The sequence below is a fragment of the Xyrauchen texanus genome, chromosome 25, assembly GCF_025860055.1.
Source record: "Xyrauchen texanus isolate HMW12.3.18 chromosome 25, RBS_HiC_50CHRs, whole genome shotgun sequence".
Taxonomy (NCBI): domain Eukaryota; kingdom Metazoa; phylum Chordata; class Actinopteri; order Cypriniformes; family Catostomidae; genus Xyrauchen; species Xyrauchen texanus.
The window spans coordinates 8,422,751-8,561,087 of record NC_068300.1 but is presented as its reverse complement, the minus strand read 5'-3'; the positions used below and the strand labels follow the sequence as shown (position 1 = coordinate 8,561,087).

Below are 138,337 nucleotides of genomic sequence, written 5' to 3'. Positions count from 1 at the left end.
TATCCTGCAAAGGAACAAAAAATACATAAATAAATAACCATTTGAGGCTACCAGCTTTGAGTTTTGTTTGCACAATATGAATTGTATTAATTTTAGATAATGAATTAGATTTTTTTTAAATGGATTTAGATAACCCGATCATCATCCTTGCTGGCAAACCCTACAAAAAAAGAACCCAACAATATAGTGACAGGTGTGTACGTTTATTACAGGGAATAGGGTAACTGATGGTGTGACTACAGCAGTTTTACAAGGCAAGACAGCCCTAGACAGTCTTTAACTCAGCAAGTTACAACCAACCCCACTTTCACACCTGTATGCCAAGTAGAATTAATAGGAGTTACAGTCCTCCAGATTAATTACATAATCTACCCACCTTCTTCAGCAGCACAGCTGACACCTGTGCATTATTTAGCGGCCCTATCGTTTTGCACATAAATAAACTGAAGGAAAACTGGACATGCAACACACACACACACACACACACACAAAGGGTAAAAGTGCCAGGAAAGCAGGGTAGAATAATCAACATGGGTAAGATCAGTTTAAACTTGGTTGACAACCTATGGAGCTTTGTTATAGACATGAAATAAACAAGGAAAAGCAACAATGCATATAGACTACATATATGTATGTGTGTGCACATACTGTATACAGAAATCCAAAAGTATTGGGACATGTTGGCCACACAAACAAAATGTATGAATGTGTTTGCATGAGAGAGCAAAATATCTAGAGTTAGGCTAGAGTTATTTTAAGGTTGTCACACAAAAACCTCCCAGACAAATGTTGCAAGTAGAATGAATGTTAGAGTGTTAGGAAATAATGTCACTTTTCTGAGGCTGTTTTAGCAAAGAACATTAAAGCGGCCGGTTTCAAGGTGATTTTTAGTGGATGTACCTCAAGTTCAGCACATGAACTGTATATATGACAACCAGATGGAGTCCAAATATGTCGTTTTGGCTTGTGGCTCAAGTGTTAAAACTTTTCGGAGCTATTGAATGTGCATATTTTATTCCCAAACCCGAATAATCAAAAACATGTCACTTAATAAATGAGGATTATTATTACTGCCATTGTTGTTTTGAAGATGCTAGCTGCGAGATGTGCTCTATATGAAACTGTAGAGCAAGCCCTGTTTAAACAAACATGTCCTGGCTGAAGACAAAAGCCTCCCCGTGCGTATGTGTCAGCAGGTTTCACGAGCATTTGTCAGTCAGGCTTTAATTCCTTTTGATCTACGAGCTTACAGTTTAAGTACAAATGCCTATCGACCCACATCTGAGGCCACACCACTCATAGGGATGATCAATGTGAAGGTTACCATCACCAGATGCTCAAACGCAGTCTTTTCCAAATAAGAAACTCATCAACTAAGTTGCATTATCAGCGTAACTGTCCATCAAACCGTGAGCAACATCCAGATCATTTTAATTGATATGAGCACAAAAAGTGCTGCTGTTGAGCAGAGAATAAAATAACAATCACTCTTAAAAACAGACGTTCTTCAATACCGGGTTTACCTGCAAAAACATGGATTGTCAAATCTAGCATTTAATATGACCTGAATTGATTAGTTACACAAATGAAAGTTATTTTCATGAGAATTTCTGATAAGCTATTGCAACTACTCTCCATTTATGTTCACAGTGCAGCAAAAAAAGTCTAATTTTTAATGATGTATTTATTGATGTATTGCTGTATAGTGTTCTTGGGTTGATTATATGGATTTAAAAAGTTCTTACTGTTATTTGAAAGGGTTTTCAGATCTGCATGTTGGATTTTTGGCTCTTTAAAGCATCAGTAGGATACATACATGGTTTTCTATTTTCTATTCTATGTTGCTTTATAAAGAACTATAATACAAGGTTTCCCTATAGATTCAATCAGTTGGTTTTTTGGTTGGGTTCTAGCTTGAATTTGTCATTTTAAGAGTGAAGAGCCACTTAAAGGCGTTTCAATAAGTGGCACTTAAGGAGTACAATAGGGAACATGACTAATCTCCATTAAAGTGATTTAAGGCATTTGCATTTAATTGCATGCACTTGAGAAACAAGTATGAATAAAAGTCTAGTTCGAAAGCACTAGTTCACACACTTACCTTGCAAACGCGTGCCTATGCCGACATCAGGTGCGGTGCAGCCCGGTTGGAGTATGAGAGTGAATAAATATGTGGATTTAAATCTACAGTGTACGTTTAAACACGTCATCAACCCCTCAGATTTGGCAATAATAATAATAACGCGAAGGCAAACGGAATGCAGCTAAAATAGTTCGTGTATATGACGAAAACGCATCGTCCCCTGGGCACCTGATCTGTGTCTGTGTGCCGGACACTCACTGGACACGAGTCTGTCCCGCACTGACCATGCGCAGTCACGCCATGTGGGGCTCGTGGGCTCGTGCTGGTGCGCTCGGGTAACTCCTTTGTTTAGGCATTAAACTGCTATCACTCATAGGTCTGACATGGGGTGCCAATAGATTCATGAGAAACGCTTTATAATAACTTCTATAAAGTCATTAATAAATATTATCTACCTGATATTTGTAGCCTACATCATTATAATGCTATGGAAAAAAAAAACATAATAAGAAACATACTGAAAATATAAAAATTTTATACACATTTATTCATATTTAATCATTATAATATAATATAATATAACATAAAATAATAACATAATAAAATATAATATAAAATTAAATAATATAATATAATATAATAAAATATAAAATAATATAATATAAAATAATAATATAATAAATATAATATAATATAATATAAAATTAAATAATATAATATAAAATAATATAATATAAAATTAAATAATGTAATATAAAAAATATAATATATTATAATATAAAATAATATCATATAAATTATGTGATATTATATTATATTATATTTTATTATATTATATTTTCTTATATATATGATATAATATAATATAAAATTAAATCATATTTTATAATATAAAGTAATATAATATAATAATATTATATAATATAGTATACTATAATATAAAATAATATAATATAATAATATAATATAATATACTATAATATAAAATAATGTAAAATTAAATAATATAATATAAAATAATATAATATAAAATTAAATAATATAATACAATATAAAAAATATTAAATAATATCATATAATATAATAAAATATAATATAATATAAAATTAAATAATATAATATAATATAAAATAATATAATATAATAAAATATAATATAACAAAATATAATATCATATACTATATATTTAATAATATTATCTAGATTTATATTATTCACTGCCGATAATCACACAAACTTAATGGGTTTTATTACAATTTTTATTACTAAATTATTATTATTACTAGGCTGCTATAACTACACGACTACTACTGCTATTATTAATATTATTGTTGTTGTACATTGTGTTTTTTACATAATATACATATAGTAAACAAATACTTTGCAATCATGCATATTTATTTTGTCAACTAATATGATATTCTTATCACAAAATGTATCATTTGTATATCATGCATTCGTCATATTATTATTATGATATGACACTGGCCATTCCCCAGCAATAACGTATACATTTGTATATTGTGCTTTCTGCATAATTAACCATTTTAGGAGGTAATTGCAATCATAAAATATAATTTTATCACGAATATTCAATCATACTCTTATCACAATCTATCATTTTTATGTTATGCATTCGTCATTTTATGATTATGTTAAGGCACTTGCCATTCCTTAGCAAGGTTTGACATTTGATTTATTATTATTATTATAATGATTATTATTTTTTACTTCTGTTTTCTGCATAATAAACAATTTTAAGAAGTAATATTTTACAGTCATATATATATAGATTATTTTGTCATATATGACCACGTTCTTATCACAATCTATTAAGTCATGCATTCATCATATTATGATATTGGATTGATTTTCCCAGACATGTATTTTCTAAAGAAAGAGGGTGGTAGGCTACTTGACACCCTGCAAAGAGGATTCAGCATGGTTGCCAGGGCGTTGCTATGTTGTCCTGGGTGGTTACATTTGTAGTTTTAATAAATAAATAATAATAAACTAATAATATATGCACTAATATTTGTGTAAGTTTATGAACGAAATCCTAAATCGTCAATGAACAAAACTTGTCTCTGAAGAGCAACCTGTTGCTCAGTTTGAGCCATATTCTGTATTGACATAATTGAGCCACAAGGTGGCTGTAAACCATAAAAAAAGTATATATATGTATAAAAAAATCTTGAAGTCATCAAGTTCTGCTTGGATCAGTAGTCTATTTATATATGAATATTTATATAGTACTGGATATGTTTGAAATGCCAAACATATACTTTAAATAGTACATGAACCTGTATGCTACATTGTAACATGACCTCTTTGGGTTTAATTGATTTATTTATCTTTTATGAGCTCTACAAATCTGTCACTGGTAAATCAACTACTAAAATCGATTGAAATATTTGCAATTATATGTTGCTTACAAAAGAGAGAAATATTTGAATATTTGAATTGCTTTTCTCTTTGCATCCAGAATGGTGTAGTTACAGTATCTACCAGCAGGGGCGCACAACACCAGCCAAACCTTGACTGAAAAAACTGCTTGAATGCAGTCTTCAGCATATTCCATGCATACAGATAAAAAAGGCATAGGTCTACTATGCACACTATACATACTGTAAGAGCTGTATTGTATTCCAAATGTGTTTTAAACACAAGCTGATTTCAGAGAGATGTTGAGGGTTAGCAGCAGATCACAGTGAACTCCTCTGGCCTTCGATGATGCTTTTCTATCTCCAAAAACTCTGAGTTCTAGTAGGGCACTCATCCTGAGTTTAAATCTTTTTTATTATTGAAAAATACACAGTTTTTTGTGAGGGTTAGGGGATAGAATAAAAAGTTTGTACAGTATAAAAACCATGTCTATAGAGAGTCCTCATAAAACATGAAAACCCAACATGTGTGTGTGTGTGTTGCTGTTAATCTGAATTATAGTTTAAATTATATGTATGTGTTTAGATAAAGGGACAGCAGTTTGAGGTATAATTACATGATAGTTCACCTCTGTTATTTCTTTCTGGTTTTGTGCAACACACAGGTGTTCTGTTAACAGCGGGGCATGTGATCCGCAATGCACCGTCCCGCTGTGAGTGAAGCAGCTGTGCAGAGTTTGGCGCAGGCGATTAAATCTGTCAGCAGGAGATGATGGCAGATCATGCTGAGTGATGAAGGCCCTGAGGGTGGCCGAAACATCATGATTTTTAATCTTATAAAACTCAACAACTATTTTTGCTTAAAGAGTGAGTGTTGCACCTCCTTCTTTTGAATGTATTGCATTTAGAGTTTTAGTTGCACTTTTTCTTTAGTTGGTTGAGCAACTTTTTCAAAATTTTTGATGATGCAGAGTTCAAATTCACCCACAACATCACAACATTGCATCTCACCTGTGTGACACACTGACAACTGATAACAGTTCTGCAGCTGAATAATAGAGATACACAATAAAATACAACTTGTAATCTTCATTCCTTGCTTCTCTCTAGATAATTACCATTTACTTCCTTTATTTCTTGTACATTAAAATGACTTCTTTCCTAGCTTCCTCCCCCTCCTTCCTTCCGTCCTTCCTTCCTGCCTGCCTGCCCTTCTTCCTGCCCTTCTTCCTTCCTTCCCTTCTTCCTATCTTCCTTCCTGCCCTTCTTCCTTCCTTCCTTCCTTCCTTCCTGCCCTTCTTCCTTCCTTCCTTCCAGCCTGCCTGCCCTTATTCCTTTCTTCCTTCCTGCCAGCCTTCTTCCTGCCCTTCCTTCCTTCCTTCCTTCCTTCCTTCCAGCCTGCCCTTCTTCCTTCCTTCATTCATTCCTTCCTTCCTGCCTTTCTTCCTTCCTTCCTGCCCTTCTTCCTTCCTTCCTTCCTGCCCTTCTTCCTTCCTTCCTTCCTTCCTGCCCTTCTTCCTTCCTTCCTTCCTTCTGTCTGTCCTTCCTTCCTGCCCCCTCTAACTTCCTGCCCTTCTTCCTTCCTTCCTTCCTTCCTTCCTTCCTTCCTTCCTTCCTGCCCTTCTTCCTACCTTCCTTCCTTCTGTCCGTCCTTCCTTCCTGCCCCCTCTAACTTCCTGCCCTTCTTCCTTCCTTCCTTCCTTCCTGCCCTCCTTCCTTCCAGCCTGCCTGCCCTTCTTCCTTTCTTCCTTCCTTCCTGCCCTTCTTCCTTCCTGAACTTCTTCCTTCCTTCCTTCCTCCCCTTCTCTCTTGTAAATTATAATTTTCTTGCTTGTACATTAAAATCCCTTTCTTTCTTCCAATAAGACAATATATATATATATGTTCAAATACAAATCTGTTATATACAGTGCAAGGGAATGTAATGATAGGAGAGGTAGGATATGTTGGATAAATATAAATAGACTAAGCTGTGTATTTCTCATAATTATTGCTCAATGGGGCAGTTTTAATTGTTCATGAGATGGAAAACTGTTCCTGTGCCTGATGGTTTTGGTGCTCAGTGCTCTGTAGCGCCAGCCAGAAGGCAACCGTTCAAAAAGTTAGTGTGCAGGGTAAGAGGGGTCCACAGTGATTTTTACAGCCCTTTTCCTCAATCTGGAATGTATAGTTTTTGAAGGGAGGGCAGGGGGCAACCAATAATACACTTAGCTGTCCAAACTGTCCTTTGTAGTCTTCTGATGTCCAAACCAAAGTCTTCAGTCTTCAAGTCAGTCAGTAGTCTTCAAGCTGAACCAAACCAGACAGTTATGGAAGTGCAGATGACAGCGCCCATGGCAGGTTGAACTTCCTTAAATGCTGGCATACACGGTGTGATTTTCAGCTGTTGTTCAAGCTCCAGATCGATTTGTTCCAGTCCAGAGAGATCACATGGAAATTGTTGCTGGTCGCGGCTCGCATTGTGTGAGAGGAATTACGAGTGGAGTCGAGCGGCTCATGACCTCCTGATAATTTTTCAAACTGTCTGAATAATTTGGCAGCTGTCGGCTTGAATTTGTGAGGTGTGTGTGGTTGAACAAGCCGATTTGGCGGGCTAGCTGAAGTTGACCAATCAGGAGAAGGTATTACAACTCACATGATCAATGAAAATGTCATTGATCGAAGAGTGTTCATGACATTTTTATGCATTTGGAGAAAATGGTTGTTAAAACTGTGTTTTTCCCATATTATTCATGACAGTTATACAGAAATGCCATGATATTCTCTGCTCTTCAAACAAATCATTTGCTGGCCAGATCGATCCTAAAGTATCGATACCTACAATATCTGATGTTGTATCAAAAATATCGATCCTCACACAAACATATTGATTCTAAAATAAATGTAAACTAGGGATATTATTATTTGGTTACCATGAACATGAACAATAATCACAAGCTTCAAAGTGAAATACAAAGGATTAGGCCATATTTGCAAATACTTGTGCAGGATGGGAACTAATTGTTCTTCCACTCATCTTAACATGTATGCTGAAGCCACAAGCAGACAAGCACCTGGACCGTCACAAGTCTCGTTCAAACAAGAGGGATCAGTGCCTTGTAAAGGTAATGACAGAAAATCAGAGAAACAGCTTCTGGAGTAAATTCACACTAAAATAACAACATATCTATAGGTGACATTTCTTATGAGTTTGTGTGTAATGGAGTTAATTCACATAATGTATATTGTGACAGGGTGGAGGGCGGGGCCGGGTTGTGATTTTACACACCTGGTCCCTTATCAGGCTAATCAAGCCTCCGAGAGGGATAAAGGCCAACTGCGGATGGTGGTGCGACAGAGAGAGATTTACGGGCAGCTGTCCGTCATATGTGTGTGTTTGTGTCTTTGCACATTCTCGCCTCCTCCTTTCCCGTATATCCCTTTACACTGGTGCCGAAACCCGGGAAGGAGGAGGGATACGCCGTAGTGGAGTTCTCGCCGCTACCATCCACCCCAATGGAGCAGCCGCGGCCGTCTTCCGGGGGACGGGTGAGCTCGGCAGCCTGGAAGCTTAGGAAATGGTCGCAGACCGTGAGGGGAGAAGGGGCTCATATCCGACCGCCTGGAACAGTCAGGGCCCCTGCCAGGGGCGGAGGAGACCCCTACCAGCCGCTGAAACGCGGAGGGGTTTGAGACCACCGACCGTGAGCAGGGAGGGTCTCACTGCTGACCGCCTGGAGTGGGAGAACCGTTGCCAGGGGCGTGGGAGACCCCGTCTGTTCTCCGAGAACGTGGCGGGGCATTCCATCCATCAGGGGCTGGAGGACTGCCTCTGATCCGCCCGGGGAGGCGCGGCTGTCGTCCGTAAGAGGGTGGAGGATTGGCCAAGGACCAAGCTACGGCATATCTGAGAACCGGCGAGTAACAGTTTTTTTTCTTCCCTCTCTCTCTCCCACTACCGCTCCACGTTGGCCTTTTCCCTCTCTTTTAAATTTGACAATGTTCTTTTTTTGGGGGTACTACACTGTTACAGGAAGTACCCCCTATTTAAATTATTTTTGTTGCCCTCAAACTGTCCCCTCCCAGATTCAGGAAGGCGGGGATGACCTGCGGGCAGACGGGGCTTAGGGCACACCCTCCCCCAGGGAAACGTCATGCCGGGGGCTCCCCGGCCTGAGAGAACGAGGGAGGAATGTGACAGGGCGGAGGGCGGGGCCGGGTTGTGATTTTACATACACGGTCCGTCATCAGGACGATGGATGACGATGGTGCGACAGAGAGAGAATGTTTACGGGCAGCTGTCTGTCCTATATGTGTGTTTGTGTCTGTAGTGACGTAGTAGATTTAATCCTCTGTTCTGTGGATTTTGGTGTACATTGTTACTAAGTATTGAAGTCTTACACTGAGTAATTAGTTTAATATAGCTTAGCTTTAAAAATGGTCATAAATTTCGTAAATACAGTATATTAATTAAGCAATATTCTCCTGACTATAATCTCCTCTGCTGTACATAAATACCATGGGGTGAATTATTAGTATTTTTATTATTATTATTATTAACATGTAGTGGTCAAACATATTTGGAAGTATGCAAAAGCTAAATTAATGTGAATCTGGAGCGCTTTAAAAATGAGGCGCTCAACACATGGACCGAATGGAGCACATCTGTTACTATGAGGAAGAGGTGGATTTGTGGAGCACAGAATCGCTTCTGAATACACTGTAATAAAGCTTTTACACAATACAGACAGGACAGAGCAGCGTGCGTAGACACTGAAGCGAATTAATTATAGCCATTTGCGGTTCAATTATTACACAATGTCATTCTGCCATTTTATTTTAATTCATTGTGCAGTCCTAATATATAAGTGTGTGTGTGTGTGTTATTTAAGTAATATTTAAGCGATATGGCCCTACGTCAGCACTGTTGTGATTCGGCCGTAGGTAATTACAGCAGTGCTGATGTAGGGCAATATAGCACGATTGCAAGTGTGATATTGCTTATATACAACAGTTCAATGAACAATTACATTTTAAAAAATAAGGAAAACCGAGTAATGTCATAAAAACGCATTTGTGCATGGAAGTACTTTATTACGCTCCAGATCAGAATCTGCCGTTGCTGGTTCAAAACAAATGATGCGTCCAAACCTCCGTTAGTAATTCAAAATGTTCACTTCAGGAATAGTATCATGGCTTGTGCTGTTTCTAACAAGTCATTGGATAAACAAGGATGGATTGATGGGTGTGTGCGTGTCTATGTGTCTTTGTGTGTGTGTGTGTGTGTGTGTGTGTCTTTGTGTGTGTGTGTTAGAGAGAGAGAGAGAGAGAGAGAGAGAGATGGAGAGGGATGGAGCATGTGTGATCACCTGTTGCCACTCCTAAGCAGAGATGCTGTCAGCTTTCTGAAGATCAGCTATCTCAGTGGATTAATAGTGTCCAAACGGGTATTTCTCCCTATTTCGTGGTAGCCGCGCAAGAGTCGATCACTATAGAAACAGCAATGTCCTCCGCCATTTTTAAACAGTGTGTATCCAATGTGGAAACTCGGTAAGTCCTTTTTTTACAGATATGAATTACTTTTATGCTGCCTTTATGTGATTTTTGGACATTCTCAGCTTCGTTTAACACATTTGAGAATGTTTTAATCCATTCAACAGAATTTAGAATATTTTCCCCAAAATCAGCGCAGAGATGCCAATAAGTGAGTAGATGTAAGTTGGCCTGCTCATGATGACACATTATACACAAATATCCTGAGAATCAGTGGCGTGCCCAAACTTCTTTGACTGAGGAGGCCCATGTGGGGCACAGATTCATTCAAGGATGTTTTGTATTTTTTCAGTATAATTCTTTATGGATGTAGTGTCTCTTGAAACTGCATAAATGTTATGGACATTGCTTATTTTAACAAATTAAGAACAGTGCATCATTGAACACACATTAGTTCTGTGGAGTTTTGGAGTTGGAGAGATGACGCTACCATGACGTAACACCATCAAGAAGTCTGTTGTTTTATTTTGAGACTATAAAGAAGACATTGAAGATATTTCTTAATCTTATCATAGGTCTACACATAAAAATGTGCATGGATTTCAATTGTGTGTAGCATACTAATTTAGCCATATATTGGGACAGCCAAAGGTAATTTGATTAATTAAACAGTGCTTTAAAAACAAAGTGGCATTGTGTCTTTTTTTATAGATTTTTAAAAACTTTGTTAGAGGCAGTCGTTTAAGAAAAACGAGATATCCCCATGTGTTGAAAAACATACTTATGATGCACACATCGATGTTACACACACCCCAAAACATCACATGGGAAAAGTGTCAGACATTTCATAACTGAATGAATGAAGGGTTCTTGGCCAGAATAAGCTGATTAAATATGAGAAGTTTACAGCATTACAGTTTTTGTCTAGAGTACTGGCTTGTTCACTTCAAGCACTGGTGATGGGACATAGAGGTGCATTCTCGTGGAACTCCCGCAGGATGTTACTTGCTGTACGGGATTACATTTCCGAGTTAAAGGCGGGAGCGTATAGTGAATCCATGAGATGTGTATGCAGTCTTTTTTGATTGATTAATCAATGAATGCAAGAAAACCCCCAAAAAACAAAAACTGTTATTTTTTTACAAGGTAAAATAAATGTGCGTTCAGCACATGCATCAAATTAGGTAGTCAATGGGGCTTTAGAAGAATGGTAGAGCAAAGCATGGGCACACTGTGTCATTTAAGGATGTGTAACTCGGACAAGATAATAATCTGTTTAGTGTTAAGAAACCAACCTCATGCAAGTCGGATGAGTATTATGTCACAAAACATCTGATAATTTCAATAACAGAAAAATAAAATGTTTTTGTGCATACTTGTTGAATGGCTTTCGCCCTAGGTGGGAAACAAATGCGGGGTTGAGGGAATGGGAGCGGTTGTGAAAAGAGGGTGAACATGGAGAAAAATTCAGAGGAAGAGTTCGGATGTGAGATGGAAAAACTAGTCCTGTGCAGACCTCTAACGGGACGGATGGTCATAGTGCTTTTTGTAACGTTAAACAGTGTTTGCAGTGAATGTAACCATTGTTTATAATTAAATGGTCCCTCACCTGATTTCCTCAAGCCCGCTTCACGTTAGGGCTGGTCAATATGGCAAAAAATTACTTTTATGACTTTCCCACAAAAGCTCAATGGGGTTAAGATCCATAACACTCTTTTCCAATGTCTGTTTCAAAAGTGGCTTTTTCTTTGCAATTCTTCCCATAAGTCCTCCTGAGTCTTCTCTTTACTGTTGTACATGAAACTGGTGTTGAGCGGGTAGAATTCAATGACGCTGTCAGCGGAGGACATGTGAGGCGTCTATTTCTCAAACTAGAGACTCTGATGTACTTATCCTCTTGTTTAGTTGCACATCTGGCCTTCCACATCTCTTTCTGTCCTTGTTAGAGCCAGTTGTCCTTTGACTTTGAAGACTGTAGTTACACCTTTATATGAAATCTTTATTTGTCCATTGTGTAGCCTTCATTCCTCAAAACAATGATTGACTGACGGGTTTCTGGGTTGTCTTTTTTTGCCATTTTTTCATAATATTTACCTTAAGACATGCCAGTCTTTTGCATACTGTGGCACCTCAAAAACAAACACAAAGACAATGTTAAGCTTCATTTAATGAACCAAATAGCTTTTAACTGTGTGTGATATAATGGTAAGTGATTTTGTAGTATCAAATTAGCAATTTAGCATGATTCCTCAAGGATAAGGTGTTGGAGCGATGCTGCTGTCTAGATTTGATCAAAAATGACTTTTTTCAAATAGCGATGGTGCTGTTTTTTACACCAGTAATGTCCTGACTATACTTTGTGATCACTTGAATGCCATTAAAGTACCAATTTCCTTCAAAAACAGCTAAATCTGTCCATTATTCCAAACGTTTGGCTGCCAGTGTATATCAAACCATTTGTATGTATATTCATAAACCCCTGCAGATAGAGACACGCCCTCTAGCGGTTCACGCTGAGCAGCGCAGCAATATGAATTCATTTATCACTAGAATTTTACTAGCAAAGTTTCTCAGAATATTTGCTTGCCAAATGTTGGCTAAAGATGCAGTACACTTGAAACATGACACAAAGCAATAATTAGCAATCTATATGAATCATCGTAGCAAAAGGAGCAGCAAATGTTTGATTCTCCCATTTATAGCCTATCCTTAATTTGATATGAAGCACCCATAACTGTCATGTAACTAGTGCTTTTTTATGGGTGGAGACCGTTCATATATACCTGCATGATGGATGACGCTGAGCTACAATCACACTGTGTACAACTGGGAATATTACCGCTGTATTTAATAACAGTGTCTGTGTTGTTAACCTGTCACGTTCATTTGGAGCACACCACACACGTGCAGATGATCAGATCGGGAGTGGCATTAAGACAAGAACTGTGAATTATTTTTCTGGTCTTTATTCACCCTTAGGTGGATTGACAACATATCTAACTTTAGCGTTAGCAATATTTTCTGCGAAATCGCGATTTCTCGATATATAAATAAATAAAAATCGTGTCAAAACGCAAAATCGAATTAATCGTAAAAATCGTAAAAATCAGAAGAACCGCCCAGCCCTACTTCACGGGTTCACTTTAGTCGTGTGGCGGTCTCGAGGATCATGTGACATGCAGCGAGATCTGTGGTGCACGTTCAAGCCACGTTTCATTTCGGATGACTGTACGCAGATTTTCCACCGTGTCTACTCGAATACCTGTAATTTCTGACACTGCTCTCCGCTCCGATTTAAACCAACAAGGTGTAGCAGTTCAGTTGAATTAAACAAATTTGTTCTTAGAGATTGTCTTCCTTTTATTTCTTTCACATTATATTGACTCCACAACACGGCGTAAGAGCTAAAACAAGCAAATCAAATAGTATGTGTATTTTCAGCGGCAAAAAATTATTTAAACAAACCAATGAGACAACACAACAAACATAATCACACATGTAACACAACATCTAAACATAAACAACATTAAACTGACCAGAAACCAAAGTAACTGACATGAAGACAAAGATATACAAAATACAAAGCATTACCCTTATCAACCAGGTACTAGGTTCAAAAAGAGGCCACCCTTTGCCCCCCCATCTGGACATGCCCCTGCTGAGAATAGCCCGACCACACACAAACACATGCATAGAAAAACACACCCACAGAGACACAACATACTGTACACCGGCTGGGATCAGATTATCTTTGAGTGATGCTTATGTTAGAAAAGCTCCTATTCTGTAACTGTATCCAGACACACACACATGTATGGACAGAAAGAGGATCAATTCTGTTTGTTTTTGTCTGCTGTTTTTGTCTTGTTTTGTTTCTCATTCAGACAATGATTTCATTTAGCGTTGCTAAGGGCTTTTCATTCTCCGTTTCATAAAGCTTAACCAAGATCATTCAAACAAACCAAAGGATCCTTTCATTTAAGCTGTGTGTCTGTTGTGTTTAATCGAGATGAGAAAAAGTGCGTGTGAGACAGACAAAAGGATGGTTTTGATTTTAGAGAACAGTAGAGGCGAATTTCATGAAAGTAACGCTTGATTTAGTGTGCGCCCTGTGTTAAATAGAGGAAAGTCTGTTTGTATCCCGGTCCAACTTTAACTCCAAACACTCAGAGGCTTTTCGGTCACACGAAACAAGGGAATAAAATCGGTCTGTGGTGACTGAAATATGAAACACTGCCCCCAAGTGGCCAAAGCTGGAAGTGTTACTGATGTATGGGCTCGTGTGACCTCCAGTCTCCATGTGAAATGTCCACAGAGTAGTGCCTAACGTGAGTTTTATTTTTAGTTGAAGATTATGTAATTCAGTCAACAGAAATGCATATTTTATTAACTCTACCCCCTAACCCAAACCCCAACCCTAAACCTTACGGTCAGTAGAGTAAAACTGTAATCTTAAGCCTTTTTTGTTTTTTGTTTTTGCGCTCACCGTTTATGTGAATGCAATTATCTCTTGGTTCCGGTCTTAAAGTGATGCATTACAAACAATGAAGCGTCCCAGTTCTGTTATACTAAAATATCAGTGCTCTTAGAATCAGTGGCGGATTTAGGCATGGGCAGTCGCCCAGGGCGGCATCTTTGCGGGGCGGCACGAGGCGGTCAACTTTGGGGGGCGTTCTCATTTAGAATCACATACCCCACCTGGTCAACAACTTTGGGGCCGTGTTGAAGTGGGTTTCGCCCAGGGCGCCAAACAAGCCAGAACCGCTGCTGCTTAGAATGCTTGTCCAATCAATCAGATTAAAGGACCGTAACTGTTGTATAATATGTTTCATGCTGCAGTTTTTGTAGAGCATTATGTATTTCTTCACAAGCTTCTGTATTAGACAATAAGTGAGTATGTGCAAGTTAATATCTGTGCGATAGCCAAAAAAACATGTGTTTATGTCCCAAGCAGAGTTCTGATATGATAATAACACTGTGCCTTGGAGCATGTTGTTATTTCAGCTGGCAAGATGACTCTTTCTTTTTCTTTTTTTGAGGGTTTTTAAAGCACATTAGTGTGTGTAGAGAGTGAATGCTCTGAAGACAGTTCAGAGAAAGGGAACTGGTGTTGCACACATGCAGCAAACCACTCTGTGTCCTCAAATGAACTGAGACTAGGATACACCCTCAGGACAGACACAGGCCAAAACATACTCTGATGAGGAGACACTCTATTTATCCAATCTCTCTCTCTCTCTCTCTCTCTCTCTCTCTCTCTCTCTCTCTCAACATTCAAGATTCAAATGGAAAAAGAAAACTTTACATTGTTATATCACAATAACGTTAAATATGCATTTATTACATTACAATAAAATAAAGGAATAGTAAAAAGTGTAAATAAAAGCTGTTTGTTATACTCTATATAACAAGATATAACTTTACAGTTTAAGGTTAGTAAATGTAAGCGTAGCGTATTTCTAGCGGGAAGACTAGCAGCTGTACATCCTCGCACCATTAGCTGGGTAACCCCTAGCCAATCACATGTAAGCTGTTGCTTTATAAGTCTGCTCACAATCTATCACATTGCTGTTTCAGTGTGCTAACATGACAACCTCCACCACCCCACCACCACCAGTTGAGTCCCGTCCTGCACGGGGGTAGGCTCCTCGCCCCTGCCTCCTATCTCTGGCAGGATATGACAATTCAGAGTACAAGTACTTCGGACCGTCAGACGGGGCCTAAGCCAAAGAGAGAGACATTACTTTCTGTTTTATATTCATCAAATAAATGTCATCTTAAATCTCACTCAAGTCTGCGTGTCTTCCTGATAGAAGTGATTTTATCACACTAAAATCATATTAACATGTATAATGTTTACATCTTGTGGCTATACTTTTGAAACAATATGTCGGAAAAACATTTTTGGTTATCTACATCATGCCACAGATGCTGCTGACTGAGCTTAACTTAGTACTTAAAGTGAAAGTAAAAAATATGAAATAAAAATAACATAACAGTGGACAGAACACTTAGAAAGTAGCAATCAATGAATTTAAGATTAAGATATCAATAAGCGTAAATAAGAGACTCTCTTGTTCTCGCCATGTCATCGTGTTTGTGATACATTGTTCTTCCCAGTCGCAGTGAATGCATAAAAAGTAACGTATCCAGTCTGTGATGGTCACATGTTGTCTGGTTCCTGCTCTCAGTGGTGTGGTGGGCAGACAGTGAAACTTTGCCCTCATCTGCATATAGCGCATTTTCACCAAGTAATTATTCTATTCATGAAAATAAGACCTGGCTGTAAATGTCGTTGCTGTGTCAACAGTTGAGGCTGCATAATCTAGAGGAGGCGTGTTGACCTTTTTGTTGACCTTTTGTGTAAAGTGATCCATCATGGAATAAGCATCCAGCATGTACTGGATTATCTAGTCATTCGATCACGGCCCAGTTTATCAAACATCTCCTGTGCGGGCTGGTTAATCATTCTAATGCGTCCTGAGGGAGTCGGTCTCGTATTGTTGTGGAATAAACTCATGTGACCCGTCCACTCGACACTGTATGCAGATTCAATGTATTAAAAAGAAAGAACCCCCCCCCCCCGCAAACTCTGTTCTGCTAATGTTTTATTACCGCAATTTGACACAATAGACCTTATTGTCAGCAGCGCCATCTTTGATTTTTGATGGGAATGACAACGAGGCTGTGAGAGATAGATTTACAATCTCTTTAATGGGTTGTACAGTTGTTTAAAGGGTTTTTGGATCGTTCTGCTGACAAAACATTGAAAAACATCTTTCCCAGAACATTCAGTAGACAAAATAAATCCAGACAACACGAGTTGTGGAAAATCAGATGTGATCTAGAAGCCGTGCGTTCCATTGTTTGAAGAGATGGTAAGTCTATCCCTCACAGCCTCGTTGTCATTACCTTTAAAAATCAAAGATGGCGCTACAGTGAATAAGGTGAATAGAGTAGCTTTTCAAGTAACCAAGGAATAGCGCTGTAGCGTCACAAAACGCTACGCTTGTGACACTATATTGTGAACGCAGCAACGAAGTGTCTACCACTTTGGGATCTCAAACTTTGGGATCTCAACTTTGGGGACGTGTTGAAGCGGGTATCGCCCAGGGCGCCAAACAAGCTAGAACCGCTACTGCTGAGTTGGTTCGTTCAGATAGTTCATGTAAATGAGCCACTTCATATAAATGATTGACTGATTCACCTGAGCCACATGCAGCCTTAAAGAAATATTCCAGGGTTCAAAACGAGTTAAGCTCAATCAACAACATTTGTTGCATAATGTTGATTACCAAAGAATATGATTTTAACTCATCCCTCCTTTTCTTTAAAAAAAGCACACATTTAAGTTTCAATGAGGCACTTTCAATAGAAGTGAATGTGGCCAATTTTTGGAGATTTTAAACAGAAATGTGGAGCTTATAATTTTATAAAAGCACTTACAATAATCGTTATGTATTATTTGAGCTGTAAATTTGCTTAAACCACCATTTTTACAGTAATTTTAGGATTTTAGGGTTTGTTGACTTTACATCGTCATGGCAACGAAGTTGCACAGAAATGGTTAGTAAGCGACTTTATCACATAAAATCATGTTAATTCACATATTGTTTACGTCTTGTGGCTATACTTTTAAAACAGTGAGTATTTTAACATTTAAGGATTGGACCCATTCACTTCCTTTGTACATATTTTCTTGTTTAAATAGCTTTCATTTAGTTTGCTTCTTATTGTTAGATGCTTGTAGTGTAGCTTACTACTTTTTCAAGAGTAACTTGACTGTAGTTTAACTACTTTAAGTTATGTGTAGCTTGTAGCTTGAGACGCAACTGTTTCAGTGTGGCTTCCCCAAACCTGGTCCTTTATCAAACATTAAAGATTCATATTTGTGCTTTTATACCCTATGGTACACTTGCCCAACACGGTGCTATTACTGTGTGTCTTTCCTTAGTTTTTACAACTTGAGGGCTGAATCGAAATTTAGTTTTATGGTAATCAATGTCATATAACAGGTTATCCGGCATATTCCTTTAACCTGGACCAATATTCTTTTAACCTTAACTTTATACAACATTGAATGAAGTCTTCATTTTAGACCAATTGAACATAAAATCAGCAGTAAAAGTGGCCAGGCTTCGTAAAATCAGAACCATAAAGAGTTTTATATAAGGGTCCCTCATAAACTGGTTTATTGTTGCTTTTAATAAATTTACTGTTTTGGTCTTAATATGTTGTGGTGCATGTGTTAGACGCTTTTGAAGTTTGGTTGAGCCAAATCGAACAGTTAAATAAATTTTGTGATCCCTTTGAAAGTTCTGTAAGAAAACGGTTGCTGGCGGGTTTCCCTCCATGCTAAGACGGTGTGTCTTTTTTCCCATAACAGACTCCAATGGCTAGCTGACTTCCAGAGTGAAACTGGTCTTAAATTGGAGCCAAGCTGACCTGCCAGCATCCTTTGCCCAGAAAGTGATATTTCCTGGGAAGGCTTCCTGGTACTTGAGCCTTTAGGACTCATGAAAGTATCCATCATGGTGTAAGTGTATATTTTTTATTTTGTTTTGTGGAAAAGTCTGAGAGTTTAGCTTTGGTGCATGGTTACAATTAATCAATAACAATGGTGTGTTTAGCCCAGATGACCAAAGTTTCCAAAAATGATGTGACTCTGGCAACATTTTTGCGAAATGACGCTACGTGGTTCACTATACATATCGCAGCAGTTAGAAGGCAAAATGTCCACTATATATGCAAAAAGCTACATTTTCTGCCAAACAGATGATGCTTTTAAGGTTAATGCACTATTGAGTTTTAAAAACAAAAGCTACCTCCATACTCTAAACCTTAAACATAAACCTAACCAATGGTGTGATAAAAGCAAATGTTAGATGAGCAACACTATTGCTGAAGCAACCACATTATTTTGTGGACACTTTCGGCTCACATGTCATCTTGCATCCTCCTCAGGACTCAGGTGTTTCCTGAAACCGTAGTTCCAACAAACTGAGAACTACAGCTCTCAACCTGTGGTTAGAATCATAGTTCCTTGTTAGTTTGCTATGTGGACATCATTTGACATCACTGAGGCTTCTATATCTTTTATTCCATATATATCTTCATTATATCAAGACTTTGACAACTTTTACATGCACTTAAGATAACTGCTTATTCCGGGGTTTTGCAGAAAGGAGCGTTCTGAAATGTCACGTAGATGCGAATGCATCCTTTTAAGGGATTAAAGGCTGTTAAATAAAGTGCTTTAACATGCACGGCTTCTGTGGGAGAACACGGTGTATGTTGACACATAAGTGAAAATGTTACATGCTTTTGAAGAGTGTGCATGTGCGTGCATGCTCAAGTGCGTTGGGGGAATCCCGGCATCTGGTGTAAAGGGACACTCTACTATTGCATCGTATTTATCTGTTGCATTTACATAGTGCATGCAGATTTCGTGTCTTCAGCAACTTTCGTGTAATACACAGCTTTCAGGAGTAAGTTTAAATGAGATATTATAATTTGATAACTGCACAAGTTATGGTCAGATTGTCAGAAACGGACCTGGCAGCACCAACAATGTTCGAACAACGGCGGAGCGATATTGTTGCTACTGTTTCGGAAAACAGTCGGTATTAACTAGTTAATTTCTCCAACGATGCATCATATTATGGTGGTTAAGCAGTGAGTTATGTGGTTGTACGGGAATCACAAGTTGGATCACAAGTGCAACACTCTATCAGTAAAGCTACTGCACAATTTGATTACAAGTTTCAATCGGCTATCAGGGTACATTAACTTACGGAAGCAACATGTCAATTTCCCATGTGATCATGTTGGACAAGCAGAAAGACAAATAGACAAGCAGATAAATAGACTACTTATAGGCTACTTATGTCTCATTAGCATTTCAAATGGGAGGGGTTTGATGCGGTAAGGGGCGGAGTCATGTAGGATGACATCTTGGCTGACGGGCGGGTCTGGTAATCAGCTCGGGTAGTATTCTAGAAGGCTCTAATCTGCTGAGCTCCGTTATTCTATGTTAGAGCTAATCTCTCAGAAAGCCCTGTTCCAGTAACCCTTTGCACTCTCCCATACCTCCCCTCACATCCGGGGTCACTGTCCACATCACTGTCGATCACATTAATGCTCGCTCATTGCCATAGCGATGCCAACAGGTGCTTTTGATAATGTGGCAGTGTGGGAGGGGTTTTGTTGCCATGGTAACAACTGAAGAAAGGAAAAAACAAATAACTCTGTAGACTTGGTACTCGGTAGGATGACATGTGATACACCACAAATCATTTAGAAATGTGTTTATGAACTCTGTTAAAGGGATAGTTCACAGAAAATGTAAAAACAATGCATGTTGTTGCAAAACTGTTTCTTTTGTATAGAATTTCAGCCTCAGTCACCATTCACTTACATTGTATGGAAGAATGCAATGAAAGTGAATGGTGACTGAGCCTAACATTCTGCTTTCTGTAACATCTCCCTTGGTATTCCATGGAAGAAGGAAAGTTGTATAGGTTTGGAACAACATGAGGGGTGTAAACGATGACAGAATCCTCACTTTATGTTGAACTATCCCTTTATTTTAGGTTTCAGAAAATGAATTGCCTTCTTTTAAAGTTAGTAAATTGCTCATTACGTTAAGCCATTCAACTAAAGGAACGTATGACCATAAAGTCAACTTACATCTTCATTAAATACATCATAATTAGTCCAATCCTTACACTGATTATAGTTATTAAAGATATATAGCAGCTAATGGAATGAAAGGTTCCTGCCCTTATTCTGATTTGTAGCACATTTTCCACCAAGTTGGTGCCTGTGTAAGTAGTACTTTATCCAAAACAGCTGAACAGAAGGGAAAATACATATTTCTTACAGCCACAGAGTAAAAAGCCATACTAGACTATATCTATGGCTTCAATATTCCGACGCTGAACTGGGCATGAAATAGAAAACTAATTTTGCTAAGACTGTTTTGTCTAAACGCTGAAAAATGGACTTGGGAGAGCCAGTCATGTATCAGTTGAATTATAGACACAATTATTGAGGAAATTCTTGTCATAATATGATCTTATCCAGAGATGTGGAACAGCACACATAAACACATAACTATAGATAAAGCAACTTTATTTTACTAAAGATAAGATTTTAATGAGTTTATAATGAGACAGACAGACAGACGGGAGGGCTTTGGTAAGGGGCGGTGTCTCACATAGTACAACATCTCTTTAAGCAGAAAGTGAGAGTAAATCTGGAGTTGCCCTATCGTCGGAGTCTGAGGTCCTGAAGGAGATCAGGGAAAAGGGTTAGAAATAATTAGGATAATGTGCAGCACACACACACACACACACACACACACACACACACACACACACACACACACACACACACACACACACACACACACATTTCCTTTTATTGTTGGCAGTAAAGATAAAAATAATCACCAAGCCACAAACATTCTACAATTTGTTGCTGAATGCAAAACACCAAACGGATAATGTCCCAGTAATATACTGTAACCATTACTTTCAGTGACCGTCTGTGGGTCAGTGAATGTGTCAGGGCATTGGTGAAGGACTCTTTCTTTTTTTTCAAGTCTTCAGTTTGCTCTTCAGTAGCTATTATGACACTGATTTACTTAAAGTTTGTCTAATAAGTAAAGTTGGCAACCTTTAACGGTTCCCGAGCATGCAAGTGTCCATCAATGCAGACTGAACACTGTACTAAAATACTGTTGACAGTGTTTCCTGCAGAGCTGCTCCCCTACCGAATCTACATAATGCGGCCAGTGTAGTTCAATTCCCAAATGAATAATTTTTATGAGCCAGTTCATTTGAATCTACAGCGTGAAACAAACAGTGCAACCAGTGTAATCTGATTCCCGAATGAATGACAATATGAATCAGTTCAATTGAATCAACAGTATGAAACAGACAGCGCGACCAGTGTAGTCAAATTTTGGAACCAATGACTCTTATGAGCCGATTCTTTAAATTTACAGCGTGAAACATACAGCATGACCAGTGTAGTCCAATTATCAAACAAATGACTCTTATGAGCTGATTCTTTTGAATCTACAGCACGAAGCAAACAACGTTTGGTCCAAATCTCGAACAAATGACTCTTATGAGCTGATTCTTTTGAATCTACAGCACGAAGCAAACAGCGTTTGGTCCAAATCACGAACAAATGACTCTTATGAGCTGATTCTTTTGAATCTACAGCACGAAGCAAACAACTTTTTGTCCGATTCTTGAAAGAATGACTCTTATGAACCGGTTCTTTTGAATCAATAGCACGAAAAATACAGCTCAACCAGTGTAGTCCAATTCTCAAACGGATGACTCTTATGAGCCGATTCTTTTGAATCAAAGGCACGAAACATACAGCGTTTGGTCCAATCTCGAACAAATGACTCTTATGAGCCGGTTCTTTTGAATCAATAGCACGAAAAATACAGCTCAATCAGTGAAGTCCAATTCTCAAACGGATGACTCTTATGAGCTGATTCTTTTGAATCTACAGCATGAAACATAAAGTGTTTGGTCCAAATCTCGAACAAATGACTCTTATGAGCCGGTTCTTTTGAATCTACAGCATGAAACATACAGTGTTTGGTCCAAATCTCGAACAAATGACTCTTATGAGCTGGTTCTTTTGAATCAACATCGTGAGTCATGCCGCATGATTAGTGAAGCCCAATTTTAGAATGAATGACTCTTATGAGCCGATTCTTTTGAATCAACAGTGTGAATCATACAGCGTGTTGTCCAGTCCTCGAACAACTGACTCTTATGAGCCGGTTCTTTTATTGAATCAAAAACATTTACACATTGGTTGGATCGGTTACTGACTCAATCTTTCTGACCCGTTTTGATTTTCGTCATGTCCAACTCGAAATGAAATAAGAACTGTTTCTGTGTTTTGTAATGTTGTACTTGAGTTTCCTGAGTCTTTCATTAGGCAGCGCAGTTACATACTATTTGTTCATATGGCATTGTAGTTAAAGATATATGTGTTTTGTTGCAGTGGTATTTTCTTCCTCAATAGTATTAAAAGAATAGGGAATGGAATCATTAAGGAACAAGAGTTGGAGTCAGAACTGTTATATTCAGATACGGTTTCTAGCAGAATACATGGCGGTGTCAATACAATGTAATTACATTTGCAACCGTAAAGATATTTATCAAAGTTTTTACCAATACCAAGGTATTAAGATGTACTGTAAGAGCCTGCTAAAGAAGATTGAGCACTGGGAAAACCTCTATACTAACACAAAACAACTAGAACAGTTTTAAATGAGTACTATTTACAGTATGTGTTGCTTGCAAAGTACACTTTTGAAAGGCCGTCAATGGAGAAACACTCTTTTTTGTTTAGGCTCAGATGGTTTAGTTACGGCATCTACAGCAGGGACTAACTGGGCCTTGACTCCTTGAGTATGACTTTGGATTGCTATGTAGTTGTGTCCCACTTTGCAAACAAACACACAAATAAGGTCCAGTCAACTCTTCCTTTATCCTCTCCTTGAGAGGATGAATGCCTTTGATGTGTAAATCATTCCTTGTGGTTCTTTTGGACAGCGTTGAGGTCAGCAGGGATGAGTGTTGGTGTCCGTTTGCTCTCAGCAGTGTTGATTATGGCTTTTGATTTGCAGCATTTGAGAGACCTTATTGTGTGGTTTGGTCTCCCTGATTTCAGGTTTGCACCTCTGCGGGAGACTCAAGTCAATTACACATGCAATCAAAGATGGAGAGTTGAGCAAGAAAACGTTTGGTTACGTATGTAACCTCCGTTCCCCGAGGGAGGGAACGACACGTTGTGTCGGAGAAGCGACACTAGGGGTCTCTCTTGAGCGCCGATATTCACCTCTGACCTATTGAAAAGGGCCAATGAGAGTTGGCAGTCAGTATTTGCATACCCGCCCCGCATCACGGGTATTTAAGAGAGGCAAATACGGAAGTTTAGTCAGGATTTTTCTGAGGAGCCGGAAATGGTCCGGCCACATCAGTGGCTCGGTTCAGCGACATGGCGGAGGAAAGACACAACATGTCATTCCCTCCCTCGGGGAACGGAGGTTACATACGTAACCAAACGTTCCCCTTCTGTTGCTCTCTCCACGTTGTGTCGGAGAAGCGACACTAGGGGACCCATTCCAATCTTGCCATGTGCTGAACCGTGTACGTGAACTGCCGATACAGAGGCGGGCAGGGATTCATCCAGTGCCGCGCATCGTCTGTACCTGGCTGCACGTACCCTTCCCCAATGCCCCATACGAACATCGGGATCCTTCTAGTTACCCTGAGAGGGGAACAAGGCGATGTTTGCCAACATGGGAACGGGCCAGCCTGGCTGGGCCTCTTTTCTCTCTATGTTTCTCGCATAGAGGAATCACGGCCGGGGCCCTTACATGCATATAGGGAAGGGGGTCTTACCCAGACCCTGCGGAGACCACACCTGCCCTTTTTCTTGGGGAGGAAAAGTGGTAGACACGTCACACGGTCGTCTTAGGGCTCGTGTGGAAAGTATGGTGTGGTGGTAGATCCAGCCTCGAAAGGGGGGAGTTGCTACAGCACGGAGACCGGGGCAGCTGTAACTGCCTAAGGGAGACATGGGGGTCCGCTCGTAAGGGGACAGAACTGTGGAAATACACACAGGGGGAGTCCGAGCAGGAGGCCTTACCTGCGGAGCACCTATACCAGTACAGGGTAGCCATCAGGGTACCCGCAGTGGCTTGGGTCGGTGAGTTCCTCCACTGAACCGCAGGCCCGGAGGGCTGGGGAGGAATCGACCAGGGTTCCGACTCAAAAAAAGGCGCACTACTTAACCTTGACGTCAGGAAAAGGGCGCTGGGTGCAAGCGATCCACCCGGCCGGTCAGTCTACGCGTTACCAAGTTCTACGGGCTCGGACCTGACAAACCACAAGACGCAACCGACTCAGCGCGGAGGTTGTAAAACCTTGCGAAGGTGTTGGGTGTTGCCCAACCCGCGGCTCTACAGATGTCTGCTAGGGAGGTGCCCTTGGCCAGTGCCCACGAGGACGCAACACCCCTTGTTGAGTGAGCTCGGACCCGCAAGGGTAGGGGCACGGCCTGGGTGTGATAAGCCAGTGTGATGGCGTCAACAACCCAGTGGGCGAGCCTCTGTTTGGAGATGGCATTCCCTTTCTGCCGTCACCCAAAGCAGACAAAGAGCTGCTCAGAGCGTCATAGCAACGAAAGGGCTGGGTCTGCCTCCTCCCGGGGCAGCGCTTGCAGGTTCACTACCTGATTTAATGGAATGGTGTGGTAGGAACCTTGGGCACATAGCCTGGTCGCGGTCTTAGGATCACAGACGTATCTGCCGGACCGAACTCCAGGCAAGTGTCGCTGACAGAGAACGCTTGCAGGTCCCCGACCCTCTTGATAGAGGCGAGCGCGATCAGCAGGGCCGTCTTAAGAGAGAGGGCCCTGAGACCAATTGATTCAAGCGGCTCGAAGGGGGGTCTCTGGAGTCCTGCCAAGACTACCGAGAGATCCCAGGAGGGAACTAGGCCTGGCCGGGAGGGATTCAACCTCCAGGCGCCTCTCAGGAACCTGAGGATCAGGTCGTGCTTACCCAAAGACTTGCCATCTACAGGATCGTGGTGGGCGGCAATGGCGGCAACATACACCTTGAGGGTGGACGGGGACAGCCTCCTGTCCAGCCTCTCCTGTAGGAACAGGAGCACTGACTTGATCGCGCATCTCTGCGGGTCTTCAGTTCGGGAAGAACACCAATCTGCGAACAAGCGCCACTTTAGGGCGTAAAGGTGCCTGGTAGAGGGGGCTCTGGCTTGGTTGATTGTATTCACAACGGTCGCTGGTAAGCCAGCTAGCTCTTCTGCATCCTGTCCAGGGACCAGACGTGGAGGTTCCAGAGGTCTGGGCACGGGTGCCAGAGCGTGCCCCGTCCCTGAGAGAGGAGGTCCTTTCTCAGGGGAATTCGCCAGGGAGGAGCTGTCACGAGAAGCCTGAGTTCCGAGAACCAAGTCCGAGTGGGCCAGTAGGGGGCCACTAGCGTGACTTGCTCCTCGTCCTCCCTGACCTTGCACAGCACCGGTGCAAGAAGGCTCACTGGGGGAAATGCGTACTTGCGCAGCCCCGAGGGCCAGCTGTGTGCCAGCGCGTCTGTCCCGAGGGGAGCCTCTGTTAGGGCATACCAGAGCGGGCAGTGTGAGGTTTCCTGGGAGGTGAGCAGGTCTACCTGGGCCTTGCCAAACCGTTCCCAAATCAGCTGGACCGACTGGGGGTGAAGCCTCCACTCCCCGCCGGGCAGGCGTTGTCGTGATAGCGCGTCCGCTACGATGTTGAGCTTGTCGGGGATGTGAGTGGCACGCAGCGATTGAGTCTGGCTCCATAGGAGGAGACGGCGGGCGAGTTGTGCCATGTGGCAGGAGCGTACGCCGCCTTGGCGATTTATGTACGCCACCACCGTGGTGCTGTCCGATGTCACGAGGACGTGTTTGTCCCGAACTAATGGGAGGAACTTCCTGAGAGAAAGAAGGACGGTCAGCAACTCCAGGCAGTTGATGTGCCAACGCAGCGGGGCCCCTTTCCAACGGCCCGCTGCTGCGTGCCCACTGCACACAGCACCCCACCCAGACCGGGAGGCATTGGTTGTGACCAGAACGCGTCGGGACACCTGCTGCAGGGGCACACCTGCCCGTAAAAAGCAGAGGTCTGTCCAGGGTCGGAGTGTTTTGAGGCAGGCGGGGATGATCCTTACCCGATGCGTGCCGTGGTGCCATGCTTGTCTCGGGACTCGAGTCTGGAGCCAGTGCTGGAGGATGCCATATGCCCCAGGAGCTTCTGGAAAAGTTTTAGAGGGACCACTGTGCCTGGCTTGAAGGAAGCGAGGCAATCCAGCACCGACTGAGCACGCTCGCTCGTGAGACGTGCTGTCATTGAGACTGAGTCTAACTCCAGCCCGAGAAAAGAGATGCTCTGAACCGGAGGGAGCTTGCTCTTTTCCCAGTTGACCTGAAGCCCCAAGCGGCTGAGGTGCCGGAGCACCTGGTCTCTGTGTGTGCATAGTAACTCTCGAGAGTGTGCTAGGATGAGCCAGTCGTCGAGGTAGCCAGCAGATGCCGGCTACTCGTAGCGGGGCAAGGGCCGCCTCTGCGAACTTCGTGAAGGCGCGAGGGGACAGAGACAGGCCGAAGGGGAGGACTTTGTACTGAAACGCCTGGCCGTCGAACGCGAACTGTAAGAAGGGTCGGTGTCGTGGCAGAATTGAGACGTGGAAGTACGCGTCCTTCAGGTCTACAGCTGCGAACCAATCTAGATGCTGAACGCCAGCCAGAATATTTCTCTGCGTGAGCATTTTGAACGGGAGTTTTAACAAGGCCCGATTGAAAACTCGCAGGTCCAGGATTGGTCGTAAGCCGCCGCCTTTCTTGGGTACAATGAAGTAAGGGCTGTAGAAACCCTTCCTCATTTCGGTTGGAGGGACGGGCTCTACCGCGCCCTTGGCTAAGAGGGTCGCAATTTCCGTGCGCAGGGAACTGGCATGCTTGGCGTGTACTGAGGAAAAGCGGACGCCCCTGAAGGGGGCGGGAGCCGGGCAAACTGAATTGCGTAACCGAGTCGAATGGTCCGGTGCAGCCAGCGTGATGCATTGGGAAGCGCAAGCCACGCTTCCCAGCTCTGCGCTAGGGGCACCAAAGGGACGAGTATTTTAGACGTACCCGGCGGGGCCTCGCAGTGGGGTGGAACAGGTAATGCAGCGTCGGGCGGCTTTGTCGCGGCCTGAGGCTTAGGTGCTGAGAATAGACTCAAAGCACTTACCTTGCTCCGCGCACCCGGCAAGGGGCGGGTTTGTGACTGAGGAGGTCGTCTGATGCTGGCGTCCTCTGGACTCGTCTGAACCGGCCGGCCGGGGGACAGTCGTGGGCAGGCGGAAGGCGGGATCGCCGCGTCCGGTGTACCGGGGCTGTCGTAATCTGAAAGCAGATTGCCGTGAGAACGGCATTTGCGGGCCAGGTGACCCAGAGGCAAAGGAAATAGCTCTTATTGAGAATGTGGGTACCACAGCCCCCATCAGGGGGTGTGGCAAATGAAAAAACAAAGGATTCTCCTCCCGGCCTTCCACGGGGACGGAGCGATCTTACCACCTCGGAGCTAACGTCTTGGCTCTGGGTCGGCTGTCTCGGGAGCGGCTTGGGAGCCTTCCGGGTCCTAGAGGGGGTTCGCGAGACAGGGGCGCTGCGCCGCCTACGGGTGCTCGACACTGGGGCTGAGAGCTGGCCCGGGTTGAGGCGGAGCAGGAGCTGGTTTTTTCGCAGGGGGACGCCCTCGGCGGGCAGACGGGGCAGGGCCTGTAGCGGCAGGTCTGCGACGGGGCATGATGCTTGAGAGATGGCCTCCGTCTGCTTCTTCACTGCGGAGAACTGTTGGGCGAAGTCCTCGACGGTGTCACCGAAAAGGCCAGTCTGAGAGACAGGTGCGTCCAGGAGGCGGTTCTTGTCGGCCTCACGCATCTCGACCAGACTGAGCCAAAGATGGCGTTCCTGGACCACTAGGGTGGCCATCGCCTGTCCGAGTGCCTGCGCTGTGGCCTTCGTCGCTCTCAGGGCGAGGTCGGTCGCTGAGTGCAGTTCCTGCAGCACATCACGATCAGGTCCACCCCCGTGCATGATTATGAGTGCTTTGGCCTGGTGGACTTGCAGGAGGGCCATCGCATGCAGGGCGGAGGCAGCGCGTCCAGCCGCACTGTAGGCCTTTGTGTTGAGCGAGGATGTTGTCGTACAGGGCTTGGATGGGAGTACGGGGCGGTCACGCCAGGAGGTAGGGCTACCAGGGCATAGATGGTACGCAACTGCCCTATCGGCCTGGGGAATCGCCCCGTATCCGTGGCGCTCTCCGCCGTCGAGGGTGGTGAGAGTGGAGCGGGTGGCACCTAGACGGGCGGAGAGCGGGGCTCTCCACGTAGACGTCAGCTCGTCATGCACCTCCGGGAAAAACGGGACCGGGGGGATGCGAGGCCGCGAACAGCGCGCTGCCCCCAGGAACCAGTCATCCAACCGTAAAGGCTGTGGGGCGGATGGAGGGTTCCAATCCAACCCCATGCTTACGGCGGCCCGGGAAAGCATGTCAGACATTTGAGCGTCGGCCTCAGCCTGGGCCTGCTGGCCCGAAGGCGGCAGTCCAGGGGAGTCCTCGGCATCAGCCATCACACTCCGATGCAGCGGTGAGCTCATCTGCTTCGGGCTCGGAAGGATAGACAACCGGGCCGTGAGGCGAGCCGCTATCGCCGCGAGCGTGGACGGGGACCAGCGAGCGTGTCGGGGAATGGGAGGTTCGCGGGGGGCTACCCGGCGAAACCACACCCGCTGCCGCCCCCAAATCGCCCCCAGCGCCAACCGCATCGTCCTCAATCCCGTGGAAAGAAGGAGCAATGCGGGGTGCAGCTGGGGTGGCTTACTTTCTGTTGAAAGCAAGCCGCGACCGCAACGTGGTCATGGTCATGTTCTCGCAGTGAGAACATGAACCATCCACAAACGCCGTCTCGGTGTGATCGCGGCCCAAACACACGAGACAGCGCCTGTGGCCGTCTGAAGCGGAGAGCACTCTACCGCATCCAGGAACAACACAGGGGCGGAAGGGCATCTTGAAAAAGACGCGTTCTGAAAAGAACGTTCAACGCCGCTGTGTTTTGCTCTTTTAGAGAAATTACTCTTTTAATAGGAATTTACTCTTTTAATACACAGTGTGTGTGTGTGTCTGCGCTGTCGAAGCGCTCAGGGGCAACAATGCACGCCGTGCAATGTAAAGGAGAAAGCCGCTGTTGTGCGCCGTCAAGATCCAACAGCATGCAGATCGTCAGAGGAACAGGAACGTTTTAATGTGGTGTGTAACTCGCAGCAAACTGCAGACAGACCATCGGCTCCGAAGAAATTTTCTGACTAAACTTCCGTATTTGCCCCGCTTAAATACCCGTATGTGGGGGCGGGGTATGCAAATACTGACTGCCAACTCTCATTGGCCCTTTTCAATAGGTCAGAGGTGAATATCGGCGCTCAAGATAGACCCCAGTGTCGCTTCTCCGACACAACGTGGAGAGAGCGACAGAAGGGGAACACCCAATCTCTACTGGTATATGACTTCAACCTGTGTTTGTGTGTGTATAGGGTGGATCAAAATCTAGCATTGTATGAGTCAATTTATGTCCTGATACATTGTGGTATTATTTTGTGTCACATAATGATATATGGTATACATGATGTGTCTATATGCATGTACTGTTATATAGATATATTATGCCCTCTATACACTCACTGAGCAATTTATTAGGATGTCCTAATACTATAAACCACTATGTCCTAATAAAGTGCCTGATGTGCTCTTCTGCTGTTGTAGACCATCTGCCTCAAGGTTTGACGTGTTGTGCATTCTGAGATGCTATTCTACTCACTACAATTGTACAGAGTGGTTATCTGAGTTACCGTAGCCTTTCTGTCAGCTCGAACCATTCTGGCCATTCTCTGTTGACCTCTCTCATCAACAACGTGTTTCCGTTCACAGAACTGTCGCTCACTGGATGTTTTTGGCTTTTGGCCCCATTCAGAGTAGACTCTGAAGACTGTTGTGTGTTAAAACCCCAGGAGATCAGCAGTTACAGAAATACTCAAACCAGCCCGCCACACAATTGGCTGATTAGATAATCCCATGAGTAAGCAGATGTACAGGTGTTCCTAATAAAGTTTTAATTGAGTGTACATATTTTACCAATATATATACTGTATATACTATAGGCAGGGTTGGGGAGTTACGCAATACATGTAATGGGATTACATATCTAAAATACAAAATATAAGTAACTGTATTCCACTACAGTTACAATTTAGATCATTGTAATTACAATACAGTTACATTCAAAAATTATTTTGATAACTGAAGAGATTACTTTGCATTTATTGTCATTTGTTTAATTTAATATTTAGTCCTTTCTGATGGAAAACATTTATACATATAAACGATGTGATCCAAAGTGCATTTGAACAGCGGTGAAACACTTTCTGATGATGTGTTACATTCATTCGAGCAGACATTGAAGGACGTTTGAAGTAAGTTTGGAGCAGAAGAAATATAAATAAACCTTGTGTAAATTGTTAGCTTTACGCTAAGCTAAAATGCTATTTATAGCCATTTTACATGCACATGTTACCAGACACGATCATATTTCTTTATTAAGAAAATTCGCATTGGATCTTAATTTCATTTTCATTCTAGTAAGACCTTTGATATTAGTGTGAAAATTGTTTTCCAGTGAAAATATCTAAAAATCCTTAAAACATACATTTGTTTTAGAAGCAACACTGCATAAGATATTTAGGTTTTTCAGAGAATGTATTTTTAACATGTGTATTTTGTCTTACTGTACTGGAGTTTTTATAGTCTTTATAGTCAAAACAAGTGAAAAAATCTACCAGTGCTGAAGAAGTAATCCAAAGTATTTACAGTACGTTTAGTAATCTATCAGAATATGTTACAAATTACATTTTACAGCTTGTATTCTGCAATCTGTAGTGGTAAACCTACCAACCACGATTATAGGAAACCAAACAAAAAATACCAAATAAAACAAAACACCAAACAAAACTAAACAAAGCAAAGCAAAGCAAAACACAACAAAAAACAAAACACCAAACAAAATGAAAACAAAACTAAACACCAAACAAACTAAACAAAGCAAAACACAACACAACACCAAATAAAACAAAACAAAACACCAAACAAAACTAAACAAAGCAATGCAAAACACAACACAACACAAAACAACAAAACACAAAGCAACACCAAACAAAACTAAAACAAATCTAAACACCAAACAAAACTAAACAAAGAAAAATACAACACAATACAAAACAACAAAACACAAAGCAACACCAAACAAAACAAAGCAAAGCAAAACACAACACAACACAATACAAAACAACACCAAACAAAACTAAACACCAAACAAAACTAAACAAAGCAATGCAAAACACAACACAAAACACAAAGCAACACCAAACAAAACTAAACACCAAACAAAACAAAACTAAACAAAGCAAAACACAACACAAAACAACACCAAACAAAACTAAACACCAAACAAAACTAAACAAAGCAATGCAAAACACAACACAAAACAACAAAACACAAAGCAACACCAAACAAAACTAAACAAAGCAAAGAAAAACACAACACAAAACAGCACCAAACAAAACAAAACACCAAACAAATCTAAACAAAGCAATGCAAAACACAACACAAAACAATTCAACAAAACACAAAGCAACACCAAACAAAACAAAACTAAACAAAGCAAAACACAACACAACACAAAACAACACCAAACAAAACAAAAACAAAACTAAACAAAGCAAATTAACAAACCAAAAAAAACTAATAAAACAAAACTTTCTTTCTTACGTAATACACATAATTGGCTTTCTAGCTTCTAAAAATGATGCCAAAGTTCTCAAAGTGATCCATAGTTTTAACAAGTTGCTCACTTACACTGAAGAAATGGTAAGATGATGCAACCATTGTCAAGATGCCTCACGGTCCAGATGAAACCAAGCCGGAGTTCTGGACTGCAGTCCGCTAATTGGTGACTTCTAGCCTATCCATCTGGCCAGGCTGGGAGACCACCTAACCACTTTTGGTGATTTATGCTGTAATAATTTCTTTTTGGACTAATTTTCCAATGAATGTTTCCTGCACTCTTTCAATTATAAAGGAGATTGCAGATTTCACAAATATATTTAAGATTAAAGCAGCAACTCATGCCTCCGGCCGCCACGACAGCATTTTATGTGTGCCTGCCTAACTCAGTGAATAATTTAGACACATAATGTTTGCAGCACAAATGTGTTTGTGTATGTAACAGTAAGAAAAAGCATAAGTGCATGTCTGTGTGGTTGCATTGTAGCATTAAGCAATCCCCACGTTCCCACAGATGCTGTCAATATGTCATTGCCGGAGCCAGGTCGATCATTGCTTTGAAACCACAGTGCATTTCTTGGTCACATTTTTCTTTGTTATTCTACAGGTTTCAGAAGCGTAAGTGTATGCGAGCCCTCGCAGGAGCAACTTTAACTTTAGGCCCGGGGAAAGCTTAATGTGTCCTTTTCTAAACTGATTAGGGAACAATCAATACAATGAATTTGATACTGACATTGAACTCTTTTTTTAATAAAGGAGGGATGAGTCTAAATTATTGTCTTTGATAATCAACATTATGCGTCAAATGCGGTCGATTGAGCTTAATTGTTTTGAGCCCGGAACATTCCTTTAATTTCTTTTTAGCAGCCTAACGTTCTGCCTTTTATGTTCCACAGCAAAGAAAGTCATATGGGTTTGGAATGACATCAGGGTGAGTAAATCATGACAGAATTTTCATTTTTGGGTGAACAATCCCTTTAAGTTGGCAGAGCCTATCTAGTGATTTAGAGGCTTGTTATCCAGACACTAATGGAGAGTGATGATATTTGGGAAGTGGTTTGGAGTTCTTATGACTCAGTTTACACTCTTGTGTCCAGAATCATCGAAAGATGTTCCTTGAAAGAAGTTCAGAAGTTGTCCATATCATTAAAATAATTAGTATTAAGTTACAGGTCTAGCCATGACAGTATTTCTGTGCAGGGTGTTGTTCCGTTTACTCCCAGGGTATCAAACCCCCCCAAGTGATCATGGTTCATACCGTCGGGGAGGCAAATCCCAAACCTTTTTGTGAGTTTCATGACATTGCGTGATGTGGAGCGGTTCAATGTCTGGGAATACTCATGATTGGAGAACTCGTGAAAATCACTAGGATGGCAAAATATTTTTGGAGGAAATAGAGAACAAAGTACAGTTGCTTTTGATTAAACTCAACAAGATGTTTGACGATGACCTGGATGTTGGGAAATATGCACAGATCAAATGTTTGTTGTTTGAAGAGCAGCTGTACAATGGTGTGGCTTATATCAGTGTAATAATATTGTTTGAGTCTGTGCTTTGGTTAAAATATTAGAAAAACAAGTCCTAAAAACTCACAGACAATTTACTTTGCCCTTTGACGAATTGTTCATTGTTAGTTGATGATATCTAATGCATTTGGTACATTATTCTATATTATTTTATTAGTATTCCCAATGCTTCATTAGTGTATGCTATTCCAAAGAAATTAGTTTGTCTTTATAATCTTTTATCAACTAGCTCCACCTCTGAAACTACTTTCCTTATCGGCTGACATCATATGGATGTGGTGGTGGCGTAGTGGACTAAAGCACAGAACTGGTAATCAGAAGGTTGCTGGTTCGATCCCCACAGCCACCACCATTGTGTCCTTGAGCAAGGCACTTAACTCCAGGTTGCTCCAGGGGGATTGTCCCTGTAATAAGTGCACTGTAAGACACTTTGGATAAAAGCGTCTGCCAAATGCATAAATGTAAATATAAATGTAAATGTAAACATCATCAATACTCCCTCTACAACCATGTGATCAGGGCTGGACTGGGAAGAGAAATGGGGGATTCGGTGTCCTTTATCTGCATATTGCGGCACCGTTCAGATGCGGCGGCTCATTTGAGTTTATTACGACCCATTCGGCACGTTTCGCGGACGACAGACTGGCCTGCTCGGTTCTCCCGATGGCCAGTCCACCTCTGATCGGCCCCAAAGTGCGTCGGCCCACCGGGAAAATGCCCGGTATGCCGGAATACCAGTCCAGCCCTGCATGTGATATTTTTTCATTCATATATTTTTTCATGTGAAATATCATCTTGTTTCATGCAGAACAACCCAATCTAGTCTTCTGGAATCACGTTACTATATCTACATTTTTGAAAGATGATTTTTACGTGGCTTGTTGTACATATCGCGGCAGATTCCCGGTGAAACAAACACTAGCTATAAAAACATGGACTTCTGTATACTTTCACATAAATCATGAGCGAAACGACAGATTACTAGTTCATAAACACTTACTTTTCATAATGTTCCTCACACAATGCTACCTTATGACATGTAAACACTTTTACTATAGAGCATGACTAATGGTGCTATATTTTATCTAGGGCTATAAAACAATATTTTTATTTTTTTAATCAAATAAATTACATGATTTATCGCAATGAATCGCATATATAAAGACTGATGTTTCCTTCCAGCTGTATTTGAATGCAATGCATCCTCATCTTGTGCTGATGCTAGTGTTAAGCAAGCTTGAGTACAGTTTGTTCTCTGAACAGCTGCATGTTGCCTATACAGCTGGAGATTCGTTTACTGCCCCCTGCTGAAAATAGGTTGTACTTCAAACTTGAATTGCTCCGATGGAAGGAATATTCCTTATTACGGTCTGGGGACATGATTAATTGTGTTAATTTTAAAAAGGGATTGTTAAAAAAAAAAGTGTGTGTGTGGGGGTAATTACATAACCAAGTACATTTACAAGCTTGTTCCTGTGTGATCAACTGATAGAGTGCTGCACTTTGGATGCAAAGGACCGGAGAACATGGTTGCTTAAGTAGTTGGTTAGGTTTGGGTTTAAGGTTTAGGATTGTGAGGTAGCTTTTTTTAATTTAAAACTCAATAACGTCAAAAACATTTTACTTGCTTTTAGCACCATTCAGCGGACATTTCATCTCAGAACTGATGTGATATGTGAAAAGAACCACGTAAAATAAATTTGCACAAATGTTGCCACGATCATGTAATTTTCATGAGATCAGGCTGAAAATATTGTTGAGGTAAAGTGGCTTGCAAATGCCATTTTACCCACTTGCTGATAAAAACTGCCTAAACCATCTTAAACTGGTCTTAGCTGGTTTCGCACCCTGGTGAGGCTGGTCTCGTTTTCAGTTTTTATAGGGGTTTTGAGCACTTGTTAGCTGTTACCAGATGGCTGACCAGTTAAAAACCAGCTTGGCCAGTTTGGTAGACCAGCTTAAACCAGAAAATACCAACAAACCATCTTTGGTTGGTTTGAGATGAGGTTTATTTGTATGACAAATTCTCTTTTTTGCCCGTGATTGTAGCAAAACTTTTATCTAGGGACAAAAGTGCATCAATTCTAGCTGGTTGAAATTTGTGTATGTTAAAATCACTAGTCTAGTGTAAGGAATGAACATGGAGAATCTTAAAATATTTTTCTGCAAATAAGAACTTAGACATAGACAAAGACCATGACGACACAGAGACTGCTGGAAGTTTCGCTAATGGGCCCCTAAAATATGTTCGAGGACATAAAACTGTCTCCTCTTGCTCAGTGATTCCAACCACTTACAAGGCCCCTGTGCGCTGTCTCCATTGCCATGGCGATGAGTCACTACTCTCATGTGGTGTGTCAGCACTGAACTAGTTTTTAGTTTTACTCTTTGGTGTAAGAGGACAAGTTTTGTTGATGAGCTGAGACTGGTTCGATCTTTTATAAAGGCTCTTTCTGTGTTTCCGAGGAGCTTTTGCAATGCACTTTTTGATTCCGCTTTGAGATAGCACTACAGGATCATTTCAGTGCAACTATTTTAAGAGCACTTCTGTGTCTCAGCCTTAAACAGACTGTTCAGACTTCCCAACTCCATCCATGAAGCAGACTCCCACTCTGTCTTTAAAAAACATCTATAGACACATCATTTTGTGGGCACTTATCATACAATCAAATTATTTATAATAATAAATAAAATAAATATTGTTGCATTCAAATCTCTGTCTTGGCTAGTACTTTACTAATGCAGTTGAAACCTTTTAATGCAGCACTATTTGTTTTAATGTCTCCTTAAGATGAATCGCTTATGTTGTATGCTTTTGAATAAAAGTGTCTGTTAAATATTACAATATTAATATAATGTAAATGTCTCCCAACCTGGCTAAGCTGATCCTTAAAGGGATAGTTCACCCAAAAATTCTAATGATCTCATTTACTCACCCTCATGCCATCCCAGATGTGTATGGTTTTCTTTCTTCTGCAGACAAAGATTTTTAGAATAATATCTCAGCGCTGTAGGTCCTTACAATGCAAGTGAATGATGGCCAGAACTTTGAAGCTCCTTCATTCACATAAAAGCAGCATAAAAGTAATCCACACGACTCCAGTGGTTTAATCCATGTCTTTTGAAGGGATATGATAGTTGTGGGTGAGAAACAGATCAGTATTTAAGCCGTTTTTATTATAAATATTTTTTCAAGTTCCTCTTATTTCGCCATCTAATGGGCAGGGAGGTGAAATTATAGTAAAACAGGTATTCTTCTAAAAAGGTTTGTTTGTGTTCAGAAGAAGACTTTCACACTGGCAGTTTAGTTTGAAACAGAGCAAGGTTTGCATGAAAAATTGGTCATGCGGACCGGGGTGTGCACCACGGTACCGAACCATAGACTACCTGTAGGAGGTGGTCTGAGTTCGGTTGCAACAGAATGGGGCGGCTGTGGCTCAGGTGGTAGAGCGGGTCGGCCACTAATTGCAGGGTTGATGGTTTGAATCCCGGCCCACACGTCTCCACATGCCAAAGTGTCCTTGGGCAAGACACTGAACCCCAAGTTGCTCCCAATGGCAGGCTAGCACCTTGCATGGCAGCTCTGCCATCATTGGTGTGTAGTAAATGCTTTTTTCAAAGTTTGCGAATGCATGCAGAGGAACCTTTGAATGATTCAAGCGTTTTGTTTGAAACTGTAACATGGTCCAGATGGGCAAGGAGGAGGCAGGAACCGGCTGAACGGTCAAAGTAATATTTCATTAAAGAAAAAAGACTCAAAACACAAACACAAACACACACACGGAAGTTGCGTGTGGCTCTCTCTCTCTCTCTCTCTCTCTCTCGAACTGCCGGCTTGGCCTTATCCCTCTCCTTGGCTGATTAGCCCGTTTGGGGGCGGCCGTGCGCACTCACGGCCTGGCTCTGCCCTCCTCCTCATCACAGAGACATTTACTGAAATGTAAACAAGATATCCTTTACTGTATTTTCCTATTTGTTCTCACATTTACAATTTTAGATTTACCGAAACTGTGGTTGGTTGCTTTACATGTCAAGTCAAACAGCCCCTACCCGTATAATTAGGCAGGCCTTGGCCAGAAAAGCCACAGTGTGGACCAGACTTTGTGCTGATAGTCAAAAGTCTGGATAAACAAAACTAGAGGTGTTAATGCTCAAAATAAATCCTGAATTTGAATTCTTTGCTGGATTGACTGGATATAAATCACTGTAAATGTCTTCAAAAGTCATTACATTAGCCACTGTTTTGCTTCAGTAGCCATTCAGTCTGTTGATGTGTTAAAACGTAGACTTCCAAAACACCAGTCCAGTCCTGATGTCGCCAAAGAGCAAATTTAGTACATGGATTATATTTGGACTTTTGACATTAAGAACATTCTTATTTGACACTGTGTGAAAGATCTGTAGTCGATGGGACATTTGGAGAAGGGGTGCATACTTCCATTTGATGCTTCATCATTTAAATGTTGGTATTTCCTGTATTACATTTTTAAGCCACTTTTTTGCCAAATCAAAAGCCTGTCGTGAGCATAACCCCACAGTACCCCAAGGGGTAGCTCTTTGTAATGTTTGTTCAAAAGTTATCCTGCTCTAACTATTTTGTATTTATTGAAGTTTAGGTGGATGTTACACTACATTTAATAGCCTATTTCATAGATAGGATAAAACATAAATAAATCAATGACAGTTAAAGTTGACCATTTATAGCCTTGATTATATTAAGTTATAATTTATTTACAAGACATAATTGGCCTATTTTTACAGTTAAAACTACATAGATCAACATGCTGTATTTTAGCACTTTAATCAACTAATAGAACACACACACACACACTCACACACACACACACACACTCACACACACACACACACACACACACACACACACACACACACACACACACACACACACACACAAAAATGTCAATGCAATTGTTAAGAGATCTAATTTTGGGGCTTGAGGGTTTAAAGGGGTCATATTATAAGCATTACAATTTTCCTTGATATTTTGACATTTCAGAAAATTCCAGAACTCAAAACCAAATCCCTATAGTGCAATAAAAGCATTTATTGAAACCAAGCTGCAAAAATGTCTTGTTCTCTACTTCTGCGACAACCCTACGTCATTTGGGGTACATTCATTCGTGACTGCCTCTACAGCACAAACAACTACTTAAAATCATCAAACCCTTGGCCCCTCCCACTGGTGCTTCAGCTCATTAACATAAAGAGAAGGACAAGCAAAGCCTACTGTAGCTTAACTATTCATGAACACCAAATGGGACCCATGCAGACAATTTTAAATGATTTTTTCATTTAAACATGCACAGACAGACATCTTTGATCACTTGATACATTTCTTGGGCTGCTTTTAAAAGACGCGGTGTCAAGTTACAACTCTAAAGAGGAGAATCCACTCTCTGTCATTCAGCTGCTGCCTCTTGATGTTTGAGCACAAATGCATCATGGACACATTCTTTCAATTATCTGTGCTACTTTATTTATTTATTTATATTTTATACTTTTTCTCCCAATTTCCAATGTGCTTTTTAAAGGGTAACTAAACCCCTGCTCAGAGTCTGACTCCACTCACTAGCAATATTTGAAAAATGCTGGAAAAGTGGGCAGACCCCAGCGGGGATAGAGGGGACGAACCGAGGGCGGGCTGAGCGGGGGGGCGTGCACCTGAGACCCGTAGTGACGGATTAATTGACAGCTGCTGTCAGACTGTAAAATGGAGAGTGACTGGAGTGACGCAAGTAGCTTTGCCACAGAGTGGTCTTTTGAAGTCGAGGACATTTCTCCCCCACCTTCACCTGAAGTGGAGGAGGGTGAATTGTATTACTATTATGTTATTATTATTCCTCACACGGTTTTAAGACGACATGTACATGAATCTGATGAGTTTTATCGAGTTGATGTCAATAGCGCGCGCTCTGTAGGCATATTCATATTTTGCCGCTATGTGAAAAAATCCAGCAAAATGCGTTTGTCGACCCCAGAGGATTAACTTTAGCCTAACCATAAACTGTGATTCAAATATATATGATCACTCACCTCAAGACACCGCTGCGGTGGTGGAGTCCATGCAGGAGAAGCAGCGTTTGGCACTGCGTCGCATTTCAGCGCGAGCTGTTTGGAGAAGCCCATTTCCACCTCCATTGCGTTGGAGAAGCAATCCCGCGTAAAATGCAGTTTGCACACTCCTCCACACTTCCAAGTCTGCTGGAAAGCTATACAGTCCAGCAGTGCTGTTGCAACCAGCAACACTACACCTACGTACCATCCTGACCACTGTACTAAATACAGATAATCTACGCTAACCTGAAGCTATCCTAAGTGACGCAATACTACTAACTAACTATGCTTCTAACAATACTACACTAACAAATATGCTAATTAACTACCTAGGCTACATGAAATAATCTAAATAACTATATAAATGCTATGCTAAATAGATGCTAAAATACTCTATCCTGATCGTTTTCAATACTCGCAATTCCAACTCCTGACTCGCTACAGTGGTTTTGACGAAACGAGATGGTTTTTATACTGCCATGGGCATGGTAGCTCGTACCAAGGGCGTGGTGAGCTGGAACCTGCTTACGTCAGCTGTCACCGCTTACGTCACGGCAGTACGCAAACAGCCAATAGGAAAATTCAACTGCAGTAGCCACCGTTCAACCTGAAGAGGGCAGCACTCAGACGTTTTTACACCATATATTGTAGAATTAAAACACTTTATACACAAATGTCAAAAAAATTACTTGAATCAATGACCAGTACTAATAAAGCCCCATTCTTACGGATCATTAACTAAAAAAAGTTGGTTTAGGGTTTAGTTACCCTTTAAGTCCTTGTGTTAAGTCCAATCCGGGTGGAGTAGGACAAATCCCAGCTGCTTCCACATCTGAGACCGCCAACCCGCGCATCTTATCAGAGACTTCATGCTATTCTCCCTGGCATCCATGCACAACTCACCAAGCGTCCCACCGAAAGTGAGAACCACATTATAGCAACCTCGAGGAGGTTACCCCATGTGACACTCCCTTCCCTAGCAACTGGGCCAATTTGGTTGCTTAGGAGACCTGGCTGGAGTCACTCAGCAGACCCTGGGATTCAAACTAGCGAACTAGCTAACTCCAGGGGTGGTAGCCAGCTTCTTAACCACTGATCTACCCAGGCCCCCTATCTGTGCTATTTTTAATTGCTGGTGTATTAAAACATGCACTGGATGGACATCTTTGACCATTTAGATACGATGCGCATTTCAGTGCAGGATGATTCTGCAAACTGGATGTGGAAGTGTCTTAAGCGTATTAAAGCGTGGATTGCATGTTTTTCCAGCTCATTTACAATATGGATTGCTTGTGAACAGTCATAAAATGAATCAAGCTTCACTGTTATTGAAGGATGCTCTGTTTGATGGTTTATGGTGCTTACTACCTGTGTTTTTGTTGAAGTTTCAACGAGGCGCTTACGCCAAAACTGAGCGTTTCAGACAGAGGAACAGAGACAGGGTGGAAAATGATCACATATTTCTAAATGATGACTGTTTTAATGCAATAAAAAACATTAACATTAACAGTGGACCACAGGGAAGATAATAAAACTGCAAAAAAAAAAAAAGAGCATTTCATGACACCTATAAATCTGACAAGACATTTTTCTCAGCTTGGCGGCTTGAATGCCAAGAACGGTGTTTGCGCTACCTGAATCCGAGGAATTATTTTGGTTTAATTTGATCTGACCCTTTGGACTAAGCTTTGCTAAAACACTATGTATTGTAAAAAGACAATAATGACAGAAGTGAACATAGAACTTGTTTTTGTCTCTTGTGTGTGTTTACACGATCTTTCACAGATTTTGCTTTATAAGCTGACTTGTAAAGTCATGTAAATGTCTCAAGCAAAAACCGATCAGCACATTTAGATTTTAAATGAAGCAGCATTAATTTGGCCCATTACCCCGATTTCATGTTGCATGTAAACACATTTACCAGCATTCTTACCGACTAATCCAGTGTGGTGTTGTGTTGCAAGACTGTTTACCTTTCGACGTTAAAAGTAGTGAATAACCCGATGATTTCAAATCTCATGTAAATGTGTTTTTCTTGCGTTTTGGTAGTCATCAGCATATTGCTGTGCATGTAAACTCACTTGGTAATGGCCTGATTGCCAGAAATCTGGTTGTTATGGTTGCATATGGATCTCCTTTTGTCAAACACGACACATCCTGCACCATCTGAGAAACATTTGAATTACGGGAAGGGCCATAAAATTACAGCAAGATCAAAGTATAAAATCCTTGTTTCAGACACTAAAGCATATCCTTGCTGCAGATCAACCAGAACCAGATCATATGAATGCAAAGTGTTTAAAGGGTTAAAATACCCTTGTTGAGTGTTTCAATACAGGATGCTTTTGGCCTTACGTTTCTTGTGTGTCTAAGAAGCCATTTAAAAGGCCAAGGTTGCGGTTAGCGCAGAGAATGCATGGTATGCTCTATGTTTCCATCACCAAATAAGGCACAGCTGTGAATGGCACTTCAATAAATTAATTTTCTTACAGGGATAGTTTACCTAATGTCATCATTTACTCACCATCATCGTCCACACTGAACATAAAAGGAGACATAAGGCAGAATGTTAGCCTCAGTCAACATTCACTTGCATTGTATGGAAAAAAGATGCAATGAAAGTGAATGGTGACTGAGATTAGCATTCTACCTAAAGTCTCCTTTTTGTGTAACCCAGAAGAAAGGAATTCATACAGGTTTGGAACAATATGAGGGTGAGTAAATGATGTCTGATCCTATAGTTGGGTGAACTGTCCCTTTAAAACTAAAATGGAAAGCATGTGACTTGTGTGGACCAATCCACAGGTTAGTTGTGAAATAACTGATTTTCTGAAGGTGTTAAAAAGGTTTTATTTGTAGTTTTATAGGAGTGTTGTGTAATAGAGCTAATAACAACCTGGAACAAGAGCATTAGAGCTGTCAGTCAATCAAGACCATATGTCTTATCTGAGAGATATGATCTGTGTCTAGCTGGGTCACATTAAAGAAGAACATTTTTTGCTGAAGTTTGGCTCAACTATTCTCAGGTTCAGAGATAATGTGAAAATTGTGAAAATTAGATAAGACACATCTGGCTGGCCATGTTTCTCAGTTTCAGTGTTGGATAGTTACTGTGTTTTGCCTTTTTTGGGGGGCAGTTTGTTTCTTATAAATTTTGTAAAAAGAATAAAAGTGGACACAAAGGAGACTTTTTTTATATGCAGTAGGAGTGTAGAGCTGTAAAATTAAAGAAGAGAGACAGACAGACAGACAGACAGACAGACAGATAGATAGATAGATAGATAGATAGATAGATAGATAGATAGATAGATAGATAAACAGGCAGACAGATGGATAGATAAACAGGCAGACAGATAGATAGATAGACAGACAAACAGACAGACAGATAGATAGATAGATAGATAGATAAACAGACAGACAGATAGATAGATAGATAGATAGATAGATAGATACTGTAGACAGACAGACAGACAGATATATATAGATAGATAGATAGATAGATAGATAGATAGATAGATAGATAGATAGGTAGATAGATAGATACAGAGAGTTAGACAGACTGTTAGACAGATAGACAGACAGACAGACAGATAGATAGATAGATAGATAGATAGATAGATACTGTAGACAGACAGACAGACAGACAGACAGATAGATAGATAGATAGATAGAGAGAGAGAGTTAGACAGACTGTTAGACAGATAGACAGACAGTCAGACAGACAGACAGACAGACAGACAGACAGACAGATAGATAGATAGATAGATAGATAGATAGATAGATAGATAGATAGTGTAAAGTATGGCGGAGAATCAGTGGACTCATCGATTCTGAATACAAAGAACCCCTGTAAGATCACTGAAATGGCGCCAGCTAGTCTGTGAAGTACAATGCGCTATTGACAGAGGGACACTCCAAATCCTCGTGCTTTACCATGTGAGAAAGGCACGTGAAAAGTTGGAAAAAAGTGTGTGTCTTTCATTTAAAACCTAGAAGGGCTTATTTTTAAGGAAACATGTTTAATCCCCGTATGTTTGTCTATTTCTGATTGACTTCAAACTAGTTAAAATTTGTTTAGTTGTGTTAGTTAAACTCTGAAGCTTTAAATAAAAGCCTGAGTATGTATATCCACTTTTAAGTGTACCAAATACACGTTTCTTGGTATCAAATTAAACCTTACGGCTTGTCCTAGCTGAATATAAATATAAGGTTACTTTAAAATTGTTTTCTGCTATGTTTTTACTGCCTTTTGAGTGAGTCAACCCAAAGTCCTGACCGAGTCATAAATTATGCAAATGATATGCAAATGAGCCTTGACAGGACAAAGGGAGCAAACTCGCACCCAAAACGGAGGCGTCTCATTGGGTCACTTCTCCCAAAGGAGGGGTGACCTCCCTACCATAAAAGTCCGGCCCCAGCATTGAATCAGCCTCTTGCATTCTCTTACATCTGTCCTCTTCTGCACTCTTCCCCCGTTCTTCTGGACCCCCTTCGGAACAACCCTTCAACTCTGTCTCTTCCCCTCCCTCGGACTCCCCTGAACACTCTGCAACCCTCCGGAACACCCGTCGACTCTTCAACAGTTACCCTCTAAGACGCTTTGAACTCCCCGCGAGCAACCCACGCTCTGGTAGCACCGACAGAAAGCCCAACTCATGGACGCCACGAGGACACGACATATACTCAGTCTTGCTCAGCTACACAAAGGTCCATTGTGCAAGTATCATATCATTGAAATTCAAATGCGTTACAGTGTGTAACTTCCGTGCTGGCTCTAAAGGGTTAACTGTTGAAATAAGTTTGCTATACCTCTAATTCTTTATTTTCCCTTACTGTGTGTACTTTGTTTATTTTATGTTTATTCTAAATGTGTGTTTGTTAAGTGTAGTGATATATCCTAGTTCCTTGTATTAAACCCAATTATACGCTTGATTGTCTGTGTTTGTTGGTCATAAAACAAAGCCTCTTTAATGTGCGATCTAAAGCTACGAGCTGATATTATCAAAGTAAGTTAACGTGCTTTGATGAGTAGGCTTATAACTAAGAATAAACCTTCTTGAGAACTGATCAAGAGTATTTAGCAAAGCGGTTCTCTGGACGAACTGGTTGGTTGCGATAGCCTACGGGTCAATTCCATTAAGGTGTTCTGAAAATTAATACAGCCTGTCTGCATACGATGTATATTCCTAATTAATTATAATTTGTTGTGTTTAATTATCTATATATATTGGAAGCAGACTCTTGGACTATATAAGCCCTTTTTGGGGCGTTTTTGTATGTATTGTTATCTAGTCAAAACCGTATGATTAATCATTGATTACGATCATTAATATTAGTCGTACATTCCCCAAACCTGACCTAGATACCCTACAATAGATAGAGAGATAGATAGATAGATAGATAGAGAGAGAGAGTTAGACAGACTGTTAGACAGACAGACAGACAGACAGATAGACAGACAGACTGTTAGACAGATAGAAAGACAGACAGACAGATAGATAGAAAAGAAAGACTGATAATAGATAGATAGATAGATAGATAGATAGATAGATAGATAGATAGATAGATAGATAGATAGATAGATAGATAGATAGATAGATAGATAGATAGATAGATAGATAGATAGATAGATAGATAGATAGATACTGTAGACAGACAGAAAGCGTAATTTATTTCAAATATACAGTTACTCGTATCAGAATTTCTAAAATGACAAACTCCAAGTAAAAGCTTTGTTTTTCTAATATTAACTGAACAATGTTTCTTTTCCTTAAAAAGTTTGTTGTTTGGAAACAAAGGGAAAAAACGAATCTGGAATCTCCCCGATGTCCTTAAAGCTCAAACAACATGAGCATGTTTTCACAAGCTGCAGGCACTTATTGATAATGGCCTCTTTCCTTAAGTAGTACAATTATAACTCAGCAATTCGATGGTTCGGTTCCTTGGTTCCTGGCTGGTTTATGGTGGTGGCCAATAGCCAATAGCAGCTAGTGAGTCATCATCAGTTAAGAGCAGAATGTGGTTCCCGATGCTGTCTAAGCCAGAGCGAGTGGGGTCTCACATCTGGTTCTGATGTTCCTGTCTACCTTCCCCCTGCAGACAGAACCCAATCTGGCTCAGGGGACCAGGAATGGCCAAAAGAGCTTGTTAAGATCCTTGCAGAATGTCTGACTTGTTTTAGACTTCAAAACAGCAGCCTTTGCTTTTTCTCTTTCCCACACCATCATCTTTTCATCATCAAGCGGTTTCAGGGTCACACGATAGAGGAACCTGTTACACAGCAAACATGCTCCAGTCCTCACCTCCAGTGTTTGGAAAGTCGGCCCAAAACGTTTACATTTATTCATTTGTCAGAAAAGAGACTTACAGAAAAGGAATATATTATAAGCGAATCATCTTAAGGAGAAAGTGGTACGAAAAGTGCCGTATTACCAAGTTTCACTAGCATCAGAATAGTATTCAAAACAGATTAAAGTGCAACAAGAATAGTTTTTTTTTTTCAGTAGTAACTGGTTAAGTGCTCATGGAAAAGATGTGTTTTAAATAGTTTTTTGAAGACAGCGAGTGAGTCAGCTTCACAGATGGAGTTGGGAAGCTCATTCCACCAACGTGGTATGATGAAGCCGAAAGTCCGGGAAAGTGTTTTAGTACCTCTTTGTGTTGGTACAATAAGGCGCCGTTCCTTAGCTCTCAGTGATATGTGTTGGGTCCCTGCTATGATAACAGTAACTTTCTCAAATGTTTACAAAACAAGCGGGAACCCAGTGTGCCTGTATCAATCTCTATTGCTGTTCGATTACATCATAGAAAGTCTAAGGCCTTCAAAAGCCGTACAGCAAACCCATCTAATCTGGTGCCTATTACACGCCAAACTAAGATTGCTGTGGGGACAAAAACTGTTAAGTTAGCACTTTTAAACATCCGCTCACTTAAAAATAAATCACTTCTAGTCAATGACTTAATTATCACATACAACCTGGATTTTATGTTTCTAAATGAAACTTGGCTAGAAGACAGCTGTAGTGCAACAGTCCTTAATGAAACATCCCTCCTAACTTTACTTATTTGAGTGTCTGCAGAGAAGGTAGACGAGGTGGGGGTTTAGCTGCTCTTTTTAAAGATGTCTATCAATGTAAGCAAATATCATTTGGGAATTACCCGTCTTTCGAATATCTGGGTAGTGTGTTAAAAGGTGCTCCATGCATTTTACTTATCATTATTTACAGGCCTCCAAAATACTCTCCAGCCTTCGCTGAGGACTTTACAGAACTGTTATCAACAATTACCTCAGAGTTTGACTGTTTTGCCATTGCTGGAGACTTTAACATTCACATAGATAATGCAGAAAACAATATGACAAAAGAAATCATAACTGTTTTAAAAACTTTTGATCTGACTCAGCATGTACATGGACCCACACACAATCATGGACACACTCTAGATTTACTTATCAGTAAGGGTCTAAACATTTCATCGATTGTTATTAAGGATGTAGCACTGTCTGATCATTTCTGTGTTTTCTTTGATATATTGATCACTCCTGCCATTGAAGCTAGATCTGTGTCTGTCAAGAAGAGATGCTTAAATGAGAACACTAGTGTACTATTTATGAAGGCTATATCTTTAACACCAAGTATATCTGCTGACTCTGTTGATTTTCTCCTTGATTCTTTTAACTCAAAAGTTAAAAGTGTAATTGATGATATTGCTCCTGTGAACGTCAGGAAGAAGAGTGGCAGACAAAAAGCGCCTTGGAGAAACTCAACAGCAGTGCAAAATATGAAAAGACAATGCAGAAAAGCAGAGCGCATGTGGCGGAAGACAAAACTTGTAGTCCATTATAACATTACAAAGACAGCATCCATGCTTTTAATATGGAACTAGGCAAAGCTAGACAGACTTTCTTCTCGAATATTATAAACAGCAACTTAAACAACACACGCACTCTTTTTGCGACTGTAGAGAGACTGACAAACCCCCCAAGCCAGATTCCCAGTGAAATGCTCTCAGACAGCAAGTGCAATGAGTTTGCTTCTTTCTTCTCTGAAAAAATCAATAATATCAGAAAGGTGATCAGCACATCCTTGAGTTGTGCTGGGGTCAGACAAATCAAACCACAACCTGAGAAAGTAGTTACTATGTCTGATTTCAAAAAAATTTATGGCAAAATTTTGGAAGAAACCGTACAGCACCTTAAAATATCAACCTGCGCCCTTGATGCACTTCCCACATCTTTTTTCAAAAGTGTGTTCAACTGTTTAGAAGCAGATCTCCTAGAAGTGATAAACTCTTCACTTCTCTCTGGGAGTTTTCCAAACTCCCTGAAAACTGCAGTTGTCAAGCCCCTCTTGAAAAAGAGCAATCTGGATAAGACCATATTAAGCAACTATAGACCGATCTCAAATCTTCCTTTCATAGGCAAGATCATTGAAAAAGTTGTCTTCAATCAGCTGAACAAATTCTTGAACTCAAATGGATACTTTGACAATTTTCAATCTGGTTTCCGATCGCATCACAGCACAGAGACAGCTCATAAAGATAATAAACGATATTCGCTTAAATACTGATACAGGCAAATTATCAGTACTGGTACTACTCGACCTCAGTGCTGCATTTGACACTGTTGATCACAACATACTTCTTGACAGGCTGGAAAACTGGGTGGGGCTTTCTGGGATGGTCCTAAAATGGTTCAGGTCATACTTAGAAGGGAGAGGTTATTATGTGAGTATAGGAGACCATAAGTCTGAGTGGACGTCCATGACATGCGGAGTCCCTCAAGGCTCAATTCTTGCGCCACTCCTGTTCAACCTGTATATGCTCCCAATGAGCCAAATAATGAGAAAGAACCAAATTGCTTACCACAGCTATGCAGACGACACACAGATCTACTTAGCCCTATCACCTAACGATTACAGCCCCACTGACTCCCTGTGCCAATGCATTGATGAAGTTAACAGTTGGATGTGCCAAAACTTTCTTCAGTTAAACAAAGACAAAACTGAAGTCATTGTGTTTGGAAACAAAGATGACATTCTCAAGGTGAATGCATACCTTGACGCTAGGGGTCAAACAACTAAAAATCAAGTCAGGAATCTTGGTGTGTCTCTACAGTCAGACCTTATTTTCAGTAGTCATGTCAAAGCAATAACTAAATCAGCATACTATCATCTGAAAAATATTGCTGTGCATTTACTGAATGAGCACTGTGCCACTGTGTGTCCGACTGTTTGCACTGTATTTTATTTTATTCTAAACCTGTTTCAATTATCCTTATTTTTTTATTCTTATTTTAATCTCTTCTATGTAAAGCACTTTGAATTACCATTGTGTATGAAATGTGCTATATAAATAAACTTGCCTTGCCTTGCCTTAGCTGACCACAGGCTTCTGGTGGGAACCAAGATCTGCAGAAATAATTTTAGGTACACTGGAACTGACCCACTGACTGTTCTGTATGCCAGCATCAGAGCCTTGAATTTGATACATTTATCAACAGGCAGCCAGTGAAGAGGGACAAGGAGTGGTGTAACATGCGTGCTCTTTGGTTCATTAAAGACCAGACGTGCTGCTGCATTCTCATTTGCCTCATGGAGGCCTGCAATGAGAGCATTACAGTAGTCCAGTCTAGTTATGACAAGTGAATGAACAAGCAGTTGTGTGGCATGTTCAGAGAGGAAGGGTCTTTTCTCCTTGATATTGTAGAGTGTAAATCTACATGATTGTGCTGCCTTTGTGATGTGGTCTGTGAAATTGAGTTGCTTATCAATGGTTACCCCTAGATTTCTGACCGTTTTGGAAGGCATTACTGTAATTGAACCAAGCTGCATGGTGTTGTTTTTTTCAAGAGCAGGGTTGGATGGAAAGGGAAGGAGTTCAGTTAATTTGCAGGTGGTGTTCCTTCATCCAGGCCGAGATGTCTGCCAAACAGGCAGTGATTCAAGCAGTCACCGTGGTGTTGTTGGGCTGGAAAGACAAGTAGAGCGATGTGTCATCGGCAAAAAGTGGTAAGAGAAACCATGTGACTTAATGATGGGTGTCAGTGATGTTGTGTATATAGAGAAGAGAAGTGGCCCAAACACTGAGCCCTGATGTACCCCAGTAAGTAGCTGATGTGACTTAGACACCACACCTCCCCCGGCTACCTTGAAGGACCTACCTGAGAGATAACAATTAAACCAGTCAAGCACAGTTCCTGTGATGCCCTGAGTAGAGAGGGTGGAGAGTTGGATCGGATTGAACTTGGTCCAATGCTTCATAATTAGCTGATTTTCAATCTTAGTTTCTCTTTTTCACACCTCTATTGCATAATCTTTTGTTCATTTTTCTTTTTTCCTTCTCTTTACTGTCAATTCCACTTTCTCCAGAGTGGTGGCTCAGCGGTTAAGGCTCTGGGTTGCTGACCGAAATGTTGGGGGTTCAAGCCCCAGCACTGCCAAGATACCACTGTTGGGCCCTTGAGCAAGGCCCTTGACCCTATCTGCTCCAGGGGGGCTGTTTCATGGCTGACCCTGCGCTCTGACCTCAGCTTAGTTGGGATATGTGAAAACAACTGCATTTCATTGGCTCTGTACCTGTACACTGCACAATGACAATAAAGTTGAATCTTAATCTTAAATGCATGACTGCACTGTTAGTCCCTTTGGATAAAAGTGCTTGCAAAGTGCATCATTTTAAGTGTACATTTATTACAGGTTCAATCTTTCTGGAGTAACCTGTGGTTGAAGTCAAAATTGAACAGGTTTTCTTCATATAAACTACAGATTTTAGGCTTTGGGTGTTGTTAAGCTTATGGATATTCAAAGTAATGCCTTCCAATAAGAGTTAGTTAAAAATAAATAAGTACTCACCCTTATGCTTTCTGAAACCTCCATTACTTATTTATAACAGATATCCAAGCTGCTCATTTTCATACAATGAAAGTGAATGGTGACCAGAGCTGCCAAACAAGATTTTCAGTAAATGCCAAAAATAATTGGGTCTTTTCCTCACACAAAGCTATTGTATAACTTAAGAAGACTTCTGTAGTTATAAGTCATATGGACTACTTTAATGATACATTTATTGTGCTTTTTTACTCCTTATAGGAGCTTGACAGCCCCTGGTTCCCATCCACTTTCACTGTGCAGAAGAGAGCAGCTCGGAAATTGAGTTTAACATCTCCCTTGATGTTCCAGAGAAGAAACTTGGTCAGGTTTGGAATGACATGAGGATCTGTAAAATAATTTTCATTTTTTGGGGTGAACGCAAATTGCTGTTCCTTTGACATCCATTAATACCCTTCAGACCAATGGTCTGGATTGGAATACTACTCTGAGGCTACAGTAATTAGATTAAACCAGATTGAACCCTAATGAATCATAATTATGTAACCTATTGGGAAACAAAATCATAAAAACAAAGTGAAATGCAATGACATCTGGCAGACCATTGGTGCACGATGACAGACAAGAAACTGTGAACTACCTTGATGAAATACAGACTCAACAGACACATTAGAAACAGAAAGACATTGAACATATAATTGACCACTTTATTAGGAACACCTGTACACCAACGTATTCATGTTATTATCTAATCATCCAGTCGTGTGGCAGCAGTGCATTGCATAAAATCATTCACATTTGTGTCAGGAGCTTCAGTTAATGTTCACATCAACCAAAAAAATGGGAGAAAATGTGATCTCAGTGATTTGGACCGTGGCATGATTGTTGGTGCCAGATGGGCTGGTTTGAGTATTTCTGTAGCTGCTGATCTCCTGGGATTTTCACACACAACAGTCTCTAGAATTTACTCATAATGGAGCCAAAAACCAAAAACATCCAGTGAGCGGCAGTTCTGTGGACAGAAGGGCCTTGTTGATGAGAGAGGTCAACAGAGAATGGCCAGACTGGTTCAAGCTAACAGAAAGGCTACAGTAACTCAGATGACCGCTCTGTACAATTATAGTGAGCAGAATAGCATCTCAGAACACGTCGAACCTTGAGGCACAATTATGTGAGAAATCTGAGCAGTTATAAGAGTCCGACCTGTTTGATTTATTGGAATTTAATATCTCTGCTGTCTGTATGACAGTGTGAGAGACTCAATTTACTGCATCTTCTTCTGGAAAAGAATACATTGATTTATGTATGTGTCTTTCTTCCCCAACAGCTGCTATAAAAGAAGAGATTTACACTGAAAGAAATAGAAAGGAAAGGAGTAATGAGAGAGGCAGTGAATGAAAATAAAAACAGTTGAAAAAAGTTGAGTAATCTCTCTCTTAGTCTTCTTGCTAACGTGTCCCATGCTTTCTCTGAGATCCCTCTGTCATCAAGAGCATTGTCAGTACAGACATAAAGAAATCATGTGGTTTGTTGAGGAGAGGGAAATCAATCTTTATAGCTTATTATTGTCATCTCTGGTTATTAGGTTGGGATAGAAGAAAAATGTTAAGATTGAAAAAAATGACATCACTTTTGAAAATTGATTAGGGGATAAATTCATATTTGGGACTTAGGTTAGGTTAGGGTGGGTTAGACACTTTTCAAACAGAAGTGAAATAAACATGAACCATTTCAGTATTTATTATGTAAAAATACTTCTATCGGGAAGACACGCAGGCTTGAGTGAAGTTTAAGATGCCATTTATTTGATAAATGTAAAACAGAAAGTAATGTCTCTCTCTTTGGCGTAGGCCCTGTCCGACGGTCCGAGGGAGCTGTACCCGGAACCGTCATGTCCTGCCGGAGATAGAGGCAGGGGTGAGGAGCCTAACCCTGTACAGGACGGGACTCAACAGGTGGTGGTGGGGTGGTGGAGGTTGCCGTGTTAGCACTCTGAAACAGCAATGTGATAGATTGTGAGCAGACTTATAAAGCAACGGCTTACATGCGATTGGCTAGGAGTTACCCAGCTAATGATGTGATGTGTCTTCCCGCTAGAACTACTCTGCGCTTCCATTTCTATGTATTTTTTGCCCTCTTTTCCACCACACTAAAAAAACATTTCTCAATATCACTTGTAAACACTGGCCGTCACCTTCAAATCAAGCTGTAATTTTGCCGGATTATGCAAAAAGTGTAGAAAATTGTATTTAAATGTTTGTATTTAGGATACATAAAATGTTAGATATTAAATCAGCCTTAGCAAAACAAAGGAGTCAGCCATTTGTTTTTTAAACGTTAGAAATGCCATTTCCATCAGCGTCATTTCTACCACAGAATTCTATTAAAGTCAATACAGAATTTGATATGTGCAATTTTCAGACTTTCAGAACACGAGACAAAAAATAGCATACATTTTCTGTAATGCATGTACAGATTTCACTAATTCACAGGGTTTAAAGTGCCTGAAGTTGTAGAAACGCCCATTTTATAGAATTTGAATGAACATGAGTCATGTTTATTCTGTTGGTTCATGTTTTCATGTCTTTTATTTTGAAAATCAAGTTCCTTTTCTGTGATTTCCTGTTCCCTCGTCATGTGTTTCCCCTGTTCATGTGTCTTGTTTTCATTGGTCCATTGTTTGATTACTTTGTTACTGTTCTAGTTTATCATTGGTTTAACTTAATAGTCTTGTTATCTTGTTTATAGTTCTGTTTGTTCATTGGTTGTTGTTATCCATGTTTGTGTATGTAACTTTATTGGTTTGTTAAAGTCTAGTCAAGCCATAGTCATGTCATGTTATGTTTAGTTAAATCTATTGTCAAGTCAAGTCAAGCGTAGTTTTTGTCAAGTTTAGTTAGGTCCTTGTTTATGTTTTTGTTTCATTCATATTTAGGGTTACTGGTTACTGGATTTTTACTAAGGTCGCTGTCCTTTTCTGCATATCGTGGCGCCGTTTTGTGGTCCGTTCTGCATAACGCGGTGGCTAATTTTTGCTTATTGTGGCCCATTCGGCACGTTTCGCAGATGCACTACCGGCCCGCACGGTTCTCCCGCTGGCCAATCCATCCATGATCGGCCCTAAAGTGAATCAGCCCACCGGGAAAATTCCCGGTATGCCAGATTGCCAGTCCATCCCTGCTGGTTACCACGTTTGAAAAATTACTTCACGATTTTATCATCGTCTCTGCCTGTGTCCAGCATCATTACAACATTTACATTTATGCATTTGGCAGATGCTTTTATCCAAAGTGACTTACAGTGCACTTATTACAGGGACAATCCCCCTGGAGCAATCTTGCTCAAGGACACAATGGTGGTGGATGTGGGGATCAAACCAGCAACCTTCTGATTACCAGTTATGTGCTTTAATCCACTACACCACACCACTTCAACATGACTTTTACTAATCATTACTAATCTGTTTAACATTATACAATGTTGTTAATAATTACATTTAAAATGAATTGTTGACTATAGCGATCCTATCTGAGTAGAGTTATCACATCACCAATCTGACCCTAAATATCAGGGTCACTAAAATGTTCAAAGGCCAGATAAATTTTTCATTTTATCTTATAGTTTAAAGCTATACTTACTTCAGAACAGGGTGTGTATGGTAAGCAGGTGTTTGCAAGTTATTTTGTGGGCGTGATAAAGACTATGATTTGTGGCGTCTAGCCTCAGGACATCTACAATGGGTGAAACATTTTAAAAGAGAGAGCAAGACAAAATTCAAGGAGAATCACACTTCTGAGTTTTCGGAGGCATTTTTTTGCATTATTACAACTGTACAGTATTTATTAGTGTGTGTGTGTGTGTGTGAGAGAGAGAGAGAGAGAGTTTTTTTTTTTATTACAGGCATTTTAAACCACCATATGTGAAAGGAGTGACAACAGAAAGTTCAGATTCATTTTGCAGACACCCACTTCAGCAGAGCTTGTTCTCTCTGACCTAGCATTTGATTTGATAAAGTAGCTGTTTATGAGCAGAATCTGCCCTTTAAGCAGCGGTTTGTGGAAGAGTTTGAATGAAATATGGTAAATGTCTCCACTTTACAAGATGTTCTCAGATAGAACAGCTCACGCCAATGCTTTCGGTGATTACTCAACACATTTAAAAAGTTTTGACTGAGGATTTATCACAATATTACAATATTTAACATTTTTACCTCTCTTGGCATTTATTTTACTGTTAAGATTTTATTTAACTATACAATTTTAAAACACTATACAAGAACTAAATAACTAATCAATGTCAATTCATTATTTATGCAATAATATGTATATCTAGGACTATAATAGAATATTAAGAACTGTATCATATAAGCATTCATTACAAGTAGGGACGTGCCTGAAGCTGAAAACCTTATTCGGAAAGGCACGAATAATGACTTCAAAATGAATAACGGATTCATCCAAATAATCTAAAAATATTTGTATGACTGATTATCCAAGAGGCGCAAGGATAAAGCAACATTTTAAATAAACATATACAAAATTGCTGCTGGGGGTTGTGGGTGGTTGGAAATGAGATGGCAGTGGAGTCCAGGACGCCCACTTGTCTCCCTGCAAAATGCCACCTTGGCGGCTGCCCATGCCCCTGTTTATAGTCTAAACCTGAGTGCGATGTTAAATTCCTGACCTGAAGTGATGATTTCACTTCAGAGCTTATCTATCTGTCTTTTAAAGCTGACCACATTTATATCCTCATCAGTGATTAAGGTTTTTAAAGGGTTAGTTCACCCAAAAATGAAAAATTATCCCATAATTTGCTCACCCTCAAGCCATCCTAGGTGTATATGACTTTTATCTTTCCGCCAAACACAATCGGAGTTATTTAAAAAAATATCCTGGCTCTTCCAAGCTTTATAATGGGAGTGAATGGTACCTTAGAATTCAAAGCCCAAAAAATCCATCCATCAAAAAAAGTAATCCATACGGCTCCAGAGGTTTAATAAAGGCCTTCTGATGCAAAGCGTTTTTGTAATAAAAATATCCCTATTTCTATCTTTATAAACTATAATCTCTGGCTTCCGGTAACGGCCGTCCGAGCGCTCACAAGAGAGTCGAGTTCCGGCGTATGACGTAGGTGTAGCATAAGATCCGTGATGTGAAGTGATGAACGCGGAAGCGCAGAGGATGGAGCAAAACAAAACACCGGTCACGAATTAGAAGACAACAACGAGGATTTTTAAAGAAAAACGTTTGAGGAGATTGAACCCTATTTGTTTGAAACGGAGTACACCAAACAGGAACTGCAGTGTGTACAAACAAAGGAATCTGGTAGATGGAGAGTTTGGGAAACGTGGTGGCGCTCATGCAGGAAATGCGAGGTAATGCCAACAGAGGCTGAATGTGTTTGCTGTCAAAATGCACCATTTTAAGTCTAATACATATATACAAAACAACTCACTTCTTTTCGCCTCGCTTCCGCATTCATCACTTCTCACCAGAGCTTACGCTACACCTACGTCACATGCCGGAACTCGACTCTCTTGTGAACGCTTGGACGTGGATGTATGGATGTTTTACAAAAATGCTTCTCTTCAGAAGGCTTTTATTAACCCCCTGGATCCATATGGATTACTTTTTAGATGGATGGGTTTTTTGGGCTTCAAAATCTAAGGTACCATTCACTCCCATTATAAAGCTTGGAAGAGCCAGGATATTTTTTTATATAACTCCGATTGTGTTTGGCTGAAAGAAGAAAGTCATATACACCTAGGATAGCTTGAGGGTGAGTAAAGTATGGGCTAATTTTCATTTTTGAGTGAACTAACCATTTAACCGGTAAAGACTTTATTCCATTAAAAAAAAGTTAAAATGCTTCATAGAGTATTCATCTATTAATCATGAGATCCTGTAAAAATTGAAGCATGCTCTGTCTTTTTTTTCCCCTTCTTTTTCTTTAAACTGTGCTACCTCTGGTAAGGCGCTGTATACATTTTACATTATTATTATTATTTAACTAAATAATGGTTTCTTATCATAAAAATTCCTAATAGACTTACAGGCTATATTGATTTTACTTTTATTTCTTTTAATGTTTTAACATACATTTGTATGTATTATTAACAGACGAATGAAAATTCAGTTTCATGCAGATATTAATATCAGAAATACCAGGAGAAACCACAGTTAACAACATATTCCAGTTAATGTCGCCTACAAATTCAGCTTCATCTAGTAAGAAAAAAAGATTTTTTAAACAATAATAATAATTATTATTATTATTAACACTTTCATTATATGTTAAATTTTGCCAGAATGTATTTCTAACATTCACCTTTTGAATTTAATTAACATTTTTGGGTGAACTATATGACAGTTCACATAATCATAATTAATACAAGTTAGAACTTCTCTGAGGAGCGAGAAGACGAGACGTGACATATCTTGCACTCTCGCTATGGCTGTGATCATCTCACTCTTTCCTTCCCAGCTGCTCCAGATGTTCTCCTGCATTATAGACCTGCACATCAGCAGTTTAACAGAAGAGCAGTTAGTGAGCAGCTGCAGCAGGAGCAGCTGTTTTGGACTTATAGGGAGTAATATATCACTGCAGAGGATGTAAACAGACAGAAGTTATAACTATTCACTTAAACATGCCGCAAATATCCAAAACCTTTCAGGCCACTGTACATTCAACATCTGAATCTCTATAGATTTATTGAGATATCTATTATCTGTAATAACCCTTCAGTATATTATACATATTATTCTCCAGGCTATGTGTTTCCTGTAATAACATTCTCACACTTGAATGTGGCTGTGTGGAGGAGCTGCGGCCTTCGGCGGATCTGCACTTGGGTCGTTTATCAGGAGATTTATAGATGCCGTGGAAAGGCCCCCTTCATTCCTGAGCAAAAGTCTGGCCAATCGCTACAATACTCTCATCTCAAATTACTCAGAGTCCGTCCCACACTGCCACTGAAATCTACCGCTACAGATGCCCACCCGTTGTGCAGTTCAATACACACACTCATACTGTTTTATTATTATTGCACGGAAAGTAAATACCAGTTCACGTGGGCACTGCATATTCACATTTAATTGGCAACTGTTACCCCTACACAGCAAGTTCACCAGTGTTTAAATTCCAGTGTTAAGGTATTTCAGAGTAAAATGCTGAGATTTTAGTGTTAAACTATGTGAGTTACAGGTATATAACACCTGCCAGTGTTATTTTCATCATCCTGGCATTTGGGCAGTGATGTATGCGTCGTTGGCTACCATGAAGGCCTGAACTATCAGAAGATGTCCTTGACCATTATTTCTGTCATAAAATAGTGTGTATTAATGCAGGGTCGTAACCACAATATACTCTGAGGGGGACAAGTCCCCCCCAATAATCAGATATGGCCAGATTGTCCCCTCCAATAATTGATATTCTTGGTGCTGTTCTGCTGCAGTCCTTTATAAAACACTGTCTAATTGTCATGAAGTTGTTGCAGGAGTAACATAATGAGTTCAAAAGTTTCATTCGTGCTCAGTAGTCTAACACCGCTCGTCAATGTCATCTGAGATAGCCAATCAAATCGATGAAGGCGGGACTCAAGTTTAAGATGCTAAATGGGAACCTCGTGGATTATTCCAGAGCGTTACATTAGATTAGAGCGTTACCACCCAGATCAGAACTAGAACATGGTAAGACCTGTGACTTCTGACTTCTATTGCTGGCCAAAAAGTATTTATTAGTAAGTATTTATTAATTAATTATTTATAGCCGATTGCCGCGAGCCATTGCAATGAAAGTACGCACATCCTAAAGCCCAAAAAATACTCAACACAAATACGTGAACACAGACGCTTCTGGCTACGCAAGCTCGATCTTCGTTACATTCCAAAATGTGTCAGATGGCAATTCATAACTTAACGCAAGTATGCATTGCATTTTAAAAATTGCCACAAGGGGGGTTATAGCGTAGATTAATACCAAAACAAACTTTATGCAAGTTAGGGATCGTCGATACCACTTATTTTCGTTTCGATCCGATACCAAGTACTTTTAGGCCAGTATCGCCAATATCGATACCAATACCGATACCTATATTGAAATTTAATTTTTATTAATTCTTTGGATAAAATTTTTAACTTTATTATTTATAATTTTTTATGTGTTTATGGGCATAAACAGAAAACGATTAGGCTGCTTTGTTTACCTTTGAAATGGTTAGTATAAGCCAAAAATTAACCATATGTATTAATATATGGTTACTATTAATAAAATTAAGTTACCATGGATACTAAAGTAATGCTGTAGTAAAACCATGGTCAATTGTACCAAAACCTTGATTACTGCCAAAATAGTTCTGGTGCCATGCAACTACTCGCTCATATAATAATTTAGTTCCACTACGAAGCTTATGAGATGCATATATATATATTCACGTAATCTAAATAATAAGATCACTTCGATATTATTGATACCACATCAGTATCAGAAGTATCGACACTTTAGTAACGATCCGCCCATTAAAGTACATGAAAGCAGACGCTTCTAACTACGCAAGCTCCATTTCCTGTGTCATTGTGTTCCAAAATGATTCAGACCGCAAGTCAAAACTTACCACAAGTATGCAGTACATCCTTAACGTTGTCACAATGGGCGCTATAGTGGAAAATAAGCCGGAACGAGACCCTTCTAGCTACGCAAACTCTTTTTTGTGTGTTGTTACATTATAAAATGTGACAGACCACAATTGATATCTCAACACAAGTATGCATTGCATTCTCAATGTGGCCGCAAGGGACGCTATAGCGGACATTAGTGTGAGCTGTCAGCTTCTATGGTGAGTTTTCTCTTTCAAGACAACTACTGTCACAGCGGAGCAATACTTTGAAAAGAATATTGCTGAGCAATTTTGTCAACGTCAATATATTTTAAACAACTTAGCTGAATAACAACACATCAAGTTTTATGGCACAAAGGTTTGAAGGTAACTCTATCACCCTCTGGAGTACTGAGTTTGGTTACCACCACAGTGTGGTCAATGTGTTGACCAAACGCATGGGAATGCATTCGCCTATTTGTGTAAAGTATGTTTTTGGCCCTAAAACTATCCCTTGATGAGCATGGAACTAATCCTTCAACATACAAATCACAATAATGGTGAGAACTACTGTATGAAACCCCAAGATTAAGTAAAAAGATGAGCTCTTTATATAAAGGATGCATTAAAAAAGCAAACAGTAAAAATGCCAAAGTGAATTGCAAGGAACTCGAGTACTGTACCTCAAAAATGCTCACGTTCGAATGAAACACAGAGAAATTGTGATAAAAGTCCTATTTTAATCTTTGGTGGGATTATGTTTGAAATTAAATTACTAGCTCATTACCATACTTACTGCACATATTGTGCACATATTGCACATTTGAGTAAATACACAGTAGTAGGTCATCCAGATATTCTATGCACAAAGAATGCCAGCTTAATACTTGCTGAATACTTTGCAGTATACTGTCCTACAATTATACTGCCTACAATTTAAAAAAATATATAAGTGAAATGGAAGTGCATGGAAGCGTGGACTGCACGGATTTTTTGTTCAAATGTCCATCTTTTGGCAGTCCAATCAAATATTGACTTGAAAAAACACTATGGCTGATATTTTGACAAATAATGCGTCAAAAAATGTTTTCAAAAATCCAGATTTTCTAGAAAAGGAAGGTCAAATCAAGTGCATTGTACGTCATCTGTGTGTTAAGTGCATATACACCCAAGAAGCACTTTATTAGGTACACCTGCACACCTAATTGTTTATGCAGTTATTTAATCAGCCAATCGTGTGGCAGCAGTGCAATGCATACGATCATGCAGATACAGGTCAGGAGCTTCAGTTAATGTTCACATCAACCATCAGAATGGGGAAAAATGTGATCTCAGTGATTTGGACTGTGACATGATTGTTGGTGCCAGGTGGGCTGGTTTGAGTATTTCTGTAGCTGCTGATCTCCAGGGATTTTCACACACAACAGTCTCTAGAATTTACTCATAATGGAGCCAAAAACATCCAGTGAGCGGCAGTTCTGCGGACGGAAGCGCCTTGTTGATGAGAGAGGTCAACGGAGAATGGCCAGACTGGTTCGAGCTGACAGAAAGTCTACGGTAACTCAGATAACCGCTCTGTACAATTGCCATGAGCAGAATAGCATCTCAAGTCAAGTCAAGTTGAACCTTATGTCTTATCTCAGAATGCACAACACATCAAACCTTGAGGCAGATGGGCTACAACAGCAAAAGACCACATTGGGTACATTTTAGCAGGACATAGTGTTCCTAATAAAGTGTGCAGTGACTGTAGATAATTTGCATACTTAAGTATATACTGCAGAAATAGTAAGAGTGATATGCTAGTGTTATTATTACATTTATTAAATTTACTCTCATTTAAGGCCTTCATCAGTCTGTATTTATATTGCCCAGTCAGCATAAACATTAATGAGCTCTTAATTTGATATATTTTTTTTATTATTAAAACGTCTACTTGTTTGGGTGTCTTGCAAGGCTTTCTAAAGCTGCTGTTATGGCTAAATTAGTTTTGTGAACTGAGACACAAGGTCAGAGTTTCAAGATTTATAATATTTACATAACTATCCTGAAAGACTTTTGGACAGGATGTTTGAATGACAGCTCAAGTTTTTGGAGCTTTAAACTGTAGATTGCATTATCGTTGCTGGCTCAAGGGTTTATGATTTTGTGAAACCCTACTCCCCCTCTTTTTCTTTTTCTCTCTCTCTCTCTCTCTCTTGCTCTCTCTCTCTCTCTCTCTCTCTCTCTCTCTGATCTCCCTGTCTGGAGGCTTCTTCATTGGCCTGATGAGAATTCAACTGACAAGTCAAAGGTCACTGTCTTACGGCCACAGAAATACAAAAAAACAGCAGTTCTGTAAAAACAAAAGTGGACCAAAGGGACAAACAATCCCAGAATGTCTAGTTTTCGTGGTTTACATCACTGAGAGATTATTCAAAACATTATGGCTTATTAAATGTTTTTGCCATATATGGATATATGCAATACAGAACAGTCAAGTAAACATGTAGTAGTACAAAAAGATGTCATTGTTTAGCAAGAAACATACTGTACACAAGGAAGACGGGAATACTTGACCAACACATTGGAAACACATGGTCCGTAAGGCCGTAACGCACACCACACAAGTTCTTGAATGCAAAAGTTTCAAGCTACATCGGCATGATTTCATGAATCATTGCATTATGTGTCAGACTTCAATAAATAATAACACAAAGCAAATAATGTGTTGCATTCTCAAAGTTGCCGTAAGGAGCGCTGTGGTGGACATTAGTATGAACTGTCCACTTCTACGGTGAGTTTTCTCTTTGAAGTCAACTATTGTCATGGCGGAAGTAAGTTCAAGTAATTTTTTTTTATAGCAACTTACCTGAAAAAATAACACACCTGGTTAGAAAATATGCTTAGTGTGAATATGCCTACTACAGCGCCCCTTGTGGCAACACTGAGAATGCAGTGCACCCTTCCGTCACTTTATTGAATTTGAGTTTGGATAGCTAGAAGTGTCCACATTCACATAATTGCACAGATTAAGTTTCGGGCCTTTGACACAGTACTACAATTAGTAATGCATGAAAAGACTCACTTTCATGTGACCATTCTGGCATCATATTTCATTGTCAACATTTGTTGCTTTGAAATAAAAGTGTAAATCTAGCACACTAAGATAATATGTAAGCTAAATTAATACAATATGTTGTAATAAAACAAAACATATTTTTCTTGTTGAAAGACTGGCATGAAATTAATTCAACATGTCACATTTTGTTATCTGGTTGAAAAAAAAAAAAAGAAAGAAAAAAAAAAAACAAAGTCCAAGTTTAACAGAATATTTATTTGACTAATAAACAACATGATGCAACTAGTCCCTGCCCTGAAACCAAGGCTATAATCACATATTTGGGATTGGGGTGAAAAAGTGTAATAATTTAAGAATCAACCCTACTGTAAACTGTTTGTTTGTTTTCTAGAAATCAAGACTCTGCCCATATGAAATCCAGACATATTGGTTTAGATTCATTGTCAACATGTTTCACAAGGAAAAGTACCAGATGAGGATTTTCCATGACTGTCATGAATTTTCTCTTGCTTTACGGGAGAGTGGAGTAAGATGAGCCAATTTTCACATATCATCGCTGTTCAATGGAAAAACATGTATCTCCACCTTTGGCAATTTACATTTACATTTATGCATTTGGCAGATGCTAATCTTACAGTGCCCTTATTACAGGGACAATCCCTGGAGCAACCTGGAGTTAAGTGCCTTGCTCAAGGACACAATGGTGGTGGCTTTGTGGATTGAACCAGCAACCTTCTGATTACCATGTATGTGCTTCTGTATTATGCATTTGGCAGACGCTTTTATCCAAAGCGACTTACAGTGCACTTATTACAGGGACAATCCCCCCGGAACAACCAGGAGTTAAGTGCCTTGCTCAAGGGGTTCAAACCAGCTACCTTCTGATTAACAGCCCTGTGCTTTAGCCACTATGCCACCACCACTCATTAGACGGTCACAATGGTGGTGGCTTTGTGGATTGAACCAGCAACCTTCCGATTACCATTTATGTACTTTAGCACACTACGCCACGACCACTCATTAGACGGTCACAATGGTGGTGGCTTTGTGGATTGAACCAGCAGCCTTCTGATTACCATTTATGTGCTTTAGCCCACTACGCCACCACCACCAGGTGGTAAAGTGTGTCGGCCACTAATTGCAGAATTGGTGGTTCGAATCCCGGCCCACATGACTCCACATGCCGAAGTGTCCTTGGGCAAGACGCTGAACCCCAAGTTGCTCCCAATGGCAGGCTAGCGCCTTGCATGGCAGCTCTGCCATTGCCAACGCTTTTATCCAAAGCAACTTACAGTGCACTTATTACAGGGACAATCCCCCCGGAGCAACCTGGAGTTAAGTGCCTTGCTCAAGGACACAATGGTGGTGGCTGTGGGGTTCGAACCAACAACCTTCTGATTACCAGTTTACCAGTTATGTGGTTTAGACCACTACACCACCACCACTCCCACTATTTCTCCTTGTTTCCTTTAAGACTGAGGATTGTTATTTCATGTAAACGATGGAACTTTTGAATCAATCACTTAGCATAACCTACAGTAAATAAACAATATCACTCCTTTAGGTCTTCTTTTAACTTTACAGTATAAACATTATAAACAAGACAGTTATCGGAGCAAATTTGTTTTTATACAAATTTACAGCTGGACTAAAACAATTTTCAGTAAAAACAATTGGATCAATTTTCCCCAAACTATTAGTTTAATTTTGCCCCATAGTGATGATTTTGGAAAAAAGCACCTTGCTAGGAACTTCAGTGCTAATATTGGTACTTATATTACCATATTGGTACTTGCATGGGTACTTATACACTGGATATACATTATTATGCATGATACCTGAGTCATTTTGTACTTAAAGGGTAACTAAACCCCTGCTCAGAGTCTGACTCCACCCACTAGCAATATTTGAAAAATGCTTGAAAAGTGGGCAGACCCCAGCGGGGATAGAGGGGACGAACCGAGGGCGGGGCTGAGCGGGGCGTGCACCTGAGACACGTAGTGACAGATTAATTGACAGCTGCTGTCAGACTCTAAAATGGAGAGTGACTGGAGTGACGCAAGTAGCTTTGCCACGGAGCGGTCTTTTGAAGTCGAGGACCTTTCTCCCCCCCCCTTCACCTGAAGTGGAGGAGGGTGAATTGTTTGTGGACACAGGGCCGGAGCCATATCAATTCAAGCCGCTGGCTCAAACTGCGGTTTTAACTCCCTGTTGAGCATCCGAGTGCACATTCACCTTCACTCGCGTGCAGGAAAAACAAACGAAACGCTGTTCAGTGATGTTTATCCTTTTAGCAGGATTTTTATTTAGCAAGCTTCACTTGAACTCCAGGTAGGGAATGAGGTTTTGCCCCAAGTGAAGGAGTTCAAGTACCTCGGGGTCTTGTTCACGAGTGAGGGGACAATGGAGCGGGAGATTGGCCGGAGAATCGGGGCAGCGGGGGCGGTATTGCACTAGCTCTATCGCACTGTTGTCACGAAAAGAGAGCTGAGCCGAAAGGCAAAGCTCTCGATCTACCTGTCAATTTTTGTTCCTACCCTCACCTATGGTCATGAAGGTTGGGTCATGACCGAAAGAACTAGGTCGCGAGTACAAGCGGCCGAAATGGGCTTCCTCAGAAGGGTGGCGGGCTTCTCCCTTAATGATAGGGTGAGGAGCTCAGTCATCCGTGAGGAGCTCGGAGTAGAGCCGCTGCTCCTTTGCGTTGAGTCAGTTGAGGTGGTTTGGGCATCTGGTAAGGCTGCCCCCTGGCCGCCTCCCTAGGGAGGTGTTTCAGGCACGTCCAGCTGGGAGGAGGCCTCGGGGAAGACCCAGGACTAGGTTGAGAGATTACATCTCCACACTGGCCTGGGAACGCCTCGGGGTCCCCCAGTCAGTGTTGGTTAATGTGGCTCGGGATAGGGAAGTTTGGGGCCCCCTGCTGGAGCAGCTGCCCCCGCGACCCGACTTCGGATAAGCGGTTGAATATGGATGGATGGATGGAAGCTTCACTTGAACATAACATCAGTTAGCTGTTCTCTCAACTTAGAAGAATGTGACGTAAAGCGTAACGTCATCATGTACAAAACCGTATACCTCCAAATAAAACTATACAGGTAGTCAATACCGTAATACAATGTATAAGGGTGCAATACGTTTAACACTCCCGCGATCGCTAACGGCGTTTAGTCGACCCCAGAGGATTAACTTTAGCCTAACCATAAACTGTGATTCAAATATATATGATCATTCACCTCAAGACGCCGCTGAGGTGGTGGAGTCCATGCAGGAGGAGCAGCGTTAGGCACTGCGTCGCTTTTCAGCGCGAGCTGTTTGGAGAAGCCCATTTCCACCTCCATTGCGTTGGAGAAGCAATCCCACGTAAAATGCAGTTTGCACACTCCTCCAGCTCTAGGCGGGAACTCGCGGTCTTCCAGAACAAGGACGTGCAACCCCTGGCACCTAATTTCCAAGTCTATATGGAAAGCAATACAGTCCAGCAGTGCTGTTGCAACCAGCAACATTACACCTACGTACCATCCTGACCACTGTACTAAATACAGATAATCTACGCTAACTTGAAGCTATCCTAACTGGCCTAATACTATGCTACTAACTAACTATGCTTCTAACAATACTACACTAACAAATATGCTAATTAACTACCTAGGCTACATGAAATAATCTAAATAACTATATAAATGCTATGCTAAATAGATGCTAAAATACTCTATCCTGATCGTTTTCAATACTCGCAATTCCAACTCCTGACTCGCTACAGTGGTTTTGACGAAACGAGATGGTTTTTATACTGCCATGGGCGTGGTAGCTCGTACCAAGGGTGTGGTGAGCTGGAACCTGCTTACGTCAGCTGTCACCGCTTACGTCACGAAGTACCGCAAACAGCCAATAGGAAAATTCAACTGCAGTAGCCACCGTTCAACCTGAAGAGGGCAGCACTCAGACGTTTTTACACCATATATTGTAGAATTAAAACACTTTATACACAAATGTCAAAAAAATTACTTGAATCAATGACCAGTACTAATAAAGCCCCATTCTTACAGATCATTAACTAAAAAAAGTTGGTTTAGGGTTTAGTTACCCTTTAAATAAAGTAAACCTCAAATATAAAACAAAATCTTTGGCCAACAAAAAAGAAGAAACAAATTGCTTAAAAACATACTTGCCTATTTTCCCATGTACTTCTTTTCGCAGCCAGATGGAAATTATGGATACTTTCTGCTTACATGGTCACATGACAAAAAATATGTACAGTTGCCTAGATACACGGGGTGGGTCAGCTTACCCACAGGCTTATCTTACCCCACTCTCACTTACTTTGAATTTTGGATCACATTGTCACATTGACCTCTGTGTCTGTTTGTGCGTTATGAAGATTTTTTGAATCAAAAACTAAAAATGCATTTCAGGATCCCAAGTCAAAGCTAAAATAGGAAAAAACCTTCTGATATGTGGACTGAAGGTGATTCAGTTCTAGGCTGGCAAGCCCGAAACCAGTTCTGTAAACCATGAGTCAAACCACATAGCACATTTCTGATCAGCCAGTGGTAGTTTTGCATATACAAAGATGTTTAATATTATGCATTGGACCTTGTAATTCTTGCAGAAGTATTTGATTTAAATCTATTTATTTCTTCATGGGTTGCTATGTTGCAAAACAGCTTAGGTATTGTATTTTTCACGGCTCATTCAGCATGCAATACATCCTTTTTTCACAAGGAGGAGGCACTCTAGCATGCATAAAGCAGACATGAGAGTGTTGGTTTCAATTCTCAAAATAGAACATGAAGTGCTTTAAAGTAAGTCTTGAAAGGAAGGGATCGCTTAGGAAGAGGAACTGCATACAAATGGCACAAATGAATAAGTAAAACACAAATCGTCTGATTAATTAGCATGTCACATGGTTAGCTTGAGGCTAGGTCGGTGTGGGAATTGTGCAACATCTCAGCTTAGTGCAACAAGCTTTTGTGCACTTTGTCTCAAGGCTTGAGAAGGAAGCGAAAACTTGAGTGGCAAAGAACTATTCTTTCTTTATCAATTTATATTTATCGTTCTTTCTCCTATTATTGTTACACTTTTGTTGCAATTGTTCTGTGCCCATCCACCACTCCATCTTGACAAAATTCAGAGCACACTGACCTGGTAAGGAAGGGCGCTCTTATCCAGGCATATGTGTTTCATAAACCCAAGGGATGTAACTACCCTAGACTGTTGAGCACATGGTTATTAAGCGTTTAATCAGATTAGGGGAAACGGGTTAATTTCCCTCTCATGGAGCGCTAAATATAGTATATTTGAAGTGCCACTTAACGAGAGACTAACTTTAGCCCCGTCAAGCCTCCAACACACCCTCAGTCCCAATTTATTGTCCACTCAGGCACTGATGGCAAGCTAATTAGCGCACATACTCATAAGTGTGCACGCTAAACTATAAAAGCTCCCATGGCAGCAGGAATAAGCTCAGTTAGTTCTCAATGCTACATTGCTAAGCAAAGCTAACTCTTACCTTTTACATTTACACTTATGCATTTTTGTAGATCCAACGTGACTTTCACAGCATTCAAGGTACTGTTATACAATTACGTCTGTTTAATGGAAGTAAAAAAAAAAAAGAAAGAAAACGTGACCTTGTTGTTGTACGCACCATACTTGCACCAGTTGAGGTGCAGGAACTCTGTTAGCAACAACAAGCTGCATTTCTTTGACAAATGACTCATTCTGCAACCATCTGGAGCAAGAATCATACTTATTCTCTTGCTTTATAATATCAAGTGTATTAGGAAGTTAGAGAGCTTCTTAAGTGCAAATTTAACATAAGCAGATGGAATATTAATACTTTGTCTGAATGAGGTCATGTCGTGACATGAACAGTCCTATATTTTACTTTTCCAAGCTTCAAGGCCTATCTTGAGATACATTGTTGACATAATGACAGCAGAAGGATTTAATAATCATAGAAAAACTTCACCATTTGAACACAAACCTAAGATATTATATATCCTAACCTAAATGGTTACAGTTCTGGCACAATTGTGGTCTCTTTTGAGAGACGATACTTGGGAGTTTGCGGTCTAAAATTCAGGCTTACTTAAAGTCATAAAGATAAATAGTTATAAAATCTCAAATTGACTGGAACATGCTATTTATTGGAAAAGGAATGTTCCGAGTTCAATTCATGTTAAGCTGAATCAACAGCATTTGTGGCCTTATGTTGGTCACCACAAAAAAATATTTCAACTTTTGTTTATGTAATAATAATAATAATAAAAAAGCAAAAATGTCAGTTACAGTGATGCACTTACAATGGAAGTGAATGGGGGCCAGTCCATAAGTAATAAAATACACATGGTATAGCCACAAGATGTAAACTTTATACATGTTAACATGATTTAGTGTGATAAAATCGCTTACTAGCCTTATCTGTGTAAAGTTACATCCAATATTACAACTCTGTTGCCATGACAACTGGTAAGCCCTGTAAGCAATTTTATCACACTGAAATCATGGTAACATTTATAACGTTGATGTCTTCTGGCTTTACTTTTGAAACAGTGAGTATTTTAACATTTATAGACTGGCCCCATTCACTTCCATAGTAACTGACTTACTGTAACTGTGAGTTCTGCTGTTTTTTAAATTAACGAGGGATGAGTGCAAATTATTTTCTTTTGCAATCAACATAATGCTACAAAAGCTGTCAATTAAGCTTAACTTTCACCTAACCCAGAGCATTCCTTTAAAGGAATATTCACCTTAAAATGAAAGTTCTGTCATAATTTACTCATTCTCACCTATTGTTCTTAATTGGTTTTAAAATGTAGGGGGCCTACGACAAAGAGAGATATTATTTTTCTGTTTTATATTCATATAAGTCTGATGGGCCGTAGAAGTTGTTCTCGGAACCGTCATATCCTGCCGGAGATAGGAGGCAGGGGCAAGGAGCCTACCCCCGTGCAGGACGGGACTCAACTGGTGATGGTGGGGTGGAGGAGGTTGCCGTGTTAGCACACTAAAACAGCAATGTGATAGATTGTGAGCAGACTTATAAAGCAATGGCTTACATGTGATTGGCTAGGGGTTACCCAGCACATCTTTTGTGTTCCTTGAAACATATATAGTCATACTGGTTAGGACAACATGAGGATGAGGAAATTATCAGATCATTTTTACATTTTAGACTGAACTATCTCTTTAAGAGCCATTAATGGTGTTGTTTCGCACTGCTCCCAATGGAAATGGGGACAGTGGAATATTAAAAGTGAGAGAAATGAAGAGTTTGAGAGACAATATCTAAGGAATTACAAATATCCAAAAGACTGCTCCACAGGTCTAAGTTACTATTGTGTCACCAAGTATAAAAGATGGAAAGTGAATGAGGGAGACTTAGGGACACCACCAAGATGCCACTGTTGGGCCCTTGAGCAAGGCTCTTAACTCCAGATTGCTCCAGGGGGATTGTCCCTGTAATAAGTGCACTGTAAGTTGCTTTGGATAAAAGCGTCTGCCAAATGCATAAATGTAAATGTAAAATGTAACATGATGCAGACTGTAATAAATCTACTTGCACTGTGGGCTGCTTAGCCAACATTTACAGGTCTGTTGAGGAACGTAGAGTTGCCAATATACATTATACATATCTTACATATTATAGAAATCATTCAAGAGGTAGATTGGTTATTTCTTAAGCCAATATAGATGGATCTCATAGTGAAATCGCAAACGGTAGGTTTTCTTTAGCTGAAATTGGTCTATGCTTTCCAAAATCTGAAACACTGCCCCCAGTGGCCAAAGCGGGAAGTGATATTGGCTGTATGAACACGTGTAAACTGTGAAACGGAGGGCCACCAAAAGTGAGTTGTGGAGCATGTTTCGTATTGCGTAAGTGTGGCAGTGATCCATCTTTTTTTAAACCACAAAAGAGGAAGAGATACTCTATTGGCCAACAACAAAAGATTGTTGCAAACAAAAACATGAGATATAATTGAGCCATTGTGATTTTTTTAATCACCGTTTAATGAGTCATTCATCTTTGAAGTACATGATGCATTTTATGGACTGTTCAGTGAGCTCAGACTTCCACATCTGAACTCACATGTACATTTAATTTAGAAGTTAAAACAAACATTAACAGACAAAGATAACACATTCACACTTGAGTACCCAACCGTATACCACACTTTTGCTGGATGCCTTAACTCACAATAAACATTTACACCAATATTTGTTGTAAATTTACTGCACTAATGCTTGGTCGGGCTTTCTTTCAACTCATAAAACACAACTGTACTCTTCACAGCATTAGAATAAGGTCCTAATCGTGAACTTAGCACAAACATTACTGTACAAAAATAGAAGAATCAATCAGTAGAAAAACTAGAGATAAGATCACATGTAAGTGAGTGAGCATTTGAGGGGAAAGTGTCCATCTATTTAAGATCAGTTTGAGGGAACTTACAAGTACCTCCAACATTCACAACAAGGAATATCACAAATGAGATCTCTTAATATCAGTTGATTCTTCGAGACAGCAATGAGAGCAAATGGAGAACAAAGGAGACCTTTGCTTAAGTGTCTTGCTTAGATGTTTCTCCTGAGAAAAAAAGGCTCTACTAATCTATCATATGTCTCCTTTAGAGGCTCAGAAGATATCTCAAGAATGTTGCAAACTGAGCTCAAATTTGCCAAGATACCAAAGTCTGCAATCAAAATTCCTAAATCTCAATGAGAACTTAAACATTTCCAAAATTATCTGAGCTATCTTGTGCTCCACATTGATGTTATAGCTCTGTATCTTCACTCTATGTCAACAGCTGTCTCATTTGTTTAGATTTTTATTTCACTCCAGGAATATTAGGAGAAAGATCTGAGATGAAGGTAATGCCTCAATGAAATTTACTCAGCTATGAAACCGCAACATCTTAGCAATAAAATGTTACTCTGGTATATCAGAGCTCTCAGATCTAGACTATGGAACCGTAATACAAATGGGGGGTTGTGAAACAGCTTTCATATTGTCAAGTATTGTTGCTTCACAGTCTTGAGTAATATCAAGACTAAATAATCTTTGGTTTATCTTCTACTGGTTCTCAATACTGTGTCTATGCTGGTCTTAATTCCTCAGGTTATGCAGGTCATTTGTGTTCAAGGTATAATCTCTGGGTTTGGTGGCTGTGTGGTCATTAGATGCCGGGTTGTAGCCTAGATGTAACCACAACAATTTGGACTTAAACAAGTTTTATTAAATCTCTTCCTGTTTAGTGTTGACCTGTTTTACTTCTCTTCTTTAGATGTAATGGCATTGCCCCTGGACATTTTAATCTGAGCTAAACCAATGCTGAGCCAACAATACATTGAGGTCAGTTCAAATGAGACAAGAAGCTGTGAAAATCTGATATACAACTCTTGCTGGAGCCTTGAAAGGAAATAGATCTACTGAACACTTTAATAGAGTATAAACCCCCTAATTTTCATTATTTGTGCAACAAATTAATATATATATAGGTGTTGCAGTTATCATCTGAGACTTCAGTACCCTCTGAAACACATGGGTATATGTTATCTTCCATGGTTAAAGAAACTTGTTGAAGACTGTGAATATCAAGCATCCAGTTTAGCACACATATACTGTAACAGACACAGATTCATTTTACAATTTAAGGCACTTGATTGAAAAAGATTAGAAAATGGTACATCTCTTTTGGGTATCTGGTATCTACGAGAATATCCTTGGCTTGAGAAAAAGTATCCAGTCCATTGAATTCAGTCCTTTTCAGTTAATCTATCTGCCCTTTCAACACAATTGACAGGTTTAATCTCTTTGAGTCTTCAAGTATGTCTACCACACACATATAGATGTGAACATGCACAAAGACGGTCACCCTTGTGTCCTTGTGTTACTGCATTGACTCAGATGCTCTTTGAAGAGGTAAGAGTCTAGATTTGGTATGTATCCACATTGCTAAGCCAGCATTGTGCTTCTTTAGGCCTGGAATGGGGCCATGTAAAGCCTTGGTAGAATGTGTAGCCCCATGGGAACAAATCCAAGTGACCTAACTCTCCCTCCATTTCTCGCACCTCTCATCCGGTACTCTGGTAGCTTCCCCTTGCAGCAAACAGGAAACAACTGATCAGCTAAGTCTTAGGGTTTTTCAGGGTTTCCATGAACAACACACTTCTCAAGGAATTGTCTTCTTCCAGCAAGAAGTGGTCCACAAGTGGTCTGTTTTAAAACCAAGAGTTTTATAGTTGGACTGCTCAATTGCAGGGCAACCATGGTGAAAATATGTGGGTGGGCTGGCAAGTGTAGACTGGCTGCACCTGAGCAATGTAATAATTGCTAAAGTTGCCATCAGCAATGTACGGCGCAGGCTGGTAGAAGCAAGTAACGTTGGCTACATTGGGAATCACATTCTGCTCTGCCAGAACACGTACTGCCAACATTGTTATGAGGCTCAGAGTCTGTCGTCTTTCATGTCCCATCAGGCACACCGTACTTTCATTAACGACGCTGTGCAGCGTGGTCAAATACTCGTATTTTCTGTCCTCAAGTCCTACAAAGTGATTCTGCAGATACGACTCTAGTTTGCGCCTTTGTTCCGCCACATCCGAGAAGTCGATGAAGAACCGTGAGCACATGTAGCGTTCAAGAATTTTCATCTCGACTTCGGAAGCTGCATGGAAACCTCGTACCAACAGGTGGCAGTATTTCAGCAACCCACCACCACGGATCTCTTCTGGATTTCGCGTACAGATCAATTTCCGCTGCAGGTGATCCAAAGCGATGCTGAAGTCACCGTAAACACTCTCGCCAACGATGGAGGGGTGGAACGTCTCCGCCATTGGGTTCTCTGAGCACTCATAGAAGAGGAGGAGGGAGTCCAGACGGATCTGGAAAGAATCCACGCTGAATTCAAACTGACGGCGCAGGGAATCCACAAACTTCAACTCGACATTCTTGCCACTGTTGTTGGAGAGTGAGATTAAACTCCAGCGGTCTGAATCGTTGCATACTTTCACCATTTTCTGCACATATGCTTCCTGAGGAAAGAGAAAGCAAGAGGGATTTGGAGATTGGCAGTAATGTGGAAAAGACCAAGAAAAAGTTTCATACAATGAAAATTGAGCTATGTTGAAAGAAAGAGAGAAATATGGGCAATTAAACTGAAATATGTCATATTTAACCCTACATTAACCATTTCCTCAATAGGAAAGTTCACATATATGATTCTTACAGAAATACTCAAACCAGCCCATCTGGCACTAACAATCATCCATATGATTATCTAATCAGCCAATCATGTGGCAGCAGTGCAGTGCATAAAATCGTACAGATATAGGGTGAGGAGATTCAATTAATGTTCACATCAGCCATCAGAATGGGGAAAAATGTATCTCAATGATTTGGAGCATGGCATGGTTGTTGGTGCCATATGGGCAGGTTTGAGTATTTCTGTAATTGCTAATCTCCAGGGATTTTCACACACTCTAGAATTTACTCAGAATGGTGCCAAACCCAAAAACATCCAGTGAGCAACAGTTGCTGATGAGAGAGGTCAACAGAGAATGTCAAGACTGGTTCTGAACTGATAAAGTCTACAGTATATAACCACTCTGTACGATTGTGGTGAGAAGTATATTATCTCATAATGCTATTCTGAGATGCGGGTTGGTGCTGTTTTGGTGGCACAAGGGGGGCCTAAACAATATTAGGCAGGTGGTATAAATGTTGTAGCTGATTATAAAAGCATGAAATTAATATAGCCATAAAAGTTGCAGTTTTGAATGGTATCTGTCTAATTTGCACACAAGAAAATGCTGTCTGCCTTTGCACACGCAGAGAAGAGGAAGGCGAAAGCGGATCCGTTGTAAATTGGTTTAGAGAAATCCTCTTTGTAGTATAAGAAACCAACGTTTTTACTACCAGTGTGCTTATCTTATTGCAGCTTAAATCTAATACACACTTTCTAGGGCAAGCTTAAATCTAATACACACTTACCAGGGCACATCTAGGTCCAGTCAATGTCAAATAATAGGATGTCATGATTACCCATTATTTGTAATGAATGAAAAGTCATTTAGATTCAGGGTTTGAACCAAGAGCATTGCAGATCTTTAAACACTACTAAAAGCAAATTTAAGGAACTGAGATGAAGTTATGTGCTAAATTTTAACCCTTACCTTTAATGTCACCGGAGTTATTTTCTCTTTATTCACGCCTTCCGGCAAGAAATCCAAGAGGGAATCGAGAACAATATCCTTGACGGTCTGAAACTCTACTTCTCCTTTCAGATCAGCGCAAAATATGAGGTCCAGGTCCTTGTAGCCCAATCCGCTCTCCTCGTGAAGAACGTGGCTGGCCGCGGAACCGTTCAGCCGAACCTCCCGAACATGGATTTTGCGCTCTTCCATGCGACACCGCACCACGTTGACGATGTCCCGAGGCTTCATTTCCAACGTTGGGAAATTCCATTTCCCGTGAATGGGGATGGATTCGGTTAGGATGGCGTCTAGACGCCTCACCTGCTCCCAGTTCAGCACGCTCAGGTTACTGTAGTCACTGTTACTCAAATGCTCGTCCATGGTGATTGATTAGAGATCCGGTTTTTTACAGGTCTAGACTGCTCTCCAATCTTAGATTGCTTTGGCCATGTTATATTAAAAGAGGAACGTGCAGTGGCGTCCAATCCAGTGGCAACATTACATATAAAATGTCATAATTTCATTACATAACACTAGAAACAATTATTTAGTCAGTTGAGACTTTATATGCACGGCTGTGCATATACATTGCATGTAGCGCGCCTCTGCTGAGACTCACCACTGTGCGTAAAAGCTTGCCAGATGTCCTGTTTGCACAAAGCGCTGAAGTTCGCGGCGAGGGTGTTGGACGCGAGTTCTCACGGCTCTCGGGGGGCCGTGAGAGTCAGGGTCCGGCGTCAGACAGCTGCATGGCGATGAGTTTTATATCCGAACAAAATACTCAAATAAAACTGAGAGACATGCTTTTCCAAGAACGTGAATATCAGATTGATGAAGACCCAGTCGCTTTAGTGAACCAAAGCGAGACGACCGGGACGCTTTTAGTATTTACATCTTGTATTATTCTGAAACAATAATAAAACAAGAAGTTACACGCCCTTTAGTATAATTCCTTTAAAGTGCGCACTGAATGAATAATAATGCACAACAAGAATTAATCAGTGCAGATATAGCCTACGTGCAAACTCTTGAAATACCAAAAATAAACATATCTGTTTGTGTTAATGCAGTACTTACCCGTATCATCATCACATTTTCAGCTGCTGTTTCATGTAAACCGCTAGTTGCTCGTGTCATCTCGGTTACTGACAGTGAAGATGCTTGCAGATTAACCCGTAAACTAAAGCACGAGTGACGGTGAACCTGAGTGACAGGTGCGCACACCAATCCAAACAAGCGCGGATCATACACGTTATATACAGGAGCTATCCATGATGCATAAACAAGATATGCATGTTTATTTACAACAACATTTTCTTTAAGGTTTGCAAATATGTTTAAGGTTTAAAACAAAAGTATTTATCGTTTCCCAAAGAATACAATGAAAATCTGGAATTCAAAATGTACTTTAAACAAAGGAAACTTATTCATTTTACATGTTTCTTTGTCTTTTATGTAAAAAAAATAATTATATATATATATATGTAAAACGAAATAAAGTTATGAGGCAAAATGAGTAAATAAGAATTGAATATTCTGTATTAATTTTAATGTGTGACTGACCATGGTAACTCATTTGTTCAAAGGGTCAGATTTCCTTGCTTCCATTGTAGGGGCTCTTTGGAACATTCCCATTTCATGCTGGGATACATGGACCATCATGTTTTACACTAACATAAAAAATATGTTTTTGAAAGAGCATTGCTGTGGGGGAAAATACATATGAACCCATTTTAAAGTGACAAAAAAACATCTTTTCAGCCTTGCAGTTAGCAGTGAATACCAATGCTGCCCTCTAGAGAAAAAAAAAGCAGATCTGATTGAGTTGTACCTACTTTAGGCAGGTGAGTACAGAGGTGAGCAGTATGTAAGCATTGAAGCATCTTGGGACAGAAGAAGGGAATCCATCTCAGTCAATAAAAAGCAAGAATGTAATCACATTTTCAAGATGGTAAAAGTGTAATAATGTGCCACTGAAAGCATATACTGGTCAACCACTAACATAAATCTTAGCTTTATGCTTTGGGAACAAATTAGCTGAAAACTGCCTAAAAAGCTAATTAAATCTGAAAAAAGAAAAGAAAAAAACGTGGATCATAAGGACATTAAATAAATCTTTTTTCAGTCCTAAAAATAGCACACGTTTTATTCTAGGCTTAGGGTCTCTGTCATGGTAAGTGTGCAGTGATTATAATGAGCTTAATTTACAAAAAGTTTAAGCCAATTGGAAATTCCTGTTTAGATGTCTATATGTACATGAGTATGTGTGAGTTAGTAACTGTGTAAGTGTATGTAAATTAATTACCATAATGTCAGGTCAGGATAGATGTCACCCAGCATCTATCAGGGCGAGTGGACCTGCGTCACAGCGGTAACAGCCAATAAAGTAGGATTACTCTAGATTACCCCTTACACCATGGTTCCTGAACGTACAGTACTCTAGTGAAGGTGTGAGCATGATTCCAAGGTTGCATTTTTTCTTTAAAATAATTATTTACTCCACTGATTGTTAGGTTTGGGGTTAGGGGATAGAGTTACAGTAATAAAATATGCAATCCTGTTTACTGTATTACATAATTTATAATTAAAAATACAACTCTCTTTTGAGGCCACCTTGTGGACACTTCACCTGGAAACTGGAGTTTACATTCAACAACACTTCCAGATTTCGGCCACTGGGGGCAGTGATTCAAATTTAGGTAAGAACAAACTGATTTTAGGTGAAGAACTTCTGGCCTACTGTCGCCGAATTCACAGTGTGATCAGTCTGTCTGATCATTTGTTTTTTTTTTAAAGATAGCACCACGATTTTGTGTTCTTCCGAATTTATTTTTGTTCCTCTGTCGGTAGTTTCTTTTTCACATGCTCTCCCAGAGTGATTAACTTTAGCATAATGGTTTTAAGCAGGCTAAAATATGTATTCAGTAAATAGAAATGTGTGCATGTACTAGATACAAGTGTCTTTTTACCTCTCTAACTCTCTTTCTCTCTCTTTGGTAAGGTAAACATTGTTGAGGTAAAACAGAGATTGACATGAGACCTCTTCAGTGAGATTAGATGAATCTTTGGCCAATCCATAATCCCAACTATACCATTGAGACCGATTTCTGTTACACACTTTCTCTTGTGTTCGTTCTGCCTATTTGTCTTTCACACAAATACACACACACACACACACACACACACACACACACACACACACACACACACACCTTTTCTTGGTATGCCACTTCAAATGAATCTACTCTTCTACTTTTGCAGTGATGACTTCAGAGAAGTAATTAGTCATTTGTGGTAGATAAATTTTTTGAGTAACTTACCCAATATAGCATCACCTACACTGCTTCTAATGATAGTACTTCAGACTGGATAGATTGGATATTACTGAAATCGGTCTTAATTTCAGTCACTGCAAAATTTTAATCACTGCCCCCAGTGGCCGAAGCTGGAAGTGTTGTTGAACATATAGGCACATGTGAGCTCCAGAAATGTCCACGGAATGGCACCAAAAGCGAGTTGTAAAGCGAGTTGTATTCTTAGTTATAAAAATATAAAGCTGAAGTATGTAATTTCAGTTACACTACCACAACTGAATGTAAATCAACAATTTTTTCAAAACAGCTTTCTGAATATGCCCCTCGAATGCAGCTATTCAAACAGTCAGAGAGTCCCGCCCCAGCTCACGCCATTGTATGCGTAAGGTTGTTGGGGTGGGTCTAAGCGGGTCTCTCAAAACACACACAATAATTTTTATAGCACCACAGAGACACAGTCATTTCAGTTTTTGAGAAAATTAACCTTTGAATGGCTTGCTTATATTTTTCTATGCATATTAAAAAGGACAGAAAAAGTATTTTAACACACTGAAAAAGTTACATCAGCTTTAATATAATCAGCAGGAACTTTTGAATTGTGCTTACCATTGTTTATGTGAATGTGATAACTTCCTGGTGCCCATGGGCCCAAAACCTCATGTCTTGAAGCACCATAGTTAAATGGTAAACACATTTGAAATTATTAAAAAAATAGCTAATTGGTTTATTTGTTTGTCAATAACTTGAAAGAATGGGGTCAATTTCAGGGTACCTGAACATTCGCTAGCAACATGCCGATTTCCCATTTAATCATGTTGAGTAATTTACCACCACAGTTCTGAAATATGGAAGGTGATTTTCAGGATGCTGCTATGCATTTGCTGAGGTGTTCTGAGTGCTTTTAATTATGTTGCTATATGGTTGCTCTTGTGTAATGGGTTGTTGCTAGGGCATCGCAAGGTGTTAGATAAAGTGTTTTGGGTGGCTGCTTACTGGCCCAAGTCAAAACAGTCCACACCCATGTCTCTATGATATTATAATTTCTAGATATATGGTTCATGTCCCTTCCTTAAAGTCCATGGGATTTGTTGCCAGGTGAAAATCTTAAGTTGAATTGCGTAGAAAAGTAACAGCACACCTCTTTTCAGCAATGCACATGATTTGATGTACCATTCATATCTCTAGCACAAACAGTACAAAACAAGTTTAATAATTAGGTTGTGAACAAATAACTAGTAGCCTCAGTAAGCACCACTAATAATACATATGAAACTCAATTGTCTAATACCAGTACATGTTACTGCAATTACATGCATTCTGTGTTAAACATTTATATGATCAAACTTTTGGTTTTCTTCGAGATATGCTTAAAACACTTCAGTTTCACATCTTAAAGACGCCTTCATATTCTGCTTGAGACTAACCTCAATGTGAACATACAATATGATTGGTTTTGTGGTAAGTTGCAGCTTGTGTGTGTGTTGTTTGTGTCTGTTAGTGAAGTGGGTGAAAATGTGGCAAAAAAAAAAAAGAAAAAGAGGTGTGATAATACAATGCAAAAGGGGAGGTTAAAAACTCTGCAATTCAACGTGTAAATATACGTATGAACATAAAAAGATTAAACAACGAAGACATAAACTGGACAAGTTTAATGTTTGTTTAATGGAATAATGTGTCCCTAAATTCAAAAGTGACATTCAGTATCTGGTGTGGCCACCAGCTGTATTAAGTACTGCATTGCATCTCCTCCTCATGGACTGCGCCAGATTTGCCAGTTCTTGCTGTGAGATGTTACCCCACTCTTCCAACAAGGCTCTTGCAAGTCCCCATACATTTCTGGGGGGAATGGCCCTAGCCCTCACCCTGCGATCCATCAGGTCCCAGATGTGTTCAATGGGATTGAGATCCGGGCTCTTTGCTGGCCATGGCAGAACACTGACATTCCTGTCTTGCAGGAAATCACACACAGAACGGGCAGTATGGCTGGTGGCATTGTCATGCTGGAGGGTCATGTCAGGATGAGCCTGCAGGAATGGTACGACATGAGGGAGGAGGATGCTTTCCCTGTAACGCACAGCGTTGAGATTGCATGCATTGACAACAAGCTCAGTCCAATGATGCTGTGACACACCGCCCCAGACCTTGATGGACCCTCCACCTCCAAATCTATCCCGCTCCAGAGTACAGGCCTCAGTGTAACGCTCATTCCTTTGATGATAAACACGAGTCCGACCATCACCCCTGGTGAGACAAAACCACAACTCGTCAGTGAAGAGCACTTTTTGCCATCCTGTCTGGTCTAGCAAAGGTGGGTTTGTGCTCATAGGTGACATTGTTGCCGGTAATGTCTGGTAAGCACCTGCCTTACAACAGGCCTACAAGCCCTCAGTCCAGCCTCTCTCGGACCCTATTGCGTACAGTCTGAGCACTGATGGAGGGATTGTGCATTCCTGGTGTAACTTGGGCAGTTGTTGTTGCCATCCTGTACCTGTCCCGCAGGTGTGATATTTGGATGTACCGATCCTGTGCATGTGCTGTTACACGTGGTCTGCCACTGCGAGGATGATCCAGTGACCTGTCCTTCCTGTCTCCCTGTAGCGATGTCTTAGGCGTCTCACAGTATGGACATTGCAATTTATTGCACTGGTCACATCTGCAGTCCTCATGCCTCCATGCAGCATGCACATTTACGCAGCTGAGCAGGGATCCTGGGCATCTTTCTTTTGGTGTATTTCAGGGTCTCTTTAATGTCCTAAGTTTTTATAACTGTGACCTTAATTGCCTACTGTTAGTGTCTTACCGACCGTTCCACAGGTGCATGTTCATAATTGTTGATGGTTCATTGAATAAGCATGGAAAACATTGTTTATACCCTTTACAATAAAGATCTGTAAAGTTTTTTGGAGTTTCTATCTTACATTAGATCTTTTAAGATCAAAGAAAAAAATAAAAAATTTTAACAGGTTTTGGGAAGTTTTAAAAATCACACATATACACATAAACAGACCAAACATTAACACTAGCTCCTTTCACACATAGAGCCTTTTTCCAATTTTTAGGTTAGTCATGTGTGAACACGACCCTTTTGAAAAAAATTGTGAATTTTGCTTTGGCAATTTCCCTTAATGAGAAGTTGTATCATTACTTATAACTAAATTTCCATATTGATGGTGTGTGTGTGAAAAGCACATACTATATGGTACATTTACCAGTAAATGCAACCCAATGATTTTCCTGTAATGTGTGAAAGGGGCTATTGAAATTATTATTGTTTTCTTGATGGGCAGTTGACCTCAGTCACACATGAAGTGGAAGTGTGCATTCCTCTTTCTAAGCGGATCCCCTAAAGATCAGTTTTACTTCTAAAGGACTGCTTCAAAACAAGTCAAAATCAACCATCAGCATGATCTACGTCAGTGGTTCTCAGCTGGTTGAAATTGGCCACAGGAGTGATCTGATGAGTCGCATTGAAAAAAAAAAAACTATACTATATCTAGTAATGTGCTGAAGTTGTGTCACTTGTGAAAAATTTTGCATAGTGAGGATGTCTTCAAAAATAATAAAATAAATAGTCATCATTTCAATCCATTCAATCAATTAACATCATACAAAGTCCAGTAAACTTAAAAAAGCTAAATCAATATTCGGTGTGACCACCTTTAACTTTAAAACAGCACCAATTCTCCTAGATATTTAGATAGGATGTTCCAAGCTTCTTGGATAATTCAGCACAGTTCTTCTATCTATTTCGGCTGTCTCAAGTGCTTCTGTCTCTTTATGTAATCTCAGACTGATACGATGTTACGTGGGGGTCTCTGTGGGGACCATGCCATCTGTAGCAGGGCTCCCTGTTCTTCTATTCTTTTCTATTTGCAAAAGTAGGTTTATATTTCCTATTGACACACTAAAGCTGAAGATAGAAATAACCATCTTAAGACAAATGCTTTTTAGAAACATCTTATGTGCCTAAGACTTTTGCACAGTACTGTACTGGGAGGTTGGCCGGAGAATCGGGGCAGCGGGGGCGGTATTGCACTCGCTCTATCGCACCGTTGTCATGAAAAGAGAGCTGAGCCGGAAGGCAAAGCTCTCGATCTACCGGTCAATTTTTGTTCCTACCCTCACCTATGGTCATGAAGGCTGGGTCATGACCGAAAGAACTAGGTCGCGAGTACAAGCGGCCGAAATGGGCTTCCTCAGAAGGGTGGCGGGCTTCTCCCTTAGAGATAGGGTGAGGAGCTCAGTCATCCGTGAGGAGCTCGGAGTAGAGCCGCTGCTCCTTTGTGTTGAAAGGAGTCAGTTGAGGTGGTTTGGGCATCTGGTAAGGATGCCCCCTGGCCACCTCCCTAAGGAGGTGTTTCAGGCACGTCCAGCTGGGAGGAGGCCTCAGGGATACCCAGGACTAGGTGGAGAGATTACATCTCCACACTGGCCTGGGAATGCCTCGGGGTCCCCCAGTCAGAGCTGGTTAATGTGGCTTGGGATAGGGAAGTTTGGGGCCCCCTGCTGGAGCAGCTGCCCCCACGACCCGACTTCAGATAAGCGGTTGAAGATGGATGGATGGATGGATATATATATATCGTTATGAGTGTTATCGTTAAAATCTATCATTTTCTATTATATTTTTATATCATTTTTATATGTGAGTGAAATGCATTGTTGTTGTGTGACATTTTAAGTCTCATCACGCTCAGGAAAGTTTAATATGCTAAATTGTTCAAAGTAAGATGGTTCAAAGCATATCGCAAAACTGTGAGCAAGTAATCTTTCCATTTTAAAACATGAAAAAGAGTTTGATATGATCAATTCTTTGGAGCATTTAAAGAGTGAATTCACCCATAATGAAAATTCTATCATCATTTACTCACCCCCGAGTTGTTCCAATCCTGTATGACATTCTTTCTTCTAATAGACAGAATTGTATAGCCCTGTTCACCTTACTTTCATTGCATCTTTTCTCTATACAATGAAAGTGAATGGTGACTGAGAATAGAATTCTGCATAACATCTCCTTTTTTGTTCCACAGAAGGAAGAAAGTCATGTACACATGGAACAACATGAGGGTGAGTAACTGATTTTATTATTTCTTTATTTTTTTGGTGAACTATGCCTTTATGTTTTAATAAATTAAAGTGCTGTTCTTATAAACTTCAGTAATATTGACTGACCCCTGGAGAAGTGTTGTTGCTCATAACAACATGGAGAGGAAGTGAAATGGCTTCAACAGTTCTGCTGAAATAGCATGTTGTCACCAGTTTCCTGATGGTGTGTGGTCACACACACACACACACACACACACACACACACACACACACACACACACACAAACACAAACACTTCCGTCACATACAGTAGATGCATACACATTCTCTCTCTTAACAACATAAACATAAATCATTTCAGATGTGGTTTCAGTGTAGGGGAGACCAAGTCAATTTCTTTGTAGACACACACTTTAAAGTTTTGGTCAAAGAAATGCTCTAATTTTCACGTCAATTTCCCAGAAAAAAGTTCATATAACACATATTGACCTTTTGCTAATAATGGGGCATGTTGTCACACCTCCCATTGGGAACCTGCCATTAAGTAGCTTGTTACAGGCTTTTCAGCACATTTTCAACAGCAAAGCAATTCATTAAACAGTAAAAAAAAAGGAACATATAAAAGAAATCCAACAATTATTTTGGCCAATAGAAATGTTGATTAATAAATTGTACTGTATAAAATTACAAAGATTTCCCAATTGTTTTCCCCAATAAATATAACAAAATATGAAAATATGATGATATTGGCATTTTATTTTAGAAGATAAAATTTCAAAAAATATTCTAATTTAAGTTTTGGTGCTAGTTGATTGAAAAGAACTTTTCCATGTGTGACAACTAGCCCTGCTCTCTCTTATGTGGCTTTTGTGTGTATATATTCACTGTGAACTGCATTGCTGCATTGATGAAATCTTAACGCTGACAGAACTTGAAAGTTCAGTTGCTCGTTTGCGCCCTCTTTTGGTCAAAGCTGATATTGCATTTAACGCCACCTGACTGATAGGCGGATAGGGATCGGAGATATCAAGCAATATCAAGGCCAATATCGCCGATATCGAAACCAATGCGGATACCACTATTAAATTAAAATTAATTTATATATTTTGCGATTTCTGAGGGAAAAAATAAGTAACTTTAGCCATTTTAATATTATATGTAAAAAGCCCTAATTTTTAAAAACATGTACAGGCCTAATCTTCAAATAATCAGACTGTTTTATCTTTCAATTATTATCTTTTTTAGTTTATCCTTTAAAAAACACAACAATTACAGTACATCAATGTAACTGAGCGCTAAATAGCAACTGTGCAACCCGCAGAGGCATGGACTCTACAAGACCTCTGAAGGTGTCCTGTGGTATCTGGCACCAAGACATTAGCAGCAGATCCTTCAAGTCCTGTAAATTGCAAGGTGGAGCCGCCGTTCAGCACATCCCACAGATTATCAAATTCGGAATTTGGAGTCGAAAGGAATTTGGAGGCCAGGGCAACACCTTAAACTCTTCCTCATGTTCCTCAAACCATTCTCGAACAATGTGTTCAGTGTGTCAGGGCCCATTATCCTGCTGAAAGAGGTCACTGCCATCAGGGAATACCATTGCCATGAAGGGGTATACCTGGTCTGCAACGATGTTTAGGAAGGTGGCCCATAAATTGACGTCTAGTGAATGCCCCCACACATTGACAGCATTGGGCGCACAACACCCTGTCACCAGTTTGTAGTTTGTCCCGCCTCGGACCACTGTCGGTAGGTACTCACCACTGCTATGTGCATAGAACATTATCTCATAGTATGTTATGTTTACATTTTTAGAAACTGTCATCTTTTTGCACTACTGAGTACTGGTCGGCGCTGCACTGTCTATTGTCCTGTTCATTGTCAGTAATTTGTTGTACTGTCCTGTACTTTTTGCACATGTTTGCACGTGCACTTTATATAGGTATATATACGTAGTTTATATAGGTATTTTATTTTGTTGTGTAGTCTCATGTGGTCCTGTGTTGGTCCTTTGTTGTTTTTATGTAGCACCATGGTCCTGGAGGAACGTTGTCTCGTTTTGCTGTGTACTGTACTAACTGTATATGGTTGAAACGACTTGACTTATTATAAATAAAAACCACTTGACTTGACTTGACCGGGAGCACCCCACAAGCCTTGCCATTTCAGAGAAGCTCTGACCCACTCCTCTGGTCATAACAATTTGGCCCTTGTCAAAGTCACTCAGATCTTTACTTCTGGCCATTTCTCCAGCATTCAACACGTTGATTATGAGAACTTTTTGTTCTTTTACTGTCTAATCTATCCAACAGACATGGGGACTTGTGACTTGGTGACTTGGACTCGAGTCGACTCGAGTCGCTATTTTTATGACTTGTGACTTGACTTGACAGAAAATAAAATACTTGAGACTTGACTCGGACTTGGAAGTTAAAGACTCGGGACTTGACTTGACTTGAGACACGAAGACTTGAATGACTTGAGTGTTAATCACATCGTGTTTTCAGTTTGAATATAAAATATATAAATTATTTAATAAAAAAAAAGTTGATCTAGCTGGAGCGCAGGCTGAGAATAGTTTTGTCATGACTGGATCACGACACTATAGGCTATCATCAGCCATGCCCTCTCGTACCTTACGCACACCACGCCCACTTAGATCAGATAACACATCAACATGTCAGCCGGAGGGGTAACGTTACCGAGGGTCATCGCTTTCGGCTTCAAAAATTATTATCAAGATGGCAAAAGACGAACAGCGCTTTGCAAGACATGCAACGTTAAGATCGCGGACAGCCAGACGACAACCTCCAATTTCGATCCGCCATTTGAAGAGCCATTCTGCCCAGTAAGTGCTTGTCAATTTGTTAATTTTATCTGGTTAGTTGGTAGTTAGCTAGTGTAATAATAGCAGGGTTCCCACGGGTCCTTGAAATCCTTGAAAGTTTGTGAATCTGAAAAATAAAATTCAAGGCCCTGGAAAGTTCTTGAAAATAAACATACATAGATACAGGTCCTTGAAAGTGCTTGAATTTATTTTGTGCAAGAAGTTTTCTGAAAAAAAAAAATCTGTCCATTAATTTTTTATTTCGCCAACACTTCGTGGCTTATGCTGCATACTAGCCTGCTTGATTTACGTTAGTTACGCGCATTTACGTTAAGTGTTTCCCGCGCGAGGTACTTTGTTTTGTACGTTGCCATGACATTCACGCGCGCTGGTACCTCAACGTTTCCCACTCACAGACATTGCAAAAATAGGCTTATGGATATACTCTGTGTGAGTGAGTGTGAGTGTGGGAGTGTGGGAGTGTGAGAGCGCGAGAGTGAGTGAGTGAGTGAGTGAGTGAGTGAGTGAGTGTGGGTGTGGGAGTGTGAGAGCGCGAGAGTGAGTGAGTGTGTGTGTGTGTGTGTGTGAGCGCGAGAGTGAGTGAGTGAGTGAGTGTGGGTGTGGGAGTGTGTGAGAGAGTGTGTGTGTGTGTGAGAGAGAGAGGAGAAATGTAACAAAGTTTAATGTACATAACTGTGTTTGAGAGAGAGAGAGGGAGGTGTTCAGAGAGAAGTCTGTTGGATGTTAAGCTGTTATTTGTTTTATGGACTCAATGTTGAAAATGTAAAACATTTCAAACACTGTTGGCAGAAGTGAAAAATAAATAATTTTATGAAGTTACAATTTTGTTTGATTCCATGATGTATTTTACTGAACATGAGTATTGTAATTTACTGACAGTTACATATATCTTGTCTTTTCACTTTATTATGATCAGATTCTGCAGGTAAAATTACAATAATAAGGTGACTTGACTTGGACTTGACATAGCCTGTGACTTGACTTGACTTGCCCAAGAAAAAAATACTTGGGACTTACTTGAGACTTGAAGGTTAAGACTTGAGACTTACTTGAGACTTGCACATGTGTGACTTGGTCCCATCTCTGCTATCCAAACCTTGACATGTGGCCTTGTTATGAGATGATCAATATGTATATTGCTCTACTAAATAAGATATAATAGAAGTAGGCACAAAGAATAGGGTTGAGATTGATAGTGCTTTAGAAGGAAGTACTATACAGACCAGATAATTACAGCCATTGTGTTTAAACTGAATCATTCATTGGGAAAGTGTGATGTTGTATAGAAATATGCACAATGAATATGCCTGATAGCCATTATTTAATTATGGCCAGCCAAAAAGCAAGGCAAGGTTAGATGTATCATTCCATTAATGCATAATACCCAATTGTCCTAAATTAGGTGGATTATGCAAAGGAAATTAGAATCTGTACAGATAATTTGACCAACTACTGAATTAATGCCAAACCCAACTGTCAAGTGTTTTACGCTATTAAGCACACATTAAAAATCAATTAATTATGCTCTTACTATTGTGTTTGATGATTATGATGGTAACTACACCTATTTCAGACATTCAAGTCCAAAATTATAATTTTTGTTCCTTTGTGAAATTTAAAAAAGTATAATGACACAGTGGCAGTTATGAAACAAATTATACAGCTTACTTACACAACTGTGGTTTGTGTGCATTTCTAAAGACAGAGACTTCAAAACATGATCTACTTTGGGTGTGTACAGTATATAATGATTTTTCTTCATACATGTGTGTCTGAGACTAGAGAACGTGGATATACTGTACATGGTATATGATTACGGTCAAACCTGAAATGCCCCTCTGAAAGCCTCTCATTCATACCTAACCAAAATAGTGTGTACTTTGCAAGGATAGATATATCTATCTATGCAATTGTTTGTGTCAAGTGTGCATGTCAACTTCCCCAGATTACATTTGATTATGTTTTGTTCTGTTGTCCATTTCAAGCCCATTTAATTTACCAAAACAAAAACTGTACAACTCAAAGAAGGTGGAATTAAATATATGAGACAACAGTGCTGTACGTATATGATTTTTTACATGGAAAGGTATTCAAAAATAATTCATACTTCCTGAAAGATATAACTGAAACAAGTGTCGTGAGATATCTCACCGATCTCTGTGACATCTCTAGACTCTGTAAACAGCAAACAAAAGTGTGTCCGCAGGCCGTGGCCTCTGACGCTTTGTGCCTGTCAATCATTTTGCGGTTTTCATTGTGCTGTAGTTGCAGCGAATTATTGAGGCATACTGCCTTTTTTATGCCATGTTGCTCATAACAGTTGTCAGTTGAGAGCACTTTTTTTTGCTGCTGTTGTTTTTGACAAACGTTTCTGCTCGATGTCGGTCTCAATAAAGCCCATTTTGTGTCTTTGAATCGCGCGGTTTTGAGAAGAGGGGGCGGGGCTAATCTAACGGCTCTGTTTGAGGGCATTTCTGAACGGCACATATCGCTTACCTTTAAGCAACCAATCTCTTACAGTAGGGTTATAAAGAAATGCTCTCTAAAAGTAATATACAGTCAAACAATATTAACATAAGCAATATTATACAGAAACATGCTGAAATGTTTCTTGCTTAGGGTTTCTCAAATAAATAATGTGAATTAATCATCCCATGATAAAGTAGTATTAACCAGCCACCGATCTCTGTATGTATAAACATACAATAAGAACTATGTTATAAAATTATTTGTGTTTATTTAATATTTAATTATTTAATTTGTGTTTATATATATATATATATATATATATATATATATATATATATATATATATATATATATATATATATATATATATATATATATACACACACACACACACACACACACACACAGGTGAAACTCGAAAAATTAGAATATTGTGCAAAAGTTCATTAATTTCAGTAATTCAACTTAAAAGGTGAAACTAATATATTATATAGACTCATTACAAGCAAAGTAAGATATTTCAAGCCTTTATTTGATATCATTTTGATGATTATGGCTTACAGCTTATGAAAATCCCAAATTCAGAATCTCTAAATTTGTAGAGATTATATTCTAAAATTAGAATATTACATGAAATCAATAAAAAAAAGGATTTTAAATACAGAAATGTCGGCCCACTGAAAAGTATAATCATGCATATGTACTCAGTACTTGGTTTGGGCCCCTTTTGCATTAATTACTGCCTCAATGCGGCGCGGCATGGATGCTATCAGCTTGTGGCACTGCTGAGGTGTTATGGAAGACCAAGATGCTTCAATAGCGGCCTTCAGCTCTTCTGCATTGTTTGGTCTCATGCTTCTCATCTTTCTCTTGGCAATGCCCCATAGATTCTCTATGGGGTTCAGGTCAGGCGAGTTTGCTGGCCAGTCAAGCACAGTAATACCATGGTCATTGAACCAGGTTTTGGTACTTTTGGCAGTGTGGGCAGGTGCCAAGTCCTGCTGGAAAATGAAGTCAGCATCTCCATAAAGCTTGTCTGCTGAAGGAAGCATGAAGTGCTCTAAAATGTCCCGGTAGAAGGCTGCGTTGACTCTGGACTTAATAAAGCACAGTGGACCAACACCAGCCGATGACATGGCTCCCCAAACCAACACAGACTGTGGAAACTTCACACTGGACTTCAAGCATCTTGGATTGTGTGCCTCTCCATTCTTCCTCCAGACTCTGGGACCTTGGTTTCCAAATGAGATGCAAAATTTGCTCTCATCAGAAAAGAGGACTTTGGACCACTGAGCAATAGACCTTATATTTTGTAAAGCTGCTTTGAAACGATGTGTGTTGTGAAAGGCGCTATACAAATAAAATTGACTTGACTTGACTGAGCAACAGACCAGTTCTTTTTTTCTTTAGCCCAGGTAAGACGTTTGACATTTGAAGCCCATGTCCAGGACCCGTCTGTGTGTGGTGGCTCTTGATGCAGTAACTCCAGCCTCAGTCCACTCCTTGTGAAGCTCCCCCACACATTTGAATGGCCTTTTCCTGACAATCCTCTCCAGGCTACGGTCATCCCTGCTGCTTGTGCACCTTTTTCTTCCACACTTTTCCCTTCCACTTAACTTTCTATTAATGTGCTTTGATACAGCACTTTGAGAACATCCAACTTCTTTTGCAATTACCTTTTGAGGCTTTCCCTCCTTGTGGAGGGTGTCAATGATGGTTTTCTGCACAACTGTCAGGTCAGCTGTCTTCCCCATGATTGTGAATTGAACTGAACCAGACTGAGAGACCATTTAAAGGCTCAGGAACCCTTTGCAGGTGTTTAGCTGATTAGAGTGTGACACTTTGAGCCTACAATACTGAACCTTTTCACAATATTCTAATTTTCTGAGATTCTGAATTTGGGGTTTTCATAAGCTGTAAGCCATAATCATCAAAATGATATCAAATAAAGGCTTGACATATCTTACTTTGCTTGTAATGAGTCTAATAATATATTAGTTTCACCTTTTAAGTTGAATTACTGAAATTAATGAACTTTTGCACGATATTCAAATTTTTTGAGTTTCACCTGTATATATATATATATATATATATATATATATATATATATATATATATATATATATAGTTATTGCAAAAAAATTAAAAGTATGCTCATAAGCTGCTTATTGTGAAATTGCTCAATTACAGCTCTACCTATCAGTTCAGTTATTCTAAATATTTAAGTATCAATTATACTACCAGAGCAATTATACTAAACCTGCAATTTGTGTTTGTTGTTCGGAGACTTTTTAATGACCTTAAAATGCTTTCAAAGGTTAATTTTCACATTAACTTGTGTGATTCACCTAAAACTCTCCCCTCCCTTATTATTCATGTCAATTCTTTACACTTCAGTTAATTATGTGGATGGGTTGGGGATGGAACAGTGTATATATACCTGGCTGCTCCAGAGAGAACTTTACAGCGAAAAAAGAGCTTGATCTATCAAGACTTACTTTTCACTGACTTTAGTAAGTGTTCTCGAAGAACAATTACTCTGTTAACAAACAGGCACTCTTCAACCTCAGTCAAGAGCAAGAACTGCTAACATAACGTAAGTAATCAGCTTTAAAATGCTTAAATAATCATTTTGAGTCTTAAATGAGAAGCACAATGCAATTTATTTTATATATTTGGTAAGATTTAAAGCAAGAATGGTTAACATATTAATGGTTATCCACCTACAGTATGAATGGACAACAACTAATATCTCCCTCTCATGCTTTCTGTTTTGCACCTTACAGCATGTCTACTGTAAAGTGTGGCGTGAACAAGAACTTCTGCTCTATCGGCCGTTTCCCAGCCATTAAACTGGAGTCTGGCCATTTCGGGAGCGGGGCGTGCTACGTGCCGGTTTGCAATGACCCTTGCATGAAGCCCTACGTGCATTGCGAGAAACCTTGCGCAGACCCTTGTGCTAAACCTCCCGTCTACCCTTGCGCTAAACCTCCCGTCTACCCTTGTGTGAACCCTTGTGCTGACCCTTGCTTGAACCCTTGCAACTATATCACACCATGCTTTGATTATGACTGTAAGGAAGTTTTCCTTAAGGATTGTTTTGATGATTGCCTTGGCAAGCAAGTCTGTGGAGGTAAGAGCACTTTGTTCTTTTAAGAATAGCATTAAACTGGAAAAATACAAATCGTCAGGAAATTGGCTTGAAAAAATCCTGGCCTGAAAAGTTAAACAGTTTTAAAAGCGTGAAGTTTTGGAGGTTTTACAGACCCAACGGTCACACAAAGGCAGAAAAGCAGAGGGAAAAGAAAGACAAATAGGTAAACCAATGGATAGATAGATTAAGGCCTTGCACATATTTGTGTCTGACAGTTTTGAAAGTTTCAAAACTTTGAAATGACTTTCAAAGTTTGAAATCATTCAGACAAAGTATTGGCCCATTTGAATAGCCCATTTATAGGATTTTATGCCTATTTTAATGTGGGTTACAAGAAAACCGTTAGTCCGATCAGTTAGAAAAGATATAGCACACTAAGTCAGAACAGGCTGAAGGTCTGTGCCACATTTGTTATATGTAGCTTGAAAGCTCTAGGAGGAGTTATAGTTAGAAATGTTGGTCTTGGTTAAGGTATTTGGGGAAAACCATAAACTAAGTGGGGGATTTGTTTTCTAAAGCCAACATAACTACGCACTCTGACTAATGAATTTCTTCTTTCTGTTACTCAGATGTGGCACTACAGGTACGATGTGTTGACCTCATCAAATCCTGGAAGTGTCAGAATCGACAGGAACATCACACAAATTGTTACCGTAGTGATCACCTCATCGTCCGAAGAGGACAATGTTTCCAGATGTGGGTTGAGCTGTCCAGGCCTTTTAATCCAAAGACTGACCAACTTCACCTGGAGCTGAGACTTGGTTAGTTTATGCCCCATTAATCTTTGTTATTAGTTGCAATCTTGCTATTAAATCATGTTTACTATGACTCATCCTGAGAAATTGTTAGATATAGTAGATTCAGTACATTCTAATATATTAAAAACATTGGTAAGTGGCAAAACCAACTCGTTAGCTAAAAATGTTAACTTTTTTTTAAAGGCAAATTTTGACATTACATTTTTGTGTTTGTTTTACAGGTAATGTTCCATCAATAAGCAACGGCACTCTGGTGAATGTTCCAGTAGTGGACGAATTCAAGAAAAATCGCTGGGAGGCCAAGATAGTCGAACGGGCACAAAACCGAATCAAACTGAGTGTTTACTCCCTTCCAACTGCTGCTATTGGACGTTACAGGCTCACTATTGTCACGTGTGGTCCAATGGGTAGAGCCACTTCCTTATGCAACCCTAGCAATGACATTTACATGTTGTTCAACCCATGGTGTAAAGGTATGGATGAATAAAGAGCTTTTTCATTTGGGGAAAAAAATCAAGAATTCTTGAATCAGAGCAAAATTAAACGAAAAGAAAAGATACAATTTTAACACTCTCTCTCTCTTTTTTTTTTTTACTAGATGACTCAGTGTACCTGGAAGATGAAGCAAAGAAAGTTGAGTATGTTTTGAATAGCACGGGCAAAATCTACTATGGAACAAAACATCAGATTGCTACCAGAACCTGGGACTTTGGTCAGGTATGAATTACGCTTTCATTTATATATGAATGCAGGGTTTGACATTAAGCTATTCAGTAAGTAAAGTGATGGCTTACTTGTCTGAAAGCCTAAGTCACTTTTTCGAGAAAGTACAAAATGGAAATTAGGCATCAGGAATATGAAGTCAACCATAGTGATCCAAATGCATGATTTTCACTACATGGCTTTATTAGATCATACTGATTATAATATTAGGTGTTTTTACTAAATGATTGGAATGAATGACTGAATGAACAACAAAGATATGAAGTGTAGTATATTTTTATAAAGTGCTAAAACACAAGTGTAGCATGGTTTTTCCAGGATCACTCTATATTTATATTTAATTTCAAGCAGTAAAAATCATATCAATTCCATAAACCACAGGACAAAATCATACATTTTAAGATAATGACAGCATGGCAATCACACTGTCTTAATCTTTAATTTGATTCCTTTCTGATCTGTTATTCTTAGTTTGATGAGGGAGTCTTGGCAGCATGTTTCTTTGTGTTGGAGAAGAGTGGTTCTCCTTGCTCAGGATGGGGAAGTCCCATAAACGTTGCCAGAGTGGTATCTACCATGGTGAGTCTTCGCTTTACTATCTTTGTGTTGACATCCAGAGGTTCACTCTTACATAGCTATGTGTTGGAAACGATTCCATTAAAAGAAAATAAAAAATAGCCGAATCGTATAATTTTCATTACTTTTGGTTCCGTTAACTGTTCCCGAACGTGCAATTTTCAGCCAATGTAGATGGGATGCCATAATAAATACTCTGACTGTGTTTCCTTCAGAGCAATTCAATGGCAACACTGCCCCGCTACCGAATCTACATCATGAATTACAAAGTGCTACTAGTGTGCTCAGTCGAATACAATTTTACTGAAGTTATATCTTTCATCATATGTGACTTGAAATTAAATAAGAACTGTTACTGTGTTATGTAATGGTGTGCTGGACAGAGACAGGATAGGCCGATAGGCCTACACATTTCAAGGATTTCGTTTTTTTCTATTTACCGTCGGATCAATTATTGGAGTGCATTAATGCCTTAAAAAGTCTGTGTAAACACACATTTGACAAAAACGTTTTTACATTCATTTCTGACTTGTTATATCTGATCTGAATCTGAAATGATCAAATCATTTGGCAACAGGCTACTAAGGGCTGCATGCTATTTTCTGATTATTAAAACTATAAGAATCATTAATTGAACTGTAAAAGAACTGGAATAGTTAAGAGGAATTAGAATAATTTAATTCCTTAGGATTCCCATCCCTACACCTAGCCAAACAAACTGCCTGATTGGTGCACCAGAGTGCTGTTGCATGCTGATATTGATTTTGACGTTTTATCGGTCTCCCTTTGACAGATTAATGCCAATGATGACTGCGGTGTGTTGATGGGTAACTGGTCAAACTGCTATAGTGCTGGAGTTTCTCCCACAGCCTGGTGTGGTAGCAGTCCCATTCTAAACCGGTTCCACAAAAGTGGAGGAAGACCTGTCAGATATGGACAGAGCTTGGCCTTCGCCGGAGTCACCAACACGGGTAAGAGTTTGTGCAAAACGGACAAGGAGAAAAGGCTGTAAGAGAGCGATGTGGTGCAATTCACTTACGTTTCTTTTTATATATCTTTCTCATAGTGTTACGATGCTTAGGCATTCCCGCTCGTCCCATCTCCAACTTCTGTTCTGCTCACGACACTGACATTTCTATGACAATAGATGTTTATTTTGATGAAAACTTTGAGTTAATCGATCACCTAAACCGTGATTCAATCTGGTAAGATTATGTGCAAACCTAATCAGCAATAGCATCATTAGGGCCCAAGCACTGAAGACGTCTTTCTTCTCCTTTTTGTGTAGGAACTACCATGTGTGGAACGAGGCCTGGATGACCCGGCCAGACCTGCCAGCTGGGTTTGGAGGTTGGCAGGTGGTTGATTCCACTCCTCAGGAGACCAGCCAGGGCTTCTACCGCTGCGGCCCCACCTCTGTTGCTGCAGTTCGTAGCGGGCAGGTCTTCCTCAAATATGAAACGCCCTTTGTTTTTGCTGAAGTATGTGAAATCCTTACTCATAATTGTATAATCCAGCATATATGGTTTTGATGTAATACGTGATAATTCATTATTTCAGATTTTGTTATTGAAGTTTTTATGTCCTCATCCTCAACTCTCACCCCCTTTATCTCTCAGACTCTTAAGCTCTTTATTTTTGTCTTACCATCTCTGTCTCACATAAAAACAGTCACACTACATTGATTTCTATATGTAGATTTATTCAGAATTTTTATATTCTTGCTCTAGGTGAACAGTGATATAGTCTTCTGGCAGAGGACAGCTTGTGGAACCTTCAATGTGATCCATGTGGACAAGAATGCAGTGGGTCACTGCATCAGCACGAAGGCTGTTGGATCAGACAAACGTGTAGATATTACACACCACTACAAATTTCCAGAAGGTAAATCGTCTCTCACACACAAACACACATCTCATACACATCTGTCATAGGAACATCCAGATACAGTCAGGAAATCTCAGCTCCTGAGACACTCAAGCCACTTAGAATTGAAGAACAAACACACATTTCAAGCTAAGCATTTCACAGGAAAAAATCTTGTTAGGTTTCACATTGATTTATTGTTCAATATACACTCACTGAGAACACACTACAATTGTGCAGAGGTTATCTGCGTTACCATAGCCTTTTTCTGTCATCTCGAACCAGTCTGGCCATTGACCTCTCTCATCAACAAGGTGTTTCCGCAGAACTGCCGCTCACTGGATGTTTTTTGTTTTTGGCACCATTTTGAGTAAACTCTTGATTTTCTGTTGTGCAAAAAAATCCCAGGAGATCAGCAGTTACAGAAATACTCAAACCAGCCCATCTGGCACCAACAATCATGCCGTGGTCTAAATCACAGAGATCAAATTTTTCCCCCATTTTGATGGTTGATGTGAACATTAACTGAAGCTCCTGACCTGTATCTGAATAATTGTATGCATTGCACTGCTGCCACACGATTGGCTGATTAGATAATTGCATGAATATGTAGGTGTTCAGGTGTTCCTAATAAAGTGATCAGTAAGTGTATACTGTATATGTTGAACAATATATCTATTGCTATAGACAAAAAGTATTCAGAATCTTTCTGGTTGACAGACGTTAGTGGAACATGTCCATTGTTATAGACTGGTTTAAAGTCAGTGTTTTACTTTCTGTCTTTATAGTTTTCTTCTTTTCAACTTTTCTTTCCTCTCGATCCTACCAAATCCATCAGGTTCAGAGGAGGAGCGCAATGCTGTGGAAACAGCCATTCGCCACGGCTCCAAGAGATGCATATACCCACTGACCTGTGCTGAGGAGGTAGTCTGTGAAGTCACAATGAAGGGGGATGTACCATGTGTCGGCAAGGATGCGGTTGTTTCCATTGCCCTGAAGAACAAATGCAGCTCGCCTCGTAGCGTCACCCTCCACAGCCACATGGCATCCATGTACTACACTGGAGTCCACAAGGCCTTGGTGAAGAAGGACCAGACATGCTTTGAGCTCAAGGCTTGTGAATGTGAGGATTGAGAGAAACTCGAAATCAAGTGTTACAAAAGGGGCAAAACAATAAATGAACTAATCTCATAAAATCATATTACTATAACTACATATTTGCAAAATAATTTTTCTTTTAAATATCGCAGCAGTTAACTGGTGTATTGAACACTAGAGGCTTACTTTTCATATCACATTTGCTTTTTATGACACTAATGGTTAGTTTAAGGTTTAATGTATGTATGTCGGTTTTGTTGATTTGAAACGTGAACTCGCTTAGTGCCACAAAGTGGACATTTCACCTCGGAACTGCTACAATATGTGTAATGAACCATAACCAGATAATACAATATTTACCTTAATGTTTGACTTAAAATGTTCTCAAGCTTTTTTGTACTGAAAAAAAACAAAAGAGAATGTACCGATTCCACTGTGTAAAAGTTGGAGGCTTGGGATACTTCTACCTAAACAGTATGAATCGTCTGGCCATTATAGTTACAAAGGCTTCGCAATCAGATTGGAGTTTTGTGAAAATGTAGTTTTAAAAGCAAACTTGGAGAATTACTATTTATCCAGTATTTCTCTCTTTTCCATCTTCAGCCAAGATTCTGGAGTGGACCGTGCGATATGAGGATTATAAGACCCACCTGGTGGACCATGCAGCCTTGATGCTTACTGTTGCTGGACGGGTCACTCAGACTAAACAAGTTGTGGCCAAACGGTTCAACTTCAGACTGTGCACTCCTGATATTGTTATCACTGTGAGTTTGAACAACAAGTACTGTATCTTTTAAAACTTTCCATAAACTAAGATTTCACCTTCTGGTCTTCATTTGCATTTATCTTAAATCAAGAATCACAAGTTTTAATGCGGCTTGCGTGTGACTTTCTCTTTCAGCCAACTTGTGATTGTGTGATGGGCAAAGAGGTGCCAGTCAAAATCACATTCCAGAACCCACTGCCCTGCGTGCTGAAGAATGCGATTTTCCGTATTGAGGGACTGGGACATAAGCACTGCAGAATGATTAACTATGGGTAGGACACAATAATATTTTATCAATTACTCTTTAGTTTTGATCAATTTGTCAAAACTGTGGATGTGCTACTATTCCATTTTAGTGGTATATAATTATCTGTCTTTGTCCCACTCTTTCTCAGTGACATTGCAAGTCTGGCCACGGTGAACCTGACGGAAACATTTCTTCCCAAGTGTCATGGCCCACACAAACTTCTGGCATCCCTCGACTGTCCTCAGCTGACTCAGGTGCATGGAGTCACCAACATTGTTGTCAGAGAAAACTGAAAATGCACAAAAATTACCAAAGGAGAGGAAGCCTGCTCAATGAAAACCTTTGATTGTGCTTTTCACATGCATTGATACTAAAAGGTGCATGTAATCATAGTCTTGGCTCAGTCATTTAATCATTGTTGATTCATCAGTTTATTTTTGGAAGTCATATTTTGGGATGAGGGATTTATTTTTGGTTTCACATAGTTGAAGGGTGATTTTCAATCATTCTAATAATTTTTCTAATCATGTAATCGTCAACTTTCATGCTTAATTTTTTTTGCATAGTCAACCTACCCAACTGAAAGTGTGTAGTTGACTAATTCTCTCATTTTAGCTGCATTAATAATCTGTAGCATCAATAAAGTCTTTAAGCACAGTATTGTTTGTGATGCATCATTCTGAATCCACAGTTTTTCATTTTTCGAAAAAAGAATGAGTCATCTTTAAAGGTACATTAAGATGTGCAAGCAACACTTCTCACTCTAGTTTTTCCAGTTTACATTGTGGATCATTTAGCAGAGTAGAGAGCAGCTTCCCTCCCGAGTTTCCTGGTTTATTTAGGCTCAGATTCAGCTCTTTAAGGTGTGACAGGTCTGACGTTAGAGCTGTGGCCAGAGCAATAGAATCTTTCCTGTTCATACTGCATTGCATCCAGTAGAGAAATGGAGAACGATTTGAACAATTTGAACAATTGTGACCTTCATACATTTATTTAAAGAAACATTCTAACTAAACATTCTGATCTTAACTTAAGACTCTCTATGTTTCGGGTTCAATAAAAGTTCATTTAAACAGCATTTTTGGCATAATATTGAATACCACACAGACACACAAACACACACAAATTACATAAATAAAACGCACTCACAGTGGATCTGAATGGGGCCAGTCCATAAACATTAAAATATGCAATTCAAATATAAATTTTTGGTGAGAACTGACCAAAATATAACTTTTCACTATAAACCTTGACATGAGCAGTCTCCTTGGCAATTATGATTTGAAGCTCGATTACACTTCCTACCACCATCTAGAGCTCTGACACAACAGAGCTTAAATCCTAATCATGCCTAGAGACCACAATGGTAAGATGTACAGTGAAAAGAGAATTACATTTTGGTTTGTTCTCACCCAAAACCAATTGTATCGAGACATTGATTAAACCACTGGAGTCTTATGGATAACTATTATGCTGCCTTTATGACCATTTTGGAGCTTGGCAATTCGGTCACCATTACTTGCATTTTATGGACAGACAATAATTAGATAATATCTTATTATCTTATTATCTAATTAAAATATCTTTATTTGTATTCCGTGGACGAAAGACAGTCATACGAATTACTTTAAGACGTTTACTAGCATTAAATCATCATGAAAACAAAGTAGAATTTTGGATATAACTTTACACAGATATTGTTAAAATAAATAACAGAATTGCTAACATGTAAATTATTTACATCTTGTGGCAATCCTTTTGACACAGCGTGTATACCTGTATTAATGTTTAGGAATTGTCCCCATTCACTTTCACTGTAAATGCCTTTCTGTGACAGTTGAGCTTTTCTTGTATTGGACCTGGAACATTTTTTTAATATACAATATACTGTACAGTTTTTTAATATAGCCGCTGGTCACTATTCTCACAGAATTTTTTTGGTAAATAAATATAAATATCTAAAATTTTGTAAACTTTATGCAAAAAGAAAAAAGATATCGGCAAATGGGGTTAAGAAAAATATTTTAGAAAGTTTATTTTTCTCACCCCATTAGAAATTTTTTCTTTTCTTTTTATAAGCATGGAGTGGTGGTGGTGTAGTTGTCTAATGCACCTAACTGGTAAACTGGTAATCAGAAGTTTGCTGGTTCAATTCCCACAGCCACCTCCATTGTGTCCTTGAGCAAGGCACTTAACTCCAGGTTGCTCTGGGGGGATTGTCCCTGTAATAAGTGCACTGTAAGTTGCTTTGTATAAAAGCGTCTGCCAAATGTATAAATGTATATGTAAATAAGCATAAACCTGGCCTTTAATGTTGTGCGATCTAGTTTGGTGATCCCGCTCGAAAGCCCTTTTGGGCATGAACAAATTGTCCCCCCACCCCCCAACAACTTTTGTGTGGAGGGGGCCCTTGGAGATAATTGGCCACAGGGCCTTTGCAAGTCATAATCCGTCCCTGGCAGAAAGGAGCGAAACTCCTGACTGTCCTGGTTTATTGCAGCTCAGGTCCAGTTCTCTCAGGTGTGAGGAGTTTGACTTCAGAGCTGAAGTCAGAGTAGTACAACCCTTCTCTTCCATATTGCAGTGAGATATTCTGCAGATAGCAAATTATTATATATGCATGATTGATAGAGAGAGAGAGAGAGAGAGAGAGAGAGAGTGTTTGAAGGTTTTTTGTATAATAATATAATAATCCTACTATGCAAAAATAAGAGTCCTACTATGGAAAATGCTTAGCTCATGAATATTAAATCCTACGTTTGAAACAGATAATGCAGATGATCAAAATACCATAAAGAACCTTCCAATAAAGAAACAAGCAAAAAACATTCACTTGAAGAAAAGCTTTAGTGAATACAACATTGACAACTTATCAGAATTACACATCATAAATAGAGGGTAACAGTGACTGTGCACTTTTTCAGCAGTCTTAATTTTACAATTAATCTTTTTCCAAAATTCTTCAAAAAGAGTCATAAAGAGCCATGTACCAAAACTAAGCAACTCTGAGGTAAATCACAACATTGATTTAAAGCAAACATTCACACATCACACTTAACTAAAATTGTACTTAATTTAAACGAAGAAGTGAGACTTTAATGCATCCACAGTGCACAAACAGATTTTTTTTTACTATATTGGTGAGGACATACTACAGTATGTCTTCAATTGTTCTCATATCAGGCTAATAATATTCTCCTAACCCTAACCCTACCCCTAAACCTAACCATCACACAAACCTGTGCACACCAGATCCAAAAAACAGATGAACAGGTGAAACAGATCCAAGATGGCGGCGCGGTAGCATGCAGCGGCCACTCCGGATCCACAACGGTGCTATTTTTGTTAAAAAAGCCCGACTTTTGCAACACATGGACATCGGAGCAACCAGTGTTCGTGTCTACCATCGCCAGACACTACTCAAATATAAGAATCATGCAAAAACCAAGCTGCATGATGACCTGCAGGAGGCGCTACGGCGTACTCGGCTTGCTCGCGGAGACCAGGCCTCCAGCCCTCGGCGTCGCCTGATGCCGGTGGCCGGGAGAGGACGTCGTAGCGGTGTCGCGAGCGAAGCGCGGAAAGAGGGCGGGGTCCATGCTAGGCTAAAACAAACCCTAGCCGGCCGGCTCTCCCGTCTATCCTGCTCTCAAATGTTTGCTCCCTGGACAATAAACTGGACTATATCCGACTCCAGCAGGCTACGTGGCGTGAGTTTAGAGACTGCTGCGTCTTTGTTTTCACGGAGGCGTGGCTCAGCGACAGAGTTCGGATGCCGCCATTCAGCTAGACGGGCTCGCCTCGTTTCGTGCCGACAGAAATACAGCTCTCTGCGGTAAGACTTCGCGGTGGTGGCTTGTGTGTTTACATCAACACGGAATGGTGCAAGAACTCTATGTTAGTCTCTAGTTACTGTTCATCGCTGTTGGAGCTTGTGACTGTTAGATGCAGACCTTTTTATCTACCACGGGAATTCACCACTGTTTGCATAACCGGAGTTTACATTCCCCCAGCTAACGCTAAGGAAGCTCTGTGAACTGTATGGGGCTATGAGCTGAACTGCAGAACGCTCACCACGACGGACTGTTTATTGTCGCGGAGATTTCAACCATGCAAATCTCAAGACAGTGCTCCCTAAATTCCATCAGTATGTGGACTTTGCAACGAGAGGGGCGAGCAGCTTGATCTTGTTTACACAAACATCCCAGGCGCGTGCGGTGGAGCCCCGCCCCCACCTCGGCTACTCAGACCACATCTCTGTTATGTTAATTCCAGCATACAGACCGGCTAGTCAGGCGCACAAAACCGCTTCAGAAGCAGGTGAAAACCTGGCCAGCAGGAGCCATCTCTGCTCTTCAGGACTGTTTTGAGTGTACTGACTGGCACATGTTCAGGGAGGCTGCAACATATGGCGATTCTACCAACTTGGAGGAATACACAGCATCAGTGACCAGCTACATCAGCAAGTGCATTGATGATGTCACTTTCTCAAGACCATCACCACACGCTCCAACCAGAAGCCGTGGATGACTGCGGAGGTGCGCACGCTGCTGAGGTCCGAGACTCCGCCTTCAGAGCAGGCGATAAGGCAGCCCTAAGAACAGCTAGGGCCAAACTGTCACGGGCAATCAGAGAGGCAAAGCGCCACGCCCAGAGAATCCACAGTCACTTCCAGGACAGCGGTGACACGCGGCGCATGTGGCAGGGCATCCAGGCCATCACCAACTACAGGACAACATCAGTTGCCTGTGACAAAGATGCCTCCCTTCCAGATGCGCTGAGCGACTTCTACGCTCGGTTTGAAGTGCAGAACGGCGTGATGGCGAGGAAGTCCACCCCTCCTCCCAACGACCAGGTGCTCTGTCTTACCACGGCAGATGTGAGGAAAACTCTACGTAGAGTCAACCCACGGAAGGCTGCTGGACCAGACAACATTCCTGGCAGAGTGCTCAGAGGATGTGCAGACCAGCTAGCAGATGTTCTTACCGACATCTTCAACATCTCTCTGAGCAGCGCCGTTGTTCCAACGTGCTTCAAGGCCACCACCATCATCCCCATGCCAAAGAAGTCTTCAGTGTCCTGCCTCAACGACTACCGTCCCGTCGCACTTACACCCATCATCATGAAGTGCTTCGAGAGGCTCGTCATGAGGCAGATTAAGACCCAGCTGCCCCCTCACTAGACCCACTGCAGTTTGCGTATCGTTCAAACCGTTCAGCGGACGATGCCATCACCACAACCCTCCATCTGGCCCTCACCCACCTAGACAATAAGGACTCATACGTTCGAATGCTGTTCATAGATTTCAGCTCAGCATTCAACACAATCATTCCCCAGCACCTGATTGGAAAGCTGAACCTGCTGGGCCTGGACACCTCCCTCTGCAACTGGATCCTGGACTTCCTGACTGGGAGACCTCAGTCAGTCCGGATCGGGAACAGCATCTCCACCACCACCACACTGAGCACTGGGGCCCCCAGGGCTGTGTGCTCAGTCCACTGCTGTTCACTCTGCTGACTCACGACTGTGCAGCAATGCACAGCTCGAATCACATCATCAAGTTCGCCGATGACACGACCGTGGTGGGTCTCATCAGCAAGAACAACGAGTCAGCATACAGAGAGGAGGTGCAGCGGCTGACGAACTGGTGTAGAGCCAACAACCTGTCCCTGAATGTCGACAAAACAAAAGAGATGGTTGTTGACTTTAGGAGAGCACAAGGTGAACACACTCCGCTGAACATCGACGGCTCCTCTGTGGAGATTGTCAAGAGCACCAAATTTCTTGGTGTTCACCTGGCGGAGAACCTCACCTGGTCCCTCAACACCAGCTCTATCACCAAGAAAGCCCAGCAGCGTCTCTACTTTCTTCGAAGGCTGAGGAAAGCACATCTCCCAACCCCCATCCTCACTACATTCTATAGAGGGACTATTGAGAGCATCCTGAGCAGCTGCATCACTGCCTGGTTTGGGACTTGCACCGTTTCGGACCGCAAAGCCCTGCAGAGGATAGTGAGGACAGCTGAGAAGATCATTGGGGTCTCTCTTCCCTCCATCAAAGACATTTACCAAAAACACTGTATCCATAAAGCAACCAGCATTGTGGACGACCCCACACACCCCTCACACAAACTCTTTACCCTCCTCCCGTCTGGCAAGAGGTACCGAAGCATTCGGGCCCTCACGGCCAGACTGTGTAACAGCTTCTTCCCCAAGCCATCAGACTCCTCAATACTCAGAGACTGGTTTGACACACACGTGTCCTGAGTTGCACTTTAATTACTGTCACTTTATAACTGTCTGCTACCTCAATAACTGCTATGTGCATAGAACATTATCTCATAGTATGTTATGTTTACATTTTTAGAAACTGTCATCTTTTTGCACTACTGAGTACTGGTCGGCGCTGCACTGTCTATTGTCCTGTTCATTGTCAGTAATTTGTTGTACTGTCCTGTACTTTTTGCACATGTTTGCACGTGCACTTTATATAGGTAGTTTATATAGGTATTTTATTTCGTTGTGTAGTCTCATGTGGTCCTATGTTGGTCCTTTGTTGTTTTTATGTAGCACCATGGTCCTGGAGGAACGTTGTCTCGTTTTGCTGTGTACTGTACTAACTGTATATGGTTGAAACGACAATAAAAACCACTTGACTTGACTTGACTTGACACCATGAGGTGGTAAGATGAGCATCATCTGACCCATTTTAAGCCTTTATAATAAAAAAATATTTGTGAAGATACCTAAAATTAAAATTTTCACAATTGTACCACATTATCCCAATCATGTACTTGACTAGTGATGACATTTGGCCCTCACAAGTACAGACAAATCTGTAAACACATACAGATTAAAGAGTCGGACCCCAGTGTGAGAAAGTTTATGCTAGAATTTGTATTTTTGAAACAAAATGCTACTCTATGTCTTTTCTTTGTAACAGCATGGTCAGGTTTGACTGCAAGCATATTGTGGCCTCAAAGCAAAATCTGACACTTCATCACAAGTGGTTTAAAAAGAAATGCAACAATTTGATAAATAATTTTATTTTATAATTTCTAAATACATTATAAATTATATCCAATACATAACTTTTAGAAATTACATTTGTTATAACATTGGGTTATAGAGATCAGACGTGGAGTACTGAAGCCATCTACATGATAGATTTGTCATGTTCATGTAACTGTTAATTTTATTCCAGTAGACACCAGCAGATACCCCCAATACATTACATATTTTCATATTATGGCAATCTGGAGTCAGAGTCACTGGCACAATCACTTGGATTTGTTTCTAATAACAACAGCAATGACTTAAAATACTCCATCACTGAGGTTAACTAGGACATTGTAAAGTTTGTGATTGGACAGTTCAACATGTATATTCACTCTTATACAAGGGAGAATTTAAATTATTTGGATGTTATTGCAATATTAATACACACAACTAAACCAAAATCCCCCGGAAGTAATGAGAAATCAGACAAAATCCTATTACACAACCTCTAAATCCTTTAAGTGAATGATTATATGCATCTGCATTTTGTAGGTAAAGTAGAGCAAATAACAATTCTGCAGTCCTGTTGATGCTATCCTAAAATCTTTTTATTTATTTTATTGGTCCTTTGATTAACTCAAATGTTTTATCAGTTGTATCTGACCACAAAGTTTGCAACTCCATGCACCTGTGTAAGCTGAGGACAGTCGAGGGTTGCAAGGAGTTTTTGAAGGCCGGACCGCATGGGAACAAACTTCTCTGTCAGGCACACTCTAGCTTTGCCTGAAATATCACTGTGTAAATAGAGGAGAGAGATTATGATTATTATAAAATATATTTATTTCATGATAACAATTAGTATGTAAAATCTTAAGACTGCATCGCAACACACAGTGCACCTTCTATTCATAACTCTATCTTTCATTTGTATTAGTTCAACATTGTGCTCATCAGCATTCATTTAGTTCAATCACAGAAATGAATGTCTTTTTTCTGTCTTACCCATAATTAATCGTTCTGACATGCTGTATTCCAAGTCCCTCAAAACGTAGAACCACATTTTTTAGGACACAAGACAGTGGGTTCTGGAATGTGATTTTGGCAGGCATCTCTTTGCCCACAATGGCATCGCATAAAGGCTGAAAGGGAAAAGTGCATACAAGCCATGTTAGCTTACATCAGATAATCGAGTGGCAATAAAGTAAAAATAACCTCAAATCTAATAACCACATTTTAGCACAACAGAACTTCAGCTGCTCAAATGAGGTGAAAAATATGGTAATCAGCTGGCAAAATGTTCCACAGAAGTAATTTCAACTCACAGAGATAATGAGGTCTGGAGTGCGAAGTCTGAAGTTGAACTGCTTGGCTAGTATTTGTTTGGTTTGAGTGACCCGTCCAGAGAGAGTGAGTGTCAATGCCGCCTGGTCCACTAGCTGGTCTTTATACTCCTCATACCGTAGTGTCCACTCCAGAGTCTGGACTGTAGATAAAAGAAATGAATACTAAATGAATATTAGGGCTCAATGCACAAGTAAACAATTCAAATGGACTGTAATCATAATTTTGACATTTGTAGGCCTGTGTCATTACTGCTTATATTATGCGTTCCTCTACTGATCTGAAATTAGTTTTCTGGTTCTGCTTATACAGGATAACAAATATAGATAGCATATATATACATCTATCTATCTATCTATCTATCTATCTATCTATCTATCTATCTATCTATCTATCTATCTATCTATCTATCTATCTATCTATCTATCTATCTATCTATCTATCTATCTATCTATCTATCTATCTATCTATCTATCTATCTATCTATCTATCTGTCTGTCTGTCTGTCTGTCTGTCTATCTATCTATCTATCTATTTTTCTGTCTGTCTGTCTATCTGTCTGTCTGTCTGTCTGTCTATATATCTATCTGTCTATCTAGCTATCTATTTATCTGTCTGTCTGTCTGTCTATCTGTCTGTCTGTCTGTCTATCTATCTATCTGTCTGTCTATCTATCTGTCTGTTTGTCTGTCTATCTATCTGTCTATCTGTCTGTCTCTTTATTCCAAACTACATATTTTTTTTCTAGAATTTCAGCTTTTAATTATACTTTTATTATTATTTTGCAATAAGGTTGTATTCATTAACATTAGTTACCTACATTTGTTAACATGAACCAACAATAAACAATACTTCAACAGCATTTATTAATGTTGATTGATGTTATTTTCTGCATATTTTCATTAAAAGTTGTATATGTTAACATTAGTTAGTGCAATATGAACTATACATGAACTAACAAATTTTGATAAATTAATAGATTAATACATTCTGTATTATGTTAAGTCATTGTTAGTTAGTTCATTTACTAAATAACACCTTACTGTAAACTGTAATTTATTTATTTTTTACTGTCGGATGGTCATACCACTTAGTCATTTTTCTTTGACCCCAAGAAATAATATCAAAATGATTTTGAAATTAATGAAAATGACGTTAATCATAATATATATATATATATATATACTGTATATGAAAAGCTTTAGCTAAGCTCATATTATTCCTCACCCTCATGAGGCTTGAGGTCAGTGCATGTCTGATCCTTCTTCAGTAAGACTTTGCGGACTCCAGTGTAGTACATGGCTTCCACCAGGCTGTTGAGGGTAACGCTACGAGGAGAAGTGCATTTGTTCTTTAGAATGACAGACAGCACAGCATCCTTGCCCACATGTAGCTCATCCCCCTGCATGCCAACTTCAAGGATTACATCTTCAGCAAAGGAAGAAAAGCTTGTAGATCGCCTGCAGCCATAATAGCAGGCTGTTTCCACAGAAACACGCTCCTCCTCCGTACCTGATCAAAATGGTCAAAAGTTAATACAGCACAACAATTGAGTTCCAGAAGTAAAAATCCCATTCATTTTCAGAGGCTGTTAATCGATGGTATATGCTTCTGATGAAGTCATCAGTCCGCACTATTTCAACTTCATATTTTAATATTGTGTTTAATAGTGGAATTCCTGGTGAAGAACGACACTAGCTAAGATCCAGCAGAGAAAGATCCACCAATCAGAGAATGGCATCTAACAAACCTCACCGAACGAGCTGTGCAGCAACCGTCCACTCCCATGATGCACCGTGAATAACGCAATAGAGTCTGTCTCCATGCACTCTCAAACTACTTGTGATTGTGAAGTTTTATATTTTTCATTGTTTTTAATTTAATAACATAATTGACAATGCTTCATTAGTTTGTAGATAATTTCCTCATTAAAAACGGTAAGTTGGTTTAGACATTTTTTTATGAAAGGTTTTATGAAATCCTTATAGAAAAATTATGTTTTCAGCCTACATTTTTTTCATAAGGATTCCATAAAATCCTTTTTATTTTTGCGCTTTTGTTTTGCGCTGATTGTGGCAGGGCGGAGGGCGTGGCCGGGTCGTGATTCCGCACATCCGGTCCCTTATCAGGCTTATCAAGCCTCTGAGAGGCATAAAGGCTGACTGCGGACGGTGGTGCGACAGAGAGAGAGCGTTTACGGGCAGCTGTCCGTCCCATGTGTGTGTTTGTGTCTTTTGGTTTCAGTTTTATATTAAAATGTCATTTATATTGTCAAGCCGGTTCTCACCTCCTCCTTTCCCTTTAGTTTTTCCCCCTTAGGTCTATTCATAACGTTAGCTTTGATTTCGTTTTTCACTCCCATTTTTCACCCCCTTTCTGACCCTCAGAATTAATGCGATATATTCATATAACAATCTGCACTGAAATGTGCCGCTCAAACTGTTGAGGTCAGATTATAATGGATTTTGTTAAAAATATACCTCAGCTGCCCGTTTCTAATGTTGGGATCCTTCGGAAAGGACCTGCATAGCGGCAGGGGCTACACACAGCCAGGAACAGCTTTTAAGGTTAGACAACATTTTCTCTTATCATAAGTTCTTCTGTTGTTTAGGAATAATAGTATTTATCCGGCTCTCTCCATATTAGTCTACTTCACTGAGACTCAGTGGACAAAGTGTCCGATTCCATATAGTTGTTGTAGAAGTGTAAAGTGGACGGTCATGTGTTAATGTATTTATTTGATGTCAGGAAGTTTCAGAAGATTGCAACGAATGGTTTTTGCACCTTGTTTTCAAAATAAAATGCTCTCTTGGGACTGGGAAGTTTTTAGTTCTGAAAGAAGATCAATGAAATTTGATTCGCCATGATAAAACCCCTTTAAAGTCTGTTGGTGTGCATATTTAGACAATTCCAATTTTTTAAACCAATTTCAGAAATAGGGACTCAAGTCATCAATAATCCTGTATGGCTTCTTATGAAGCTCATTCATATTCTGGCATTTTCTATGTATTTACGAAATGTGTGACTGTCAACAATCAGCTGTTTTACGAAAGGAGTATTGTTTTATTAGAAAAAGTTGTATTTTTACCTTCTGGGTGCTTGTAGAGGTTTGTGATATCCACACGTACGTCTGAGCCAACGGCTTTGGTGCTTATGCAGTGACCGACTTCGTTTTTCTCAACCCGAATCACAGCAAAGGTGCCGTTAGATTTGCGCTGCCAGTAGACTTTATCGCTGTTCACCTAAAACACAAAGAGCCAAACATTCAGAATTAAACTACATGGTATTATAATTCTATGCGAGAGAAGAGAGCAAAAATCCACTGAAAAACAACAACTAGTCCTTTAAATTAGAGGTTAGGGATTAACATACTTCAGCAAAAACAAAGGGTGCATCATATTTGTGGAAGACCTGCCCGCTGCGCACAGCAGCAACAGAGGTGGGGCCGCAGCGGTAGAAGCCCTGGCTGGTCTCCTGAGGAGTGGCATCAACCACCTGCCAACCTCCAAACCCAGCTGGCAGGTCTGGCCGGGTCATCCAGGCCTCGTTCCACACATGGTAGTTCCTACATGGATAGTAAATAAAAATGGAAAATAAATAGGGGTCATTTTGATTTCAGGTCGACTCAATTATGAACCCACAACCTTTATGATGCCATATAGACTTCCTGTGGTGTCATGAATGCAGTGCAGTATTATAAAAACATTTATAGAAAATGTATACTGATCTTACCAGATTGAATCACGGTTAAGGTTTTTAATCAGTTCAAAATTCTCATCTAAATAAACATCTGTTGTCAAGGAAACATCTGTGTCATGAGCAGAATTGAAGTTTGAGACCGGACGAGTGGGAATGCCAAAACACCGCAACACTGAAAGAAAGATTGCAAGAAGAAAAGATATATGAAATATGTGTTTGTGTGTGTGTGTGTGTGTATATATATATATATATATATATATATATATATATATATATATACATGTTTTCTTTAGTAGATAGTTTGCATTAGGGCTGATTTTGCATTAGGGACAGATTACCTGATTCACATGCTTCTGATTCAATTCCAATTTTGATTAAAAAATTATCTATTTCAATTCATTTGGGTATATTTCAGTTATAATGTCAATTTTTGCTTGCATATAAAATAAATTCTCTTTCAGCTAATGGGGTTAATTATACAGCGGGCCTTCTAACTTTGTACATTACGAAAATATTAATTGTACATATTTTTATTTTATCATGTTTTTCATCCTTTGTCACATTTTAGCTTTTAAAAATGTACAAATTTCATTAATAAATATGATGTTTACATAAATTATAACTACAGGCAGCTACATGCCACATGAATATATATATATAGATAGATAGATAGATAGACAGACAGATAGATAGATAGATAGATAGATAGATAGATAGATAGATAGATAGATAGATAGATAGATAGATAGATAGATAGATAGATAGATAGATAGATAGATAGATATTCTATTATATTTTACGTGCATAATTTGTACTTTTTATTCATTTGTAGAAGTGCTAATAGTGCTAAAACAGTGCTGTCTCTTTAAGACTAGTGGCAGTTCAGCAAGTCTCTCAGAAGTGTTTTTAACCTGTGGTATTCGATAATTTTTAACAAAATACATTTTCCTTATTGATTTTCTTTATCTGAGCAGTACAAGACTTGGTGACTTTTCCTCTATTTTCCATCTGAACATACAAAAAAACAAAAAAACATTTATACATATTATTGACCGACCACAAAAAAGATAATTGTTTTAATTGATGTTTTTTTTTTTTTTTATCTGTCAAATACAATTAACAAATCAGCCTCAATGCAGAAAAAAAACAGTTACAAGGTGAGACTCCTGAAAACATCCCCATTGCAAAACATGCACACACACACACACACACACACACACACACACACAAATGGTGAGACAAAAACACGGAGCCTTTTTTTTTACATTTGTCAAAAAACAATAAATCGGTCATAATGCTAAAAACACACTCAGAAATGAAAGGGTGAGACTATAACACACTCAGAATGCAGAACACACACACACACACTCAGAATGCAGAACACACACACACACACACACACACACACACACACACACACACACACACACACACACACACGTACAGAAAGAGAACCAGGGCATCAATAAGTGGAGCTCTACAGCCACCTTTTGGTCATTGTTGGCATTACAACTCATATGTTGTTTTCCAGCAATCTCTCTCTCTCTCTCTCTCTCTCTCTCTCTCTCTCTCTCTCTCTCTCTCTCTCTCTCTCTCACACACACACACACACACACACAGACACATACACACACATTTTTTCTCTGTCTTCAACACATCAGCCCCAGAAATATGTGTTTGACATCCTAATATCGTGTTTGTTTGTCTTTTAGTTGAATGTTGATGAATGTTTGTGAGAACAAGAATGAGCTAGTATGATTGTTTATGTGTGTTTGCACACATAGGAGACCAAACAATGTGGCAGTGGATAGCTGTGTCTGTTGTGTGAAAAGTGAGAATGTGAGTGCTTTTAATTTTATCACCGGTCTCCTCACTGGTGTTATTTTGTCATAAACCATACATCATCATATGGTCTCTGTTTAAACACTAAAAAAATATTATCTTAATTAAAATTTGTTTAGTAGAAGGTAATATATGTTAGCTAAATAAATGTTTAGTATAGAAAGTTTAAAATTGCTAAATGTTTACGTTGATTCTTCTGTTTTATACTCTAATTGAATTTTCTGAATTTTCTTTTCCTTTTATTTTAATGTTCAGAAAATGTAATTAGATTGTTTGAAATAAATGATTGGGTTTTTCTCTTCGTAACACCATGGTCAGGTTTGATTGCAAGCAAAATGACATTAACTGCAAAAACCGACACTTCAAATCAATTTAAAATGCTAAACTTTGACAAATAATATCAAATAAGTAAATAAGATCAAAATAGCATAATTTCTCAAAAGAAATGCATAATTGTATTGTTCTTCAGAGAAGAAGAAATGGTATCATAATCATCATTTTACACATCTGATCCTTCTGGTCAAAAACGAACGTGAATACCAAGATCTCGTCTTTGGACAAACCAAACTTTTACTTTTACAAACTTTTCAACACACCGTGAAATGATCTCGGAGCTGTACTTCTTTGCCACTAGACAACTCAATCACTGGTGAGAGAATCTCAACATTTACCTGCCAGTGGCTAATCAAGAACAATTTTTAGTGGCATTGCGCAGAATTTGGTGGCATATGCATGTGATTTATTCGTGTTGTAGAGTGTTGTGCATTGAGTTAAAGATACATCTTGGGATTATAAGAATGGATATAGGGATCGTTCACATGAAGATCGCTATTAATTGGAAAATCCCTATTATTACCCATCCCTAGTTTTGAACTGCACAAATCATTAACATTAGCATGGGACAGAGTATCATTCTTACAATCCGATTTAACCATGTAATGTTGCAAATGACCAACCAAATGCCGAGTAACCAAAGCATAGTTTTACTCGCATTTGGTGCTTGGCACGTGTTAAATGAGGAATTCACCAGGAATCTTTTTAATATACATGCATATATTATCATAAAAACATACGTGTGTTGATTACTCCAGCAAAAACCCAGCACTGCCCATATTTCACAGGTACTCCTCCACTTTTGTGGTACTGTCTCAGGATGGCACTGCTACCACTCCAGGCTGTAGGAGATGTTCCGCCTTCGTAGCTACTTTGCCAGTTACCCACAACCACACCACGGTCATCGTTGGAATTAATCTGCCATATTGACAAAGCGATCATTACAATTAATCGATCATCATGGATTTCTACAGTACATTTAGGTAAACAGAAAAACAGCTTGTCAAAATGGGCCAATACATTATGAAAAATGTGGATGTTGGTAAAATGACTTACTATAGCAGATGCCACTCGGACCACATTAATGGGGTCTCCCCATCCAGAGCAAGGACCACCACTCTTCTCCAACACAAAGAAACATGCAGGCAAAATTCCCTCATCGAACTGAGAATCATAGATCAGAGAGATCAGTGCCAGCAAATTAGAGAAAGGAAAAGTTGCCGCATCTTGTCTTGAAAATAATGATAAAAATTATAGTTTTGTAAATGCAATATATACAATACTGTATATCTCAACAAGTGGTTCGTGAACCAAAAATGGGTTGCAAGTCTTTTTTTGACAAGGTTGTGCACAGACAGCAAGGAAAAATCATCCTAAATGCAAATTATAAAAGGCAAATGAACATATATCTGTGCATAGTTTGGATAGCAAAATAATAAATAATAATACAAATATTTAAAAGGGAAGAGAAAAAGGAGGTTTCACAAATGTAGTCTTATACTTTTGTGATTTAACATGAGAAATATTTTTGTTCTGTTTCTGCCATATATGAATGAAATGTGGCTCTTACTTGGCCGAAGTTCCATGTTCTGCAACCAATCTGTTCCCTCGTTCCATAGTAGATTCTGCCCATGTCATTCAACACATACTCAAGTCTATGTGCATCGTCATCCATGTACACAGGGTCATCTAGTAGAGAGAGAGAGAGAAAAAGAGAGAGAGAGAGAGAGAGAGATGTAATTTATGTGTGTTGGATTTATGCAGGGCAACATGGGCAGCTGCCTGGGATGGCATTTTGCCAGAGGAACGGACTCCACTCACAAAAAAAAAAACAATTCTCTGAATATTATTATTATTATTATTATTAATATTATTTTCTGGGCAAAAATGTTTGTTTGTTTCCTGATTGTATTTTTTGTTGTTGTTTTAGTTTTCTCTGAATTATTATAATTTTTTTCTCAGAATTTCTTTTTTTTTATTTCTCGGGAATTTTTTTTACAAAATCCTCCCCGAGATGCAACACATTAGATTTAGTTTTTTACTTGCAAGCTAACAATTAGCATGTGGTACCAACCTCGGCCACCAGGTGCCACTATCAGTAAGCATGACATCTTCAGCGAAAAAGGTGACCGAATGTGTTGAAGGTCATTAAACAATCAGAAATAACTCCCGTTGATACGCTTGACAATGAATGCCATATGAAACATACAGTATGTATCCTTATGCATTTAATTTCATTGTGGGATTTCATGTATTATAAGACATTAACATTATACATTTTTTTTCTTGATTAAGATTTGCAAGACATTATTGTTATAGTATAATACATTCCGACAGCACTGTCAATTAATGAGAAACATTTTCTGTTTGGATTACTCTTTTATTTTGAACACATGAAGTGTAAAATGTGTTTGTGCATTAATTCTCAGCAATTTTGTCTTATTTTCCATTGTAAACTTTGTATATTGCGTTATATCAACCTCCATAGCCAGTTCACAATGTGATGTAACCACCCATTATGTCCATCTTATTATCTTCAACTTCAAACATACCTCTACACCAGGGGTTGAACAGCATGTAAATGTCATTGTCGGGCATGTACGGAGAAGTCGCCTTTCCCCGCGGGCAGTTTGTTATGACAGTGAGTTTGTATTTTCCAATACAAGCAGTTGGAAGGGAGTAAACCGACAGTTTGATTCTGTTTTGTGCCTTTTCGACAATCTTTGTTTCCCAGGAATCTTTCTTGAATTCCGTAACTAATGGAACAGTCAAAAGACTGCCCTTGTGTACTGGCAAGACGTTACCTGCAAAACACACATAGAAGAGCAAGAAATTACTGATTTGTGATATATATGCTGACCAAATGTTCACTTTCCCCTTAATACAACTTCTCAATAAAAACAACAATGAGCATTCTGGCCGAAATGTCACTTGTGGCAGATTGTGCAAATACAGGACATGTAAATGCAAATTGTAAACAGTGATCTGTCTCAGCTGACCGCTTGTGATCAGATCATCTGATTGGTATCATGTTGATACCAGGTGCAAGCAAACAGGGCCATGGTGGCTAACAAGATGGAAACCAAAAATAAGCACTGACCGAGTCTCAGCTCTAGGTGAAGTTGGTCAGTCGTTGGATTAAATGGTTGGGATAGCTCAATCCACATTTGAAAACACTGTCCCCTACGGACGATGAGGTTATCGCTGGTGAAACGATCCGTACGATGATCCAGACGATTTTGTCCTTTCCTGGACTTCAAGAGATCAATTGATCGTACCTGCAGTGTCGCAGCTGAAACAGTTTTGATTTTGACAAAAATGTATTAATGATTAGACTTAGACAAGGATATTTTTCTGGTCATAAGTATGCAGTCTGAAGATGTGCTCTTACCATTCACTTCTACAAGAGATTCCCTGAGAGGAAGAGAGAGAGAAACAGTACAACATGATCAGCGTGTAAATGTAGGAACATACAATATTCCTTAATGACAACTTTCAAACTTATCAGCTTAACTGTAGCATGCTTTTGTATTTCATGAGTGGTGTATGGAGTGGTGGTGGCGTAGTGGGCTAAAACACAGAAATAGTAAGCAGAAGGTTGCTGGTTCGAGCCCCACAGCCACCACCATTGTGTCACTGAGCAAGGCACTTAACTCCAGGTTGCTCTGGGGGATTGTCCCTGTAATAAGGGCACTGTAAGTCACTTTGGATAAAAGTGTCGGCCAAATGCATAAATGTTGTGAAGGTTGTACTGTACACAAATAAGGTTTTTGCCTATTTGCACAGTTTTTAAATAATTTTTCCAAACAAACATGCCCTAGACAGATGATATTGACCATTGCTCCATGTCTCAATGTTTTTTCGGCATCTCATGCATGAGCACCACTTTTTTGGATGTTGTTTCAATGTTAAAAAAAATTAACATTTTTAAATGCGTTTAGAGACACTGGCGTCCTTTACAATCCACTGGGTGGCGCCATGATGATTCTGATTGCCGCTAAACTATTTAGGAAATCTGGTTCTGGTCTCCACTAGAAGTAATGTAACTACCAAAACGAGTGATTCACACGGAGAACAACATCCATTTTAAGTGTTAGTTGGTGTAAAAATGCATTCAGACTTAACTGGTGCAGTTGTTGGCTGTCATAACAACTCGAAGTTGTTAATGAAATAAGTGTCGCTAACCTCAGGCCATTGCTTCATGTTATCAACACACCCCTTAAACTTTAAAGTGCAAAAATATAATAGCAATTGTACTACAGGTTTAGGATTTTTTTCTGATCCCTAAATAAGAGCAATAGTAGCCTTTGCTTACCCTAGCTTGCACAACTAAATATGTTTATGGGGTTCTTTCCAACACCTTAACAAAAACAGCCTCCAAAATCTGGATAACGTTCAAAATAAAACCAGATCTCAATCAATTAAAATTGATTTGTCTTTGAGATTACTTACATGGTCACAGTTCCTGTCTCTGAATGTGTTCGAAGAATGTCTCGTCCCTGTTTGATAACAGTAATTGTGTCCAAAGAAACTGAATTAATAGACCAGGTGAAAATTCTCAATGCAACTCTTCTTTTGCTCTGAAGTTTCTCTCCTTAGCAGCCCAATATATTTACCTGTTCTCCATCTCCACCCCATCCACAGCTCATAGATGAAGAGTGTCAAGAATTTCCCTTAAATGATGCTTACATGATGCATCAGTAATACATCTAATACAGTGTCACTTAAGTCAAGACGTGTCACAAAGGAGGTGTAATGGAAGTAATGACTGTAAAGCACAATAATGATGTGCAGTTCTGCTTCGTTTAGATAAATATTTAAACATATTAACTAATTAACTGAACTCTTGCTGTAATTACTTTGAAAAACTGAGCTGTCATGTTGGATTTGTATACAAAGCAGGTCATGTTATTTTTAGAAGTGAAGTGCGTAAGTTCTTTACCACTAGAGTCGTCAAAGAGAACTGCTAAAATAACCATATAGGTAAAGTTTATCAAGACAAACTTTAATGATGGCTTGACAAAGCCTTGTCTGAAAGTTTAAACTAGTTTTAAAAAGTTTGATGGTTATACAGACATTACAGTAAGACAAACCGCCAGCTTGCTAGCTGGATAGATAGTCAGTCAGATTGTCAAAGAAATGGTCAGATAAACCGTCAGATAGATAATTAGAGCGAGAGAGAGAGAGAGAGAGAGAGAGAGAGAGAGAGACTTCAAGCAGAAAGGACTTTTGAGGGTTTCTTTACATTTGAAGTTTGAATCACAGTTCATGTTTGAATTAAAGAACATTCCTTTGGCCTATTTGAAAATCTTTCCCATTTTTGATTGTCCGCTGTGCACAAACCGTAAGTCCAATCGGTTAGTAAAGACATAGCATATTATTCCAGAACAGTCTGCAGGTCTGTGCCAAGTTTGGTGGATGTAGGTTGAAAGCTCTAGGAGTTAGTGATCTAGTGTTAGTGTAACGTGATCAGTGGAAAGGAGGAGGCGAGAACGGCTTTTCAATATAAATAATATTTTAATGAGAAACTTAAAAGACAACATAAACACAAACATGACGGACATGTCCGTAAATGATCTCTCTCTGCATGATCCCCTGCAGTCGACCTTTATCCCTCACGGAGGCATAATTAGCCTAATTCGGGACTGGGTGTGTAGGATCATGATCCGGCCCCTCCCTCCACCCTGCCACAGTTAGACATGTTGGTCTCGGTTTAGGAATAATAATAATAATAATAATAATAATAATAATAAATCCTTAACCAAAATTGTTTTGTCCAGACAACATAATTCGTTTTAAAACAGGTTTACTAAACAATTTAGCATTGGTTGAATGAAAAGATAGTCCCGCCGCAAACTCACACCATTGGTTAAGACAATATAGCTGCCACATGTCTCACAGCTACAGTGTTTACACTCTTCGAGGAAATCAGCATGCAAATGGGTTATTTATTGGTGTCTCTCCAAGTTAAGCTGGGACAGGAGAAAGCATTTTAACATTGTGTAAATGACGCAGATCACCTTTAAGGTAAAGAAACAAATGGGCATTTTGGGCCTCGAAAACACATGCATCAAAAGTTTTCAGTTGAACACTCAAGCACACCCATTGGCAGGCACAATCCAGATAAATGATGCACAGACATAATTATATATATAATTCAGAATTATTCTCATAATTGCCTTGACTTAGTGACAATTGCAAAACCGGTTGATCTGTTAGTTTAGATGAAAACATCAGAATGTATCTGGTTAGGGCTAGGTTTGCCAACTGTCCCATATTAGCCAGGACGCCCAGTATTTTGGCCAAAATGAAGACGTCCCAAAACAGGCCTCCAATAGTCCCATGTTTTAGCGGCGAAACGCTTAAGGAGGGAAATCACAAATGGAATAATGGCTACTATTGTTTTAATATGACAGGGTCATCAGTCGTAAGACACTGGAAATTTAATTGCAATTTTTGTGTTTCCAGTGGAATTTTGGCAGGCAATGTGTGTTCACAATGAAGAAATGTGAACGCAAATACATGAGATTGCATTTGAATTGTTTGCGTCCTCAAAGAGAAAACACCAATTTAAATACAACATGCATTTCCTTTTGAATATTTCAGAAATCCTTATATAAAATCCATATTGAAGCTAGTCTAATTAGACATGCTAACATGGACAGGCTGTGATATCATTGAAAACCATGAACATAACTATTTAAGGTAAAATACGACCCAAACTATCTTAAATACGGGTTCACTTGCAACAAGAATAAACATGAAGTGTGCAGTGAATTATTGGATTAAGAAATATTAAGAATACATTTCAACGTTTCATTTTAACAATATTTTCTGTAAGTTTTGTAAGACTTTGACTTTTGTAAACAAATTTGGTATAGTGTTGGGTTGTGTCCAATGTAAACTCTGGGTCCTGAAGCAAAACCAGTTGAGAACTGGTTAGGTGACCAGTCTCACCATTGTATAAGGCTTCAAGATGACTTGTTAAACTCATACTTCTCTGACATAAAACAAACTAGCTTACGTATATGCTTGACATCACAACAGCATTCAGCAGCTTGTTTTGGACTAAAATACATTATATGACTACACAAAGGAATGGAGAGCTACGCACAGTATTAATGATAAGCCTTTTATATCAGTCTAGTGTCTGACTCTGTCATTGTCATTCAACAAATCATTTGTCTCAATGTCTTTGAGCTGAAACAAGTAATAAAGATGGAATGTGTAATAAATTACATTCATTGTCAATACTGTGGCTCACTGATACAGTAATTACTTTAACAAGCAGTACTGCATCACTACATTGTTTGCATGTAAGTAATATAATTGCATTTTGGCAGGCATGTTACTGTTAATTGGATTAGTAAATGACTGTTTAAAGGGAAATAGCTGTTAATTAATGTGGATCTATTTCTAGTTGTCGTAGAACCATAATAACAATAATTACGTTTTATGCTTAAGTATTATTTTAGATATGTTCTTTAATTCAGTGCAGTTTAAATGGAAAAATCGTACTTCTACTTAATTACATTTCCAAAGACAAATAGTACTTTTTAATCCTTACAATTTTATTTAAACTTGAAAAGTACTAAAGATCTTTTTTTTCATTATTTTTGGTCTTTCTGGACTGAAGCCACCTTTTCACTGCATGTTACAAACAACAGATGACAAACCAGAGGTCAGTCATTTCAGATGGAGTGTCGCACGTTGGCTGTGTGTGGTTCTGACCATCTGCAGAGGCAGAATTTCAGATCTAATTTGAGCTTCAGATATGTTGAAATATTTGAGCGACAAGACCGTATGTGACCGCCCGACTGAATGTGGTGTATTCATTCAAAACTATAAACAGGTAGCGATAAACACTGACCTAAACTTTATTCTAAATGCCTGCTACTCCTAAAGATTGGACAATTATTATAAGGTCAAAAATGATCATTCACGTTGCAAATATATACATTGGTGACCAAAAGTTTGGAATAATGGACAGATTTTGCTGTTTCGGAAATAAATTGGTACTTTAAATCACCAAAGTCTGGAGTGGTGGTGGTGTAGTGGTCTAATGCACATAACTGGTAAACTGGTAATCAGAAGGTTGGTAGTTCGATCCCCACAGCCACCACCATTGTGTCCTTGAGTAAGGCACTTAACTCCAGATTGCTCCGGGGGGGATTGTCCCTGTAATAATTGCACTGTAAGTCGCTTTGGATAAAAGCATCTGCCAGATGCGTAAATGTAAATGTAAAGTGACATTCAACTGATCACAAAGTATAGTCAGGACATTACTGATGTAAAAAACAGCACCATCACTATTTGAAAAAAAAAAAAAGTATATTTTGATCAAATCTAGATGGGCCCCATCTCCAGCAGCCATCACTCCAACACCTTCTCCTTGAGTAATCATGCTAAATGGCTAATTTGGTACTAGAAAATTACTTGCCATTGTATCAAACACAGCTGAAAGCTATTTGGTTCGTTAAATGAAGCTTAGCATTGTCTTTGTTTTTCAGTTGTCAAAGTATGCAATAGACTGGCATGTCTTAAGGTCAATATTAGGTAAAAAATAGCAACAAAAAAAAGAAACAGCTTTCTCTAGAAACTCGTCAATCAATCATTGTTTGAGGAATGAAGGCTATACAATGCTTGAAATTTCCAAATATAGATTTCACTCAAAGGTGTAACTACAGTCTTCAAAGACAAAGGAGAACTGTCTCTAACAAGGACAGAAAGAGATGTGGAAGACCAGATGTACAACTAAACAAGAGGATAAGTACATCAGAGACTCTAGTTTGAGAAATAGACGTCTCACATGTCCTCTGCTGACAGCTTCATTGAATTCTACCCGCTCAGCACCAGTTTCATGTACAACAGTAAAGAGAAGACTCAGAAGGACTTATGGGAAGAATTGCAAAGAAAAAGACACTTTTGAAACAGAAAAAAAGAAAAGGTTTAGGTGGGCAAAGAAACAGACAATGGAGAACAGATAATTGGAAAAGAGTGTTATGGATCTTAACCCCACTGAGCTTTTGTGGGATCAGCTAGACTATAAAGTGTGTGAGAAGTTCCCGACAAGACAGTCACATCTATGGCAAGGGCTACAGGAAGTGTGTGGTGAAATGTCACCTGAGTATCTGAACAAACTGACAGCTAGAATGTCAAAGATCTGCATTCATAAATGTCACTTCAGAAATAGTATCACAGCTTGTGCTGTTTCTAACAAGATATTGGATAAACAAGAATGGATGTGTGTGTGTGTGTGTGTGTGTGTGTGTGTGTGTGTGTGTGTGTGTGTGTGAAAGAGAGAGAGAGAGAGAGAGAGAGACATATAAATAATATATATACATATAAACAACAGTTAGTTCTGGTCCTCGAATCTGATTGGATGAGAGACAATCCATGAGAACTGATGGTGTGACAGCATCAGCACTCGGACGCTTCACTGTGTGTGTATCACTCCGCATTCGTGCTGTTCTAAACTAAAGTGTAAGTGTAGTGCATATGTGTTAGGAGTTACTGTCTTTATTTTGGAAATGACATATGTTAGCCAGCAGGTGGTGGCAAAAGATAATTTTTGTGAGTAATATGAGCCAGTTGGTGATGTGAAGTGAATCCGTTAGTCATTGTTTACATAGAACAGCGCTCTGTGAGTTTCCACATTGGATATATACGGTTTAAAATGGTGGAGGACATCGCTGTTTCTGTAGTGAATGACATTTGCGCAGCGGCTACCCCGAAATAGAGAGGAATACCCCGCTTAGACGTCTAAATTCCACTGAGAAAGCTGACCTTCAGAAAGCTGACAGCATCTCTGATTGGGTGATCGCACACACTTCATCTCTGTCTCTCTCTCTCTCACACACACACACACACACACACACACACACACACACAAACAACAAACAAACAACCGCCATTCGCCACTAAGTGGCGGTGAGGTCACCACGACGCTTGTGCCAGGCTATGTGCACGTTAAGGCCACGTGAAGTGTCGAACGCCCGCTGGCAGGAGGTCACGGGACAGATCGAACCGGTGACATGGGTCGAATGACTGAGATGACTGGTTGATGCACCACCTGTGCCCCCTACTGTGCCAACTTGCTGTGCTTTAGCCACCCTGCGCTCTGCTCGTTGTTGTGAGCGTCGCTCCTCTGCCCTCCGTTGTTGTTGGAGGGCGACTGCCTCCAACTGGCCAGCAGCATCCTTCACAAGCCTCCTTCAAAGAGGCCGATCTTGACACTGCTGGTACCAGTCATCGGCAAGTCCACTCAGCTCCAGATCCTCCTGTACCACATCACTCCATCTCTTCTCCAGCCCGTGCCGCGCCCGCTTAGCCCCTCTATCCGGCCAAACAACAACTGTTTAGGCATGCGGTGGCTGGGCATGCGGGCTACATGACCCAGCCAACGCAACCTTGCCTGCCGGAGGAGCTCACCGATGGGACTTTGTCCACATCTTTCAAAGACTTGTGAGCTCCTCACACAATCCAGCCTGGTTAAACCCAGGATGGATCTTAGGCAGAGCCAGCCTAAATGTTTCTAGCCGGCGATGATGTTCCATTAGGGGGTCCACGTTTCGCAAGCATAGAGAAGGGAGGGAACGACCGTGGCGAGAATACTTGAAGCTTTGTGCGGAGCGACAAACCGGGTAGCTTCCACACAGCATTACGCAGCCGATGAAAAGATAATGCCGCTCGACTGATTCGGAGTGAGACCTCTGCTGTCAAACCGGAGCTGGTCATAAGCACACTTCCCAGGTATGGAAAACACTCCACTCTCTCCACAACTGCCCCATCACCAATTGGGAGCTGTGGGGGTGTAGTGTCCGTTGGTACATAATACCCAGGAAGGTGCTTAGTTTTGGTTGGGCTGATGGTCAGGCCCCATCTCTTAGTGGCAAGCTCCAGGTTCATCAGCAGCGCCTCCAACTCCTCCTCTAAGTGAGCAGCAATCACCAGATCATCAGCATACATAATGTGGTTGACCAATAGGGAGCCATCCCTTGACCGCACCCGGGCATCGATCAACCTCCCATTATATCTGTACCAGATGGAAATTCCTCCAGTACAGCCATCGAAGGCTTCACGAACCACATGGTCAAAATAGATATTAAATAATGTGGGGGCCAGAGGACATCCCTGTCGCACTCCAAGGTGAACAGGGAATGGCTCCGACTCACGACCACGTAGTTTTACCCGGGCCCGCTCGCCATCATGAAGGTCCTTAATGATCGCGAGCAGCGGGTCTGGGACTCAAAGCACTGAAGAACAACCCAGAGCCCAGGCCTACTGATGGTATCATAGGCCTTGACCAGGTCAATAAAGCAGAGATGTAGGTCTTGCTGGAATTCCCTACACCTCTGCTGTAGCAGACGGACAGAGAATATGGCATCCGTGCAAGACCGCCCCTTCCTGAAACCACACTGGGGCTCCGCAAGTCTCTCCTCAGCGTGCCTGGCAAGGCGATGTTGAATAATCCTTGCCAGGACCTTTCCTGGCACACTGAGTGAGATGCCCCTATAGTTATTACAATCTGAGCGGTCCCCTTTTTAAAGAGAGGGACCACCAGGGCATCCTTCCAATCCTCACGGAACCCGCCCAGTGGTCCAGACTGTTGTTATGATGTCATGTAGGGCAGTCTGTGCACAAACACCACCCTCCCTCAGCATTTCACTGGGGAGATCATCTCTGCCTGGTGCCTTTCCTGGCCTCAGGCTCCGGATCGCCCTCAGTACTTCCTCTAAAGATGGTACCTCAGCCAGCCACCCACAAGGAGTGACTTCTTCCTTCAATATTTGTGGCACCGCAGCCCCAACAGGGTCATCCCCACTTTGTCACACACACACACACACACACACACGTTGTGTTTCCATGTTTTATGGGGACTTTCCATAGACATAATGGTTTTTATACTGTACAAACTTTATATTCTATCCCCTAAACCTAACACAACCCCTAAACCTAACCCTCACAGAAAACTTTCTGCATTTTTACATTTTCACAAAACATAATTTAGTATGATTTATAAGCTGTTTTCCTCATGGGGACCGACAAAATGTCCCCACAAGGTCAAACATTTCGGGTTTTACTATCCTTATGGGGACATTTGGTCCCCACAAAGTGATAAATACACGCTCACACACACACACACACACACACACACACACACACACACACACACACACACACACACACACACACACACACACAGACAAACACACACATCCATCCGTCTATCCTTGTTTATCCAATGACTTGTTAGAAACAGCACAAGCCGTGATACTATTTCTGAAGTGAACACTTTGAATTACTAACGGAGATTTGGACGCATCATTTGTTTTGAACCAGCAACGGCAGATTCTGATTGGTCACTTAATAAAGTAGTTTCATGCACAAATGCGTTTTCATGACCGTACTCAGTTTTTCCTAATTTTTTTAAATGTATTTGTTCATTGAACTGTTGTATATAAGCAATATCACACTCGCAATCGTGCTATATAGCCCTACATCAGCACTGCTGCAATTGTAAATAAACTGGCCGAATCACAGCAGTGCACGATTGCGAGTGTGATATTGCTTATATATATAACCATTACCTTTGTTATTCATCTAATAATGATTATTACTTATCCAAAGTATAACCATTACCCTCAAGTTTTTCCCTTTAGATGATTATTCACTCACATTTAACAATCAAGCTGTTGTCCTGTCTCTGTTATCATCAACCACTGAATTATCATTTGTTGTATTATCACCATGTGGCTATGAAAATTAGATGGCCATATTTCAGTGAGGCACATTCAATTTCATTAATTGCTACATGAATAAGATGAATTCTCGATTAGATTTCATTATTTTGAAAAGACAAAGATGGCTGTTGCCTGGTCTTGTTAGTCTTGAACACATGAGATTGCGAGTCTCTACCAAGTATTTTAATTCAATGCACTTGAAGAAAGGACATGGCTTCCAACAGAATAGCAGCAAACGAGCCAGAACGAACTCCTCTAAGTGTGCAGAAATGCATTAATTGATTTTTCGGTTGTCCATTCAGTGTTTGCTCACATCATGTTCACATTCACAAACATGTTTACTGCATGTACCTTTGTAGCAATCAACAGCCCACAGACCAATGAAACTGAATGTGCCACACCGAAGTATGTCCATCTAATTTGCATAGCCACATGGTGATAATACAACAAGTGATAATTCATTGGTTGATGATAACAGAGATGGGACAACGGCTTGATGGTTAAATGTGAGTGAATGATTATCAAAAGGGAAAAACTTGAGGGTAATGGTTATACTTTGGAAAACTGATAATCATTATTTGATGAACAACAGATGCAATGGTTATACATTTGATTAATTGATAAACATTATTAGATGATTTACCATTATCAATTGTTATATTACCATTAACCACATTTGTCACATTTTGTTTGCCATAAAGTTGGCTGTTTCTGCGGAAGAAATACATCAACACAAATATCCTTTTAAACATCTTTATTTTCATGTATTGTTTCTTTGCACTTTTAGCATACATTTTTAGTGAATAATCAGGTGCTTCAGTAAATAAATCAAGCCCAACAATATATTTCTGCCTCATTCATCTGGATAAAGAACCTTAGTAGTGTAAACATCATAAGCCAACATTATCTCAACATAATGTCAGTTGTATCGGCAGTGATCACGAACTGGCTCATAGCACACCTCTTCAGGATCCAGGTTAACCACTGGAAAGCGTCCAATCACCTTGTTTCTACTTGGTTGCATGCCTTTACAATCACCTGTTATGTTGTTGATGACAACATTCTTGATGTCATCATCATGGCATGATGTCAGGTAGTTGAAAGAGCTGGGCTCACAAACTGGCCCATGGTACGCCCCTTTCATATCTTCAGGATCCATATCAATCACTGGAAATCGCCCGATCGTCTTGCGTCCACATGGTCGCATGCTTTTGTAATCATCTATAATATCATGGATGTTAACATCCTTTTTGTCAAGACATGGTGTGGCATCATTGCAAGGGTTAGTGCAAGAGTTATCACTAACCGATACGAATCTTGTAACTTTCCCACAATCTTCCTCACAATCAAAGCATGGTGAGATGACGTTGCAAGGGTCATCGCAAACTGGCATGGTGCATGCAACTTTCCTGCAATCATTCTCATAATGAAGGCATGGTAGAACATTGTTACAAGGGTTAATGTAAGCATGCACGCAGCATGCCATATTCTTGTAGTCGCAACTATGGCATGGTGAGATGTTATTGCATGGGTTATTGCAAACCGGCATATAACATGCCACATTCCTGCAGTCATCTGACTTCACCTGAATGGAGGCAAAGCGTCCGATAGGGCAACACATATCCACGGACTTGTCACAAGGCATATTTTAAGCTGCAAGAAATAAAAATAAGTAGTTAGAGAAATATTCTGAGAGAATGAGTGGCACAAAACAGTAATCTTAGGCTTTATCTCCCACAAGGGGTTTTTAAATACTTTCTCCTATCCCAGCTTTATATGCTAGGATAACTAAAAAACAAGCCATCCATAGGTTAATTCATAGGTTGTGGCTTTTAGACACTATCAAATATTGCTTGTTTTATTTGAACATCCTGACCAGCCCGACACAGCAACATTGACTTAACCAATGGTGTTTGTTTGGAAAGGGACTGTCTGTTTGTTTATTATTAGTGGTATGTTTTTGTCCTAACGTTGTAAGCATGTAATTCGGTTTTCTGTTTGCTCTATCTCCCTCCAAAAAGACTTATTTTATTCCACTAGATGGCAGCAAGTAGTAGAAATATTTATTTTTCCCCTATCACCTTCCACCACAATGTAAAGATCTGAAATATAGGTGGCAATCTAATGCATTTTAACCCTCAAAGATGTGATCGTCCATAGACATTCAGTCTAATTTTCAGTTCATGCACCACCCCCCTTGTTTCATCGAACATCTCGGCCTCTAAGTGGACTAGAAGCTCAGTCTAGGTGTCATTAGAAAGCTGAGATTCATCTTTTTGATTTCATAATCAATTGTCAATAACTTATATTTCTGATGATTTCTTAGAATGCTTTAACTGCTGGACTGTACATTTTATTCTGGACATCTAAGATATAACATTGGATTATTCACACAAGCACGCTGATAGATAAGTAAAAAATAGCAAATTTTTTACAATTCCTAAGATATAAAGTTTTTAGCTATTTTTAGCTATTTAGGGCTTACAGCAGCAGTGATCAGCACATAAAGAATGTTTATGTCACAAATATTTCACTTTGGGATTTTTCTGAAATTATTTGAACTGTGGTATTAAGGCAACAAATAAACTGTACAGTCTCATTCCCTAAAATGAGAGTTTTAATTTGATATATGAATATTATTTTTAAGTGCTATTTGAAAATAATCTCTGAGTTTAATACTTACATGTTTTGAGTCCTTTGTCCTGACTGAGTTTGAATAATGAATTGTCTCTTATTTGTGCTCCGAGTAAGTCTTGCTGGAAGCAGCTCTTCTGTCACTCTGATGTTTCCCTCTATAGCAGACTGATATATATATTCACCTCTGTTTCTCCACCCCATATACACACAGTAATCAAAGTATTATTATAATATATATTAAGCTGTATGCAGTTGCTGCACTAGTCATGACTCTACTTGCTCATGCATTGTGCTTCATCTATCATTTAATCATGCGACATGTTTAATTGCCATCAATTTCAACACCTATCTGTTTACCTCAGGACGAACAACAACATCAAGGTAATAAAGATAGAATTTGTAGCAAACCACTCCACAGAATGATTCAGTCTTCAGGCAAACGGGCCAACTATGTTCAATAATGTACGTATATCACTGAAACTATGATTAAGTATAAATAAAGACACACCAAATCCCCACATTGTCTGGATATAAGTAATATAATGAATGTCACATGTAGAGGTCAATAGAGAAATGTGCTTGTTTTTCTGGTGGCAGTGTATCAAGATCGAAGAAATTGATAGAGCAATGTCATTTTATAATAATAAATAATAACAGAAGGTTTTATATATATATATATAATTTTGAGACCACAGAATACTTTTTTAATAGTAACAAATTAAGATAAGGGTGTCCCATTTCAATCACATTCAGCATTTCATAACGTCTCAAGTACAGTATTATATAAACAAATGAATCTGCATTGTGATTGGATCATTCAAACTGAGCCCACTTTGAACATTATTCATAACATCTTACATAACATTATCTATTCTTTTTATGGGGGGCTTTTAGCCCCTGCAACAGAGGGAGCTTTTTTACCCCCAAAAACTCTCCTTTCATTTATTGATTTATTTATTTTTTTTTAAACGTTTGATTTAATCACCTTGAACAAAATGACCTCATAAATCTTGCAATGCATAGTAACAAACAGGTGTTTAGAAAAGTGCTGTGGTTGTTTTTGTTGCTATTTAGAGTTTAAGGAGAAAATAAAATCAAAGAGGACTTTTAACCACAGGGGGTCTTTAGCCTCATTGGACCCTCAAGTTTGAATTATAAATATAAGTGTTAAATATTTGTAATTATCTTATATAATATTATTTTACATTAAGATATAGAACAAATATTTACTGAATTACACTACTGGATTTATGATTACACTTAACATGTATATGCTATACTATTGAAGGGTGAGGGTCGAAATCCCTTGTCTCTTCAGATATATCAATACATACATATATCCTTTTATATCAATATCTATCTATATTCTGTTGCTTAACTTCTTTAATAAAATGATGAATTAACTATATGCATGATCACATAATCAATTTTATTTTTCTTATGCATAACTGAAATATACGCTGAATCAGATGTCTGTTAAGAGTTAATTTTTGATTTCATGCACATTCCTTGAAGCCTCTCTCTCTGTTCTGCACGGAGGCTGACTTGAAGGTCGTCTTGGGAATAAGCTTGAGATGAGACACCAGGGAGAATGTTAAACATATGTTCCAGATGTATTCTGTGGTTGATTTTTACCTGTCCATGACTAATTATATGATTTAAAATCCTATGTGATAGCACTTGAATAAGTAGAAGTGTAAATTTTCTCTTATTATTTCTTTCCTCTCCTTTGCCTGAGGGGTGAATATTTCTTATCTCACTGTTTTGGTTAAAATGACCTGATAAATGTGTGCTCTGGTTCCCTTGTGCGCAGAGAAACACTGTCGTTCGTCAGTGTTTCCTGTGTGCGTATTGACCTTGAACCCAGGGAGACACAGCAGGCAGACTCGAAGACGCCCGAGACCATCTGCGAGGTCACTTCAGATGTAAATCTCGGGCCAGGACGACAATTGCGCTGATTAATGTTGATGTGCTATAGCTATCTATATGTTGTGACTTTATGCTCTGTTAGCCAATCAGGAGTGAAATAATAGAATGTACTCCTTGCAAATGGTATAATTGATGTAAGATTTTGTGTAATGTATGAGTTAGCTTTCGATCTCCTCGTGAGACTTTGCCTCTGGCTCTACCAATTTCACTGCAAACTATTCTTCAGTAAATTTTGGATTCTTTAATTGAACTTCTTGACTCCTGGTTTTCTTTCTCCATATCTGGTCTGGGTCATAACTGTTATACCCCTAACAGTTTGGTGGAGGATTTAGCGGGCAGTCACTCCGTGGTGACATCTCTGGCAAATCAGCAAACAAGGTAGGAAGCTTTTTATTAATTGTTAGGGCTGTCTGACTGGAAGAGATTTTGAAGGGGAGCGGGAGAGCTTCACTCCGACGAGGCGTGTGAAGAGTAATTTAATTATACTATTGAGAGTATAAGAAGTCACTGAGAGAGCTGTTTAAGTGGCAACAGCAAACAGCGCAAGTGAAACGTGCTCTGTGAGGGGGCCCAGGTGGGCATGGGTGAAGCACCACCCCGGCAGAGTGCGTCCCTGGACGAGAGGTCCAGTGGCACTGTAAACCTGCTCAGTCTCTTCCAACTCAGATAGGGGTACCCCGAGCTTAGTGAATCAGGCAATTAGGGATTCAGATATTAGTTATAAAATAAAATAAAATACAATAGGGATTGTTTTGCCAGGGATGCATCAGGAGCGGTCCCAAGTAAGTAAATAAATTGTGACCCTAATTGGTATGGATCAGTATATGTGACCAGGATGTTTGTGAAGAATACTTTGTGGTGAAATTGGTAGAAATCCAGTATTGTTGCTGCTATAGTTAATTTATCCACGTAAAATATTTGCTGCTAAAATCTTTTCGGTAGTGATTTTCAACCGTGACCAAGAAAAATGTCTGATAAAGGGAATTTTCTGAGTAGTTCTGACCAAAACGAGCAGGGCACACGCTGTAAACAGCTCTGCTCTGACGAGCTCAAATCAAAGAAATGTGCACAACTCATTAAGAAAATGGTCAGTCAGGGGTTTGATTCTGATTGGAACGTCATGCAGCAGATTGATTGGCTGCAGAACGAAAAAGACGCTGATAGGGCGAAATATCTATCCGTGTTTGCCTATTCATGGATTTGTAAACTGGGTGGTATACCGTTTAAGCCATGAAAAGTCAATTCCAAATGTGATGGATGGATGGTCTAGTTTGATTGCCCAGCGAGTGGCAAAAATTATTGGGCAGGAAGTCGGCTGTGATCTGGGTAGTTTAAGTAAGGGTTTGGAGGCTGTGTGTGAAAAAGCGGAAAGTGCTGTGAAAGATGAGACAGTTCTCCGCCCTTCCTTGGCCCCCACCTTCTCTTCTCAGACTGTTCAGGCGGCAGCTGCTTTCAGCGCTGTTGATCAGACTGATAATCAGAACGATGGGCCATATGCTGAGGCGCGCAGATTGTTGAATGTGGCTGTTTCGCGCCCCCCACCTTATAACTGTCAGTGGAAGTGGAAATGAGTCCCCGCAATAACATAACCTGCTATAATTGTGACGAAAAAGGTCATATCTCTAGAGATTGCACCAAGCCTGTTGCCAGATGCAGAAATTGTAACAGAGAGGGCCACATTGCTAGACATTGTCGAAGTGGTAAACAAAAAAAAAATCACAGAAAATGAGAGTGTGAAATTTTAGAAGATTTTCTGGGCAGAAAATATGTGTGTGTGCTCAGCTTGCCTGACAGAAAAACAAATGCAGTTCTATTTTGATAGCAGGGAACACTGAGACACTTTATCAGTGATCAAGGCCAAAGAGCGTTCAGCCTCAGTCACCATTCACTTTCATTGAAAAAAAAAAAACACAATGAAACTGAATGTGGTCTGCTGTGAGCAGATGTGGGCCCCTGTGTGAGAGAATGCATTAAAGCAACAGATTGGGCTAAATAAATGCAGGCGTGAAACACAGCAAAAGTATAGGCGCATTTATGAAGATGAATGTGGTCTGAGGTGTTCAGTCTCTAGCAAGCTTCTTAACATTTCATTTTGTATTCCAGCTAGCCGTTGATGAGTGTGAAGGATGCCTTATTTTGATTGACACAGGCTGACTGTATCAATTACAGATCTCGATCTTGAGATCACTTCTAACACTGTGTAAAAAGCCACTGTATTGCATACTTTGCAGATGATAAGTGCAGATTTAACAATTTGGCTCATTGTTTCTTTAATTATGAATATTGACTGGAGGCATTTTGAGTTTATTTCTCTTTATTATTCTCTGTGGGTGCTTGGCTGCAATGAAACAATTCAGCTTATCTCAGAGTGGCCCCCACCATGAGCTGAAAATGTGCAGTGGCAGGATCTGTTAGTTTAACTGAGACTCGCTCTGAATGGAAGTTTATAATTTCCAAATTCCCTGATGTATGGGCCAAAGATAAATATGATTGTGGTTTAGCACAGATTCAGCCACTGAGCATCCCGGCCCTTTGCATGAGGCTAAAAGACAATATCCTTTGAAAAATGAGGCTCGGAGGGTGCTGAAACTGTTGTTGATGAGTTATGCAAACAGGGAATTGTGATCCCCTGTGCTTCCCCCACTAACTCTCCTATGTGGCCTGTCAAAAAGCCAGATGGGAGCTGGTGTTTGACCATTGATTACACTTCTCTGAATGCAGTGTCTGAGAAAATGCACCCTCTGGTGGCCAACCCCATAACTATCCTACATGAGATAGGATCTGAACATTGTCTTTTACTGCTTTAGACATTTCTAATGGTTTTTGGACTTGTCCCCTAGCCAAGGAGGATCAAGGCAGATTTGCTTTCACCAGCAGGGGTCGCCAATGGACATGGAGTCGTTTGCCACAAGGTTTCTGCAACTCACCCACACTGTTTCACCAGGTACTAGCATCCTTCATCGATCCGTAAGAAAACAAATTGAGTGTGACGGATCTGTTGTCCTACAATATGTGGATGACATTTTAATTGCTAGTCCAACCAAGTTCAAACATTTGACTGCTGTACAGACTGTTTTGAATGCCCTCCAAAACGGGGGATTCAAGGTTAACTTGAAGAAAGCACAGCTAGCACTGCCTGAAGTGACTTATTTGGGGCAAATTGTGGGTGTGCACGGCAGACGCATCACTCCTGAACGAGTTAAAGCTATCATTGAACTTCCAAAACCAAACACGGTTACTGGTCTAAGGCAAGTAATGGGTCTTTTGAATTATTGCCGCCAGTATGTTTCTGAATACACTGAACTTTCTAAACCACTCACAGAGGCGCTGAAAGGAGGAAAACCTGGATCGGAGCTGATCGACTTGACTGAGGAGATGGAGGAGGCGTTTGTGAGTATCAAAGAAACTCTTGCTTCCTCCCCAGCATTACGTCATGCCGATGCCAGCAGGCCGATCCATCTATGGACATGGGTGGGAACTCGATCCTATTCAGCAGCCCTGGGTCAAAGGGTTCCAGGAAGAAACTCCTATGGGATGGTAGGCTATTACTCAGCTCCTATTCCTGTTTCAATGGCAGGACAGCATCCGTGCCTGTTGATATGCGACTGTGCAGAGTGGGCCGTAAAGATTACAGAGGACATTGTGACTCATCAGAAGGTGATACTGCACACTAGACACCAGATTCTGAAACTGTTAACAAACGCTTGTTTAGGCTCTATCTCTAATCAAAGACAAGCTAAATGGGAGGCCACTCTCTTGAGTAAAAATGTGGATATAAATATTGACATTGAAACTGCTATCAACCCTGCCTCCTTACTTCCAGAAGAAGGAACTGCACACAACTGTGCCGGACTGATCGAGACAGACAGCCAAAGCCCTCTTCAATCTGAACCACTTTCTGATGCCATGACGTTGTTCGTGGATGGTTCCAGCTTTCATGAACAGGGAAAACGCTTCACTGGCTGGGCTGTTGTAAATGAACATGGTGAAACTGTTGACTGTGGTTCTCTTTCAGGAGGAGGGGCTCAAGTGGCCGAGCTGGTCGCATTGACACGAGCATTGCAGTATGGCCAGGGAAACGAGTCAATGTTTACACTGACAGCCGTTATGCATATGGTGCTGTTCATGACTTCGGCCCTGTGTGGAGACGCAGAGGATTTCTAACCACTGCCGGTCTGCCGATCTCTCATCAACAGCAGGTAAAAGAACTTATGAATGCCTGTGATCTTCCTGCAACAGGAGCAGTTATCAAAGTCACTGGACATGCAACGGACAAATCTCCTGAGGTCACGAGGAAACCGAGCTGCTGACACAGCTGCCAGAGAGGCTGCAATACGGACTGAGACTTGTGTGAGTGTTATGGCTCTTGCTCCTCAGGAGAGTGAGACCCCCAGAGACATTTTTTAAACTCTATGATGAGGATGACCCTGAAGAGATAGAACAAGAATGCTCAGAAGAATGCAGAAGGACTGTGGAAATTTAATGAGCATTTTGTTTGTCCTGTTTCTGCTCGAACTGAACTAATGTCTTTGTATCATGGTTTGGCACATGCAGGTCCTGAAAAACTACATGCAATGATTTCCAAAACCTGGTGGTGACCACGACTGAGGGCTTCTTGCAATGATTTTTGTAAGAGATGTCTAGTATGCCTTAAGGTTAATTTTTCTTCTAAGCTGAAAATTCCCTTAGGACATGCCCCTCGACCTCAAGGGCCATGGACACACCTCCAAATTGATTTCATAGGTCCACTGCCCCCTAGTGGAGGTTTTACATACATTCTAATGATTGTTGATCTGTTTTCCAGATGGGTTGAGGCATTTCCACTGAGAAACTGCACACGCAGATGCAACCGCCAAGATTATGTTGAATGAAGTTTTCCCAAGATGGGGTTTGCCCTTACAAATTGATTCAGATCAGGGTACACATTTTACTGGTAAGGTGATGAAAAATGTCATGAAGTTGATGGGGGTGAGGCAACACTTTCACATTCCATTTAGGCCCCAATCTAGCGGATCTATTGAATGCACTAATCGTACGCTTAAAACTTCATTGAGAAAGAGATTGTTGGAGTGGGGGAAAGGGTGGCATGCGGCTGTCCCAGCGATTTTGTTAAGCATGAGAGCCAGCCCTAACAAGACTACACAGCTCAGCCCTTTTGAGGTAATGACAGGTCGCTACATGCGGCTGCCCTGGGATGCCCCCTTGCAACATGAGGGACCATCCGGGCCTTTGAAAGACGCTTTACAAAATTATCTGAAAGCTTTGGATGACAGTCTGCGAGACACACGGGTTAGTGTTAGCACACGACAAGCAGATCGAGATAATGTTGAGCAAAAAGACATGCCTGCTTTGCCTGAAATAGGTGACAATGTAATGCTAAGGCGGGAGATAGTTTCCCCCTTAGGTCCTAAATTTGATGGGCCTTATCAGGTGGTATTGACCACTAACACCTCTGTTCTACTGGACAGGGGTGTTTTGGGTACAGTATGGAGACATTGGTCACAGGTGAAACCACTTGAGAAGTGTAAGAACGTACTACCTCGGGATCATTAAATGTCTGTCGTGTATGTTAAAATTTTAGAATTCTAGAACAAATGTTTTATCATTACAGATGGCTGAAACCGACGACATACTGAAGCTGCTAATTCTTCAAGAAGAAGTGCGTAGTGAGAGATGACTGAAAGTGAAACGAGCTTTCATCCGATTGGTACTTCCGCTCTTGTTGGTATTTTTAATTCTGATCGCTTTATCATTTTTGATGTGGATTCAAATTTCAATTTGGACAGGGAGATTCCATGAGTTTTCAACGCATTGGGATTGCGTGGAGATCGATAACCGTCCATCATGGGTACAATACCCATGTCTAAATTCAACTGAGGGTCTAAATTTAATTCCGACTATGTATCAAAAGGTAAATGATCATTGTTATCGTTTGGACGGAAATGAGACAGTGACCTATTGGCTTGGTCACTCCCCAAATTATCCCGATACTACCCTCATTATGCAGAAAGGCCGGTGGATGAGGAGTGGAGGCGTTGACCTGTTTGAAGGAGATTTCAGTTCAATGAGCTGGATCCCTGACCACATAGCTCGTGAAAACATGAGTGCATGCTCTATACGAATGGATATGGTTAATCGATATTTGTTAAAATCTAGAAAAGGTGAGAGTAGAGCAGAACGAAGGAGGCGTCAGGTAGCAGATGTGAATGACTCCCACATGATTTTAGGTGGAAAAGCAGTGAAACTTCCGTTCTACCCAAGTGCTCCTGAGCCTCGCCACATCATGTCATACTATCTTCCCAAAGCTAAGAATGAACTTGTTTACAACAAAGTAGTTAAAGATGTAGCCCTAAGCTATATATATAGCAATATTGTGATTAGAGAAGAACCTGGGTCTGATGAGTATCAAACCGCAATAAATGATAAGGATTTGATGAGATGGGGAGTGTTAGTCCCAACTAAATGCCACATGATCCGATGGGACACTAATAGGGCTTACGGTGCAGTCTGTGATAGGTTAGGATGGATAGATAAAACTGACAAGGACAAGTTCGATCTGAATGGCAGTAAAAATGGTTTGCCAGCTATTAATGCTTTGTCCCTCTCTTGGCCCAGGTACACTAGATTCGATGACCCTTGGAAGGAGACTGCACATGTTGAGTGTTGTTTAGGTAAAGAAATTCAAAAGTGGTTTGTTATGATGTTTCCTCCTGGAGATGTTGATAAATGTAGAGAAATTTCTGAGAAGCTCACCGGTGTGAAGATGATGGAGATACCCTGGGAGGTGTGTAATGCTTCTTTTGTTAAGTCAGGTTACACTTGGGCTAGTTTTTCTGATGTGTTACACCAGTATGAGTTTGCTAGGAACCTTGCTAACAAAACTGTTTTCAACATGGATCACTTGCATGATTACCTTGAAGATAAATGTTATAGTCCTACATCGATGGCTTATAATGTGACAGCATGGATGCATTTGCAAGTGTTTAAACTGAATATTGAAATAGTGTATACTCGAGCAAAGACTAGTCTGGTACCTTTAAAGTATGAGGAGCTGTTGTGGGACAATTATAAATCATTTCAGGTGAGGATGTGGCCTCAGTTGTCCGATGTAGCTATTGGAGATGAGTGGTTTGACAGGGCAAAACAATTTAGACAATTTCTGAGTCCAATTCCTTCAGTACAGGAAATCAGAGATCTAGAGTCTAAGACTCCATCAAAGGACTGTGCTAAACACAGGTTGACACACCCCATGGGTCCTGCATGGCCTCCAGTTGATAAGAGTAAGAAAACTAACGAAGCAGAGCTGTCTCTTTGTGTTGCAGAGTTGAAGCAGAAGACTGAATATTTTCCTCGGTTGAAGGCGCAAACAGCTCAGTAGAAATTTATCACTGCATTTCTGGAACAGATAAAAACTAATGATCCATTTGCAGGTTATGAGTATTTGAATTCTGTATGGCTTAAATCTAAGGGCACTCCATGGTATACTGATTCGGAACCTCCGTCTGCTATAGCAGTAGCATTGGTTTTGGCTTTTTCGTTAGGAGCAATATTTACTGACATGACGGAAACAGTGGAGGAATATGTGGAGGAAGCCTGGGAGGAGTTTGTGGCTGCGTCAGATGATTTGGTCATGGGAGCTGTTAAATATGTGTTATATGCTTTTGGAGCTCTTTTGGGAGTGGGTGTCCTCTGTCTGTGTGTGTGGATGTGTGTTCGTTTCTGTTTTTCTTATGTATGCAGGTCTGCTTGCAGTAACTTGAACCCTTCCGAGGAGGAGAACCGACTGAGAAAACTGACGACATGCTTGGAAGAGAAACTTAAGAAGGATAACATCCAGGCCCTGTTGTGAGTGGAAGGTGGTAGAGCCTTTGCGTGGGGACTGGGAATTTTTAGTATCCAGCATGTCCAAGAATGAGGCTGAAGAGACAAGTGTGACCCGTCAGGGAAGCATGCGTTACCACTCCACCTTCCGTAGTGACCTCACTTGGTAGACCAGACGTGGCGGTATTGGACCCCACATTGGTCTAAAACGGGGACTGAAGGGTGAGGGTCGAAATCCCTTGTCTCTTCAGATATATCAATACATATATATATCCTTTTATATCAATATCTATCTATATTCTGTTGCTTAACTTCTTTAATAAAATGATGAATTAACTATATGCATGATCACATAATCAATTTTATTTTTCTTATGCATAACTGAAATATACGCTGAATCATATGTGTGTTAAGAGTTAATTTTTGATTTCATGCACATTCCTTGAAGCCTCTCTCTCTGTTCTGCACGGAGGCTGATTTGAAGGTCGTCTTGGGAATAAGCTTGAGATGAGACACCAGGGAGAATGTTAAACATATGTTCCAGATGTATTCTGTGGTTGATTTTTACCTGTCCATGACTAATTATATGATTTAAAATCCTATGTGATAGCACTTGAATAAGTAGAAGTGTAAATTTTCTCTTATTATTTCTTTCCTCTCCTTTGCCTGAGGGGTGAATATTTCTTATCTCACTGTTTTGGTTAAAATGACCTGATAAATGTGTGCTCTGGTTCCCTTGTGCGCAGAGAAACACTGTCGTTTGTCAGTGTTTCGTGTGTGCGTATTGACCTTCTACCCAGGTTTTGAACCCAGGGAGACACAGCAGGCAGACTCGAAGACGCCCGAGACCATCTGCGAGGTCACTTCAGATGTAAATCTCAGGCCAGGACGACAATTGCGCTGATTAATGTTGATGTGCTATAGCTATCTATATGTTGTGACTTTATGCTCTGTTAGCCAATCAGGAGTGAAATAATAGAATGTACTCCTTGCAAATGGTATAATTGATGTAAGATTTTGTGTAATGTATGAGTTAGCTTTCGATCTCCTCGTGAGACTTTGCCTCTGGCTCTACCAATTTCACTGCAAACTATTCTTCAGTAAATTTTGGATTCTTTAATTGAACTTCTTGACTCCTGGTTTTCTTTCTCCATATCTGGTCTGTGTCATAACTATTATACCCCTAACACTAGCATTACCTCTAATTAAACATCCAGTCCTCTCTCATCATTACTAAAATGTCAAACACTCACGATCACTGACGTAACACTGTAAAGATTGAACAGATGCAGTATTTTTATATTCTAACAATTAACTTGTGGTACTCATCCTAAACACCAAACTCTCTCTTTCGTTAGACAGGACATTCTTCACACTCTTTATCAATGAGCTGTGGATGGGGTGGAGATCCAGAAGTGAATATATACTGTCCTGCTCAGTTCAGACACAT

General features: G+C 40.1%; 6 protein-coding genes and 1 long non-coding RNA gene across 7 annotated transcripts in view; 3 read left to right on the top strand and 4 right to left on the bottom strand.

Moving 5' to 3' along the window:
* The window catches only part of LOC127619053 (elongation of very long chain fatty acids protein 4-like), a 17,888-nt gene extending 15,537 nt beyond the window's left edge, over nt 1–2,351 (bottom strand). Inside the window, exons 1-2 of the mRNA XM_052091774.1 lie at nt 2,102–2,351; nt 1–4 (exon numbers count right to left, since the gene is read on the bottom strand). The exon at nt 1–4 is cut by the window's left edge and continues 87 nt beyond it. The gene's annotated coding sequence lies outside the window, so the exon portion shown is untranslated. The remainder of the gene's footprint in view (nt 5–2,101) is intronic.
* Nucleotides 2,352–33,835: 31,484 nt separating this feature from the next.
* Nucleotides 33,836–53,643, top strand: LOC127618973 (uncharacterized). Its single transcript, XM_052091679.1, has 4 exons — nt 33,836–33,928; nt 44,409–44,708; nt 51,089–51,195; nt 52,678–53,643. Exons 1-4 carry the CDS (start codon nt 33,836–33,838, stop codon nt 52,844–52,846), a joined length of 669 nt encoding a protein of 222 aa, XP_051947639.1. The 3' UTR covers nt 52,847–53,643.
* Nucleotides 53,644–70,473: 16,830 nt separating this feature from the next.
* LOC127618753 (terminal nucleotidyltransferase 5A-like) lies at nt 70,474–75,849 on the bottom strand. The gene is made up of 3 exons (XM_052091381.1): nt 75,760–75,849; nt 74,662–75,587; nt 70,474–73,521 (listed from the first exon to the last, which is right to left on the bottom strand). The coding sequence occupies exons 2-3, from the start codon at nt 75,061–75,063 to the stop codon at nt 72,739–72,741; spliced, it is 1,185 nt and encodes a 394-aa protein (XP_051947341.1). The 5' UTR covers nt 75,064–75,587; nt 75,760–75,849; the 3' UTR covers nt 70,474–72,738.
* A 1,439-nt stretch (nt 75,850–77,288) lies between these two features.
* LOC127618506 (uncharacterized) lies at nt 77,289–83,249 on the top strand. The gene is made up of 3 exons (XR_007967437.1): nt 77,289–77,381; nt 83,024–83,060; nt 83,152–83,249. It is a non-coding gene; the product is annotated as an uncharacterized LOC127618506 (long non-coding RNA).
* Nucleotides 83,250–90,810: 7,561 nt separating this feature from the next.
* Nucleotides 90,811–98,196, top strand: tgm1l3 (transglutaminase 1 like 3). The gene is made up of 14 exons (XM_052091843.1): nt 90,811–90,952; nt 91,143–91,489; nt 92,080–92,271; nt 92,490–92,741; nt 92,867–92,985; nt 93,463–93,570; nt 94,361–94,538; nt 94,634–94,772; nt 94,856–95,048; nt 95,298–95,451; nt 96,272–96,556; nt 97,135–97,295; nt 97,433–97,569; nt 97,693–98,196. Exons 2-14 carry the CDS (start codon nt 91,144–91,146, stop codon nt 97,835–97,837), a joined length of 2,409 nt encoding a protein of 802 aa, XP_051947803.1. The 5' UTR covers nt 90,811–90,952; nt 91,143; the 3' UTR covers nt 97,838–98,196.
* Nucleotides 98,197–105,058: 6,862 nt separating this feature from the next.
* LOC127619178 (protein-glutamine gamma-glutamyltransferase K-like) lies at nt 105,059–116,317 on the bottom strand. The gene is made up of 14 exons (XM_052091969.1): nt 116,210–116,317; nt 115,149–115,171; nt 114,858–115,049; nt 114,310–114,561; nt 113,328–113,446; nt 112,814–112,921; nt 112,498–112,675; nt 109,616–109,754; nt 109,256–109,448; nt 108,972–109,125; nt 107,111–107,395; nt 105,865–106,025; nt 105,545–105,681; nt 105,059–105,336 (listed from the first exon to the last, which is right to left on the bottom strand). Coding segments are annotated over exons 1-14 (2,088 nt in total). The 5' UTR covers nt 116,212–116,317; the 3' UTR covers nt 105,059–105,191.
* Nucleotides 116,318–125,419: 9,102 nt separating this feature from the next.
* On the bottom strand, nt 125,420–127,301 carry LOC127618972 (uncharacterized). The gene is made up of 2 exons (XM_052091678.1): nt 127,184–127,301; nt 125,420–126,153 (listed from the first exon to the last, which is right to left on the bottom strand). Exon 2 carries the CDS (start codon nt 126,143–126,145, stop codon nt 125,420–125,422), a length of 726 nt encoding a protein of 241 aa, XP_051947638.1. The 5' UTR covers nt 126,146–126,153; nt 127,184–127,301.
* Between the last annotated feature and the right edge of the window lie 11,036 nt (nt 127,302–138,337).

Coding starts and splice junctions, on each gene's coding strand:
- LOC127618753 (XM_052091381.1), bottom strand. CDS start 75,063: ATGGACGAGCATTTGAGTAACAGTGACTACAGTAACCTGAGCGTGCTG. Junction 73,522..74,661: donor TAACTCCGGTGACATTAAAG/GTAAGGGTTAAA, acceptor CTCTTTCCTCAG/GAAGCATATGTGCAGAAAAT.
- tgm1l3 (XM_052091843.1), top strand. CDS start 91,144: ATGTCTACTGTAAAGTGTGGCGTGAACAAGAACTTCTGCTCTATCGGC. Junction 92,742..92,866: donor GTTCAACCCATGGTGTAAAG/GTATGGATGAAT, acceptor TTTTTTTACTAG/ATGACTCAGTGTACCTGGAA. Junction 94,773..94,855: donor CTAAACCGTGATTCAATCTG/GTAAGATTATGT, acceptor CTTTTTGTGTAG/GAACTACCATGTGTGGAACG.
- LOC127618973 (XM_052091679.1), top strand. CDS start 33,836: ATGTTTGACGATGACCTGGATGTTGGGAAATATGCACAGATCAAATGT. Junction 44,709..51,088: donor TCTTGCTCAGCTACACAAAG/GTCCATTGTGCA, acceptor TACTCCTTATAG/GAGCTTGACAGCCCCTGGTT. Junction 51,196..52,677: donor CAGAGAAGAAACTTGGTCAG/GTTTGGAATGAC, acceptor TCTTTGGCGTAG/GCCCTGTCCGACGGTCCGAG.
- LOC127618972 (XM_052091678.1), bottom strand. CDS start 126,145: ATGCCTTGTGACAAGTCCGTGGATATGTGTTGCCCTATCGGACGCTTT.
- LOC127619178 (XM_052091969.1), bottom strand. Junction 109,755..112,497: donor TGCTGGAGTAATCAACACAC/GTATGTTTTTAT, acceptor TCTTTCTTTCAG/TGTTGCGGTGTTTTGGCATT. Junction 107,396..108,971: donor CCTCTACAAGCACCCAGAAG/GTAAAAATACAA, acceptor CATTTTGATCAG/GTACGGAGGAGGAGCGTGTT.